The sequence below is a fragment of the Mesocricetus auratus genome, unplaced genomic scaffold (genome assembly GCF_017639785.1).
Source record: "Mesocricetus auratus isolate SY011 unplaced genomic scaffold, BCM_Maur_2.0 Super-Scaffold_100006, whole genome shotgun sequence".
Lineage (NCBI taxonomy): Eukaryota > Metazoa > Chordata > Mammalia > Rodentia > Cricetidae > Mesocricetus > Mesocricetus auratus.
The window spans coordinates 54,664,311-54,808,489 of record NW_024429190.1 but is presented as its reverse complement, the minus strand read 5'-3'; the positions used below and the strand labels follow the sequence as shown (position 1 = coordinate 54,808,489).

General features: G+C 40.8%; 3 protein-coding genes across 10 annotated transcripts in view; all 3 read right to left on the bottom strand.

The window, feature by feature from the left end:
• The window catches only part of Cep135 (centrosomal protein 135), a 53,695-nt gene extending 8,625 nt beyond the window's left edge, over nt 1-45,070 (bottom strand). The window contains exons 1-24 of one of the 2 annotated variants that reach the window (XM_005080764.4): nt 44,849-45,070; nt 41,762-41,919; nt 40,147-40,337; nt 39,388-39,555; nt 38,303-38,444; nt 36,096-36,180; nt 32,658-32,786; nt 30,794-31,009; nt 28,328-28,393; nt 27,125-27,263; nt 25,681-25,904; nt 22,272-22,424; nt 20,674-20,826; nt 18,007-18,084; nt 15,282-15,433; nt 10,384-10,499; nt 10,155-10,309; nt 9,664-9,719; nt 8,822-8,990; nt 7,489-7,599; nt 6,926-7,111; nt 3,436-3,645; nt 2,401-2,603; nt 1,668-1,772 (exon numbers count right to left, since the gene is read on the bottom strand). In XM_005080764.4, the coding sequence (XP_005080821.2) occupies nt 1,668-1,772; nt 2,401-2,603; nt 3,436-3,645; nt 6,926-7,111; nt 7,489-7,599; nt 8,822-8,990; nt 9,664-9,719; nt 10,155-10,309; nt 10,384-10,499; nt 15,282-15,433; nt 18,007-18,084; nt 20,674-20,826; nt 22,272-22,424; nt 25,681-25,904; nt 27,125-27,263; nt 28,328-28,393; nt 30,794-31,009; nt 32,658-32,786; nt 36,096-36,180; nt 38,303-38,444; nt 39,388-39,555; nt 40,147-40,337; nt 41,762-41,874 (3,320 nt within the window). In that variant the 5' untranslated portion in view covers nt 41,875-41,919; nt 44,849-45,070. Of the gene's footprint in view, nt 1-1,667; nt 1,773-2,400; nt 2,604-3,435; nt 3,646-6,925; nt 7,112-7,488; nt 7,600-8,821; nt 8,991-9,663; nt 9,720-10,154; nt 10,310-10,383; nt 10,500-15,281; nt 15,434-18,006; nt 18,085-20,673; nt 20,827-22,271; nt 22,425-25,680; nt 25,905-27,124; nt 27,264-28,327; nt 28,394-30,793; nt 31,010-32,657; nt 32,787-36,095; nt 36,181-38,302; nt 38,445-39,387; nt 39,556-40,146; nt 40,338-41,761; nt 41,920-44,848 lie in introns of those variants that run through there. The other variant, XM_021233392.2, reaches the window with a different exon arrangement.
• An 11,075-nt stretch (nt 45,071-56,145) lies between these two features.
• On the bottom strand, nt 56,146-103,999 carry Exoc1 (exocyst complex component 1). Of its 7 annotated transcripts, XM_040747242.1 has the most exons (21): nt 103,843-103,999; nt 98,257-98,390; nt 95,539-95,669; nt 91,987-92,146; nt 89,225-89,245; nt 87,578-87,765; nt 86,382-86,609; nt 86,059-86,191; nt 85,134-85,243; nt 84,276-84,329; nt 80,780-80,929; nt 73,874-73,979; nt 70,091-70,135; nt 68,504-68,667; nt 67,846-67,953; nt 65,911-65,987; nt 64,580-64,808; nt 62,052-62,235; nt 59,765-59,964; nt 58,494-58,688; nt 56,146-56,816 (listed from the first exon to the last, which is right to left on the bottom strand). In XM_040747242.1, the coding sequence occupies exons 2-21, from the start codon at nt 98,378-98,380 to the stop codon at nt 56,664-56,666; spliced, it is 2,760 nt and encodes a 919-aa protein (XP_040603176.1). In that variant the 5' UTR covers nt 98,381-98,390; nt 103,843-103,999; the 3' UTR covers nt 56,146-56,663. The 7 variants fall into 7 exon arrangements, with proteins under 7 accessions (XP_040603176.1, XP_040603178.1, XP_005080822.1 ...); XM_040747244.1 differs by lacking the exon at nt 70,091-70,135; XM_005080765.4 differs by lacking the exon at nt 84,276-84,329.
• Nucleotides 104,000-111,064: 7,065 nt separating this feature from the next.
• On the bottom strand, nt 111,065-138,474 carry Exoc1l (exocyst complex component 1 like). The gene is made up of 3 exons (XM_021233405.2): nt 137,812-138,474; nt 125,838-125,968; nt 111,065-111,467 (listed from the first exon to the last, which is right to left on the bottom strand). Exons 1-3 carry the CDS (start codon nt 137,930-137,932, stop codon nt 111,201-111,203), a joined length of 519 nt encoding a protein of 172 aa, XP_021089064.2. The 5' UTR covers nt 137,933-138,474; the 3' UTR covers nt 111,065-111,200.
• Nucleotides 138,475-144,179: the final 5,705 nt, after the last annotated feature.

Sequence of the window (144,179 nt, the reverse complement as noted above, 5' to 3'; positions counted from 1 at the left end):
TGCATGCATGTATCAACTCATTCTTATGTCACCAGCTTGTGACTGCAGTCCCTGGATGAGTACAGAGCCTACATTTCGGATGTCTGCTTCCTCTGTCCTCCCCTTCTCAACTCTCTTTACACACAACTCCAGTCCACTTTCTCATCACACATTCTTCCTGGTGTCTGGGGTCTGCCAGTGCCCACTTCTCCTCTGTGGCTCCCCAGTCTCTGGCGTGGCCTTTTCTTGAGTTACTCAGTACAGCTTTCCTTCCTAGCACAGTTCCTCAAACCCTTCCTTTTCTCAATATTATCCTCTCAAAGAAAGTTCCAGAAGACTTTCTCTCTCCAGATTTCTCCCTCACTCCAAGAGACACGAAGAAACATACAGGGCCCTGTTAGTGTCCTGTGGCCTCTGAGGGATTAAGCTCTGTACTAAGTAGATTATTCTGCTGTCTCTTCCCACGCAGAAGAAGCATGTTTTGTCTTGAGGTTGGGTGATTGTGTCCATGAGAGTGCATCCCTTAGTTTGATGGTAAAGAGCAGGGAAGACATGTTCTCGAGGCCCACGGTTTCTCTGAGGCCCAGCGGTAAGGAAAGGGGATGGATTTTAACTCTATACCATAGAGAACATGACTGAGGGCCTTGGGATTATAGAAAAGTGTACTTATCATTAAGAGAGGAATCATATACAGTTTAGCACTCTATTTTCCAAATTTCAAAAACAAAATCAGCACAGCTTTCATACTACTGTTGGAATAAAGCTCATTTCTATTTGAAGTCATAACTACTGATTTCAAAGCAAACTGCTGATACTTCCCACAGCATATCACTCAAGTTTGATACAAATGGAGGATTAAAAATTTTTAAATGATCTAATAGGCAATTTTAGCCTACTTGAGAACAAATCTATGGTGTCTAAGAAAGAGCAACAGGGAAATATAACTTGGCTGTTGACTGCAAATTAGACTTTGATTTTTAATTCATTTCCTTCTGGCACTGGTCTCCCAGGCTGGCCTTAAAGCTCCTGATCCCTCTGCCTCACCCTCCTTCATATTGGCACACAGGTACTTGCCACTGCATCCAGCATGGTTTACCTGTTAAAGCAGGTCTCGTCTCTGCAATATTTATGGACTCAATGTTTTAGAATAAAACAAATGAACTATATGCATGAAAATGACTAAGGAGCAGAGAATATATTGTAGAACTTAAGGGGATGAACAGACATGCTTGTATTTTAACAGTGGCTCTATCATGTACAAATGTGGTCCCTGCTTCCCATCATGTAGACATAAGAGACTGGGGTGATCAGACACATGCTGGGTGTAGAGCTCACACCTACTAGCTGCTCCGAGGATTCGATCACCATCATCATCTCATGATGTGCACTCAGAGCTTCTGAATGCACTGCATTTGGGGGGCTTGCAAGGACCTTTGCTGTCTCCCCCTCTAAACCTCACAGTCACCCTGCAGAATGCTCCAAGAAGCAGTTCTATAGCAGCACTATTTTCCTTACTGCAGGGATTCTGTCTCTTACAGAATCTTTTGCTCTATGGGAGAATCACCATGAAATTTATTTTACATCTTGATACTAAAGAAGCTTGCTATTTGCAAGCCACATTAAATATTCTTTAAATAGGATAGAAGGTATGTAGGAATACTGTTTAATGTTAAACAGAAATGTCTTACCTTTCATATCTCTCATTTGAAATCTGCCTTTTCAGAGTGTCATAATCTGCCTGCAACTGTGTCACTTTAGCACGTAGCATGGAGGTTTCTCGGCTCTGGCTTGTTCTTAAAAACAAAGGTAAAGCTCTCAGGAATAGAAATGAACGATCTCTTTTGGAGGGTCAAGAGCAAATGCAGACAGAGGCGCTGCTTAAGAACAGACAAGGACCTGGCTTTTCACCAGTGGCCCTCTCAGATTTGGGCTTCTTCGGCATTCTTTTGGTTTCCTGTCAGTCATGAGCTGGGGGCACGTTCTGCACATGCAGCAGAGCATGAACTAGAACACAGATGCGAAACAACTTCTTCAGTTCTTCCCTGCCTCTTGCCCTGGAAGAACACTGCTTTCCACTCCCTAAGCCCCGTAAAGGCTGGTCTTCTGCATGCTCTCTAGTCTGGGCTCTTCTCTCCTAGGGCCACATCAGCTTCAGCCTCCTCCATGGTGAGGAGCACTGATGAGGGCCAGATGTCACCTGCTCTGAGCTTTTGCCCATCTACAACACAGCTGGTCCTGACCACCCCCTCCCCCTCCCTGCCCCGAGCCTCTGTTCACTCCTCACATCCAGGTCCTTCCCTGAACTCCCTCCTCCCTCTCACTCCCCTGATTTTGTGTCACCCTCCAGCGTCCTCGCTACCACAGGAGGGGGAAGAGCCCTGTGGTCAGCACTTCCCCACACAGGCTGCTCACAACACTTACAGCTTGCTTTCTGAGAGGTTTAACTTCTCCTTCAGCAGCTGGATATTCGTGTCCTTCTCATGGGAGGTCAGATGGGAATGAAACTCTTTATCTCTGTTCGTAGCTAACAACGATTCAAGACTTTTGATCGTCTGCCTCTCACTTGTCAGTTGTTTTTTTAATAGTTCTGATTCTGATTTTACATTTTCTAATTCTGCTATAGCCTACAGGAAAAACAAATTTAGCAACAACTTAGGCTTAGTTTGAAAATTATTTGTCTTACAATATAATAGTGATTGACATCAATTGTTTCATTTTTGAGTACTGGTTGAAGACTTAAAAACATTTCTTTAGTCATAAGAAAAGCATCACAATTTTAAAGTTATCCTTGCTACTTTCACTAAGGGTCTATTTGGCTTTAAGGCATATTTCACCCCTCCAACACTCCCCTAGCCCCTAGGACCATCAGCTAATGAGGTTCTCTGGTCTGTGCAGTAGCTTACTCTTGGACTATACAATCAAGCAAGTATTGTTACTTCTTAGTACACTGACTGGCAAGTAACCCTTAAAGACATACTCCTGTAAGAGCACACACCATCTTGTTCAAAGTCATGTCTCAATTTGGGAATGGGGAAGTAAAGATGATTTAGTTAATTAATAATTTAAATGCCTTGAGATTTTTTTTATCAAGAAAAAATTCAACTTAGGAAAAAAAGCAGTTTAATCTTTCAATAGAATTTTACTTTTAGACAGAAAAAGAATGTGTGTTCCTGGTCTACAGTTTAAAAATGCTTAATGTGTCAAGTACCATCTATTCCAAACCCAATTTTATCCCTCTTATTTTCTTGCAGCACTGGGACCAAACCCAGAGCACCGCACACGAAGGTCTGGACTCTGCCACTGAACTACATCCCAGGTCATCCTTATGCTTGGCAGAGACACTGTAGTCGAATCCAGTTATAAGCGAACCAACAGGGAACGCATGGAAGGAGACATGAAGTAAAGGCGAGCCCAAAGGGCTCCACAAGCAATGTGCCCGCCACTCTCAGCACCTACCCTCTCCAGCTCAAGGCTTTTGGAATTCAGCTGTTGGGTCATGAGGTCTTTGCCCGAGTCAAGTTTAATGCAAAGTTCCCGGAGAGATGACAGATCGCTTAATACTGTTGCCTTCTCATTTTCAATATGTCGCAGCTCTTCTTCTAAGCGAGCCATGGCTTTTGCCATTGATGAGATCTGAGACTCGTAAGCATGATGTGCATTTATGTGCTGTGTAAAGAAAGCAAAGCATGAAGAAGAGGGATCCGGTCACTTGACGTGTAAGCCTTCCAAGACAGCTTCAGGAACTTGTGTAGACACAAACATACTTCAGAAACACAAGCGCCAAGTTTTACACATGCTAAAACATTCTCAGGAAGTAATGTGCTATTTTAAGATGGCCTAGCTAAAGCGCAAAAAGAAGAGCATTTGATTATTAATCATGGATAAATGTTTCATGTATACATTTAGAAGACACAGAGATGAAAATTATGCTAAGATAGTGTGAATATGATTTTAAAGGTCTTTCTTCATAATTATCCCTTTTTATAATAGTATTTTCTCAAAAAATAGTAACATTTTATATTAATACATATATATTTTCAAATATTCTTTTAAATTCTAAACTTTAAACTAGTTTATTTTAATACTAAATACCTGAATTTATATTTAAATTTAGTGTAGTTTCATTGGCCAACTTTACAAGATTTTGAAATAATGAACAAAAATTGAAATACTGATAACTTTCCTAAAATAATCCACTTTAAATTTCTTATCACTTAATTTTATATATCACATTAGAATATTAGCAATACTAAAGAATAAAAAATGAAGGACTCGCCCCTGAGAAACTACTAAAAGCAGAGAAGCATTCCTTTAATAGAGAATTTGTTCTATTAATGTGGAGGCCTGCCATTACAGATTGCTGCAAACTGGTGGTGCTTCGATCTGGTGACCCTCATAGGCTCATGTAGTTGAACCTGGTCCCCAGTTGGTGGCATTCTTGGGGAGACTATGAAAATTTTGGGACAAGGAGGCTTGCTAGAGACAGTACACCATGGGGGGATGATGGGCCTTGAGAGTTTATAGTCTTGCCCACTCCCTGCTTACTCTCTGCTTTCTGTACACGGCTAATGGTGTGACCTCAGCTCCCTGTTTCAGCCTTCTGCTGCCAGGCCTCCCTTGACTCCTGTTATGGATTCTCCTGAATCTGAAAACCAAAATAAACTCTTTCTTCCCTAAGTTCCGTTTGGTCATGGTGTTTTATCACAACAGAAAAGTCACTAATAACACTGAATGCCATCATTTCCCCTTCAGATCTGGAGGTGGCAAGCCACTATTCCTTTTTGTTTTTAAAGGCTTTTTAAAAAAAACTTTATGTGCTATGAGTATTTTGCCTGCCAGTCTGTACACCATGTGCATGCAGTGCCCACAGAGCGCCAGAGGAGGGATCAGATCCTCTTAAAACTGGAGTTACCCATTGCTGTGAGTTACCAGACATCAAACCCAAGTTCTCTGAAAGAGCAGCCAGAGCTCTTAGCTACTGAGCCATTGCTCCAGCGCTGCAAACCCAGACGTTACATTATCAGGGCTAGCTCCTTCTGGAGACTCTGAAGCAGACAATTCTGTGGTGCTTGTGGCTATCTCTACATCCTCCAATTTCACAGTGTTTTCCCATGTTCCAAATCTTCCTCATCTTAGAGAGTCATGGGATGCTAACCGGATCACAGTCTGTCTTGCCCTGCACAATCTAATCTTAACCATGTCTGCAAAGACACCACTGTCAGCAAGGTCACGTTTGTAAGTAGTTAGGCATTCAGAGTGATTTTTGAGCAATCCTAGTTCTATCTGAAGCCCTCCAAAGTTTAGGTCCTTCTCTACCACGAAACACCTCCACTGTGTCTAAGATTCTCTTATTTTATAGGTTTATAATTTTTTTGGAGTGTGTGTTGACTGTGGGGTGGAGGCGTGTATATAGAGAACCAAGAACAACTTGCAGTGGTCGGCTGTGTGTTCCCATCACGTGGGATCTAGTGATAAAACTCAAACCATCTGGCTGTGGCAAGTCCTTTATCCTATGTACCAACTCGCTGGCCCTCCATTCACAATAATAGCATCAACTCTCACCTTACTTAGGCATCATCTAAATTAGATATAAAAATGTTACATGGGGGTAACATTTTTCTCTGTCTCCCAACCTCTAATACTAGAAAACAAGTTATATGCTTCCAAAACACAAGAGTATGTTGGACACAGAGCAGATGGCTCCATTCTGCACAGGAGAGGAGGAGGAATGAAGGTGGCTAGCGGTTTTATCAGTCAACTGCCACTCACTGTGACAAAACACTGCAGGAGCATCTGGAAGGAAAATTGTCTTTAGGCTCTCAGTTTTAGAGATTTCTGTCGTGGTCATTGGCCCCATTGCTTCCGGGTTGTGGTGAGGCAGTAAGTGCATCATGACAGGAATGCGTGGCCAACAAGTCCACTCACCCCATTGCATCCAGGAAAGGAAAAGGGGGCTAAGAAAGGACCAAGGTCCTAATAATTCCTCAGAGATATACCAGTGAGCTAACTTCCTCAGTGACACTCTACTTCTGGAAGATTCCAATCCCTTGCAGTAACATCGCAGACTGGTGACCATGCCCTTAGCCCACAGGTCTTTAGGAGATTTGTAAGATGCAAACCATAGCCCTACTCCAACGTAAGTCTGGAATCAAGCAGGGCAACTTTTATTCAATTTAAAATCTTGAGTAATTTTCTGTGACACTAATACTCTGTCCCCTGGGCCTCCCAGGATGGTTTTACTTTCTTAATCATCAAGGAGAGTGGCACTACCTCTAACCCCAATCCTAGGGCCTATGTCCTCTGGCTTCTGATGGCAGTGGATAACCCACCAGCCTCTGACTTGCCCTTGGGAGCTCCACTGTGGCTTTTGAGCCACTCTTAAAAGTCATTTCAGTCAGGTGTTGGTGATGCACACCTTTAATCCCAGCACGCAGGAGGCAGGGACAGGTGGATCTCTGTGAGTTCAAGGCCAACCTGATCTAGAGAGTGAGTTCCAGGACAGCCTCCAAAGCTACAGAGAGGTCCTATCTCAAAAAACAAAACAAACAAAATGTCATTCTCCCCTTTTCTTAAAAGTGACTAGCCATCCCAAGATAAGTAGCCACAGTGACCCATCTTCGCCTAGTAAGATCCCAGAGGCCCAACAGCCTTTCTCCCCTTCGCTTCATGTCTGTCCTGTTTGACCAAAGCTGTCAGTCTCTACCAAGGTGGCTGACAGGATCCATGGCTTCCACCTCAGCTTGTCTAGTCACTCTGCTGGCTGCCTCAGGGTATTATGTGGACATGCGGAAATATCTCTGAAAGCCATTAAGTTCTGTTCCTTTGCTTGGTAGTTCTGTTTCGCCCTCCCTCACAATGAGGCTTCCTTCCCACACTGCGGGGACATGTCATGCCTCTAAGTGCGTCATTCACTGGGTGGTGTCTTCAGCAGACAGTGGAGCATTACCTCCTGGATCTCCTTCTCTAGGAGCTCCACTCGCTCTCGCAGGTGTCTCCTCTCCGTGTCAATGGACAGCAGCTCCAGGCGGACCGAGCTGCTCTCCCCTTCTGCTTGCTGGGCTTTGATCTCCCAGTCCTCAGCACGGTTGTGAAGCATCTGGAATCTGTCTAGTAAGTCTTTATTTTCATTTTCCTGGTTTAAGAACAATTACATTACTTCTAAGTCCGTACTGTCAGTGGAATGCCTATATCATAAACACATACACAAACACACACAGATACAGACAGACAGAGACACACAGACAGACACACGCACACAGAGACACACAGACACACGACAGACAGACATACACACACACGCACACGTACACACGGAACTGCTTGAACTTAGGAAACATCGATATGTGTACAGGCACTACACTAAGATCCATGGGGTGAAATATAAAGTTAGTAGGAAAGACCTCTACTCTCAAACGTCTAACATATAATATCGAATCTCAAATGTCCAATATCTAATCCTGGAGGCAGAATTAAAGCCAGTCTCAAACGCAAGCCAACACTGTTTTTCACCTTTGCAGCCATGAGGCTCTCCCACCGTGACACCTCAGTGATGTACTTGTGAACCCTGCTCTTCATCTCTTCTTTCTCTTGTATTGCGGCTTCCAGCTCCAATGAGATTTCCTGTAAGTCAGCCACACAAAAAGAGCCAGTATCAAGCTTTGGTCATGTCAAACACATCCTACTGTGTCATTTTCACATATGTCTCTGAGTGATCTTGGTGTATGTGTGTGTGTGTGTGTGTGTGTGTGTGTATGTGTGTAAGTGAGTGTGTGTGAGTGAGTGTGAGTGTGTGTGTGTGTGTGCAAGCTCATGTGCACAGACAGAAAGCAGAGGATAACGCCAGGTGTCTTTCTTTACCATTCTCCCCTATTCTCTCAAGAGAGGTCTTTCAGCAAGCTCCTGCGATCTGCTCGTCTATGCCCCCAACTCTGGAGTGACAGGCAGACAGCCAGGTTTTTGTGCGGGTGCAGCACATTTGCACTCAGAACCTCTTACTTCCATTTCACAGCGAACACTCTTCCCCACCGGGCCATCTCCCCATCCCTGACCTGGACTTTTTAGCAAACTTCCCCACAAAGCTCTCATGACAGTCTTGTCCCTGCATTTGATTTTATATCAGGGCCAGTTATGGTCAGTAGTTGACATTATCTACTATATGACTGATATTGAATAATACTAAAAGTAATTTTCTAAACATAAGAAAAATCATTGGTCTTCAGAGCATAATCCTGTAATACACTAGTACAAACAAAACTACCACCTTATGATGTCTGTCATTTAAAATATCCTTTTACTTAACTACAGATGCATCTCTAAGACAATGGAAGTAAGGGCAAACTATTAAAACCTGTCATGGTCCTTTGTAAATGGAGAAAAGTTGCCCTAAGTGTGATGTTGCTGTCCTCACCCAATGCTGTGACAATATCTTCTATCACAGAGAAGGCTATGCTCCCTAGCAACACAAACCAAATGGTATCAGGCCTGGTGACACATATCTGTTATTCTCACATTTGGGAGGCCAAAGAAGAGGATCAGGACCAGCCTTGGCTACATAGGGAGTTCAAGGCCCACCTGGGCTATATGTGACCCTGTGTCAAAAACCAAACCAAACAAACAAACAAAAAACCACAACAAAAACCCCTGTGTGAAAAAAGTTCAACTCCAAATGGAGGAGACTATAGCTGCGCTGATTAGGTGACCTGTGACAGCTGCATTCTAAAACTATTCTCGCTAACTCTCGACAGCCACCGTTCCTCTCAGGGAGCTACAACGCTTCCATTCTCAGGAGTCTAATACTCAGCAAACAAGTAAGTCCCACAAAAATCTCTCCCTGGTGCCACACCTGGTTTTCCCTTGCCATCGTGGCCAGGTCATCTTGTAGCCTCCTGTTTTCCTTAAAGGAGATCTCTCTAGACTTCCCAACATCATCAAGCTCCTTGTGAGCCTCATCCAGCTGGCGGCGGAGGCTGCTTATCTCTCGGTCTCGATTAGCCAAGGTGTCCTTTAGCTGGCTGTGGAGGAGTGGTGTGGCAAGAATAAAGTGTTACGGAAAACTCTAGTTTACTGAAAATAAGACTATAGAAGTCTCAGTAAGAGTATGAGTACCGAGAGCACTCCTGCTGCCTTTGGACACTTATTAAAAATGCTCAGGTACTTTAGATTCCTATCAATCGTTATATGCAAATAAGCCACAAAATAAATATTACTATTCCACAAGTAAAGCAAACATAACATTTTAAACTGTTAGGAACAAAATATAATATAAAACTACATTAAATAGTTAGTGTTTATATTTCCATTATTATATAAAACATAAAGGCATGTCAAATAAATATAACTAATAACTTTCATTTTTAGATGGCTTAAATTCTTTCTGGAGACCAGACACAAAATGTAAAATTTGTAGAGTGCTCAGCATAGGTTTAATTGAAGAACAAGTACAAAAGCTGGCTATCAGTGAAATCTAGGATGACATGACGAGGACCTGATCAGACGACTACATAAACACAAAGATCAAGTAGATAAAAGCACAGGTAATGGAATACAACAGAGGCAGAGAGCAAGTCGGAGCAGGGGATTGAGACTTTACAGGAGACAGTTTCCTCTTGCCAGACTGCTACCTAGGTAAGACCTCATTCTCTGAACAGTTTTCAAACACGGAGTGCCCTTTCACTGATTACTTACTTCAAAGACGTTTCATACTCTGTGACTGTGGCCTTCACCTGGGCAATAGCTTTCTCCTGAAGAAATTATAGAAACATAAAGATTCTAAGTCATTCATACAGAATCATCCTTAGCTAAATTTGCATCATCTACTACATTTAGATAGTAGGTTGTTAAATGTACACCTCAATTACATAAATCATACATAAAGCAAGCACTAAGTGAGCATACTTCTATATCCATCTGTATGTCTCATCTGAGCATGTTCCTACCCACCTAAGAACTGAAGTAGTTTCTTTAAAGTGTTCCTTAATGAGACAAAAACCACATTCTAGAAATGTATCAGATTCCCATCTTAGAGATTCCAATTACTAGCTAGAAGGAAATTTAGATCTTTCAAAGACAGCCATAGGTCTCAGAAATTCTTCATGGGCTACAAGAGCTCCATGTTTCAAGTGGAGAATAACCATCTCTTGTGCTGAGATGCCGGAGAATGTGTGACAGATACATACTTTACTAGCTAGGCTTTCCTGCAGGTTGGCGATCTTTTCTGTCTTCTCATCGACAGTCTCCTGGAGAAAGTCCTTTTCCTTGTCAATCACGCCAATGGTCTTCTTCATCGCGTGAACTTCTTCGCTCTGTGATGTCATCTTACAGCTTAGTTTCTCTACACAGAGAGAGGAACGTTTGTTAGACGGAGGCAATTAAGGTTAGCAAAAGCAAAATTTCAAGAAGGCTCACCTAGTTTTTCCTCCAGAATTTTAATTTCTTCTTGGGCTGATTCAAGTTCACCTCTTTTTATGGAAAGCCGGTGCTGACAGTCATCAAGTGACCGCTGTAGTTGTTCATTTACTATCCTAAATCGGTGGACAAAAACAAATAGTATTCTTTATCTCTCACAGAAATAGATTGTTAAATGAGTGCGCTTAAAATATTTTCATTTATTTAAGTTTCTTTTATTATTATAAAGCTCTTCCAGTATAATCAATGGCATTCTATTATACAATATTAATCTTGCTGTCCACCATTCTTCTCCAAAAGGATTCCCTCTTCCTAAAAATAATATGGTATAAAAATGAAATTAATTGTATATTCTCTTCTAGAAGTTTCTTGGTAGTTTTAAAGTTCTCCTTAGTTTCCTAACATCAACCCCCTTTTCCTCAAAATCTATTTCTAATAGTGGAGGCAAAGCGAAAGCTCTGTCTTTATAGCATGGTTGGACACTCCAGACTCTCCATAAGTCTTCACCATCCTGACCATGAGAGCTTGTAACTTTGCTCCTTTTGACTTTGAGTGGCAGGTGGCTGTAGGTCAGAGTATGCTGAGAAGGCGGGCATTTCTTACAGTGCAATGGGGTCACACCAAAGGCTGGCTTTGGGGGACAGGGAAAGGATTCACGGAAGCTAGGCAGTCCTGGTGAAGAGTCTCTAGAGTCTGTTACTAGAGGGAAGTAAACGTTCCTTCAGAAGGAGCATTCCAGAAGCTGTAACACAAGTCTTGGCAGTCACTCACAGGCTGCCAAATGGCCCAGCTTGGTTGGAAAGACCATTCTCACCTCAGGCCGTTGGCTAGCAACAGCTTCCTAAAGGACAAGACATTGAAGAAGCTATACTTGCTTAGAAGCACTTGACTTAGAAATGCCTAATGAGGAAGAGGTCTGCTTTCCAAAACAATGAGTAAAATGGGACATTTCTATAGAAATAAGGAAGTTTTATAGCAATGCTGGGGTGTTCTGAAACAAACATTAACCCTAGGCGTTCTCACAGCAAGTGAACAATGATGACTGAGAGGCAAGAAGGACAATTAAGCTCGACTGACTTCTTCAGAACTATACAACTGAACCAAACCAAGCAAGAAAGACATCAGCTTCAGGCAATTTTACATGAGAAGTTTCTGCAGTTCACATGGCTGGTCCCAAAACCTAGAGCCATTGTGTGCGGGGACAGCATAAGGGGAGGTACGATATACTTATCAGTTCATTTGTTCTTGGAGGAGAGTTCCATTGGAACTATTATCCCAAGTTTACAGAAATAATTTACTGTCCAAGGTCACAAAACTACCAGGGCAAAGGCAAAAGCACAATGCTAGGCTGCCTCATATTGCTTTCTGCTCAGAATGCAGAGACCAATATCTCCTAAGAGGACAGGAAAATAGAATGGCCCACAGAAGCCTTGCTGAAGAGCAAGCGGTCAGCAGTGCTTACAACTCTAGGCAGAGCTAATGTGCCCTTTGAGTGTAACTTTATAAACAGGTGATTTTCTCACAGGACAGGAGCTGATAGAGGCAGCTGGGATAATATCACGACTGTTAGAAATATAAAGGAAGCTCCTAGGTGAGTCCTAGAAAAAGGCTTTGGCCTTTCTGTTCCAGTGTAGAGAAGAAAGGGACAACACAAACTTCTCACTGAAACAAAGCTGCACAGAGTCTTCCTAAGGGAAACCAAGAGGACACTCACCAGAAGAGCTAATGACTGCCATTTTACTCACTGTAAATTCAAACAGAGACTCTGCAAACCAAGTTGCCAGTAAAAATGAACCAGTTAGCTTTAAAAGTTACAGAGACAGAGGAAAGAAATGATTACCCAGCAGCAAAAAAAAAAAAAAAAAAAAAAAAGCAGTAAAATTGAACTTCATTCTGTCTCTCCATCTAACAGACCCGTGTCTGGCTCCAATCTCCTCTCAGCCTCAAATTCAAAGTTCCATTACACTGATTATGTTCTGCACTCTCAGTTTATGGGACAAAATTAGTTATTTCATTTCATGACAGAGTATATCTAAAACATCTCTTAAAGGTTCCTTCATCCATAATAAATGCTTTAAATTCTAAAATAAAGTTCCATCTAAGAGAGGTATGTTTGGAAATCCAATGGCCCTATTACAGGAATGCTATTGGTGAGCTTTTTTGGAGACTCTCCTATGAGCCCAAGGTTCCAACCCATTATGAAGGCTGTGAATAGTATCACATGGTACATCAGAAAAGGAAGAAGGATGGAACAATTTTAGCATTAGTTTCACAAGCTCAGCTGTTGCCATTCAGTAGCAACACTCTTGTTCTCAGTGCTAAGAAAATGCAGTAGGTATGCCCTAAAGACAGTTTCGGCATCTGGCACAGCCTATGAATCTTCTTTCCCTTGTCTAAAATGATTCCTAATTCCTTAGCAAACATTTCTCAGAGAAACTAGCTGTATATAGCTGAATACATCTAATGTTTCTGAATCTCTCTAACATTTTAGTAGATCTGCATATTTCTGAATATACTTAAACAAATCTCAGTAAAACAACTGCCCTATTGGCATAATCAATAGATCCACCTAGAGTTCATGGGTCATTTCCAGGAAACTCTGCTATAGCATGTTTCCCATCATAGATAAACATGTGACACTCCTGACTTTAACTGATGTACTGAAGGCTAAGGTAGCTGAAGGCTTATGGTTCCAGGATTCTAGATTAGTTAAGTGGGAGGAGCACTTGAGCACAGGATTCTACGTTAGGTGGGAGGAGCACTGACTTGAGGTCAAGTCTGGGCGACAGTGAAAACCCACAAAATAAATTAAAGTGACTTGAGAACAATATGATAACTTTCAGCTGGGTCACTGTCAACAGTTACAAAGATTAAGGATGTCTGCTATGGAGTGCTGTAGAAAAGAGAGTTGTCTAATTGGGCTAGAAAATAGCGTATCCTTGAGCAAGGGTTGACAAGCCATCGCCTATTGCTCGTTTCTTTCTAACTGCAAAGTAAGTGAAAAAAATTTCCACAGGAAAACATTTTGTGACATGAAAATTAAATGAAATCCAAATAAAACTGTATTGGAACAGAACCATGCTCATTTACTTACATGTGACTTACGATGACTATTGCATGTCTGAAGCTGGTTTTTAAAGGTGAGAAGAAACTGAATGGGCCACATGGTTTAAAATACTGAACACTGACAGCAAGTTTGCTGACCTTGACTCTGGATAGTATGTGGAGGCATCAGCTGCCACCATCCCAGCACACAGACATTTACTTATTATACTGACGAGGTTAGGGATAGGCTATAAACTGCTAGACCATTAAATACTGCAGTACAAGACACAGGCATCATTAACATTTTCAAAACTACAGTTTTAATACTGCCTTCTGATGCTACACCAGAAACCAGACCAAAAACCCGTTATTTCTACAGTGAGAGTTGTGCCTGATCCAGGAGGCCTGTTTGAAAGCACAGAAATTTGGCAAGACAATTCTTAATACAGAAAGGGAAGAGAAGACGGCCCAGGAGGTACAAAGGAGCATGTACCTCATCTACCTGAGAATGAGCTTCTGGTATTGGACACCATATGATTAAAGGAGCAATCTACAAATTACATTGAAAACGGCACAAGGTTTGGGAAATGTACTTCCACTTTTCTCTAAAGGTTTTATTTGTGGTTTGTATTGGGTTTAGTGCTGAATTTAGACCTGATAGCTTACCAATAGAATGTCAAAGACACATTGTTCTTAGAGATAATCTCTTTCTAGTCTTCTACTATCTTATTGAGACTCCTGGTTTTGTATACAGGGTCTGTTTTATTCTCATCTCTTTTTGTCTTTCTGAATTGTAGGTGAAATTCTTGAACTCATCATCTTGCCAACTCAATTTTCTACAGTAACCAATCTAGTTACTGCTCAATAACCTTTCCATGGTAATTTAATCAGTCTTTTTAAAATCATCACGTCTACTAACCTCTTCTGATTGCAGTTACTGCTTTACTGAGTTTCATAGATGAAAATTTTGTTGACACTTGAAAATTTCTTCCTACTTTTTAGGGTAGATATAACTAAGACAAAGAGATTCTCCAACTTTTCAGAGCAGAGCCTTTCTCCTAACCTTCAGTTACCTTTTGCTATCTTTATCTATTTAATTATTTATTTGTGAATAATTGTGGTAGCTTTATAATGGGGGAGGGGCTAACAATGCTAGCTTTTTTTTAAACAATGTTAGCTTTGTTTCTTTACGTTTTATGTACTTGAAACTGACAAATGGCTAACCAACATATACATTATGGATTCCCATATACGCCACCGTTTGATTTTATTAAAGAAACTTTTCTTAAATTTGCCTTTTACCCTCAAAGTTCATTGCCACTGCCTCAAGCCTGACTCATGACCTTTGTTGCTTATTGCTTGTCTCTAAGATTCCAAATTCATGCTCTATGTGCTATCAAAGTTAGCTTTCCTCCACCTTGGCTAATTTTTCATTTTCATTTTCAGAAAGGGTTAAAAAAGACATAAAGCATTTGGAATTTCTAGTATTTTAAAAGAGGCAAGAAAAAGAAGGAAATGGCCCATGTAGAGGAGGTTCTAAGAACCTAGCCAGCAGCCCTTCCCTATAGAACACAACATCTCGATTATTTACTAAGGTGTCAAGAACTTCTGGAGATCACATCAACTTGTAAAAGTTTCAGAACTATGGACACCCAGCTCTCTCCAGACACACTCATTAAGTCAGACTGTTAGACCTCCCTCTATCCTTCCTAAAGGCTCCAGGAAGACCGAGCTATGAGGACAACTTGGGAAACCACTGTTCAAAGACACAAAGCAGAATGTCATGGTTATGAATTGCATAACCAGAAGAAGCATGTCCAGAGGTGAACTAACAAAATCTTTAACAGACTTACCTAAGGGAGTTCATCTCGGTTTTCTGATGGGATGAGTCACCAGTAACGTGGCTAAGCTTCTGAGCTTGGAGTTTTGATTTGTTCTCTAATGACTCTACTGTTTCTTTCATTATTAATATTTTAGATTGCAATTCAAATTTTTCATTTTCAAGCTATAATTTAAATTTAAAACATTAATAAGCATATATATATATGTGGCAATGCCTTAATTTTCATAGTTACTCTTTAATAATATTTCTGGAAGACAATTATGGAAATATATTAGATTTTTCAAACACTGAACATCATCTGCACTCTTAAGATTGAGATGTCAAGTTGGGTGTATCCACTTGCCTTTCCTGACTATTATTACAATGAATGAAGACAGGAAAACACAAGTGACAGCAATGAAACAGGAAGGGAGATTGTAAGAAGGATGAAAAACCAAAGAAACTTCCTAACTCCCCCAAAACACCCCCAGGGTTCATTTCCAGCTTTTAGAACCAATAGACTGCCCTACTCCAATCCAAACCTGCAATAAGTAGACAGGAATTATACAAAACTGAGAGCTGAAAGGAATGCAGCCACAAAACGGGTGAGATTTATGTGGGAAACAAAGTGAAAGTTTTCCTGGAATGGAGACTGCCACGCTTCTCTGGGTAGGACCATACTTTAAATGTTAAAAAACTTCACGATGTTAAAATTCAGTGAAATGCCAATAAGAGCAATTTTTAACTGAATTGCTTTTTGAAAAGGATGGTACCTTACACTTTATGCTAAAATTCTTCTAGAAGAAAAGAAACAACAGAAAGACAAACTGGGAGTGAAAGACTGCAAAACAATTTACCATAACTAAGATAAACAATATAACCACTGTAATTAACTGGACAAGCACATACACCTAGTTTCCATGTAAGAGTATATACAATATGAAAAATCATAAAACAAAAAGAGTATCTCTTATGTGGCTTAAAAAATATTATCTGACCCTCCACGGGCAAGCCTTAGTCATGCCCTTTCTTTTCTGAATCTTCTTTCTTTTCTGGTTTGTTTGTTTGTTTGTTTGTTTTTTTCAGATGGGATCTTGCTATGGTCCACAGGCTGTCCTTGAACTCCTACACTCAAATGATCCCCCACCTCAGCCTCCCACATGCTCAGTCTGCAGGCATGCACCACAGCACCAAGTATCTTGCTTCTCGTCAGTGCGGCACAGTGGCATTCCTTCCTAAGCCATGTACTGCTTAGCTTCGCTTGTTCCTGAACTTTACATGAGTAGACTCAAACTACATGCCTTCTTCTGCAACTCACTGTTTTAGAACAACATGCATTTGTACCAGTCATACAAGTTGATGCTTGTAATTTTCATCATATTTCTGTTCAGCAGCACTCTACTGTATGCTTTATAATCACATATTCATTCAAATAAATACTTTAGGCTTTGTGGGACCTATCGCCTGTCACCACCACTCCAGTGAAGCATGGTAACAGATACACACAATACAGACACACAGCAGATGAGGTGGTCAGTATCTTCACTAAAAGATGGCTGGTGAAGAAAGTAGCCACACTAAAAAGATGTCACAAACTTTGTAACAGGATAAGAAGTCCTGAGAGTTTGGCTGGCTCATGATCACCTCTGGTACACAAGTATAAACCCATGAAAGACTAGGTTTTGAGGAAGGGACTGAGTGCTTCCCTGTTTCTCAGTGGCTGCTGCAGTCATGGTCCAAGTAGGCCTGGTTACTGCTCAAATTGGCAGCAGACATTGTGTGAACCTCATGCTTGACTAGCTAGCTGTAAATAATCTTAAAAGGATTTCTAGGTATGGTCTATTTCAGGCAGAAGCCAATTTCTTATTCTTCAGGAAAGACTACTCAATAATCACTCTTTACTCACTGATCTGGGTTACTGTATGCCAGGTTCCTTTATGTGGGTTTGTTATATTTGGTTTAATATAATGGCCCTAAAAACCCAGTATCAATGTTCTTAAACTTCTATGTGACTTATGGCTCTTTGTTTCCATATAAATTCTGGAATTTCAGAGTAGACAACTGTAGAAAATGTATACTATCTAGTTAGTACAGAATGATTGCACCTATACTGAACATTAAATATTTTTCTATCATTATTTCCTAGACAACATACCAACTCTTTATACAACATATACAATGTATAAGGCATTATATAGTTAAAGTACTGTAAAAAATCTAAATGTGATTTAAAAAGTATGAGAGGATATATAGGTTATATGCAATATTATGGCATTTTATACAAAAAAAAGTGAGACTCTTCCGACTTAAGTATCTGAGGAAGTCCTGGAAAGTAATATCCTGCAGGTACTGAGGGCTAATTATAAAGAAAATTAACAGTGAGGTTCAATTTTTAGTCTGTATCTTGTAATTACATATATTATACCAAACCACAATAATCACAGCTAGCCACTACCGATGCCTGTAATATTTCAGGACTCTTTAGTGTGGCATGCGTGTTGTTCATTCATTACATTTTCACAGAAAGCCCGAGAAACAGATTTACTAGTCCTATGTCATAAATGAAAATCACTAGAAGACAGAAGAGCCAAGAAACTGGTTTACACAGGTTCCAGATTTGAACCAAGTACCTAGTGTCAGAGCACACACTCCTCCTCACTGCATATTAGTTTTCAAAAAGCATATAGTATAGTAAAAGCATCACTGGCACAGTCATTCACCTAATATAACATGCCCCAAGTCCTTTGATAAATTACCTGGTGATTCATATATGTTAAATGTTCAATAGTTTTCTCTAATTCTGAGTTCCCCAAAACATTCATTTCTTGGATATTCTGAAAAAGAATATTATAGGAAATGTTCATTTGTGTCAAATAATCACAAAAGTAAGTAATGTCAGTTTGTAGAGCTATGTGTCCTATTTCACCTATTTCATAAAATCTATGAATGTTCTAGAAAGGTCAGACATTTTTAAAAAGCATTCTTTCAGTTAGAAAGTTATATTTCCCACCTTCATGTGTCACACAGAAAAGAAAAAGGAGTGGACTCATTTAAAAAGACTTAGGTGGATAGATCCTTGTTAAGGCAGGCATCGTACTGAGAACAGCACATTAAGTCACAGGGGCAGGAATGCGCCCTCACAAGAGGAGATGTAACCCCCCCCCCATTATTTCTTACAGTGTTGCTGGCTCCTCACATTAGGCTGGAGCTAGAAGTGAGCTAGAACTCAGATGTAAGAAAACAGGACACAAAGAAGAAAATACACAATAGGAAGACATAGGTAACAACATGCAACAAGACCTAGCTGGTCAGGATATAGAAGGCTCATTTTCTGATTATATTACATCACACAAGTCCCAACTGCTGCCAAGTCAAAGACATATAACACAATGGTCACTGAGTTTTTCTAGTGGAGACATATATTCATGCTAGTCATTAGAAAGCTGTATTTGCTATTTGGATTGTACATGTAGTTAAAGGGATCATTGCTGTGTTAATTAAATCACCTAAACAGTTTAGGGAAGGACACAGGGAGACGGTAAGCACAGACGGGTAAGGCTAGGCAAGGATTTAAGTTCATTATAACTCGGGGTCTATCTGTCAACAGAAACTATCAGAAAAGGCTTTGGGAAGATCCACTGTGATAGCTTCGTCTAAAAGCACTTGGGACAGAACCCTCCTAGGGGAAAGACTTAGCTGCTCAGGAGGCAGCACTGGGTCTCGGCTGACAGCTGTCACTCGAGCTTGGTCACAATGGCTGCTGGAAAGCAGGATGGCCAGGAGAGGTTGGGAAACACTCCAGAAGGCTAGAGGAGTCACATGAGCAGTGCTGCTTTTAAAGGAAAGGTCTCCTGGAAATTCACAAAAGCCCGTCTCCTACACCCCAGAAGGGTTCTGCTAATCTCAATGTAGTCTTTCTGGACTACTAGTACTAATATGGTTTTTAAAAAGTCTATTTTTACATTTCTGGTCATTACAACAGATACGGAAAAGGGTAAGTGAGTGGCTGTGCTAACGGATGCCATATTGCACAGAAGTTTTCTCTCTGGCAATTTTAACTGATTTTTTTCTTTTTAATTTCTAGAAGGCAGCATTCCACAAAACTCCAATTAAAAACATTCTTACACTGCCTTTGGGTGTAAAACTTTAACTGAAAATTTGTAGCAAAAAACTATGCCTAAGCCGGTCAGTGGTGGCAGGTGGCACACGCCTTTAATCCCAGCACTTGGGAGGCAGAAGCAGGCGGATCTCTGTGAGTTCAAGGCCTGGTCTACAAGAGCTAGTTCCAGGACAGAGAAACCCTGTCTCAAAAAAACCAAAAAAACAAACAAACAAACAAAAAAAAACAACAAAAAAAAAGACTATGCATAAAGTGAGTGTTTACTTTTTGTTCCTAATTTTAGTGGTTAGCTTCAAAGCATTTATTTCATAATATTAACTGGAAGTAACCATGGCTTCCACAATTAGAACACTCAGAATTTACTGTGCGGACGTACTATGAGATAACGCTTTGTATATAGTAACACACTTATTTGGGAGCAATTCTAAGAATAATCTACTCAAGAGAAACGAAAACTTCACATAAACACTCATATGAGCATTACTCATGGGTGAACCTTCAGGATATCAAGATGAGAGACACCAAACATTAAATTAAAACACTCATGTGGATTATGGATGTAGCTCAGGGGTTGAGTGATTGTCTTGTACATGCTACAACCTAGGTTCAATGCCCAACATTTCATGTTCAGCTCATATGAAATGTCCAGAGAAGGCAAATGCAGAGAGGCAGAAAGTGAGTCAGTAGTGCCTATAGCTAAGGAGGCCTGGGACAAGCTGAAACTACTCTAATGGATCCAAGGTTCCGGTCTGTGGTAATGAGTTTTTCTAAGATTAATTATGATGCAAGTTATAAAAGAAAGCTAGGGAGAGAAAGGATAGTAAGCGCCACTGAATGTCCCTTTCATTAAATGGGTAAATTGTCTGCTAGGTGAAAAATAACCATTGTCGTTATGTAAAGAAGAAAAGAACGCTACTATTGACCTACAACAATCCCGAGTCCAGGGTGTGGCTCCATGTTTCTGCAAGGACTGAAAGTTAATGTCTTGGGATTTGGGGGCCAAATGTGTCTGCTGTGACTTCCCAATTCTGCCACCATGGTATGAAAGCAGCTATGGACAACACTTTATCCATGATGGAATATTCTTAGCTACGACCACACACAAACTAGGTGGCTCAGTATGGGCTGGCATGCTGCTATGCTAGATCCACCTCGATGTATACTCCCAATAGTAACTTCAAAGGAGAGTGCAGTTATGACGGGAGGCAGTGGGGGAGGGGCACAGTCAATGCCTGCTACTTTCACTTTCTTTCCAAACACTTAATGAATCACCTTTCAAAACGATGTAAACTGAATTACTTACTTTCAACTTTTCTCTCAGAGCTTCCTTCTCCACTGTAATTCTTCTTAAGTCACATAATGCACGCTCTTTCTCCTTTTCAATACAACTAACAAGACTGTTGGGGACTATCCCATTAGTGGATTCCTGTCTCAGTGCAGACAGCTCCTCCTTCGCCTTGACACATTAAAAGAGAGAAAAGTACTTTGGATATAGTCCATTATTTTAAGAAGGGCATGGGGTAGGGGTATATTAAGTACATGCTACCTTTTCCCCCAAACCCAATAAAATAAGATTAAAAGGATTAAAATGAACCACTAAACTCCCAAAGGCAAGGAGAAGCTGCAGCCACAAAACCTGGAAACTAGAAGCAGACAGGAGAGAAGAATGAGCTAGGTAGACTCAAGAAAGCTGAGAGCTAAGTCTACTGTGGGGAAACTCCCTTTAATCAGTGCACTGCCAAGTCCCAGAAAAGCTCACCAAAGCCAAAGTGTCTCTGAACTCACATGTCCATCCCTCCCGTCAAAATAGTAAGGGATAGGTGTGAACAAACCAGACTCCAGGATTTGTTCAATCAACTCACCCTCTGCCAGCTCGGGCTCTGTAGTGGGCCAAGCCATGGCAGTGCTGGCCTCTCCAGGGCAGATTTTCCCAGGAGGTAACCTGAGAGCATGCATGCACCATTGTCTCGCATGGACTGGCTAGCCTGGGCTAATAGGCTCTTGGAGACCCACCTGTCCTGGCCCCTCAAGTGCTAAGTACTAGATGAGAGCCACCATGCCCCCGTGCCGGGGATCTGATCTCAGATCCTCATGCTTGAGCAGCAGGTACTCTTAACAATGGAGTCATCTCCTCAGACACAGATGATGTAGGATAGTGCTCTTGTTCACTGTAAAGATTTGTCACTCATATTGATATCATAAAATGCTGATTGGCCTGGAGCCAGGCAGGAAGTATAGGCGGGGCTGCCAGACTAGGAGAATTCTGGTGGAGGAAAGGCAGAGACACAGTGGCCAGCCAGACACAGAGGTAGCAAGATGAGAATGCCTTATTGAGAAGAGGTACCAAGACATGGCTAAATATAGGTAAGAATTACAGGTTAATTTAAGTTGTAAGAGCTAGATAAGAAAAAGCCTAAGCAATAGGCCAAAAATTTTATAATTAATATAAGCTTCTGTGTGTTGGGACTAAATGGTTACGGGGCCGGGTGGGACAGAAACTTCCGTCTACATATAGAGGCTAACTAAGAGTCAGTATTTCAAACAGTGGCTGCATATCCAGTTTGTCCCTAGAATTCAAATATGTGATAGCATGTCGAAAGCGGAGGAAAATCTTGGCACAGAGACAGCTAAGGATTGTTCAGTTCATTTTAAAACAAAGAGACAATCTCTAACTGACCTGGCACACTGGTAAGCTAGAAAAGAGGGGAAACAAACATACAAAAACAAGAGAAATATCTGTTTTGAGAAGATGACAGTCAAAACTACTACTACTTATCATCTTAACTGGGAAGTAAAATCATGAGTCCCATGTGTTAGGAAAACATGCAGGACACAAAGCAGTTCCGTTACAGCAAACTGATTCTAAATGACTTGCTGGATTAGTTGGGACCAATTGCTTACTTCGTTATACAAGACACTTAGATTATCCCTTTCCGCTGTGAGCAGTTTCACATTGGACTGTATATCCTCCATGTACTTTTCAAATCTTTCTAGCATGCGCTGAAGTTCATCTCTTTCTCTTGTGATCAGATGAATGTCTGAATTGTGATCACCCTGAAACAATTAGAATGACAGATTATCATTTGTGGTTGTCAGAGAAACACTGGTGACGGTGACATGGCTGGCTGAAGTTCTTTTAATATAATTAAAGAATAAATTCCATGAGAGTAGATGGAAGCACTGGCAGTAATGGTACAAATTTCCTGGCTTTGGGTTCTCAGGAAGGTACACTGCTGCCGATAATACCACCTGTGCAGATCTCACTAGAGGCTTCCACAGCTTCTCTCCTTAGCTGCTCCCGTTACACACTGGTGGCACCTAAACTCTAACCTCCAGCCTGGGAGATCAGCAGCCCTAGAGGCTTGCTGTACACACATGAAGCTGAGGGTCCACGCTGGTACATTTGGGAGAAGGGTATAGGACATTTTGTCAAGTCTGTCATGTTATTCTAATGCATGGTAAGTTTTCAGAGTCACCACTTTATAATTCTCTGCCAAGGAGGAGTATTGTGTACCTGTTTTCTATGATTGACCATTAAGGTTGACATCTCAGGTACAACAGCCCCAGCTGTCCCAGTTAATACCCACATGAGATCTAAATGTGCAATGGTACAAACATAAATATTGCTAAAGGGCAATATATGGATTTTTACTGACTAAGCAAAATTTCTTCCAATATTCCACTGACTTCCAACATTTCTAAGAATACATCTACTGGCAAAGAATGGGCTGGCGAAACCAGCAGAGACAGCTGACCTGAACAAGGGGAGAGCTCTTGGACCCCAGACCAACAGCTGGGAGGCCAGCATGGGACTGATCCAGACCCCACTGAGTGTGAGAGTCAGTGAGGAGGCCTATGGGGCCCTGGGCAGTGGATCAGTGTTTATCCCTGGCATATAAATGGACTTCCTGTGTCCATAACACATAAAGGAAGGGATGCTCTCTCAGCCTGGACTCTGGGGGGAGGGCCTGGACCCTGCCCTGAGCGAAATGGCAGACTCTGGATATCCCCTATGTGGAAGGAAGTGGGGATAGGGTGGGAGGCTGGGGGGGATGGTGGGAGGGTGTGGGAGAGGGAACTGGGATTGACATGTGAAGCAAGCTATTTAAAATTAAAGTAATAAAAAAAGAATACATCTACTATCATTGTATAATTCAAAAGTTCCAGTTATCACTGCCATGCAAACAAGAATGGCTAATTTATAGTATGGTAATGTCAATGACCTAAATACAGAAATCCTAATAACCTGCTATATTAGTGTGGCAGTTTAAATGAGAATGGCCCCTATAGGCTCATATGTTTGAATATTAGTCCTAAGTTTCTGGAACTGTTTGGGAAGAACTGGGAGGTGTGGTCTTGTTGGAGGAAGTGTCAGTGGCTTTGAGGTTTCAAAAGACTCCCTTTCCCAGTGTGCTCTCTGCTTCCTATTTGTGGATCCAAAAGTTAATTCTCAACTGTTCCTGCCACTCCTTTGCTCTGCTTTCATGGATGCAATCCCTCTGAAACCATAAGCCTAATTAAATGCTCTTTCATAAGTTGCCTTAGTCATGGTGTTTTGTCACAGCAAAAGTAAAGTAATGCAATTGGAAAGAGTCTTGGCTTGTGCTATTTGATATCTACTGAACACATACAATCCCAGTGAAGACTCAGTAAATGGTAGAAATGCGTGAGGGAGCTTCCACGTAGGAATGAGCTATCTTTTTGTTAAACAAGCACAATTAAAGCATGATGGACATGACAGAGCATCATGGACACATTAAAGGGGAAGCGGTTTTACAGGAGAGCAGAAAACCATAGAGGAAAGCCTGTGAACTAACATCTTACAGAATGTAGTCTGCACAGACCCTGGAAAAGGAGTGCAATGAATAAAGATCCACGACTGTTTTCATTGCTCTGTACCTCAGCTTAAATGTCACTTTTTACAAGGAATTCTTCTAGATTCTTCATATTTGAGATGTATGTAAAACTCCGTGTCGTGAGTTGTTCCTGTACAGTTTCATCAACACTTAAAATAAATGACATCTTAAAGTTATTTAGTAATCAGGGAGGTAGCTCAATGGTAGATATACCCCCTCCAGTACTTTTACTAGATGAGTTTCTGTGAGACACACAGAGGGCTCCAATTCCTGTCGTTTTGTGTGCTGTACCTGGTACGGTACCTGCTTTGTCTGCTTGAGCAGGAACTGTCAACATTCTCTCTACAGTACATGCTTCATTCATAGAAGACGATATATATATGTGTATATGTGTGTGTGTGTGTGTGTGTGTGTATATATATACATATATATATGTATATATATATATTATAGAACTTAATCACACAGATCAGAGCTGCTTTAAACCAGCAAGCAATAAAGAAACAAACTGCTTCCTGGTTGGGAACTAGACACTCTGCTAAAGGGCCCTTATGCCAATGATTTCATTCAACCTTTAGAGGAAGGTGGAGTTTCTTTTCTGGATCTGCACATGATGAATTGGGGCTGCATGAGATCAGTTTCTCTAAGGTTTATCATATGCTGGTACAAGAAGCTGGAACTGGCATCAGGCTTCCAGTTCCAAAGCCTCGTGCTGTCCTCAAACTCAGACCGTTAAAAGGGAAATGCTTCCACCAAAGACAAGAGCAGCTCAATGAGGTTGGCATACTTAAGATCACTGATACTAAACATGCCTATATTTTTCCTGATATACCGTAATATCAAGAAACTGTGCTTACCAGCTTACCATAAAGCAGGCAGCTAACAGCCACAGGCGGTACCAAGTCCAGAGTGAGAGAGCTCTTGGTTGTCTTTATGTGGGAAATGCACTCCCCAGGTCTCCATGCTCACAACTGTCTCTCACACACTCATTCTACTCATGTGCTTACACACGGTCACCCACCATGCCTGCTGCTTACTATTAGCACTGTGAAACAGTCACTGAAAGCGATGATGCCCCTAACTCGACCAACAAAGCTGGGAATGACATAAAGGCTTGTTGTGTGCTATGAGGACAGAACTACTGTTAGCCGAGGGAAAGTGCAGCTGTTAGAGAACATAAATCCTAGAAAGAGTGGAAATGTACAGTATTGTGAGTCTTTGTGGTCTGGTTTCTGAAAGCCTGCAGGCCTCTCACATGACTCAGCTATTCAAGCTAAATATACAGGAATCAAAATGGTGTCCTTTATTGTTGGGTAGTTTTCCTAATAATGCAGGGTTTCCCATACTGCAAGTTATAGAAAAAACAAAAATCAAGATAGGCCTTCTTAAAAATGTATACCGTATGCACGCATGAATACACGTATCCTTTTGATTACTCTTAGGAACAGTATTACCTTTTCTGAGCATTTGTATATTGAGATTTTTTCCCGAGTGCAGTAATTCACAGAACAAGTTCTTCGCTGGATCATATGCTGGAGTTTCTCCAGCTCTTTCTTGTAATAGTCTCGCTCCTCCTCTATGCTTCTCAGGAATGTGTCTAAACGGGAGGGCGACTTGTCTCGCCGTTTTATCCCGTGTTCTAGTCTCATCCTCTCAACTTCCAAAGTCAGTTCTCTTTCTGCAAATTAAAGTGGTTAAGATAATATGTATAAGATGATATATAATAAGATATATACTGCATACATAAAGTGATTAGTCAAGTAAATAATTTAGAAAATAGAAACTACTAGCAATCTTGAACTGTTCTGTGTGTCAACCACAAGGATCAGACAAATGGGGTAATTACTGAGAATGAGAAGTGATCAACGAGTGAAGGTCATCCCATGTTGACGTCATCACCGTTGGATACTATTTGGTACCATAAAAGAAAGCAAAATGCATTTCTGAGTGGGGCTTCCTAGAGACCCTAAAAGAGCACTGAAAGAAAAGCACTTGTAAGCAACTCTGCAGGTGCATACTTCACTGAACTTGAATTTAATACATGCACAAAGAAACCAAAACAACTCATTGCTTGCTTCCAATAAGCACAAACAGTTTTCTGCTGTTAAGGGCCTTGTGTGTGTGTTAAGTGCCTGGGACTGTAGGAATATACCACTTATAACCCAGCTCACAATGATTAGTTTTGATTATAAAGGTTACCTTTCCTGAGCGAAAACAAAGCAAATACTAGCAACTTTACAGAGTTTAGCCTGTGGAGCTGACACCCACAACACTGACATAAGAGTTGTTTTCATGATGTATTCGATGCTGCCAGCTTCCCCTTCGTTCATTCAGCAGATACACAATTTACTAGATGAAACTGGCTAATCCATGACATTAGAACACTTATGAACTGGCCATTTCATCCCAAGAAGGAATGAGCAATTGCAATTAAAAAGAAACAAGCTAACAAGAGAAGAGCACTGTTGCATTCAGTGTGGTGCCCAGACACCTTGGAAAGGCAGTTCTGCTGGTGAGGCGGGGACAGAAGCCGCCTGGAATGTTGTGAGGAGCTACAGAGTAAGGGGTGATCAGACAGACACAAGTGTGGACTTTCAGGGAATAGAATGGTATTCCCTTAAAGACTCTGTACTTAATGTCTGCCATTTCAGAATGGTCTTCTCAGGCTGCCTCAAAGAAGCAAGCACTTGCATTGTAAACATTCCAGAAGCCTCTCCTGTGACAACCAGTCATAATACAGGGAGGGGTTCCTACCATGTCCACATGGCCTAGCATCATTTCTGGCTCACAGCAAGTGCTCACCACATGGCTATTAAACCAATGCATGAAAGATCATCTACTAATAGCAACACCATGGAGAGAGCAAATCCCTTTTTAAACCTACATTTGGCATCTTACCTGTGACTGCAAAACTTTCCAACTTTTTGCTAAGTCTGTGCTTTTCTTGTTCAAGCTGATGAACAACAGTTTCCAGGTCTGATTTTAGAAGGAGCTCATCATTCAGTCTCTCCTTTTCCTTATGGCATAAGTCTAATTCCTGCAAAATGGTAATTCTATAATTAAGTATTCTAATAACTTAATTAAACACTTATAATGCTTATAGGTGAAATGGATACTTTCATAAGCCACTATCATGTGCTGTTGACACTATGTGCACAAAAATCCACAAATAGTGAATACAGTCTACTATACCATAGAAACAGCAATGTCATCACAATACAGCAGTGTAGACATAATACATAATGAAGAGATGCAAGTTACTGTTGGTTTCTGCTTCTAACTTACAGGGAACCCTTCCAACATAGCAGGCTATCACAAGGAAGAGAGACCTTCACCTCTGAGTGACTGCCAGTTTTAGCCTGTAAGGCATCCTCCTATTTCCACAGTGAGTCCCTGTATTGAGAGGTCTCTTGGGATGAAGCCTGCTTTTGTCACCAAAGGCTACAGGGACAAGCATGTTGACTAGGAAAATAGCTTGAATTACACAAACAAAGCAATTAAAAGAAGAATGAGTATTTACAATAACAACAAATAAATACTAGTTTTTGGTCTATTACTAGTAAACTGGCAAGTCATAAAGTAGTTAGAGGAATACCAGGGTCTTATATTTTCAATGTTACCTATAAACCCATGCTATGAAAGATCAGAGAATGATAAAATTATGAAATTGCATAACCATATTGTGGAACATTTATCACTCAGCTATTGAAAGGAATGGAGTTCCCATTCATGCTATGACCTCACGAACCTTAAGAAAAACTCGAAGTAAAAGAAGCCTGATACAAAAGGTCACACAATACACGATCCATTTATACAAAATAGTCAGAATGAGAACTCTAGAACCTGAAGGTGGGTGAGTGGCTATCAGGGGCTAAGCAGAAGGTAATGGGTGACTGCTGTTGGGTGTATGGTTTCTTTCCAGAGTGATAATGTTCTGGGATTAGCAGTGATGGTTAGACAATTCCATGACTATGCTAAAACCACCCAGCCCACTAAAAGACTGAATATTATCCATACAGATTGTTTTTCAATAGACTTATTTATACAATCAGGCATCAGTTCCATTCTGAAAACACTGGCAACAGTGTAACACTGACTTACCAGTTGAAGATTTGACATTTTTTCCTCAAGGTTCCGCATTTCACAGAGGTTTCTTTTAATCTCTTTCTAGGAATAAAAAGCTTGTTAGGTGAGCATCTAAGACCCTAAGACTATACATTACTATGGCATAAGGAAAAGACCAGCTGTTTGCACTCTCTATCAGTAAAGTCTGAGACTCTAGTCTAATGCTCAGCTTCAGTGAATAGCAAGTAGGATGAGGTTCTGTTTAATACTGTGGTGTCCTGAACGCCTGGGTGGACTCACTTATCAAGTAGAGAACCACTTCAACTTGCCCTTCTTAGGCCTCAGCTTTGGGAAATGATGGTGGTCATTTTCTAACCATCCTCCTCACTGCTCTTGGCCTGCTTTTACCAACCTGGATCTCTTACACTACAGCTGAGAGAGGTGAATGCCATTGAAATATGTGATCCAACAGCAATCTTGTGTTGATTGAAGTGACATCTGTGGGATGTGTCAACAGGTCATACGGAACCATGTTCAATGCATTGCATATAGCAGCACAGAGTGTACAAAAAGGAGTAGAACAGGAGAGGGGAGATATAGACTGTAGTAATACACTAAAACCAGAGAAGCAGAAACGAAACTATTGAACTACACGGCCCACACCTTTCGGCCAGTTCTGAAATTCAAGCCAGGGCCTCATGCACGTGGGGCAAGCACTCTGCAAACTTGGTTACATCCTTAACCTACACCTTCTTCCACTGTTTGTCTATACGGGTCTCTTGAGAGTCCATTTACACTCCAGGACTATTTTCCTCTACTGCAAAAACTGTCACTGTATTCTGATAGGACTTAAGCTGAATCCACATCCTGTGTGGTTTCACAACATACGTCTCCTTTTGAATGTGCACAGGATGCCTTTCCACTTACACACTCTTTAATTTTCATGAGTTTTCTATCTAATATTTTCACTCACTGCTTAAATTCATTCTTTTTGATGTAGCTGCAAGTGGGATTAATTAATTTCTTTGTTGTAGTTTTTTATTCTTAGTATACATAATTTTCCTGGTGCATCCATTTGTGCGTGCGTGCATGCGTGTGTGTGTGTGTGTGTGTGTGTGTGTGTGTGGTGCAATTTTGCTGAACGTGCTTGTTCTATTTCATTGTGTGTAAGTCTTTGGATTCCCACACCTGAGGTCATATCACATATGTACTTGCTTTGAAAATTGTGTGCCCTTTACTTTATTCTGTTTTATTTTTGTATCTAATTGCTGAGAAGGTCTTCCAGTACTATTTTAGTTTAGTTTTATTAAGATATGGTTTCACAGTATACCCCAGGCTAGCCTAGAATACAGTCTCCCTGCAAATGCTGGGATTTCTAGGCATGCATCAGCCCTTCTGACTCAGTATTATGCTAAGCAGAAATAACAAAAGTATCCTGGACTTGTTCCTGATTCCAGAATAAAAGATTTTAGTCTTCCAACACTAAGTATGTTTGCTGTGGGCTTCTTATTAATAGGTGTATCATCTTGATGTAGTTTCCTTCTGGTTCACTAACTCTGGGGTTAGCATTGCCTAACATGAATGCAGTGATGCAAACAGTGGTTTTCACACTGGGTCCTGTGTACTCCTGGCAGGAAGAGTTCCAAAAGATGTATCAAGCTATGGGTACAACCAGCTCTGCTCTGTTCTGTGGTACTGGAGACAGAGCCCAGGCACATGTACACACTGAGCTTCACCTCCCTGCACACAGCCTTTAAAGCGTGGCATCTAGTTACTTAATTTACTTACAGTGCTCCTCAGAGATGACCCAAGAGTCAGCTTGTGGCCTAGGTATGTATGAGTTCTCTAGTCTCACTTTCCCTTTCACAACTGCCTTAGCACACTGCTTCAAAGGAATCTCACTCATATTTTAAATACATGCATTTTCAAGATTAAAATGAAAAGCCCTTTGATCATCTAGGCTAGGCTGGGGCTGGCTGAAGGCTTTATTTTTCTCCCATTACATTGCACTGAGACGTATTCCAAATACAAATTTACTTTTAAAATACTGATCGGCACTGTGAAATACCTGCCACTTTGACCTAGTGATTACTAACAAAGGTAATGATAATACCATGTTGAGGACTAGTATAACATTGAATCTTACAGTCAAAGAATTAAAAAAGAAATTCAATTCATACATATTTTGATTCTGGGCTAATATAACACTGATCAAAAAGGTACCAAGTAGGCTAGGTGGTAGAGCCGCTCTCCTTTAATCCCAGCACTCTGGAGGCAATGGCAGGAGGATCTCTGTGAATTTGAGACCAGTCTGGTTTACAAAGCTACACAAAGAAACCCTGTCTTGAACCCCCGCAAAAAAAGAGAAACCCAAAAAACCTTGGATTGTTAGAGGCAGACATGCGCCCCCACCGAGCACACCCAAAGCTGAGCATAGCTATCCTGAGCTCAGCTCACTGTGCTCAGGGCTGGTGAGCTCCCACAGCACAGACCCAGCATCACCTTTGCCTCCCCCAGCTCCTTGTCTGCCGTCTCCAGGACTTCCTCTTTATGCCTTTCCAGCTGCTGCGCTAGCTGGTCGATCTCCGTTAGCTCCTGGCAGAGCTTCTCATTTCTGTTACTCAGGTTCACAACTTCGGTTGTCACTGTTTCCTTGGTTTCCATGAGTTCTTGAATATGCTTCTCCAGTTCTTTATTAGCTTGCTGAAGGAAGTCAACCTGGATCCAATTTACAATCGCAGTCATAGAGTTGATAAATTGGGAAATTATCTGAAATTCTCAACTTTCAAACTAAAAGTTCTAAGCACTGTATTTTAAAAGATACTGAGGTCAAATCCAGCTGTTTTTGTATGTGTAACTAATTTGTTTTTTTTTTTTGCTAAACTGATAATGGTACCTTAATGAAAATATGTCCATCTACTGGCTTTGATTTTTCAAACACAAGGAAAGGATAAGAAATTTGTGAACTTGTTACCAACAGAGCTCTAAAAATATGACAAGACTGTCACAATGACATTAGCTTGTATTGCCCAATAGAGTAGCTACGAGAATCTAGATGTAGCTGCCAAGCACTTGAAATGTGACGACTCTAAACTGAGATGCTCTATAAATGTAAAGTGCATGAGGCTTCAAAGTTCTGGGTTTTTCGTTGTTTTAGGAAACTAAAATCATTGCATGCTGAAATGCAGTTTTGGATATATTGGGATAAATACATTGTCTACAATTATAATGTACTCCAGCTGTCTGGATTCACATTTCCATTGGACAGTGTATTTGAGTGCTGCCTCTATTGTCTTTGAACAAACTCTACCTGGCTACGTGCACATCTAGACTAAGTACGGATCTCTTCTGCTTCTTCATTCTCAGGTCAAAGCACAGTGCAAGCAGGCACAAACTGAGTGTTTTATTTATGTTATTATTTCTTGGTAGTGGTGAGGATTAGACTTGGGACTTGTATGTTACACAAGCCTTTTACTATACTCTCACCACATTAATATATCGATAATATATTACATGCTAATACATGCTACATAATATGTCTGTAAGGTATAAAGTAGATAATATTGTGACTCATATAGCATATATTATAGGCAGTACATATAACCTATAACATATAGTATATATAAGCATATATATACCTTAAAATCATCTTTTACAGTATAAAATAGTCATCAAGTTTTAAAAATACAGAACCATCAAGAATTCCCCAACACACAAAGATAAACTTTGTCAGTATATTTTAAAATATCCCTTGTGGGTTTTCTCTCTATATTTATATATTCTGTTGTTTTGTTCTTTGGATATAGGGTCTCATGTAACCTACTGAAGTCTAGAATTTACTATGGGATTGAGGCTGACCGTAAACTAATCTTCCTGCCTATCCTACTCCCGTGCAAGATTGCAGTAATGTGTCACCATGCTTCACCCATTCATGGGTTTTTAAGCAAACTGAATGTACTGCCCAGGATTTACGGTCTTCTTCTAAGTTTGCAACACCAGACCTATCTTACTTGCTGCCTCATGAGCATTCTGACTTCTGAAAGCTGCCCCTTATTTTTACATACTCTGCTCTACCAGAAACTCCCTAGAGCCAGGCATGGTGGTGCAAACCTTTAATCCCAGAACTGGAGAGGCAGAGGCAGATGGATTTCTGTGAGTTCAAGGTCAGCCTGATCTACATTGAGGGTTTTAGGCCAGCCAAGGGTTTATAGTGAGACCCTGCCTCAAAATGAATAACACAAACAAATAAAACTCCCTTATAAATAATACTTCAGTGAGCAAGCCTGTTACTTTTTATAAACCCAAAGATCATTTTAAAAACCTCAAATATTTATATACTTAGTGAAAAAATCCTAAGAGTCATTACCTGAATATTTAACTGAGCAATAAGCTTTTCATTGGTTTTATTTCTAGTCTCCAGAGACAGGACATCAGGGGAACGACCGCCATCCAAAGCATGTGACAGCCGTTCTATTTCTCGTTCTCTTAGTTCAATCTGAGGACATAAAGTTGTGCTTTCAGTCAATAAAACTGGTTGTGAAGCAAATCAATAACCCTGCACCTTTGTTTAGACATGCTCTTTCCTGACGTCCCAACAATGTACACTAGCAGCTACAGTTTATACTGGAATCCACACAGAACATACCAGTGTTATCATATCAACATAGCTCTTATCAGTGCTTTTATGAAATTGATTCTAATTGAATATTTGAGTTTTTTAAACTCCTCTAAAATTAGGCAACTGTTTATATGAAGAGAAATGTATTGGCAGATTATACATATGTTCAAGTACTGGAATAATGCTAACATACGTCAGTTCTTATCAGAATGAATGAATGAGTGGAAAACATGAAAAAATGAGTTGTTATCAAATTCAGTATTAAAAAGGATAAGAAAATAGGGTGAATTTACATATAATCAAAAGAGGACTATTAACCAAAAATTGACACCAATTCATATACAAGAACTGGAAAAATGCAAACACACACACACACACACACACACACACTCACACACACACATACTCTCTCTCTCTCTCTCTCTCTCTCTCTCTCTTTCTCTCTCTCACACACTCTCTCTTTGTTTTCCCTAGAAACAGAAAAACAACAACAACAAAGATCAATTTAGTAATTACTGAACACACACTGAGCCATGTAAGATGACTAAAACAATGGACTATGACTTTCAGGAACAAGGAGTACTAACAAGCATCCCAGCAGTTGCTGGATATCAGGTCTTCTTCAACAGAAGAGTGAAGGAAATGGTATATGACAGCACCAGTACTTAACTTAAAGGGATGAAGTGGTTCACTCTCTGCATTCTACATCTGTGCCTATGAAATCACCAAAACTTTGCTAAATACAGGGTGTCCATAATGGTTATGACAATGCTGTATCAAAATCAGGGGTTCTCTGGGATACCAATGCACAAAATCATGGGCAATATCAGAGACAGCAGAAATGGCTCAGCATAATTGGACTGTAATATACAAGGAAGCTCATTGCTGGAGAGAAGTGTGAAGAATTGATCATTGAACCAAAAAAACTGTTTTGTGGGATATTTGTACACTGTGTAAAGATATATTGCTGTGACTGGTGTTAATAAAAAGCTGAATAGCCAATACCTAAGCAGCAGGTATAGGCAGGACTTCCGGGCAGAGAGAACTCTGGGAAAAAGAAAGGCGGAGTTGCCAGCCAGATGAGGAGGAAGCAAGATGGGCAGTACAGAGATGAGGTAATGGATTACATACCAGAACATAGATTTAAAACTATGGGTTAATTCAAGTTATAAGAACTGGTTAGGAACAAGCCTAAGCTCAGGCCAAGCATTCATAATTAGTAAGTCTGTGTGTCATTATTTGTGAGCTGGCAGTCCCAGTGAGAAAGTATTGCTACACAGCCTCTGCCCATTAAGTCTGAGGAGACCCTGAGAACAAGCACTACTACTTAAAGGCAAAAGCAGGACACTGAAACAAGGAGACACCCTGAGAAAGTGGGGTAGTGGAGAGGTTGGGAATAGCAAAGTTTGGGGTGCTGTTATTGCTCTCAGTTGAGGGCTTTGAGCATGCTGGGTTAAGTGCCCACCGCTGAGCTGACCCCTGGCCCTCACAACCTGAATACATTGAGAAAAACAAATGCAGTAAAAGAAGACTCAATAGCAGCAAGGCACAACTAAGATGGATGGACAGTCAACTCGTACTTTAACCAGAGAGGTCAAGCAATGTCCTCCAAACTCTTCAGCCACCTCAGAGAAATGGCAAGATTTGGGCAGTTTCTGTTCATAAAGTACTCAGGAAAATGTGGTTACAAACTGAAAAGTAACAATAACATTCAATGTGTGCTCTCCCCCCGCCCCTTTTTTGCTATGCTAAGAACTGAATCCAGATCCTAATGGTAGGCAAGTTCTTTACCTCTGAGCCACACCCCAGGGTAAAATGTGATACTTTTAGTGCAGTGGTTCTCAACATTCCTAATGCTGTTACCCTTACAATCCCTCATGTCGTGGTGACCCCAACCATAAAATTATTTTCATTGTTACTTTATAACTGTAATTTTGCTACTGTTATGAATCATAATGTAAATATCTGGTATATGATCCTTATTAGAGTGTCACTTGACCCCAAAGGGGTCATGACCCACACACAGAGAACCAACGCTTAGTGTCTTCCTAAAAGAGTTTTTTGCTTGTTTGTCTGTTTGATTTGGTTTGACAATGTTAGAATGTCCTTTAACTTGTTTCTATCTAATCCAAATAATTTTCAAAGTACTTTACAGACTAAGAGTTATACCAACACATTGGCACATGTAGAGTTAGATGTACAGATGATGAAAAAAAAACTACAACCACATATATGAGAAAAAATGTTACCCAGTTTAAACTTCAGTGAGCACAGTAGGAAATAAAGCATGTGCTTAGCCAAGAGACCAACACAGAGAGCACGAGCATGAAGCTCACTGTGGTTAAGATTTAACTGCATCTGCCTAACCCTTGCTCCTTAGGAAACTGTCACGCTGCAGTAATGCTTCCAGAGGGTCCACACTGAGACACAGTAACCCAGAAGAGCAACTGTCAAAGGTTTACAGTCAGTAAAAAAAGAAATAATATGAGCCAGGTGGGGTGGCGCACGCCTTTAATCCCAGCACTCAGGAGGCAGAGGCAGGTGAATCTACGTGAGTTTGAGGACAGCCTGGTCTACAAAGCTACACAGAGAAACCCTGTCTCAAAAAAACAATACAATTATTTTCTTTTGTGTTTTACAAAAAATATTTATTTATATTGTGTGTGTGTGTGTACATGACTCATAAATGGAGGTTAGAGAACAACTTTTGGGAGTCGGGTCTCTCCCTCCATTGTGTCGGTCCTGGAGATCAAACTCAGGTAGTAAGGCCTGGTAGCAAGCACCTCTACCCACTGAGCCATCCGGTCAGCTCTCTTAACAAACATAATTATAAAACATATAAATATAATTATAAAAGTACATTGTCATTCTTAAATAAAGTTATTCTTGAGATGAACATAGTAACACAATTTTTATTTGGGGCAATTTTTTTTATTTGAGGAAATAGATACTTCAAATAAAAGAAAATCAAAACTAAAATTACAGGTCACCTCAGTGAATAATGAAGGGAATGGACCAGGTACCACTATCTAGAGCTACTCCACCTATTAACTTGACTAACAAGCATTTAGAGGGAAAAAAGGCTGCATTTAAAACTGGTGATCTGAAATATCAAATATAAGACAATTCTAGTCATGATCAAATCATACATAACTCAACCCAGACACACAAATAAGCAAGTCCTACCTGCTTGCTGTAACCTCTCACTCCATTTTCCATCAGTGCTAACTTCTCTTGCAGCTCGTGGACTTCCTCCTGAAGTTCCTGAATCCTGAAACACGCATAGCCAATGTCAGCATATGGAGCAGGCTTTGGTTAAGAGAGACAAAACAATACAATGGAGCATGAAAGTGACTGTTGTTGCATAAAATCCCACTTCCAGTTCTAGGGGAGGACAAAGGCCCCAGAGCCTCAGCTTAAATACAGTTCACCTTGGAGAGCTAACTTTATAGAAACAGAAATCAAAGCCATTTGAGAGGCAAGGGATTTTAAACTCAGACACATCATGCAATAAATCACCTCACTGTTCCATTGGATATTTAGAGAAACTCTGAGGTACAGCTACTAAGTTTTAGGCTCAGGAAACTCAAGGTCTAGTTCAAAATTCACAACATCACTAAATGAAACAAGGGACAAGTGTGTGTTTTCTGACCCTAACCAACCCTATGCTGCTTACTGAACTACTTTACACTTCTGGAGAGAAGAAATCTGGAAAAAGGGCAATTTTCCAAGTGACCTCAGCAAAGCCTGCTGTTCAAAAGCTCTAATAGAATCAAGACTCTGTCCAAGACATCTGAACTCCACATGGCTTCCATTGTTTTGGTATGGCATAACCCACGTCTGACAGGGAAAGCCTGAAGCGAGTCTACTTTGAGGAGAAATGTTCCGTGAGCTGCAATAAGTAGGTTGCAGAGAGCTCATCCCAACACTTAATAAAGCCAAAGTCTCTCCTGATCTAGGCTAGAGATAAGATAATACATGCAAACACTCTAAGGCCATTGCAGGGACCCTTTGCAAACAGTGTATGTGCACACCAAAGCAGACAGACAAAAGATATTGATGGCACTTATACAGTGTAAACAACTCTTTAAGTAACACTACCTGGCAGCCTAGCCATGACTTTAGCAGATGAACAGACCACCAAAGGTCAAGGTAGCCATATGAACACAGGCACATAATATTAGGAGAGAATAAGGGACTGAAGTGGTCTTCAGAAGATCTCAACTAAAGCTCTTTTAGATATTATGAGTGGCTGAAAAACCTCCTCTGTGTTCTCTACATGAACCACAAAGCCTCACCTGCACTGTCTCCCCATGTACCCCAAAGTCTGAGGGCATCCCCCAAAATCACTAGAATGTCGCTGGAACTTGCTCTCTTGCCCTTAAAGCCTTATAGCTTTCTCAGTGACATGTGAACTGAAAGCATTTGCAAACAGCAGCATGACCTTACTCTGACATCTCAGGACATGTGTTCAAGGCCTTGCCCTGGAGGCCTAATAAACAGTTACTTAAATGGCATTTATATCTGACTCTGATTTATATAAGAAAATATAAATACAGGGCAAATGAATGCATGAGAGAAGAATTTCAGATAAAATTAGCTATCTATTCATGTCCAGCTGGCATATTGCTGTAAGTCTGAAGTACTAGAGATTCCAGTAAAAGATAACCTACTTAGATGAACCTGAATGTCAAAGCGACTCCACTGAAATGGGTTCCTAACAGCACTAAGTTATTTTACAACGAGTATGGGCAGAAACCTCAGATACATGACTTATTTGAAAACAAAGTTTTTAAACAAAAAGTGTCCATATCATTCTGAAAACACCTACTGAGTGAGTACCTATGTGACATTTTGTGCTGGACATAGGGACACAATTAATAAGCCCAAACCTTCCCACTAAACACCTTACAATGCAGCTTGTGATCAAACGAGCCAACAGATGTAGTGGGGCATTTGTACACTGTGTGAGGATGTACTGCTGTGATTGGTTTAATATAGAGCCGAGTGGCCAATAGCTAGGCAGGAGGTATAGGTGGGACTTCTGGGCAAAGAGAGAGGTAGGAGATGAACGAGGTGCATTAGAGAAGCCAGGAAACATGGAGAGGAAACAGAAGGCACAAGATGGAAAAGAGGCAACACCACGAAATAGAATGCAGATTAATATAAATGGGTTAATTTAAGTTATAAGAGCTAGTTAGGAGCAAACCTAAGCCATAGGTGAGTTTTCATAATTAGTAAGAAGTTTCTGCGTCATTACTTGGAAGCTGGCTGGCAAGACAGAAAAAGATTCATTAAAGATGAAGATGACGATGGTGACTGAACTCAGGTCCTTGAGGACACTGTGCATACCTCCACCACTCCCCGCTCAGCAAAGCAAGTATGTAACACACCTGTTATCAGCCACTTGCAGGAGGTCTGCAATGTATGGGTCCTCTGGCTGCGGAACTGGGTACGAACTGACCTCAGAGGGTGGAGCTGGTTCATCGATTTGCATCCGCTGGCGTCTAAATGCAATGCTTCTTTTCTTGCCACCTACAAATACAGAAACAGATGTTCGTATGTCTTAAAACCAAGGAGAGCCAGAACACTCTTCTAAGTACTGAACAGCACACATCAACCTTCTCTTATAAAGAGGACTCATCTGTAAATATTCATCTGGATCTCTGACTGAGCAATGTTTCTCAAACATTCAAGAAGGCTATAAGACAAGTTTCCTATGCCTGCAGGCTTGGCATATGCACACAGGTTTAAACTGTCCCTCGGCTACATCAGATTCCAGCAGGATTAAAATCTGAGCGTGCCATGCGGTGGTCTGTGGCATGAGCTAAAATATCACCATCACACAACTGTCAAATGAGGAGCACTGGCAGCAAGAACTAAAATACACATGCTTATTAGACAATGTCAAAAGAGCCGGTAATTGGAAGCTGGGGGACAGCTCATTCAAGCATGAGGACCTGAATTTGATCCCCAGAAACCATGAAAAAAAAGTCAGTTGTAATCCTGTAATCCTAGCACTGGGGAGGTGGAGACAGGAAGATCCCTGGGGCTTCCTGGCCAGCCTGTCTAGCCTAATAGGCAAGCCCAAGGTTCAGTAAGAAACCTTGTCTCAAAACAATCTGGTGGAAAGCAATAGAGAAAGAAGCCAGAAGTTGACTTCTGGCCTACATATGCACACGCACACATTACTGCAGAAACATACAAAGAGTAGATAACTGAAAACTCCAGAGAGTACAACTAAAATATAATAGATCTGAATTAGTACTGAACACCTCCGTAATTATCTTTGTAGGTAGCATGAATGTTCTTAAATGGACAGGTTGATCTTGGAGTTCTATAAAATTCTTAGTCTGTTTGCTTTTTCAGCAGTTGGCAAGATTAGAGCTGTACTTTGTAAACGAATAGATTCTCAAGACAAAGAAGTCTGTCTTCACGAGCACGCTAGCCAACTTGTTTTGAGAAGGAGAAGACTCACCGGGAGTTTGTACTACAGCGTGCAAATTCTTTTCTTGAAGTTGCTGGATTTTTTCATTCTTAGCTTTGCTCTCTTTCTCCAGGAGTTTGAGTTTATGAACATACTGGTTATTCAGAAATTTCAGATCAGCTGTCTCATGGGAGCACCTTTTCAGTGAAGTTTTCAACTCTTAAAGTGAGAAAGATGAAAACACAACTCTAAAGATCAAGACATCCACACCAAGCGGAGGGGCACCACCTGGGCCTCACAGGTGGATGGAAACGAATGCACTTCCCACCTCTAATGAATCTGCACATACCCACTAAAGGCAACTATGTTTTGTTATTACTGTGTATGACTAATGTATACCATGGCTTTGATCCAGCAAGCCTTGAGTTAAGGAATTATTTAATATGAAATTTATAGTAAGATACCAAATAAGTATCCTTTACCTTTGAAATCTACTTCCTGGCTCAACATTGCCTAGTAAGTGCTACACAGCTTTCACCTACTCATTATTTTTCTTTTCAGGAACAGGAATAAGTGTTTCAGGTAAATGCCTTCCATTCTGCCATTTAGTATTCTTCATACCAATTTCAAACCAAAAACATCATCTGCATAGTGAGGACTACCATGGCTATGGAGTGCACACTTATTTCCACTCTCAAGCATTCTTCAAAACAGCTCCCTGTATTTAAAACAAGATTTTAGCTTTTTCCACTTATAAAACAAAGAGGACAAGGATCATGTATTTAAAAAACTCATCAAAGTCTCATGTACCTTTAATATGCTGGTCTGAGTGTTCTCTCAGCTTCATCAACTCCAGATACAACTCATTGTTCTCCCTGCTCAGCCTTGTATTCTCAAGTTTATAAGGTTCCAACACAAAATCGAAATTGGCACTTTCCTTCTCTGCCTTCGCCGAGGACAACCTGCTCTGCCGCAGGCTTTCTGTTGTATGAACCAAATCACTAGAGTTAAAGGACAGAAAATGCAAACGCAAGAAAACATTCTTATTAGTCTCCTACTAACGTAAAATGCTTTTCTAAAAAGGCTTACATGTAATGCTAATGTTAAATAACATCATCTGCAAGAAGAAATGAATAATTAGGTTCTTTCAAGGTATCAAAAGGTCCTCAGAAGTTTCTCAAGACAAGCTAAGTTATAAAAATACAAACATGTCATATCATTGTTTGCTTGGTTTTTTTTCTCCCAGTTTAAAAAGTACTTTTATTGATAATTTGACTGTTAGTTTAAAAATCCCATTGTTTAGCAATATCCAATTTGGACTCCCAACAAAATGAGTTACCACACCAAATCACTGTTTAATCTCCCCTCCTGCTCATTGTTTAGGTCTGAGGACCCTGAAAAACTGGCTTTTTACTAGCTCCAGGAAGACAGCAAACCAGAATCACTCCCATACCTCTAAGAACACTCACTCACTAAATGTTTAGTGAGGAGAAAACACACACACAATGCACTTATTAATTAAGAACTTATATTCTACAGACAATCATCAAAAACACATAGTGCATGATGAACCAAACATTTCCGTGCTTACTGCATGAGCAATCTACAGTGACTGTTAGTGTTCATATCAGTCTTATGAAGTTTGCAATGAAAGGAGGACAAGCCAAGACAGTAATGATGACAGAGAGCGAGAGAGCAAGATGGAGAGGTACAGGGGCAAGAAGGGACAGGGAGGGGACAGAGAGCAGTGCGCAAAGACAGCAAGGGTGGGGGTGAGAGACAAAGCGTCAGGAAATGAAGGGACTGCGCCATGAGAGGTCTGGGGCTCATATCCAAGGTCACAAGTTATCTTCATCCATTCTGTTTTCTTCCAGCTTTACTTGTAGTCCTACTAATCAACCTTAAATACTTCAATCTCAAACCTCCCCACTAATGCTCTTCTGGAGAAGGAGGGCTGATTACAGCCTCTCAGTTAAATAGCATGTGCCAGTAATAACAAACCTTTGAGAGCCTCGCTAGAACGGCAGAAATTAAAGACCAGCTAGGCGGACAGAGCTTAGGGGAGAGTGGATGGTAGAGCGCCTGCCCAGCGCATTCAAGGCTATGGTCCATCCTTGCCAGGGCAAAGGATAAAGGCAATGACAGACAGAAGGGAAAAGCACCTCTGCTCTCCATCAGAAACCTCAGAGTGTAATTCCATTTGGGGAAACTCTCAGAAATGGTGACTCGGAACAGCACTGTGGGTATGGCAATCCCTAGAGTCCTGCACCATGAATGCCCTGTGTTGGGGGCAAGGCTTTGAACAGACAAACCTTAGGGGACTTCCCCAAAGTTCACTTGCTGCTTTCCTGAAGCAGGAAGGTCACCACAAACTCAGGACATAGATTAACGATTACAGACTTTATAACTGTATTGTTATCTTTACCTGAAAAGTTTTTCTACCAAAGGCAGACTCTCCACCGTCAGCGTCTGGCGGTAACCCAACTGGTCTAACCTTTTCCTAATGTTAATATACTTCCTCTCTGCAGCTGTAGTCATCTTGTCTTCCAAAACCAGTTTTATTCACACTCCAAAATTAAAGCCCTGAAAGAGAGGACTGAAACATTGCTGTTAAAGTTTCACAGTAAGAAATTCCTTTAATATGAAAGAATGACTTTGTTTAGTCATTATTCTATAATATTAATATTGATTTAAATCCAATACATATGATCTCTATGTTACTACATTAAATTTGCATTTCTTAACAAACCCAAATGCAAAAGTTAAAACAATGAAAACTCTAGAAGAAAACAAAGATTTCCCAGAGGCAGACAGAGGAGCCTTGAAGGAAACTCCACTTTCTTACATATGGATGGCATGCAGGCATCTTGCTCATGCTAGGCAAATGCCCTATGCTGGGCTGTGCCCAAACCCCCAGGAATTGTTAACAGCAATAAGCATAAAACAAAAATATGATAAGTGAAAAACAGTAACTCATCAAAACACTCCCTTAAGGAAAATAAAAGGTCACAGCTGGGATGTGGCTTAATGGTAGTTCTTGCCTAGTATTGTGAAGCCCTGGGTTTGATCTCTGGTAACACCAAGGAAGAGGAAAGGGGAAAGAAAACATGAAAATCAAAGCTTGCTGAAAAATAGTCATAAGAGCTAAGAAAGTATTCACAAGCAGGACAGAAAACAAACTCTTGGAGCTTAATAATAATAAAACAATACAATAAGAAAATCAGGGGTAGGCCCGACATGAAGGCACATACTTGTACTCCCAGCATTTAGGAGGCAGACATGGGGAGACTGGCCTCAATTTAAGAGCAGCCTGGTATACATAGTAAGTCCTAGGCCAGCCAGGGATACATAGCAAGACCTGATCTCAAATTACCTCCCAAATTGTGCTAAAACTGAACTTTAGTTATAAAAAAACTTGAAAAGATATCTTGCAAAAGATATCTCGAGAAATACATGAAAAGATGCTTAAACATTGGTTTCAAGAAAACACAAATTATAACCACAATGAAGTGTAACTTTGCCTATGTCAGAATGAGGGAAAGGACTGACAATACCTAATGTCAGCAAAGGCTCCCCGCAAATGAAATCCACATAAGGCTGAGAGAGTATAAAACCACACTGGAACAAGTCTGGCAGTTTCTTACAGCACTAACACACTCCTAAGCCTGTAAAGCTGTAATTCTATTCCTGCATATTTACAAAAAAAGTGAACATAAATGTCAACGGGGAGACTACAACAGTGTTTACAGCAGTAAACTCACAACTGTACCAAACTGGAAAAGACATGAAGTTATGGTACTTTATACCAGACAGTATGACTCAGCTAGGAGGCAAGAAGCTGTCACTACAGACTAACAATAGGGATGACTCTCAAAATACTATTCAGGCAGAAGAAGCCACACACATATACTAAGTGACTTCATTCATGAAAAGCTCAGAAACAGGTAAAAATTTAACCGTGGGGCTAGCAACAGTTTCACAGGGAGGAGAGCGACTGGAAAGGATAGCTTTCTTCTCGGAGTGATAAAAGCATTGACTAGGGTAAGTCACCCAGGCGCAGACATTAATGGAAAACTTTCAAATGTGCATTCACACTCAAGGTCTGTGCATTTCACCACACACATTTCACTCTGATCTTTGTACTTTTTAAGTTTGAAACCGACTCTCATTATGAGAAGTCCTGACTGGCCTGGAACTCACTTTGTAGATCAGGTGGTCTCAACCTTTTCCTGTGTCCCTACCTTTGGAGTGCTCGGATTACATACACCACCATGCCCATGTTTACCATTTTTTGAAGTAACTCACACATACAAGCACCTCTGTATACATTTTTATACTTGTCTAGCTTGTTTGTTTGCAGTGCTGGGGAATCAAACCCAGAGTAAGCACTCTGCTACTAGGCTACACCAGCTACTCTACTTGTCTTTGCTTTTCAAGACAGGGTTACACCGTCTTTTAAAAGAACTACGACGATTTTCTCCACCAATCTACCCTAAAATTGAGGAATGAAAAGATAATGTCTTTAGAAACACGCTCCTTTCTAACCTTTGCCAAATAAACGTAGCTATAGAACTCATATTTCTAAAACAAATAAGTATGTTCTTTGTTAACGTTAAATTTAAATGAATACAAGCAAAACCTGATGCTCCTAACTTCCGGTATGGGATAAAGGACCAATGGCATCCTTCCTATTTAAGCACGAAGTGAAGAAAGGCTGTCCTAAGAAAGTAACTTCCCAGTCCACACGGATATTTCTAAAGTAGGGCCTCTTCTAGAGTACACCCGTTTACATATCTAGCCTTTATGAGAGGCTCCCCCTGGGAACTTTCTAGTTCCTTCCACAAGGGGGCTGATGGATGCTGTGGTCACAAGAAAAGCACCTGACAAGCTAGACTTACAAGGCAAACGTCAAGAAACATTTCCCCTCTGACAGCTGCCAACTCCGGGTACCCCAAACCATCCCTCTCGATCCTTCAAGAGGAAGAAGACAGAATGAGAATACGAAGTAAAGCCCCTCCCAGGAAAAACAGAAATATATACGTGTTAGGTTTCCCCTATATTCCGGATGACAACTTTTTAGCGTCAAAACAACATAAAAGGTCAGGTTCAGCGTTTAGAACTAGCTGTCTACTAAACCCCGGGCCGTGGGTGTCTTACTGAGGTCACCTCTTACTTTCTACAGAAACATCCACCGTGTGGATGCAGAAGGGTTTAAAAACCAAACCCCGCAGCGCGGACACCACACGGCGGGTGGGCCGGGGCGGCGTCGCCGTCCTTCCGGGACTCAGCCGGGAAGGTGGAGCCACCATCCTCCCGGACAGGGCATTTTCATGTCAACCCAGCGAGCCGCTCGGCCAAGCTGCCGCACGGTCGGACGGTGGGTCGATCCCCGCGCCGCCCTCCCCCACTTCCTCCCGGCAGCGCCCGGGCCTGCCTCGGGGGACCGCCCCGGAGGCCCCGCGACCCCGCTCGCACCCCCCGTTCCCCGCGGCCTGCCCCGGGCGAGCCTCACCGCCGTTCCCGCCGCCGCTCCCCCGCGCCGCGCATCGCCCTGGGGACCCGGCGTCCTCGCTGGCCCGTCCCGCTGCGCCCAATGGCTCCCGCACGAGCGCAGTTTGAAAATGGCGCGGAGCGACGGTCGCGGCCCACAAGGAGGAAGCGCCGCGGTTGCCCCGGTAACCGGAGCGGCCCACAGGGGCGGCGCGCGCCGGCCGGTGATGGCGGCTCCCGGCCTTGGTGCCCGGAAACGTAACGGCCCGGTCGAGGCGGGGCCACGGCGCCCCCTGGCGGAAACCCCGAACCTCGGCGGTGCCCGAGGACTTGTCAGCTGGCCGCTGGCTGCAACCATCTGCTGTGTCCCGCAATACCTGCCTCCCAGCCTGGGTCCCTCCTGTCTCAGTTTCACGGGAGAACTCTTGCTGACCACCCAATATTCCTCCTGGACATTACTGTCCTTGCAGCTTCTTCTGGCCACTAGCCGATACGGTCCTTGTCCACAACCATGTAAACCCCCAAAGTAGAATCCGACCATCAAAACATACTTAATGTGCCCACCTGCTGCCTCCAGTTGAGTCCAGGATTATTTTATGCAGCTATATTTCCCTAGCTTCTACCTCTGTATTTGTAAATGGTAAGTTGAAATAGTTTATAATAGCCTACTCACAAATGGAAAGACCACGGTCAAATCCCCAAAGTCCATCACTCCTCTAAAAACTTTTTAGATAGTTAAGAGCTGCTTGCTTGTATGTTTGTTTGTTTTTCTACTTATAGTCCGCACCAAGCCCGCTGTCCTCTGAACGTGTACTTTGCCATCGCAGAGCATGTAAATATGTGGCGGGAAGTGGATCGCTTTGTACACATCCATTCATTCATTGCTTTCACATCTCCATTTTGTGTGCTTTGTCCGTTTTTAAATGGAATTCCTGAGGAACTAATTAATTGAATTCTAATTTCTAAGACCATCTTACAAATATTCAAGTTAGCATATTTTTACTTTTTTATAAAAAGAAAAGAACAAATACCCTTTTTTTGGAAAAACAGCCATAAATATCAGAAAATGACTATACAATATCTATCAAGAATTGTTGACTTCCCTTACCCCAAACACACACCAATTGCAGAATGTAAGAACAAAACTGAATGAAGAAATCCAAAAGGGTAAATGGGATTGAAAGGCACAGTTAAGCTTTGTTGCAAGTGACTTTGATAACCCAGAGTGAGGTTCACTGCAGATCTCCAAGGTCTGAGGTCAGGGATCCTGGCTCACAAAAAGTGAAGGAAGAGGAAGCAAAGCAAAATGCTGTTGCTTCCCACACAAATCCTAGAGCTTTACGCAAACTGCATGCCCGTGGAGGGCGCAGAAAAAGAAATCCCCTCACAACAGAAAGAGAACCTGCTGTCTGGGGCTTGTAACATCACCTCGAACAGGAGTCTGGATATACTCCAATGAGATTGACCTGGAGTGGGGAGGGGGTCGTGATTGCTGGAGGCAGAAAGCGAAATGTAAGGGTGAAAGCTGTTTCACTGAAACCAGGTGCTGTACTTAGAGCTGGTCTGGATGTTGTGGTAATTCCAATGAGGACAGCCCCCATAGGCTCATATATTTGAATAATGTGGTCCCTAGCTGGTGAAACTGTTTGGGAAAGATAGAAGGCGTGGTCTTGTTGGAGGAGCTTTGTCACTGGGGGTGTGGTGGCTAAGGTTACATTGATGGCTAACTGTGTTTAAAGGTTTAATTTTTCTGTACTTAAGAGAACAATAAAGCAAAATTGGACTTCCAAATGTTATGTGCTGTTAATGGTTAATTTTTGTAATTGCCTAATTGCTATTTCTGCTTCATAAACAAAAGCTTGATTGCAGGAAATCAAGACTAACCCTAGTTTCTGGGTCCAGATCCCCTTCCCACTTGGGAATTGTATCTTTAAGTGTTTTACAGGTGTGTGTGTGTGTGTGTGTAAAGGAATCCATTCCTACAACCCTGGATGACATCATCACTGCCCCCAACTGTGAGCCACCAGGAGAGGTACAGAAAAGATTGTTCCTTGCAGTCCTAAGAAGGAAGCAACACTTCAGTGTAGCAAGCTTTCTTGTTAGACTATCTTTGGACCACCAGCTCCCAAATAATGACATGGAGACTTCTTATGAAAGCTTGGTCTTTAGTTTAGGCTTGTCCCCATCTAGCTCTTTTTTTTTTTTTTTTTTTTTTTTTTTTTTGGTTTTCACGAGACAGGGTTTCTCTGTATTGTTTTGGAGGCTATCAGTCCAGCCCGGCCTCGAACTCACAGAGATCCACCTGCCTCTGCCTCCTGAGTGCTGGGATTAAAGGCGTGCTCCACCACCACCCGGCCCCCATCTAGCTCTTATAACTTAAATTAACCTGCTTCTATTAATCTACATTCTGATGTGCGACTTGGTCTGGTCTCATCGGCTTCTAGATTCGTCTCCTCTCTCCCCCCAGAAATCTTGCCTATCCTTCCCTACTTAACTATTCATCATTCTGATCTTTATTAAACCAATCAGAATGTGTCTTGGCAGAGACACATCTTTACAGTGTACAAAATTATTATCCCATAACACGTCGGGCTCCTTGGCCTCAGAGTTTGAACTTCCAGACTGTGAGAAGATACCTTTCTGTTGGTTAAGCCAGGCAATTTGTGCTATTTTTTAATGCAGTCCTTCCAAATGTGTTCAAGTATTGATTGATAGCACAGGATGAGTGACACAGGAATTCAGAAACGAACATCTAGGACTAAAGTAACTTTTCAAGGTTCCACAGTAGATGGGTTTTGCATTTGAACCCAGAGACAATGAGAACTTGGAGATCTTAATGATTTTTGGGGGAAGGGGAAGATGGTTTGATTGGGAAAATATAAAGAAGAAACATTTCTGTCAGCAATAAATGGCAGTCTGGTGGCACTTGGGCAAGGTGAGGGACATTCATTGCAATTGCTAAAGGATTCACCAAATGTGAGATTTCAGAGTTTGACTTTTATTCACTATACCACTGGGCACCATGAAACCTTTAAATTGGATAATCACTTAATGAAATTAATTGGGGAAAATGATCTGGGTTGTGGAAAGATGAATGCTGGATGAATGCTGAATATTGAACGTCATGCACAAAATGATGTTGCCTAGGACAGGAGTTAAATAATCCTCAATGTGATAAAATGTCTGAGGGACAAAGATTACAAAAAAGAATGGAAAGCATGTAGTGAGGTGTTAGCCTCTCTGAGTGAAGGCATGGAAGGAATCTAGACCAATGTCAAGATTCAGAAACGGAAGTCCCAAAATAGAATAACCACAAAGTCACATTAGCATATGTTGGGGCAGGAATGGGGTGGGAACAAAGGTACTGATGTAAAGTGGTTTTGCAGAGATGTCTGGGAGGCAGCTGGGCATATACAAATGATGTGGCTTTGGATGATGTTGTGGCTAGCATAGTCACCTTAGACTGTGAGTTCCTTATGAGCTGAAGAGACTAATATGCCTTTCTCTGTAGGCATAACCAAGCGAAGCACAACAGAAGATGGGTAATGTGAATTGAATTGAATGATCCAGGTCTTTTATCTGATATTCCGTCTAGCATCCCAGTTGCTTCCCTTTAGCAACTGGCCCAGAAATCAGGTGCGGTTGTTTGAATGAAACTGTCCCCCTTAGGCCCACAGGGCGTGACAGTATTAGGAAATGTGGTCTTATAGGCATAGGTGTGGCTTTGTTGGAGGGAGTATGTCACTGGAGGTGGGCTTTGAGGTTTCAGATGCTCAAGCCAAGCCCAGTGTCTCTCTCTCTCTTTTACTGCTTCCTGTAGATCCAGATGTAGAACTCTGAGCTGCCTCTCCAGTACCTTGTCTGCCTGTGTGATGCCATGCTTCCCTCCATGACAATAATGGACTGACCCTCTGAACCTGTAACCTGAACCAGTTCCAATTAAGTATTTTCCTTTATAAGAATTGCCAAGGTCATAATATCTCTTCACATCAATAGAAACCCTAACCAAGGCATCATGCTAAAACATCAATACTACCAGCTACTCCAAGTCCTTTTTTTTAAGCAGCAGAGACTCCATTTTCCTGTTGCCAAAGGTTTGTATAGTTTGGCTGGTGTGATTCTCACTGTCAGATAAGGAACATGGTCATGGTAGTTCTGGTTCATCTAGAGAGCTTAGTGACACAAAAAGATGTCTATGCTGTGTAAATGAACAGCTGCTGTGAGAAGCTATTCTCTAGAGAAGACATTGGGAAATTACTCTCAGGAAACCATCACCTTTAAAGCGGACAGGGCTGGAGCATCTCAGTGACACAGCAATTTCATCTTACATCCACAAAGACATGGGAGCATATTCATTTCAAACGCGAATGCAAAGAATCAGTCTTTCTTCACCTTTTGGATTAAGAAGGAATGGAGGCAAGTATGGAGGCTCTGAGGGAATGAAAAATGTGATAAACATCACTGAATTAAAAAGCCAATAAAACAGCAAGTAATCTGTATGTCAAACATTTCATGCCAAATGACAAAGAACAAGCTAGAATAATATTTACAACTAATACCATAGACCCAAAACACACTGCATTTCTGCAAATTGATAATAAAATGACTGAAAGCAGAATATATCAGAAAAACAATTTTAATATAGGCAACAGTATGAAAATATAACTTGCTAAGTGTCTACTGTACCAGATGAGATCGGGCTTGTTCAGGCTGATATGGCTGTAGACATAGTGTTTATTTTATCAACAGACTCACTCCCTGAAAATGATGGACATGCATGTGTCACTTTTCATCACTGTGACAGACACCTGAGGGAAACAATTTCAAGGAGGAAAAGTTGGTTTTTACCATGAAATTTCAGAAGTCGTAGCCTGTGAGGGCAATGCGCACACGAAGAGGCCGTTCACACATGGAAGCCAGAGAGCAAACAGAAGCAGGAGGAGCCCAGGATAAGCTAGAGCCATCGAGGACACAGCCCAGTAGCCAACTTCCTCCAATAAAGCTCTGTTGGGAGGCTTCCACCACATCTCAGTGATGTTGTCATATTATGAATCCATCAAGTGATAAATTTCTAAGTCAGCGCCCTCATGAGCTTAGCACTTCCTAAAAGCCCATCCATCACCTGGGAATTAAACCTTTAACAAGCGAGTCTTTGAAGGGGTTTTTCATATCTTAATCAGAACAGCACACAGATGAAAACTTAGGTGTGGAAGATGGGTAGCCATGTGGGAAAAAGATGGACGAGACAACACTCTAATAGCCTGACAAATCAACTACAGCTATAGTTGGTGCTTGTGAGGTTGGGTACTGGCTTACACAGCTGGATCCTTAACAGCACTGTTTCTTCTCCTCACATAGCCACCATAAGCAATCACTAATGTGGGCATCCACATTTTACACGTGGGGTTCATGACTTACCAAAAGTCATCAAGCAAATGCTAGCACCTTGACTTGAACTCTGAGGATTAAGGTGTCTGTGAATTGTGCAGAACATCATGAAATTGAGCCCCAAAGTACGAGGACACACATACTATTCAGAGAAAGATCAATTAAACTTTTCCAGGACATCATTTCTGTATAAGCCATCTGTAGCAGGCCCAAGTTGCAGTGCCAATCTGTAGTAACCCATCTTTGTGGGGCTTCAGTTGGATCCAGCTGACTTGCCCTGTTCATACCTGAGAGGGTGAGTGTGGATTGAGAAATGGCAGGAAAAGAGGCTAAGGAAAAGACAGAGACACAGACAGGATAGAGTCAGGAGGGCAATCCTGTGAATACTGAATGCGTCAAGTTTATTCTTCAACATTCTCTCTCCTTATCTGGCTTTGAGGGTTAATAGCAACCACACTTCAGACCAAGTCTCTTGTTAGTTACAGAAGACATCCATGCCTAAGACCAAACATCCTACGGTAGCCACACCTTAGACCTTTAAGTCTTATGACTTTAACCTTGGAAGAGTAAGGATAGTTTTGAACTCTCTGACCTTAAGCCAAGATGAAGCAGAGCCATTTTTATGAATCCCAACACATTTCCAGGGTCCTCAAAGGTCAATTAGATCAACCTTTTAAATAGGGTACAGATTTCCTCTCCCCTAAAAATGTCCATGGTAGTTGCCTTAGGAACGTATCCATGACAACCAAAATCCACTTTTGCAAGCAACTCATTGCACTGCTGATCATCTTTGGTCAAGAGAGTTTCTTTGTGCAGCTGAAGTCAGCTTCCCCTTAAGTGTGCATAATTTGTTCTGAGTATACAACGATGGCTCTTCAGAATAACATTGGAATCTTCAGTTTTTCCTCATGGGCTCCAAAGCTATCATTTATCTGGCTATATCCTCTGGAGTAGAGACACTCCAGCTTCTTTGTTTTCTTATTAAAATGTCCCTGAAAATGACTGGAGCCAAAGACCAGGATATATTTATCTCCTTTGATATACTTGTATAATGTTCTCCATGCATACCAACACAGACTAGTATTAGATTGCGCTTTAACAGACATGCTCTAGTCTCCAGTGAAGAGCTATGCATGGCCTTCTTTCTGTGGCACATAGGCTTTCAATATCTACATTTGTTTCTGTGAGAGAGTATGGTAGCCATGTCAAGTTCCACTGCACTCCTCCCTATAACCTGGTTTTCCCATTCTTTCTGACTTCTCCTCATGTTTCCTGACCCTTGGGGACACAGAGGGAACTGAAGTGCTATTTAGGGGTGAACACTCAGTCTTCCCAACTCCACACGTTGGCTAGTTATGTATCTCAGCACTGACTCCTACCCATTGCAAAAAGCAGCTTCTCTGACCAGGTCCAGGAGCAGCTCAGGCCTGTGGGTGTAAGCCTCAGCATTTCAGAAGATAATCTGACAACATACCTAGTCATATCTTCTGTTCTTTACTTACCTTTAAATTAGGGATAATGACATAGGACTTTAAAACTAACCTGACAGTTCACATAGTGCAAAGCCAGCTTGGCAAGGGAGACGGCTCAGTTGGTAAAGTTCTCGCCATGCAAGCACAACGACCTGAGTTCAGATCCCTGGCACCCATATAAGAAGCTGGGAGTATCAGCAGGCACCTATAATCCCAGCTCTGGGGACAGAGAGACACAGATCACTGGCTAGCCAGTCTAGATGAATCACTGAGCTCTAGGCTCACCTGCCTTAAAAAATAAAGTGGAGTGACTGAAGGAAGGCATCTGATGTCATTAACCTAGGTTTTGAAATCACAAATGAAGCAGAACAGTCTTCTCTCCATCAGGATTATCTGCTGCCATATTTCTCGTTCAGGTCTTCACTGCAAACAGCTAGGCTTAACTGGCGATGGATGAAGATTCTTTTTCATTCCATAAAGTGCTGCAGGAAACACATCACCATGCAGCTACATATCTCATATTTTGAATGGTATGTGGTCATTCTCAAGTATAAATATTAAGAATTTTAATTAGGATTCCTATGCTTGGGAAAATCCTGAGACAGTATTTAATAACCAAATGTGCTACTGAATATTCAAAGCAGCCATCTTTTCTTGTAAAATCTAGTGTAATAAGGAAGCTCTTGGGGCAGAGCACCCTCTAATAATAATGACTAAGGACCATCAGACACTGTGCCAAGTAATTGCAGCTTATATTTCATATAGTTCCCACAACAGAATAATGAAGCAGGCATGACTATACAGAAGAAAAAAAAACAAAACTTAGGAGTCATTCAGCTAGCAATAGGTAGGGCTCGCACACAAACTTCATACGCTTGATTGCAAAGTACGTGTTCCTAACCATTATGCAGCATATTTTGATAAATGGAAGAATAAAAGTCACATTGTAAAAAGGATTTACATGCACATTATGGAAAAACTGATGACTTTGGGGTAAACAGTAAAGACAGTGTGTCACCTCACACTGATTGGCCAGTAACCAGGCAGGAAGTATAGGCGGGGCTACCATATCAGGAGAATTCTGGGGAGAGGTACAGAAAGAAGTGGCAAGGGAGAAGCCATGTAGGTGAAGAAGGAGTAACATGTCTGGGCCCTTCTCTGGTAAGATAAGACCACATGGAAATACTTAGATTAATACAAATAGGTTAATAATTAAGAGAGTTAGCCGATAAGAAGCCTGAGCCATCAGTCAACAGTTTCTATTAATAGAAGTCTCTATGTATTTATTTGGGACTAAGGGTGGTAGGACCAAGCAGAACAGAAACCCCTACTATGGAATTCTATGGCTGGCACAGGCTAGCCTGCACATTAGAACTACTGGAGAGACTTGTGAAGCACCCAGTTCCATCTTCAGACATTATTACATTGGCTGGGCTATCATGTATAATGGCATTTTAAACATTTGCCTATGATTTTAATATGTAGCAGGTTGAGAGCCAATGGTTTTGTGCCAATTGTGATTGTTGCATTTGGTTGAGACAGGATTTATCTGTGTAGCACTGGCTGTCCTGGAACTCACTCTGTAGACCTGGCTGACCTCGAACTCAGAAATCTGCCTGTCTCTGCCTCCCAAGTGCTGGAATTAAAGGTGTGTGCCACCACTGCCTGGCATTTGTTGTATTTGTTGGGCTTTTTTCTTCCCCAGGCAAGGCAGAGATCTATTAGTGAAGATTGGGCAGCCCCATATCCTGTCTCTAGAAGAATCTACAGAGGTATATGTAGACAGTCCTTCTTCCAAGGAGCACAGGAGACATCATTCACTTGGGATTCTCCATGAATTTGATTCATTACACAGGCTTTATTAAACCTATACCACATTTGTTGCTGTATGGGATAAACGCAATGTGCAGAGCACATTTTTCTTTCCTTGAGTCAGTTTCCTTTCGAGGATTCTCAGCATGAGTGTGACATTGCCCACAGTGCTCCATGTGCACACTTAGAACAAGGCAGCACATTAAGGCAGGGAAGGCTGGGCCTCCAGCCATCTGGAATCTGTGTTGACTGTGGCTGTGTCCAACACTGCAGGCACTACTAAGCACATTCCTGCTTTTCCCCTCCATGAACCAAGTCTATTTATGTTTCACTTTTTAACTCAGCACTTAATAAGCAGCTAAGTGTTATAGACAATGATTCCATGGGGCAGCCTTGACCCTTCCTGCCAAGCTGTTGACCAACAAGGAAACAAGTAAACCAAGCAAAAATCCCAAGACAGCATGTCTCAAATTGTCAAGTATCATAAGGGATGAGAACAGGTAGTTATGAGGGGTGGCAGGGAAATGAAAATGAGAGGGAACCAGAAAAAGTTGTTGGGAATTAAATGAAGACTAGTACAAAACACAGACTAGAGGACAACCCATCAATTCCCCAATTTCTTCCTAATTGTGTTTTTCCCCTAGGCAATTAGGAAAGAGACCTACCTTCTGGACTCCATGTTGCATAGTCAGGGTGGGCAGGGATGCCAGCTGAGATGTTTCTCAAGCTTTCTACCGTGCAGATTGGAATTGCTTCATCTTGCTTGGTAAGCCTCTAGCACCTCCTACTTCCGTGTACCCCTCCTCCCTGTGCCACCCACCCTACCATCTGTCTCCTCTCTTAAAAATGAGGGTTGCCCCCAATAACCTCTAGAAGTATATCACTCAGAAATTTAGCTAAGTGAGCACTATTAGCACAACTATACTAAAAGTAACCAAGGGACCTTGCTTAAACTGCAGGTTCAAAAGCCTGCTGTCCCAAGGGAGAAAGGACACCTAAGTCTCCTGACTTGGTTAGAGGTAGGATGGGACTGCTTTGTGAAGCTCTGCACCTCGGACTGTGGGTAGCACAACATCAGTACTGCAGAGGCTTGGAGACTGTTAGAACTGCAGATCTGGACCACGCAAGGCCTATTGCCTAAGGATCCCCAGTTCACCATGGTGGCCAGGCGCTCCACAAGTACATTAAATTCTGAGAGGCACTGCTACCCAGGACCTAAAACAAATAACAGTCTCACTTCATTCACGTCACTCTGATATTATATATTACTTTAGAATGCAATAATAAGTTCCTCAGTTAGCTATTTTGACTCACTACTTTTTCATCCACATATAAGAATTGTCTGATCATTGTTCGGTATGTGCTTAAAGTTCTTTTTTCCACATTCTTTCTAGTAAATAATAGTATTGTTCTATAAGGTCTGGAAAAATAGTGGATGGAAACTTTATTACTTAGAGAAGATCCAAACCACCAGTTAAAATCAACCTTTGACTAGTTAATATGGTTTGGATATACTGTTTGGTTTTTAGATGTATTATAGCGTGTGTGTGTTTGTGTGTGTGTGTATAATACTATATACTATACTATATATATCTGCTACCAGTAGAGAGAGCAAGAGGCCAGCCCAGCACTCAGAGCGCTTGATGTATGGAACTTCACTTCTCCTAATGGCCAATCATTGCATCTTCCTTTGCTTTAAGTTTTTGATCCTTCAAAGTCCAACTTTTGTATTGGTAAGTATACGTGCACATATGCACATAAATGTCTTTTAGTTTAAAACTGTAAGGTAAATGATGAACTGACAGAACACCCACAAGGTTCAAGGGATATGTAAATACGTGTATGCATGCGTGTGTGTAAGTGATAGCACAATGCAGTAAACTCTGTGTATGCTCCACTCAGTTTAAGGGATATGTAAATGCGTGTATGCATGTGTATGTGTGTAAGTGATAGCACAATGCAATGAATTCTGTGTACACTCCACTCAGTTTAAGTACAGTAACCTTACCATGAGGACCCCCACCCAGTTATTTGAGAGTGTGTTATCCAGTCCTGACTGGTCTGGTATTTGCTTTGTAGCACAGGCTGGCCCCAATCTTTCAGCAATCCTATTGCTTCAGCCTCTTAAGTCCTAGGGTGACAGGCACCATGACTTTTTAACCCTTTATGCCCCTGCACATTCATGCTCATTATAGCAGAATTTTGTAGCCATCCCTGCCTTTCCATTTGAAACTCTAAGCCACAAAGGCTTAGTTTGTTTTTCAAGTTTTATAGTCATAGAATCCTAGCACATGCAGATGCTCCCGGTGGTGCCTTCTGTCACCTGACAGTATTTTCCTGGCATTTATTTACATTTCCATTCTGATCCCACTGTTTCATGTAATGAACATAGTCATATTCATCTCTTCCATCTGCTAGTGGACATTTAGGTTGTTCAGTCTATAGTACATGTTTCAATAGTTAGTCCTAAATATTAAATATCTCTGAAGCTATTATAAATGGCTTTTTCTTATTCTATTGACTTACTTATTGTTAAAATTCTAAGTGTTCTTTGGTATAAGGCCTCACAATTAATTTTGATATGCAGATTTTGTAAGAGTTTGCTTTTATATGCAAGATATATAAAACCTAGGAATGTTACCAAATATCAACTTTAAAAAATGTTCTTTATTTCATATACAGAGCCACAAGATCCTCAAAACCCAGGCTGGCAACTGGCCAGCTCCTCAGCTCCCTTCCCATGGGCACCCTGGTTAGACAAGGCGCCGACAATACTGTGTAATGCTTTCAGAGTCCATGACTTGTTAGCAACCGGCGGGCAGTGAGTGCCGACAACCTCCACTGCTTCACTCAGGACAGCCACTCAAAACACAAGAAGCCGACAATGAAGGAAAATGTCCTGCCCAGTCACTGAGAAGTGCTGAAGGCATTTCACGATGAGCTAGATGCTTAAAGAAGTACATCACCTGGAGGCCAAATAAGACTGACCCACAGCTATTGTTCCGTACTTCAGTATCTGCAGCAGAGTACTACACATTATCTGACAGTCAGTAACACACAGTCGTTTGAGTCTGGCTTCTCGAAGCACTTGCTTCATTTTTTTTTATGTAGTGTTGGTGTACTGAGAGTGTGTGTTCATTTCTTTTTCTCCTTTACAAGGCTTATTTAGTGGGACTGTGCGATGCTGGAGCAATAATCCAGAATGTCCTGAATAGTGAATTCCATTGTAACTCCAGACCCAGGGTAGCAGCGAGCTATCAAACCCTCGAAGTGCTTGTACTGGCGTATAAATTCATCTTGCATGGAGTGCCATACCACCTATTGCAAAACAGAAAGTGAATGCCAGAGAACTGTGAGGGGAAATGATTACATCACAGAAGCAGAGCAGATTACAAGAGAGAATCTGAGAATTTGGTATAGCATGGTAATTAAGCACATATATTCTGAAGCCAGCACCCTCAGTCCTTCCACTTAAAAGATTTGTCACCTCAAGTATATGCCACAGGTCCTGTGGGTCTCAAGTTTGTATCTGTAACAAGGTGTGGACAATAACACTCGTTCCTCCTACTTTAAACAAGGGAATAAAGCAGAGTACTTAGGATAGGCCTGACATGAGCAAGAACCCACTATGTTTTCGCTGTTATTTCATAGACTCTAATATCTACAACAGATGCAGCTGTGCAATTATATGTGGAATGAAGACCAGCATCCAGGAAGCATGATACTTAACACTGAAGTTCCATTTCAGACAAAGGTACATTTTTTTCTTTGCCTAAATTTGGTATAAGCATTGCTTGATATTGGGGAGGGAGAGCCAGGATGATCCAGGCTCATTACCTGCAACTATGTGATTAACAACCTTGCCATGGAGGTGGATATGCAGGTAATTTCAAGACAGAATTTCATACACACCATGATGCAAGAGCTTAAATTCATTGAAGTTCACTCTGTATTAACACTGTGCAATTTAAGTCTCCTAAAGACCAGGTGAGGGAACTATGACCATACCCTGGAATGCCCAACCCAGGGAATGTACTCTTCTAGGGTTTTCCTTGGGAACCTCCTAAATCCTCCATTCTTGTCAATTTAAGACCAGTCACTATCTCGCACAGGGCTTATTTCACCTTTTGCTTTTCACAATGATTTAGCGCATGCTACTTCTTCCACTGAGAAACACTTGCCACTCACTCATGAGCATGCGGTTTTACTTTGGGAAGTGAGCATAAATGCTGCATCACCGGGTGAGCACTCCGAGGATGCGGAAACTAGAGTTATTCTCCTCCATCCTGGGTCTTTTTGCATAGTTTATAAAGACTATAGCTTCATTTTGGTTCAAATCTGGCCCAACTGAGCCCACACGAGGCTTGCTGCCATGTTACGCCATCTCTTTAAGCACTCATTTCTGTTATCTAGAAGACAGCAGTGTCCATGAGAGAGGCATCAGTTTCAAAATGAGGACATTTGAAGCTCAGAAGTCAAGTTACTTGCCCCAAATCATACAGTTTCACTTGGATCCAGATTACAGATCCATTCCTAGCTCCGACCCCCCCAACTCAGAGCCCCTGCACCATACTAAGTGAGGTGCATTTACAGTCACCTCAAGTCTCAAAACAATGACACAAGAGAGAAGCAAAGCCCCACCTTAGAGAAACATAATCACTAAAGCAGAAATAATTACAGAAGGACTTCTTCCTTCCTTCCAGTCATCACTCTGGCCTGTGCTTTACAGAGTTTTCCTAAGTCTTTTACTTTTTTCCCTTTTTTTTTTTTTTTTTTTTTTTGTGGCAGGGTGTAGCTGAGGTTGTCCTTACGCTCACTATGTAGCCTAGGATGCCCTTGATCTTTTGATCCTTGTGCCTCAACCTCCCAAGTGCTGGACTTGCAGGCCTGCAACCACCATACCTGACTATGGAACTTTTCTAGGCACTAAAAATAGAGCACATGTAGCATCCATGTCGAGAAGCCTGAGTCTACAAAGCCAGGGGACGCACATACCTGCAGTAAGTTCTCCTCTTCACATAAATGCTTGTCAACCTTCTTGTAGAGGTTATCCAGACCCTTCTTTACTTCCTTGCCAGGGTACTCTTTAATAACTTTGCGAAGCTCTTGCTTGTTGAATGCAAGTTGGTAGCTCACTTCCTCCTCCCGTACGCCCTGGGCTACTCGGGCTTCAACGCCTTCAAAGAAATGCTTCAAGGAAATGGAAACAAATAATGGCTAAGAACTTCTTATATTATCAGCTGAACTTTTAAAAAACCAGGTTAAAAAGTATGTAGTGTATGGAAGCTAAAACAACAATCATCTATTACTATCCTACTCAGTAGTAACTATTAACACTTGGGACTTCCTTCTATTTCTTTAATGTGAGCATACAAAAGTATAATCTCAAATGCTATATTTTCCAGTTAATATGTTTATAGGCTCAGGGTTTTTCTGTCTCTTTCAGTTTCCTGCAAGTTGTAATGGGATTACAAACACAAGCCATTGACCTGGCAAAACAATCATTTCTTAATTTTATTATTTATCATTTGCTCAGGGAAATGACTCAAGTCAGGAAAGAAAAGAATGGCAATGTACACAATAATTGTTTTTGTTTTAATCTTGTGTGTATGTGGGTGGGTGTGGAGGCCAGAGGTTGACATCAGGATGTCTTCCTCAATTGCTTCTCTACCTTATTTTTTGAAGCAAGATCTCTCACTGATTCTGAAACTCACTGCTTAGGCTAAACTTGTTGGCCAGTGAGGACTTGGGATTTGCCTGCCTCCATGTCCCCAGGCTGGGGTACGGCGCACTTTTATGAGGACGTGAGAAACTCAGCAAGAATTTTATCCCCGAACTTTTTCCAGTCCCTCCCTTCTTTTCTTTTTTTCCCTCCTTTCTTTCTTTTGTTGAGGCAGTGTTTCTCTGTGTAGCCCTACTTGTCCTAGAACTCGGTCTGTAGACCAGGTTAGCCTCAAATTCACAGAGATTAGCCTGTCTCTGACTCCCAAGTGCTGGGACTAAAGGCGTGTGTCACCCTATCTGGCTTAGTCATAGTATACCATCTCTGTATTTGTAAAATGTGATAACAGTATCTTAGCTCATATCATGTTCAATTTACATATTGTTTATTTGCTCTGAGATGAGTTCTGAGTTGCCCATGCAAGCACTGAACATAAATAATTACAATCCTCTTGTTTCTGCCTTCAAGGCAGTGAGGGTTGTAGGGGTGAGTGTCTTCCACATGGATTCAAAAACAGGAAAAGACCAAATGAAAATCCATTTACGTTTAGTTTTTCAAGAGGCTGTCCTAAAGAGGAAATGACATAAGACTGCAGGTGATCAGTGTACTTCTGCTTGGCTTCTTTTTTCTCAGCTTCCAGACATGAGATTTTCAAACGAGAAAGAGTTGCAAAAATGTGGTGAAAGTTTTCCATCATAACAACATCCCTGGGGGTCTTCTGGCTTTCATTTGCTACTTTCTCAACTAAAATCAAAGCAGAAGAAGAAAGAAAATTTGTCTGATGTGAGTCAAACAGTTCAGGACTAAATACAATATTCTGCATTGTCAGGTACTCACGGCCTCCAGAAACAATCAGTTTCAAACAATACCATGAATCTGTGGAAATTCCAATCAGTGGAGGAATTATGAATTATAGCTGGTATGTTAGGGCAGCTAGATGATTAACATCATGACTAGATTCTAAAATGCTCAAGTTACTTAAATGTAAAAAGCAGTAACAGGATCAGAAGCATCAAGAAACATATATCTAGTTAAAAGCCAAGTTTTGTGATAGCATGGCTTTCTAAAGAATGACTCAAGCACAAGAGACGGAAAAAAGGTCACCAAAAAATGTGAAGACCCCTGCAAGGACACCATGAGCAATGAAATGGGTGACATCATTTCGAGTAAGGCAAGGGACAATAGGAGTAATATCCGGCCCTTGTAGAGTAGACAGAGCACGGGAGACTTTCACCAAATGCTCAGAGCAGCGAACTGGTATAAGCTCTCTGCACCATAATTTTGCAAAACTTGATGTATACATAAACTTCACCAATTCTATTTCTAGCTTGAAACAAATTAAGGCATATTCAGTAAGTAAATAGTGTTATTTGGAAGATCATGTCGTCATTAAAATAATTTTAGTTACTATAATGATAAGTATAGTCAGCTTGACAGAACCTAGAATGATGTGAGAGATGGGCCTTGGGCATGGCTGTGGGTGGTTATCTTGGTTACATTAACTGGAATGGGAAGACCTGTCCACCGTAGGTGGTACCATTTCCCAGGCAGGGGATCTTGGACTGTATGTGCATAGAGATCAAACACTAACACGCATGCATTCATTGCTACGTTCTTCTGACTGTGGATGTATGTGACCAGCTGCTTCCTGCTTTGTTGACCTAACTTCCCTGCCATGATGCACTATACAACTGTGATGTGAATTAAATCTTCCTTAAGTTGCTTTTTTGTTAGTGTATTATTTTATCAAAGCAACAGGAAAAAATGATACAGAAATCTATATTAGTGGATAAGGAAAGACAACAGGTTATGGAGTTATGCAGCTTTCAGTGTATGGAAAAGTACACTAAAAATGTGGATTACAAAATCATACATAAAATATGCATATACATGAGAAAAGGAGTGGGGTATGGAAAAGCTTGTAAGTAGAAACATTAAATGTTACAAATAATCTGTCCCTTGATTTTTAAAAAAGTCTATTTTCTAGTTTTTGTGAGTGCATATGAGTATATTTTATTTTAGAATCAGATAAAACAAAATTAAGTGTGTGTCTGCTGTGTAGTTTTCTACAGGTAAGTGTAGTGCCTATGTGGGCCTGAAGAGGGCATCAGATCCCAAGTTAGAGTTATAGGCAGTTGTAAGAAACTTGATGTGGGTTCTGGGAACTGAACTTGCAAGGCAGCAAGCACATGCTCTGAACCACCAAGTCATCATGCCTGGCCCCCCAACTAAACTTGAAAATTTAAATACCAAGCACTCAATCATGAGACTCATATATCCCTTCTCTAGGCTTTCTTTCATAAAAAAAAAAGTTACATGCTGTATGACATGATTCAACTTCCTGTTCAATTTTTGCTTTTGAAATCATTGAGTGTAAGCAATGAGACAATTTCAAATTAAATAACATGTCCAAAAATGTCCCCAATTTACTGGGCTTTCACACAGGCCGGCACACAGCTAATCTCCCTGTGTAACAGATGAAAAACCTGAAGCCTAAGCGAACTGACTTGTGAGCACTACACAGACATCCTTGCCAAGCAGCCAGAAGACCCTTATTAAAATGCAAATGAAACATGGCCATTTTCTACATTTAGAAAACAACCTTCAATTCTGGGTAGTAATAAGGCCCAGGAGCCTGGAACAAGAGTGGCTCTTGATGGGAATTACCTTACATGCTGCTTAGTTTTCACATTTAACAGATGCTCAATTTCAGAAAGCCTAAAGGACTCCAGACTACTAAAAACAGTGAGCATGCCTCACCCAGCTTCAGAGTTACCCAGAAGCAACAAAAGGAGCCGTAACGTTCTTCAGAGCAAACCATAAAAACTCACCATTAACAAACACTCCTCTGATTAGTTTGGTGTATGCTTTGTCCAGATCGCCACGACGTTCAGCATTTTTGAAGATTGATTCTGCAAGTCCAGCAAATTCTTCAAATTCAGCAACAAATGGAAGAATTCCTACTTTACTTTTCTTTGAGATCTTTACTTCTTCCATTTGCCTTATTTGGTTACTCTAAAGTTAGGCAGAAAGCAAGGGAAGAAAAAGTCAAGCAACTTAGAAACCACAGATGACCAAATGCACACACGGTGCCCAGAGCATTAGATACTTCTTAGAACTGCACTAACAAGAGTAATGAAGAAAACCAACTCTCTAGATAGAAACATTCTACACTGCATTGTATTCAGATAATAAAAGCATGAAGATGACTTAAACTTATTAAAAGATGAGTCAGTCAAGGACTCTGAGCTTTAAGTCTGTATTTCAACTGGAATCGGTGTATCATTCTACTATTCATGATGGACAGGGACAAGGCAGGTATACACTAGGGGCAGAGCAGGGCCAAGGCCAGGGCATGTAGGACGTGCCTAGTTTATTTCTGGTTAGTGATCAAACAGCTAAGTTTGAAAAGTATATCCACTTCCAAATGCTACTCACCTAAAACTTTTATTTACACAAATTCTCTGGGGAGAGGGGTGCAAGACCAAAGGAGATCACAAATTTCTATTATGGACTTGCATTTCATCCAGCCACCAGGGTCCAGAAAGATCTATAGATTCAAGTACTATTCCAAGTACTCTTCAGGGGTCTAGATCCACACAAATAGTCACATCACTTCAATTTCTACCTAAAATCTCAGTCTTGAGATATGGGGAGTATAAGCTGAAAAACTATAAGACATGTGGACCAGACCAAAATTTCTAGACTATGGGTATTGGGGTGAAAGCTCTGAGAACTCTGCCAGCCACCTGGGTTTCCTGTTCCAAATGCTCCGCTTCACCAGTGTTAACAAGCATGTGGCATTAGGTCAGACAGACAAGACAGTAGAGGACTGCAGTGTTGCCACCAGGCCTCGTGGGTCTGAGCAGCAGCGTGGTCACTTTTAACTGCTGACTCAGGAAGCACCGCCACCTCTCGAACACCTGCATCACCTCCAGAGGTAGAGGTGAAATGAGGGCCACATGATTCAGGAATGTATTACTGGCATCACCTCCTCAGGATGGTGGTAATGTGAAGGTCACATGACTCAGGAGGGTAATTAACCTCCTCAGGATGGTGGTAATGTGAAGGTCACATGACTCAGGAGGGTAACACCAGCATCCCCTCCCTAAGGTGGAGGTAGTGTGAGGGTCAGAAGAGGCTATGTACACTGTGCTACAGTACTGTGAATCATGCAGACTATCAGGAACGATGCACTTATTCTCCACCAATGTGCTGGTAAAAGCACCAGGACCACACATTCTGGAAGCGGACAGTGCCTCTATGACTTTCCACAGTGTCAGTCACTCCGTTATCTCAACCTTTGTTAGCTCTTCCTCCGGTGTCTTCCTATAGTAAGACGCTCCCAGTCACCAACACTTCTGGAGAGGCGTGTGCTGTCTGTGTGATGCTGGGGACTGAGCCAGCAGCCTTACCACTGAAATAACTCCCAATCCAGAAAGTGCTATTTTTTTCTATTTTGTTAATTATGTATACAACATGTATGCTTGCATGCCAGAAGAGGGCACCGAATGTCATTACAGATGGTTTCTGGGAATTGAACTCAGGACCTTTGGAAGAACAGCCAACAAGTTTAAACTCTGAGCCATGTCTTAAGTATAAAAAATGGCATACGTTTTAATTGCCCTTAATATTTTCACCTGCATTATTCTATGGATATTTAAGAATAGGTATAATAGGCTATAGAGTAGAAACATTCAAATGATAAAAATCCAAAAGCATATTAACAAAATGAAAATGTTTTAAATAACCAGGCTTATCCCAATTAATTTCTACAAACTGTGAAGTTTAACAGGTAACAATATTACTTTTTATAAGGAGTGGCATGATGCTCGATAGAATTTATTAGCAACTGGTTTCTCTGTGTAGCCTTGGCTGTCCTGGAACTCACTCTGAAGACCAGGCTAGCCTCAAACTCAGAGATCCACCTGCTTCTGGCCTTTGAGCATCACCATGTCCAGCTGCAACTGATCTTAACAAAAGAAAGCAGCATGATTATTGGACTTTGTATACTATTAATTAAAATGAATGATAATAATTTAAACTACCAATTAAAATAAGTCAATTTTACTAGGATATATGAAAATAACAATAAATCCAAATACCTTTCAATTGTTTCATTAAGCCAAAGGTCACATATCAGTAAACTGAGTCACAGGAACCCAGGGGGTCACTCAGGCAGAAGCTGGCCCTATGCCATGTGCCACAGAAATCTGTGTCGCCAATTCTCCAGCTTACTCTGTTCAAATGGACAGGCACCAAATCCCTATTTCACAGCTTTGGGGGTCATGAACTCTAGATTAAATATATTAGCCAATTTGCATAATAACTTATTCTTGAGTTAATTCTTACAACTTACAATGCATTTGTCAAAGTTCCTCTTCACAGTCACCAAGACGTTTCCCAGTGTAGTACTTAGGAAAGAGGCTGGGTCCACATTCTGTGCAGTCCACACGTGATGACTCATCTTGACTAACATATAAAGGGAGTTAAAGCTGTCGATTTTGTCTCCTAATGCAATTAAATTGTTCAGTTCAGGTTCAATACAACGAAATATTTTGATCATCATTTGGCGAATCATATCTTTCCTATCCAGAAAGAAAGAAAAAATATAATTAGTATAAACTTCAGATGAATCCACCTTTATTGCAATTGAAACTGTAGTTTACTGTATAAAAATACAGCTAAAAATTGGTACTACAACTAAAAATGCCAAACTATAGTGAATTATTCTATAGCAGTTTTGAATATAAGAACAGCTAATCGTGCGCTTCATTTGTAAAGCTGGGCACTGAACTGTGCTTTCCTCCCCCCTTTTTTTGAGGGAGGAAGCATCACAACCCCCTCCCCTTTTTTTAGATGTGTTGCTTTTTAAAAACTTTTTAAAAAAATTTATTATGTACACAGTGTTCTGCCAGCATGTATGCATGTAGGCCAGAAGGGGGCACCAGATCTCATCACAGATGGTTGTGAGCCACCATGTGGTTGCTGGGAAATGAACTCAGGACCTCTGGAAGAGCAGCCAGTGCTCTTAAACACTGAGCCCAAGAAACTGTGCCTTTCTATCTCTAAGAAATCCACTACTTTTCACCAGCAAACACTAGCACTGACTATCCATCTGGGATTACCAGACAGAAGAGCTCATGAGGCCTTCAATAGGATCAGTAACATGTCCCTAACAAGACAGTGAGCACATGTGATGACTAGCTTTGACTGTCAACTCGACAGGCTCTAGGGTCACCCAGGGATAAGCCTCCACGTGTATCTATGAGAGACTGTCTATGCTAGATTGCTTCTGGACATGTACATGGGATGACTTGATTAGATTAGCTGAGGTGGGAAGATATGCCTACTGAGGGTGGCTTCCGGACTGTATAAAAAGGAGAAAGTGAGCTAAACACAGGCACTCATTGCTCTCCACTTCCTACAATTGATGGAATATGACCACATGCTTCAAGTCCTTGCTGCCTTGACTTCCCCACCTTACTGTGGGACAAAATAAACCCTTTGCTTTCATCAAGGCTTTTCATCATCATAGCAACAGAAACACAACTAGGATAACACACAGGTCTGTGTGGGTACCAGGAGGTTTTGAGAATCATGTGGATGTTTCCATGAGAAACACTTCGTTTTGCCTCAATTCAGGTTGATTTTTCCCAGAACAAACAACAGATGGGGATAAATACATACTCAGATGAAATAGGCAGCAGTGTGCCGGAACTATGCTGTCGTGTTAATGAGCCACCATCCACATCCTCTGCTTCAGTCTGCAAAAAATTCACACACTTTATATAATGAAAAACCAGCGTAGTGACAAATTTATAGACCAAAAATCTGCCATGTTTTAAAACACAAGAAAATATTTTATGGAGAATAGTAATATTTTGTTACTATTAACGTAACATATAATATTACACACTGTTTAAGAACGTTTCATGAATTGAATTCTTAGATTTTACCTTCAGTTCTTTTTAACTGATTTATTTATCATGTATACAGTGTTCTGCTTGAATGTATATATGCTTATACACCAGAAGAGGGTACCACCAGATCTCATTACAGATGGTTGTGAGCCACCATGTGGTTGCTGGGAACTGAACTCAGGACCTCTGGAAGAGCAGCCAAGGCTCTTAACCACTGAGCCATCTCTCCAGGCCCATTCTTAAATTTTGAAAATTAATTTGGTGTGTTTGTGTGTGTGTGTGTGTGTGTGTGTGTGTATGTGTGCGTGGGCATGCATGGAAGGCAGAGGACAGTGGTAGAGGCTGTACTTTCAGTTCCCTTTTAAGTGGGCCCAGGAACTGAACTCATGTCATAAGTTTTGCTCAGCAAGCACCTTTACCCCTTTACCCACTGACCCACCTCACCAGCCTGTTTTTAGACCCCTCCTGGTCCCCAAGAAGTAATTCAGGGTAAAAAGTTAGTTATCTTCATCTGTGTGTACATGTGAAGAGAAGAGTGTGTGCATGAGGCCAGGAATGTACTCAGATGTAAAGGGATTTTGGCACAAAAACAGAAAAAGGAAAGGGAAAACATTCAACAACAATATTAAATGAAAACTTCAGTACTAAAAAAATGCTGTGGGACTTGAAGATAGCCGAGCAGTTAAGAACACTGGCTACTCTTCCAAAGGACCCAGGTTGGATTCCCAGCATCCCCAAGACAGTTCACAACTACCTGTAACTTCAGTTGCAGGACATCCTATACCCTCTTCTGGCTTCCATGGGCAATGCACATGTATGGGGCATAGACAAACATGCATACAAATAAACTAATAAAAATATAAATTTATAAATGCTGTCATAAATTCTTTCTTAAGCTGAGCAAGTAAATTTCCAACACTCCTACTATGAGGAACAACAGACTCCCACCAGTAGTGAATTTCTCACTGATCTTACGGCAGCTTTGTATATGTCAGCTGCCTTAGGCATAACTTTTTGAGATGACTCTTACTTGAACTGTGGTTTTTGAGTTTCTGAAAATATTCTAGAAATTCTCCCATTCTGTTCTCTTGCACTTATGCCTTGAAGGCATGGTGAAAAGGGACTTACACATTCACATTATGGAAGAGGAGACTGGGGCTTAGAGCATCAGCTAGTGTCTATCTGTTCACTTGCAAGGCCACAAGACAAAATCGGACTTAAAGCTGATGCCCCCATCTCCCCTCTATATAGCATTATCTCTTAGGTTGTATTTTCATTTGGGAACACTAAAATATTAAAATTGGTAGGCTTTCTGGTTTTTTAGATCTTACACTCTGTAACCCAGGCTAGCCTGGAAGTCATGCAGTCCTCCTACCTAAGCTTCCCAAGTGCTTAAATTATAGACACGAGCTACTACACCCTGCTTAAAATTCCTTTTTGAATGACGTTCTCTACAGAATAAATGCAGACATTTCCTCCCTTGTTAATTTAGAGGCTGTTGGCTAAAGACATTCTGGAATACTAGAAATCCAAACTCCTAGCTACTTTCCTGTTTGCAGTAGACTGTGAATAACAAGAATAGTTAAAGATTGATTTATTGGAATCTTTCCTTTTCTGTGTAGATACTAAAATTGTGAACACATAATAATAGTAACTGGGCTGATGTTACAGACTATACTGTCCAAATAAATGGAAGCCATACCATTGATGCAGACATGTTTTGATGTTGCTGTAGTTTGAAAAATTTACTTATGAAGTCCTGTTCTGCCAGACACAGCGGCTCCAGCTCACTCAGCACCTGCTCAAAGATCTGAAGGATGGACACCAAATGACCAGAGGGTTACAGAACTGCCTGGAAGGCTTGAACACACTCCAGTTTAGTTCACTGTTCAGCAAAGGCACGGATAAAGGTATAATTTCCTAAGTCTAGAATCCCCCAGTATGCCAAAGACAAACTCTCCCAAGACTGATAAGAGCAATTAATATAATACCAAGGAGAAACAGGTGGAAGAGAAAACTCAGTTACTCACTTCAAATATGGGAGGAGGAAGACAAGCTTTGAAACTTACTCCAGGCATCGCAGCTGACAGTGAAGCTGTTACTCCCTCCTGATTCTGTCATTCCTCAAACAACTTAGGTGTGATTTGCATGTCATAATTGTAACAAGTAAATGCTAATGAAGTTCTTATGTTACTTAAATGATCAATCATATTTTAGTTGTACTTTTGACTGTTTTTTTTTTCAGATTCAAATCAGAATTGGAAGGACATGGTAATGACTTCAAAGGTGTTCCAAGAGCCTGCATCTTTGAGAACACTTAAGGCAATCACAATGCTAGTACCAAGAATCTGTTATTTTACCTTATCAAACTTGGTTCTGTCGGCAACATCGAGGTCAGAGGCAGACATGTTCCCCATATCCAGCAGGGAAGATGACTGGGACCTGCGATTGCCTGAGCTCTGAACACTCAGTTTATTCAGACTAGAAGTCGATCCAGTGAGTTTCCCAGAGCTTCCATGGAGACCTATGAAATAACACATCTTTCAAAGCTGTGTCTCAGGGAACAAAGACCTATGATCTGCCTCAGGGCTACCTTTTAGAGCCTTGATCTTCTAGGACTCAGATTCTATTACATGGTTTGTGGAACCCTTGACATTCATTAATACTGGGTCCCGCTGCAGAGAATGTAGTGAATGGAAGGAGAACTACATCTATCTATGAACTACGATGGAAAGGGCCTTACTGATCAGATAGTCTATGCCCTTCCCCGCCCCATTCCAAAGGTAAAGCTATCTCTAAGTGCTGTCTCTAAGCTATAGTAATGAGGTAGGAACAAAGATGGGGGTCACTGAGTACTGTGCTAACGCTACAGCTGACAGAATGATGTATATTTCTGAAGAAAACTTATACCCAAGTATTAATCATCTCTAAACACCAATCTGAACCACATGAAATTATCAATTCTTGACAAGTTTTCCCATAAAGGTCAGTTATTTATGATTAAACTTAGTATGTTCCTGAGTCTAGAAACCCCATTTTTCTGAGTAGGCGACTTGGCTAATAACAGATGCATGAGCAAAAACACCCTAAGAATCTGATATCTTTAAAATATAACTGAAATGTGCTGTCACTAGCCAAATAAATAAGAGACATTTGTGCTTAGGTAGAATTTAGGAATTCATCCCAGCCATGGAGAAAATGAGCAACAGCTCCCACACACTAAGGAATTAATGGTTCGTTCTTAGAAGAACATATAAAGTTTAGGTTCAGAATATAAACAATAAAACACTTAAACCACTCTTCTTGAATACTACTCTGTTAACTTGCACTACTTACTAACGGGCAGGGAGGGAAAATGAAGTTTTAATAGGGACAATTCAAGCTTTTGCCTCATTATACAAATTATTACCAGATCTCTAAGACTTTTTTCAAGGATTTATTTTTATTCTTATTTTCAATTGTGTGTGCGTGTGCATGTGTGCACACTCGTGCATGTGGGTAAGTGCACGTGAGTGCGGGTGCCAGCAGAATCAGAGATATGGGATCCCACTGGAGCTGGAGTGGCTGTGAGCAACCTGAGGTGAGTGCTGGTAACTGCACACATACACTCTCAAGGGCATTATGTGCTCTAACTGCTGAGCTATCCTCCAGGGCCCCTTTAGTAGTAGTTATAGCTCTTCTAAACACAGCCTGTAACAGAAGTGCAATGTTAAGGTTTTCCATAAATTTCTGACAACAAAGCTTTCACCCCTTGCTGTGTAACTGTAACCACGTCACTTATTTCTTGGATGTACACACAACCGCCATGCTGAGTTTCTTTTTCCAATACCTGGCAATTTGGTGCAATCAATATCTCTGCTATTAATGTTTTTCAAGACAGGTAACCAACATCTAGACATTAACAAACATGCACTGAGGGTGCCTACTAGCACAGTAAGCATACTCACTCTCTGTTTCCTGTTTGACAGCACTTTCTTTTCGAGGCAGTGTAGCTGTGATGGATTAGGTTGCAAGCATCAAAGACAAAGACAAGTTAATAAACTGCAATTTGCACAAACCATGCACAAGAGGCAGTTAAAGCTCTAGTTTAAAAGACACATGCAAAGAACTGTGAGCACTGACTAACGAAAGGTGCAAACACACGTGTAGTTGCTCAGTGACCGTTGAGAAAGTAAGAGAGTAGTGTTACTAATCCTTTCATGGAGGGCTTCTACTTATGTATTCAGGAAACATATCAGTGTTTAACCCCCAACCCTTTAAATGGTGGGATTGTTGCTGTTTGAGCTTAGGAAGTTGGTACACTTACATTTAAAAGAATGAATTCACAAGGCTTTGTTTTCTGAATAAAGCCCAAGTAATTTAATAGAGTGAGGAATGAAGGGGTCACTTTAGACATTCACAATCTTTTATCTCCTGCAAGCCCATTGAAGGAATCTCCACCACACTAACTTTTTACTTTATCTGTTAAAGATTATATAAGTGGGGCTTTTAACATAGCTTTAAACTTAAAATCAAGTATTATACTGAATTCCTTGGTAACTAGCCTATGAATACAAGGCTGGAAGGTTGGCGAACACCGGTCAGGAGCTGTGTGTGAAAGAGTAATGCTGAGGGACAGACTGACTAGGTAACTCCGAACTCTATCACAGTCATTTGGAATTTCTTTCATTCTTAGACTCTGCTGTTACACAGTATCTATAGATCAATGTTAGAGCCTATGTTGTGAGACATTCTGAACTCAAACTCACAACAGGACTAAAGAATAAACTATAACCTAAAAGCAGCTTAGAAACAGAGAACAATGTGTCATCTGGCATGGTACCAGGCCACACTTGAGGAAAAGGCCCAAGTAGAGCTCTGAACTGGTCATTCCCATGCTACCACTGGGATGATTGATAGGTTCGACCATCTAAGCTCAAGGGGAAGTGACATAAGAAGTGTAGATATTAATGTGGCAAACACTGCACTACAGAGAACAGTTCATTTATGTGGACACTCCTGCCCGGGGTCCTACGGCCATTCTGCAGGCTCACCTTCCCAGAACAAAGTCTATTTCAGCAGACAATCATGACCAGTACTGGCTATTAAGCTATTAATTATAATTTGGAGCTCAAAACATTCTAGATTCTTTCTCAGCAGCAGATTCTCATATAAAGTTGTAAGTATCTTTAAGTAATCGCCGGTAGATGATAAACATAGTAAGAGCAGTGGATAAGGGCCTCTGTTCACTGCTGCCCTTCCAGGGCAGAACTGTGTTCACTTCTGTAACGGATATCTATAAACATTTACAGAATTACTCTTCCACAAAGCCTTCAATCCAGCCTGTATTCAACTATCTTTGGGATAAAAAAAATCTTACTTAGTTTAATTGAGAAACAATGATAAGATGATTTCTGACACCACTGTAAAGATTTAGTAATATTAAACAGGGGCATTATAATCATGTATCTATATATACAAATGAATAAAATGCCTTGTACATTTTACAAATTTTATATATCTCATATTATGTGTCACCCAATAGCTAAAGCCCAAGTGTAAGCACTGCCTTGTCCCCCAGTGACACATCTAGATGCTTTAAAGTATGCATCTTAAGTGAGGAAGAAGAAGCCAGTAAAAATGACAATCGTAGGAATAGTCACTCAGTTTCCTTTGCCTCTGCCTCAGTAAGTACATTTGGAGAAGAGAAATGGATGAATCCATCAAAGTGTCAATCCCAGGAGGAAAATCCTATGCCCCCGAGGATAAATCACTCATCAAAAGGGGGAATAATTTATACAGAGATCTTATCTTGGCATCTTTAGCCTATTTTGAATTTCTTGAAATAAGGGATGTTAAAGATAAAATGGAGTTTTCAAGAAGGAAGAGGAACCCCACTCTGATGATGCCCATTAGGGCCTGCTCTTCCTTTACTTGTAAGCAAACTCCTAGCCACATCTGTGACGAAAGATTGCCACAGCACGTACAAAACAGAAGCTTGTATTTAAAATGATAACATGGTGTCATTGAAAAGCTAACTTTCCAAACGTGAAGGTTTCAATTTTAATTATAGTTACTACTAAATTCATTTAGACATAATCTGGATCATTGAAAAAAAATCTCTTAGGAAAAATTTCCATCCTGCTCGATTCAGAATTTCTTGAGTTGTGTGCGTTTAGCTTGAATTGTCAAATGTTGAGAGATTCAACATTATTCTCTGAATTTAGTTTGTCCTTTCTTGTAACTGATACTGTAATTTTCTGTGATGAATTATCACAAATTACTCTTTTATCCATCAATATTTAATAAACAAATACAGATTTATTCTTTTGTTATGACATTGTTTTAAAATTATAAAAATTATTCTAAACCTTATTATGCAAATTAAAATATTTTAACAAGATAATTTAAAAACTTATGGTAGGAAAAGCAAAGGTTTAAGCTTTAGGATAATGTGATGATAATATAAAGATACTACTGTATTGTATTTAAGTTGTATTTTTATATCATTTATCTTAATGTATATTCAACTTGTTTTCATATACCGAAGAGATTTCTCAGCATAAAATGGCACACTAACAAGTAATGACGAATATACTTAATGAAAACATTAAACATATAACTACATTAATAATATGCTCTTTGCCCAAAACAGGCATAACATATCCACAGTGAAACATCAACAAGGATATAAAGACACTGCTGTTTAAGAACAATTAGCCTTTAGGATGAGTTAGCATTTCTGTTTTCAAAAGCCTACTGTCCCAAGAGGGTGTTTTACAAAATGTAGCATGTTAACAGACAAACCCAAAGCACTTCAAATTTGGGACCATTGTAATTAATAGATCAACTCACAATTAGTGACATTTAAGAGCAGTCTTCTCTGTCCCAAAAAGAACAGACGGCAGCAGGACGCCTCAATATTCAACGCTGCTGTCTGCTTCTTGCCATTGCTTAGGGCACAGGCTCATTTCAACAGTCAATGCTAAGCTCAGTGTTCTAAAGGGACTCCACAGACACCGAGGAGTACATGATGTAGCCCCTTAAGGCCAGGTTTGGACTTGAATAGGCACAGAACTCCATCCAAAGAGAACTCCAGAGATGGGTACATGCAAGAGCAGAACGTGGCCTCAGTACATCCTTCCTCAGCTTGATACTTTCATTGGCTATTCTTTCGAATGGTGTTTGTCCCTTTAAATGGTAGGGAACAAAAGAGCAATATAAAGCCCCAAATATACTGCTCAAGAAAAATATGGTACAATCACAAGGGAGATGCCGGTGACATAAACACTCTCTAAATGCAAAGCAGCCAGTGAGAAGTAAGAAGCCAGGAATACCTTTTAGTTCTTTCTCTTTGGAGAGCATTGACTCGCCCCCACCTGTACCGTCTTTGGGATCAGAAACCACACTCAGCAGGAGTCTCCTGTCTAGCCTCTCTTCTCTATCAGGGTGCACTTCACTGTCTCACCTGTGCGTTCCCTAGCAACAGTGACCGCTAATCACAGCACAAATGTCCAGCTACTGCTGGACTGATGCATTTCATACTTTTAGCTTATAAAAAACACATTGGCAGATAGCATTTCTTCTCAAATAGTTTCTTTGAAACCTGTAAATCAAATATATTAGCTAGGCCTCCACTTTCTTTAATTCTGTTGTGTTTTATCCCACCTTGTTTTACAAAAGCCGTGGAGTTACTATTCAGTAAGTGAGACTGCTTCAAAAGGAGACACTGAGCCCACAGCTTGGCTTACCAAACTTCTTGCTTTCTTTAGTGGTGCCAGTCATCTTGATCTTTGCAACTTCAAAGAAATCTTTGATTTCTCTTTCATATAGTCGGGATAAATAATCCATGTAATTCTTAAAATAAATGGAATATGCAATTATTAGTAAACTAACAATTTTCTCCTTAATCCTTCCCTTAAATCCTTCATGCTTATAAAACCTTAGTGTATTTCAGACAATATAAAAAGTTAGGCGATTTTCTCTCTTGAAAATGCAACAAGGCAGAACAAATAGGCAGCATATCATTACAATTTACGGAAACGTCAAGTCAAACAATCACACCTATATTTCCACTTTTATGAATTACCTTGGTACATTTGGTACTGTGATTGCAACCACTCTGGCCAGGATATGTGAGCCAGAGCAGCTGAGCTTCTCCTGCTGCACTGTAATAGTGGCTCAGTGTTCTAGTGTGGGCACACCACAATCCAGTAATCGAGGTCCCTAACAAAGGACACTGAAGCCGTTTCAGTGTTGTTATGACAGGGTCACAGTGAGATTTCTGGCTCCTGGGAAATTTCCTAGGGGAGGATTACAGAGTTGAAGAGTACAGGAATCTTTATGAGGCTGATGCTACTTCACTCTGAAGGCCTCTGGGGATCCTTACACCTCTCCCTCCACATTGCCATGTTGCCCAGCAGAGCCAATGGCAATGAGGAGATCTTCTGATTTCACTGACCCTTGTCAGTGTAATCCCAAAGGTCAGAATGTGATTGGTATACATGCAACACAATTTTCAAAATAGGTTTTCTGAAAACAGATTTGATTAATTGAGCCCTAAAGAAAGCACCTATTATTTAGCATAAAGACTAATTTTTGATCACACTTGTCTATCTTTACATGAAATACTCTATGTCCCTGTAATCCCTCTTCAGTAGCAGACATCATGTGTTTCTCCAGGTCCTAAGAAATGGCATTAGAAAGTTCAGCTAAATTTAAATAAATCCATAGTAGAATAATTATTCCCAGTTATCTTTCTAAACTTAGGACACAATTTTAGCTTCAAGATTCTATAACAATAGTTAGATCAAAAATACTTTAGGTCTGACCCCTTTCATTAGATAGACTATGTCTGTAAGAAGAGTCATTCAACTGAGCAGTTATTTCCTATGATCCTTGTATTAATTCAAAAGCACATACAAATTAAATTATACCACAAAATTAGTTCCTTTTAACACTTGACTGGAAATTTATCTTGTGTTTAAAAACTGTAGTCCCAGACAGTGACAGTCTTTTTAGTTTTGCTTTGTGCTGGCTGTAAGTTGTCTTCCAGAGACCTTATGTATGTTAATTTGTTTTTAACATAACCAGGCCCATTCCTCAAATGTGAAACTAAGATTGATAATACACTGATCATCACAGTGTGAACTCTGCCTATCCATGAGCATGGGAGGATTTTCCATCATAAAAATATGCAATGCTTCATGAATATGCACCTATGCATGCATGGGGTCTTGCTACTCAGTGTTTCTACAAGACTGTCAGTCTCAGATTGTTACTGTGGAGGAAAGCTCAGATGTCCCTAATCACAAGGGAAGCACCTCATATATGCACAACCCAGAAACACAGACAGATGCTGGAGCTCTGGGAGAGAGGGAGTCCGAGCAGATGATGCCATGACCAAAGCCCCTCTGTCTTTCATAGGTTCTAACTATGCAAACAAAAACTAAGGACTAGAGTCAGCCTGAGTACAGCTGGGAGTAATGCCGAAGAATGACTTCTCATCTCTCAAGTGTGTGTATGTGCACATGTGCGTGTGCGTGCGTGCGTGCGTGCGTGTGTGTGTGCGTGTGTGTGTGTGTGTGTGTGTGTGTGTATACATGGTCACCAAAAGCTCAAACCTAAGGACCAAGTAATATTCCTGGGAAATAAGTTAATTTCATTTAAAAACTTCATTAGTACTGTCATTCAAAATTACCATCTTGTTTGGAAAAAAAAAAACAACAACCTTCTGAGCAGAGAATGAGCCAGAGTCACCACTAGGTTGGCACTCACATTATTTCTTCACTTTAAATTACATTCATGAATACTGCATAATATGTAAAGACAAGATAATAATACTCTGAGAACACAATTAGGCAAAAAGCTTATCGATTACTTATTTGAATAGTCACTGGGGGACAAAGTACTTGTTGGCATGGAACTCTTAAGATGTATTCAATTATTTAAAATATTAATCTCCTAAAACTTCAAAAGGGAAAAAAATTTGAGTACTATAAATATTTTCACTTAACACACCTTCAAATCAGAATTCTGTTAGATGAAATCAAATAGAATAACATAACAGAACTTCACAACACTGAAAAAGGCTCATTCTGAGGAGCAAAATCAATTGTACCTATACTCGCAAGTCAGATCAGATGCACTTAGACACTTCAGGGATAAACTTGTTTTGAAAGCAGGTTAAAACTTTTTGTGCTCTCACAATGCTTGAGTGTTTACATGGGGTGGGGTGGGTAGAGGCTGAGAGTGGGAGAGCAGGTGGAGGTTAGAGGACAACTTGTGGGAGTTGGTTTTCTCCTTCCACCATTGAACTCAGGCTGTTGGGATCAGGCAGCAGGCACCTCTTACTAGCCGAACTGTCTCACCAGCCCTTGAAAGGCATTTTTATCATGGTTTGAAAATTCAGTCGGGTGGTGGTGGCACAGGCCTTTAGTCCCAGCACTCGGAAGGCAAAGACAGCCGGATTTCTGTGAGTTTGAGGCCAGCCTGGTCTACAGAGAAACCCTGTCTTGGAAAAAAAGAAAACAAAAAACCCAGAAAATACATTTTACCAGATTCATCTTCCCTTTTTAAAAATCTCAGTAAGGCCCTGTTGCTGAAGATCACACTTACATATCTCATTGAACATGGTTAAATACAGCTGATACCTCACTAGAGCCTTTACACCTACTGACTTGTATGCATGGTACTGGAAAATACTCTGCACACTACCAGGGGAGAAAGGTAAACACGAACCCAGGCACAATCCCTGAGTCTGCAATAGTACCCGCCTGCATGACACACTGGAGCAATGATGGCCCAGTACTGTGGGGTCACCAACAACCAGGCTGGGTTTAAGCCCGTTTCAAGAAATGGAACCCAGATCCTCTGAATGGATGGGGAACACGGTGAGGGGTAAGGGGGAGTGGGAGCTGGGAAGAAGAGAGGGGGGAGAAGAGAAAGACAGAGTAGGTCATGGGGGAACAGGAAGTTGAGTGGGTGGGGGTAGAATAGGGGGAAGAGGGAATCATAGGTTAGAAGACGGATCAGGCACCAGAGTGACCTCTAGTGATCTAAAGGGATAACACCAATTGGCAAGCTAAGTAATAGTGGAGAGACCACCTCGAATGCCCATTCCTGATAATGAACTTGATGTCTATATCCATCCGGGAGCCTTCATCCAGTGGCTGATGGAAGCAGAGGCAAACACACAATTAATCACTGAACTGAACCCAAGGAACCCAGTGACAGAGAGAGAGGGGCGATGAGCAAATTGGCAAAGAATGGGCCTGGCAAAACCAGCAGAGACAGCTGATCTGAACAGGGGAGAACTCTTGGACCCCAGACTGACAGCGGGGAGGCCAGCATGGGACTGATCTGGACCCCCCCCCCCAAAATGTGAGTGTCAGTGAGAAGGCCTGGGCAACCTATGGGGCCTTGAGCAGTGGATCAGTGTCTATCCCTGGAATACAAACAGTCATTGTGTGCCCATAGCACAAAGAGGGATGCTCTCTCAGCCTGGACTCTTAGGGGAATGCCTGGACCCTACCCGGAGTGAAATGACAGACTCTAGATATCCCCTATGTGGAAGGAATTGGCAATAGGGTGGGAGGCTGGGGGAAGGGGAGTGTGGGAGGAGAGGGGGGAGAGGGAACTGGGATTGACATGTAAAACAAGCTATTTAAAATTAAAATAGAAAATGATATAAAAAAAAAGAAATGGAACCCATGCTGGACACTGCTTGGATGACCAAGAATCTGAGACTACATAGGCCATAAGCTTACAGAAAACCTAAAACTACTGTTCTACCAAAGGAACACAGCAATAAAATGACTCCTAATGACACCTTGCCTTGTTCAGCCCTTACCAGAGAAGCTTCCTCTTGTAGTAGAGCAGAACTAACAGAGACCCACACCTGAATAATGTACACAGAGTGAGAGACCATGCAACTCTCAATCCTACATGGGATGTCTTCAGCAAACCCTCCCCTCAGGCTGAAGAGAGCTATGCAAAGAGAGGAGGAAGAAAGAAATTAAGAGCCAGAGAAGATGGATGACTTCAAGGAAACAACCGCAGAAATCAATTCACAAAGACTGTGGCAGTATGCACAGGTCCAAGCCAGGTGGGGTCCCAGCTGAAAGGGGGAAGTGGCCATGAGCCCCCAACCCTAACCCAAAAGCTAACACCTGTCTGCAGAGGAAAATTTAGTTGTCTCCAATTACATCTCACAGGGTAACAGGGTACATTAACCACACTAAGGGTAGGTCCTATGTTCAGGGATAGATAGCTAACATAAAATGAGCTCAATGGCATTTGTGTAGACCTTCTTTTCTGTCTCATACTGCTTTGTCTGTTCTACTGGTCTTTTGCTTGTATATTATGTTTTCCAGTTTTGTGTTTTTAAGTTTTGTTGAGTGTGTGTATCTGTTCCTTTGTTTTTTCTTTTCTTAAAAATTCTGGGTTTTCATTTTGTTTCTTCCTACTTTTTTTTTTCCTTTTTGTTCCCAAAAGAGAGAAAGGAAGGGTGTGGATATGTATGGGTGGGTAGGTGGGGAGGATTTGGGAAGAGTTGGGGAAGGGGAAATGGCAACTAGAATATATTGCATGAAAAAGAAATTTTTTCATTAACAAAAAAGAAAGAGAGTTGAGGAACAGACCAAGTTTTAAATGGTCACCACCATGTGAAATCACACACACACACACACACACACACACACACACACACACACGTGCGTCAAAATGGCACTTAGGTTCAGATGAACTGAAAACAAAAAAACTTAAGCAGACTCCATTTAACTATGTGCTTTTTCTCCAGCAAAATCCCAGGCAGCTATACAAACCATAAAAACAAAACAAAACAAGGCCAGCCAACAAACCACACAACAACAACAAACAAAAAGCAAAAACCTAAACACTGTAACAGAAAACCAGAGGAAGAGGAAGGGTCTGATGAGAGCACGATGGGGTGGGGCCCAACAACCCAGTGTTTGCTAGTTCCTGAGGGAAGTAAAATAGGGAGACTCTGAACTAGTCCAAAACCAGAAGATGTGAGAAGTGAAATGGGAGGCAAAAAGTAAGCAAAAAACCAACCAAACAACAACAAAACCCTACCAAAAACAAAACAACAAAAAGACTCGCCTTAGTTTAGAAACAGAGGGTATTATAATTTTTAAAAAAGCTGTGCATTCAAAAGAAAGACATCATGTGACAGAGTCCAAGGGGAGGGAGTTTTATTAAGGGAAAAGGATTGTAAAAAGGGAAGGGGGAGACTGGTCTTTGGGGACAGGAACAGCGGGAGAGAGGAAAGAAGGGCGGAGATGGGGGCACAGACAGAGAGAGGGAGAGAAAGAGAGAGATGCGAGTGGGCAGGGCTCTTTTAAAAGGGTATGTAGTGAGTAGGCACAGGTGGTCCCCTTAGTGACAACTCCAACGGCAGGCCAGCACAGATGCCCGAAGACTAGCGGAGGGAGCCAGATTTTACTTTAAATGGGCAAAGGTACTTCAAGGAGAAAACATGTGAACTGATATTAAAGAATGTGCTGCATCAAGTATTAACCTCAACACATGGCTGGGAACACAACCCACCTCTTTCTTGGCATCTCTACCTATCTCTCTGTCTCCCCTAAAGCACAGATTTATGGCAGCTGCCAGGAGTTGCTTTTTTTTTTAAATGAAAGATTTCAATATTCTTACTCCACAAAGACAAAACCCCTTTCTTATTTCAATTCCAGGATATCTTTTAGTGCTCTACTAGACACATAATTACTAAATTACTAGAACATCTTAATATATTATTTCAATATTTTATTTTTTAGCTCTCAATTCACAAAATCTTAAAGATAAAATAATTTAAATGTTTCTCATAATTTAAACTGCTCTCTTAGCAGGGCCTATCCAGAATACTAGTTGCTATTTATATGTCTGAGTTAGGTGGTGACAATTCTGTCTCTTTTTAAATGGACACTGATGTCCAATTTCTAAAGCTGGTGCATAAATGCCAGAGACCACTGGCTTTTGCTGCACTAGCTTCCTGATGGTGTTATTAAGTCCATGGTAGAGCGCATCATTCTATTCCTCAACACCCACAGGTCTTCCCTCTGTCACATGTCACACACTGTAAGACCAACCTGTAGCAATGGTTTAAAATCTCCACACCGACTCCAGTTCACAGTGCTGCACTCACTCCTGGCTCGTTCTCCACAACACTGGGCATGCTCTGCTTCAGGAGCCCGTTCTGTGGCAGGAGATGCTCATTGCTCACCCTCACGTATCTCTAATCAGTGCTCCACTATCATGTTCTCATGACTCGGTCTCTCCACTGTATTTGAAATCAGACCCACTGCAAACACAGGTGCCCCCTGAATTTTCTCCGGAGCACCACAGTAATTTTTCCATATGTACAGCTAACTGTTTTAGAATTAGAGGTTTGCTTGTTATACTCCAGGTGCTCAGCATTATAGAATGTTTGCTTAATAAACAGGTGCTTTGTTCTTTTATTAAAATAGATGTATTTATTTAAGTGTATTTTTCCTATATTCATGTCTGTGCATCATGTGCATACCTGGTTCTTTTTTATCCAAGTAAATAATTGAGCACGTAGAAATTCAATTATCTTTTGTTGTGTGAAAAGCATACACTGTAGACCTAGTGAGGGAGTGACGTCAAGCCCATACCTTTGTCAGCCCCTCGTATTTCCCATGGTCTGTACTCTTTAGCCACTCCATCAGCTTGGCATATCGGAGCAAGTCTCTATGAAATGGATGATGGTTGGGTAGAGTCAGTTCAACAGAGTGCTGAGCAAGAGTTGAACTCTGATCATGACCCTGGAGTGAGTAAATAAGTAAATAAATGTGATGGAACATTCAAGAGAACACTATTACAATAGAAAATTCTAGATAATAATCAAGTGTAATCATGTAATACCAAGCAAATACAGAATAATGAAAACCAAGTCCTTACTTGTCTATTTTTATCATCCTGTGTACCCACAGGATACTACAATTAATATTCACAAGAATGCATAGGTGGCACTGTGACAAAGTGTCGCTCACTTCATCTTTCAAATGAGAGAGCTGTATAAAGCGTTCCTCTCTATATCACTTTACAACGTACTAAGCAACTTAACTTCTTGATACAGACTGTATTAAAAAACATGCCACTGGGAAGTCATCCAAACAAACTGTCCACTTTAATGAGATTCCCAGGAGGAACTATATTTTCTTCAACAGATAAAGATATGTAAGATATGAAATTTTACAGCTAGTAAGAACAATAGATGGCTATATCTTGGACTTTTTGTGACAATCCCTAATAGCAATGTTGATTCCAATTTTCCCATTAAAGTGATGTGCTAGGCAAACACACACGACTATTTTAACCTTGACAATGTTATGTGAATAAATTAATAAACAGATCAACTGTCTTGACTTTTGCTTTAGAAAAAATAGAGACTGCTAGATTATTGGCTTATTAATCCTATTTTCTAAAAGAACCCAAGGCTCAGGGCATAAAGTGACTTGCTCAGGTCACATAGGAGGAAAGCCATAATTGGAATCTTGATAAACAAGCCTAACTTCTGTCTTCCTTTAAGAACATTCAAACAAAATCATTTAACCAGAGTCCAAACCTGCAACTGCTGTCTAGCTGTTAGTGTGTGGAGATGAGTGCCACACCTCTCGTTGGACAATTTGCCTCTTTCTCTCTACTTAGTCAACATCTGTGATACAGCTTAAAGCCAGTGCCCAAGAGATGAGGAAGTTGCAGGATCAGACTGCCCTTGAAACAGAATTTTCCACCGAGCAAGCAAAAGCTAACATAAGCCACATTTACTTGAAGTCTCTTTAATTCATTTGAGAGTTGCCTAGTAAGAGACTGTTTCGGTATTTTACGGAAACCATTAAGTTTACAAAAGCTGCTGAATCAGGGAGAAGAGGTAGATAATTCATTTCTAGTAATAGTTGAAATATAATAGTTTGATAAACAATCTGAGTTTAAAGAATTAAAATTATTTTAATTTGAAAGATTTATCACTTCTACATGCTTTATTATGTATATCATTGTTCAGTCTCGACTTCTACAGTTTTCAGGATTAATGTACCATTACATTACAGAACAGTTCTACAGAACTGCACATGGAAAACAACGGAGTCCATAGATGCTTCATTTCCAAGTTCAACAATGCCTCCTGGTGTCTCTTACCCATTGTGCCGATATTATTAGAACACAGATGTTCCTAATACTGTGCTAATGAGCAACGTGGCACACACTGTCATCACCCAAAATATTCTTCTCCATGACTGACACAAAAGTATGTTCTCTTCAACTATTTACTCAGTCTATTACATGTGGGGTTATGTTATTTCAGGTTGAGAAAGCTTTTAAATCATTACAAATCTCTTCTGGAAAGTGGGAGAATTAATTATTAACAGTTGTGTGGAGCCCCTTGCAGTTTAAAAGCTTTTTGCATACGTTACTATGCTAAGTTTTTGCAGAATTTCCATGTCACAAACACCTGAGAAACTGGCATTCCACATATCGGCTATCATCCCCTTAACGTTTACTGTCAAGATAGACTCAATGTTACTAAAGGATTTAATTTTAGGTAAAATGGTTCTACAATCTGTGAACTGTAAAAGTTGCTTAAATCAATCAGTATTATAAAAATTATCAGAGGTAAAATACTAAGTATAAAAAAATTTGTTCTTCATATGCTTAAAAGCATTAAGCATTTCTAAAATTTCTTATATCCACAATAATAGATTACCAGCAACTACAGACTAACTTAGTACTCACTGCTGAGGTACTTTTAATACATAAATCTGAATCTTTATCCTAATCTTGTAATGTACTTCTCATTTAAGAAAACAGCAACTCTATGATTAATGTAATTCACAGGGTATTCAAATTAAGGAACATTATAAAACCTTGGTGAGTTACAAAATTTCACCAACACATACATATTATATATTATAATTTTTATTTTGAAACAGGGTCTCACTATGCTGTAAGGACTAGCCTGGTACTCAGTATGTAGAGCAGGCTGGCCTCAAACTCATAGAAATCTGCTTACCTCTGCTTCCCAAGTGCTGGGATTAAAGGTGTGCACCATCCATCTAGATACTAGAATTTTTAATAAACAGTAACATGGTGTACCTTATAAGAGCCAAACACTAGTGTAAGTGAAGCAGATACTTTGATTATCTCTGCTATTAAATGAGGCAATTAAAATGGGAAGTGGCAGACGTGTACCATCACATGCTAGTCAAAACCTCACAGATATTTTGTCCCCTGTCTGGACTGGAAATCTCCATGTTCTTCAGCCCTTTTGCCAGTGACCTGATGACCAAGTTCAACACAGAGACAATCTCTTTCAAGCTTTGAGACATCCTTTTCCACCTTTGGCAACACATCACAGGCTGTTGCAACATTCTGTTTTTAAACATGCATCACTCACATGTTAACAGCACATGTTAGATTTTCAGAAATGGGAAGCATTCATTTTAAATAAACCATTAGTTTACAAGGCAAAGAAGCAAACAGAATGAGTAACTGCACATTATAGTCAATAGTTAAGACACAAAAAAACCCACTGTTTGTTGACAGACATTTTTTGATGCCATCCACACATGTGGATAACATCACTGCCAACAGACAGCATTAAACATAATAAACTAAGAAAAATGGGAGTTTCCTATGTGACTTTTCAGTTCCTTTCTTCTTGATACTTTTCAGGTCCAGTGACATGTTGAGGGAGTCTGCACTGATGGGATCCCCTCCCATGTTCAGTGAGACGGTCTTCCTTTATGTTTGCACAGCACCACCATCGCAGCGGACATTCCCAAGGGTGTCCGGGTGTCTACCTTCCCTAGACCTTGAGCTTTTCACGGGCAGAATGAGAAGCATTTACTTCAAAGCAATGTCTAACAGGTACCTCAACCACCAACAAGCAATTACTAAAAAATCAAGGAGACAGAAACAGAGAAGGGCAAGCAGAATGAGGTTAAGGGCCTTTGTGGCAAAATGGGACATTTAAAAACTACTACAAATATAGTTAATGGGTAGCTTAATCAGTAAGTTAAGCTGTAAGCATAAAAATTCTGCTAACTTTAGCAAATGTCATAGAAATATGAAAAAAAATCAGAGAAGCTTGAGCCAGCTTGATGTACTCACAGGAACCGAAAGAAAGTAGGACCTGCTATAGAGCTGAAGGAGGGCCTGAGTAAACTAGGTGGAATAAAATACAATAAAGACAATTGTTTTAGAATACTGCAAAGAGAAACCAGTGTTTTCAGAGAGCACGTACTGATGACTAAGATTTCTCCTTATTTTTTTTTTGTTCAATATGTCCAATAAAGTAAAAGACAAAAGAACCCCACAAGAACTATTAAAATACTTTCTGTCCAAATCCCTGTAAGGTGCCCTTGGCATTTTAAAATATTCTTGTCTTGCTATTAATTATAACATTTCTTTCCATTAAAAAAACCACAGAGACTGAATCAACCAAAATTCACAGTTGAGCTAGTTGTTTCCTTACATGTACACAATGTATTCAACCACACAGAACCTATGAAACATTGAAAATAATGTGACAGGTCTTATTGTCACCTCTACACATTGAAAAATATAAGAGGCCCCACAGTAAACACAGACCTGCCAACTGTATATGTAATTAATGAATGTAGCTATCTATCTGATTGCTAGAATCAGTTTCAGCTAAAGGAACTTGACATCTGTGTAAAGGGTTATCTGGAGTCCAAAGTATCTCTCTGAGGAACTATACACATATTTCAAAGTCTGGGGCTGGAGAGATAGCTCAGAGGAGAGCACTGACTGCTCATCCAGAGGTCCTGAGTTCAATTCCCAGCAACCACATGGTGGCTCACACAGATTTTAAAATCTTAAAATCATAGAACTGCATGAAGGAATATATTATAGTCCCGAATGAATACATTAAAATTTTTGTGGGAGTTTAGGTTCAGGGCAACATACAAATGACCCATGGAAACATGTCAGTTACTAGTAAATTACCTGTTGAACAAAAACATTGTTGAGATGACTGGCCAGTCTCCGGGCAAAGTGCTCCCTCAAGTCACTGAAGCGTTGCTGCTGCTGCTTGACGGCCAGGAGCATGTCGTGGCCTGCATCAGAACAACAGTCCTCACTGAGGCAATAAGGGCAGGCAAAGATTCCCTCCATGTCTAACATGAAATGCCACACCACAGTGTGCACATGGGGATCAGAAGACAATTCTGTGAAATCCATTCTCAGCTTTCACCTGTACATGAGCTCCAGTAACCCATCTTGGGTTACCAAGCTGTGCAGCAACTTGGAGAAATGCCTGGTAATGTTTAAATAGGTCCTCCGCTGATTTGAATGCACACTCAAGTTTTAGAACCACTGCCTAGAAACTGTATCTTCTCTGGCACATCTTAATGGTACTTATGCTTGTTTCTAATAAGAAAGATCCAAAGATCATGGTAGGGCATCGAGATGATCTGCAGGGAAAGGTGCTTGCTGCTACACAAACCAGGTGAGCTGAGGTCAAGCCCCAGAACACCTGTAAAGGTGGAAGAGAAGTGAATCCACAAAGATGTCCTCTGACCTGAACATGTTACACACAGTGTGCATACATGTACACATCATGTGTGCACATGCATAAATAATAAAATTATATTTTTAAATAAGATTATGGTGAACGCATAGCATGGTAGAGCCTGCCTGCATTCTCAGCACTTGGGAAATGGGGATTGTGGGTTTGAGACAAGCCTAGGCTATGTAGTGAGAAGTTAACCCCCAAACTAAACAAAATAAAAACTAGGCAGATCATAACACTAAACTTGTGAAGGCAATTTGTACAGCCAGTAAATAAGCCTAAATCACTTAGCCTAAGATATTTCTACTGAGTTGCCTGAGTTCTTGGTCAGATTTCTTTCATCTTGGGTACTGAACATACCTGGCCGAAGAGCGACATTCATGCACTGCAGAAGAGCATCGGCAGCATTGGTGCAGGCCTCGATGCCTCTGGAAGAAGCAAGATCTCCTTCCTGAAGGGCCTTTATGTGACCTTTGGCCAAGTCCATGTGGTTCTGTAATACATTCAAACATACCACTTACCCATGTTATTGTGGGAAAAATAAAGGCAAGGCACTATTCAACCCTACCACCCAGTCTGTAATTTCTTTAAATCCTGGCCCCACAAGGTTTACAAGTGAGCCTCACACACATCATGACTAGTCTTCCTGTGTTTGCTCTGCTGGTAACCTATGAAATGCTCACCACGAGGAACTCTATCTCAGACAGCAGCTTCACATTATTGGTGTTGCTGAGGTGAATCAGGTGGTTGCTTTCCGAGATCTGGTCCATTTGCTCTTTCACACTTTGGAGCATTTCCTCGTAACTGCTCAGTTTCAGTTCAATTTGATCCACCTCCTTTAGGGCCTCATCCAGCAACTGCATCAGGATATTCACTTGTTTTTCAGAGGCCATGATTGACTGAATGTTAGCCTGCAATGTGAAAGGAAAATATAACGTGTGTGCTATTTAAATGTGGAGAAGTACAAGGGTGAACCCCTGCCAGATCTCTGCATCCAGTCAATCAGTTCCACCTTTCTTCTCCACGGTGCCTTGGGAAGGCTCGCTTGCCTCTGGGTTAAGGTTTGAGACCCCTCAGAAACTGTGCAGGGAAGTCAGAGGGCTCTCTTCTAAAGCCCTTTAGCGGTGAGCTCGAGATCCTTCCCCTTCTCACCATACTGACTCGGCTCCCCTTGGTAAATGATTCGCTTATTTCGCCTGCATTCCTCTTGCTACAATTGGTACTTAACTGGTTTTTGCTGTTGTTTATTTTTTACAAACAATGAAAATGCTACTCTTTGGTAATGAACTATTCAGAGGCTAGGGGAATTAACCCCTAAGAAGATATCTGGTTGCTTACTTTTTTTCTTCTACCGTTGCATATTAAATCTAAAACCCTAGCCTTATGTCTTCACTGTGCGTGCACGCGTGTGTGTGTGATGTGTGAATACACATTTGAATGTGTGTGTATATGTGATGTAGAGTGTCTTCCTAACTGCTCTCTCCCTTATTATTGAAACAGGGTCTCTCACCTGAATCCTGAGCTCCCTGATTTGTCTAGTCTAGTCAACTTGCCCCAGGAACCCCCATCTGTGACTCACAAGCATTGGGACTACAGAAGAGTTACTATGCTCACCAAGTTTTTATTTGTGTTCTGGGGGATCTGAACTCTGGTCCTTAACCTTGCATGCCAAGTGCTTTAGCTACTGAGCCATCTCCTGAGCACCTGGCTCTCTCTTTTGAACAAGAAGAGTAGAGCATGGTGACAGCTGACAACAAGCTTACAAATACAGCAATGATCACACTGTAAAAGCTGAAGTCCTAAGGCAGAACACACAAGCATCGCCAGCCTTTGCAATCTACCACACACCACTCATTCAGAGCTCATGAGGAATTCTTACCCCATCTAGCACCTGCAGCTCTCTGGACAACTTCTCTGCAAAGGCCTCGGCATTAGAGATGGCGCATTCACAGCCTTCCATCATTATTTCAATATCCTGCTCTTCTCTTGCATTTAACTCCTGGTACTCATCTACTGCTTCTTCATCCCCTCCTGTCACACTCTGATTTTCTCCACTTGGAACAGATTCTTAAAGAAGGTAAAACGTAAGCAAAGAAAGTCGTCAAAAAAATGGGAAGAACTTTAACATGGAACTTAAAGTGACAGCTAGTTAAGATTGATTATAAGCACAGGACACATTTAGTGGTTGAAGGATAGAAAAGAATCATTCAGAAAATATGAAGAAAGGTCATACAATGTTACTAAAGTGAGGTCCTAGTAGCAACAGAAAGCATGCAATCTAGTATGCTCACTGACTTACAAGGGTTAACATGGGCTTTAGTCAAAATGTCTCAAAACATAATTCCACTAAAACAGACAGCTTGAAGAAATGAACCTAATTTCTCTTTTCCCTACCAGAGATGGCTGTTGCTCTAACAAAACAGTGATGATGAGCTGTGGATATGGAGAACAGTTCTTTCCTTTCTTTCTGGGTAGCATTTCTCCTTGTTTTTACTATTTGCATCTTTCTTTATCACACAATACACCTCTTTCAAATCACTTTTAACTGAAGTGAGAGGCATGTGCATTATCCACAAGAAATTATGAATATTCAAAATACTGACTGCACTTTCTACTTTTTGTTATTGTTTAAAAACTTCACATGCATAGCTAAAACAGCTCAAGGTGGACTACAGCAATTTCCTTAGTAACTCCAATGAGAGAACAACAATGCGATTTGAAATTATAAAACTGTACATAGTTTCCATGCCTCCAGACAAATGTCAGGAGGCCAAGGTATAGATCTATACCTCTCACTTTGGGGAAAGAAACACATATAGTGTGTGAGCATTTTATACAGAGTCTGAGTTTGAGAGAGGTAAAATGAAAAACCACTGTTATCTCTAGCTGCAGCTCTAAAGAAAGCTACTGACTTTCTAGCCTGACTGGGACAGGAATTAAATCACAAGGTCTGGCTGGATGCTCTTAGTGTTTGTTCTTTTACATGAAAATGAAATCTATTAATTTGTCTCAGAACAAAACCCTGCTAACTCCAAGTGAGATAGTATTAACTCTGAAGAAGATAGTAAGATAGATTTAGTTATATCCCATACGGGGTGGGGGTTAAAACTTTTGGTACACGCAATTTACAGATTACACTATAGAAATGTTTCTAGAGAGGCATTGCCATGTTCCTTGTCTTTTCAATGAGGCCATTTTGTTCATTGTGCAAATGCAGAACTATCAGATGTGACTCCTTGTTAACCACTAGAGGGCAGGGAACACCTAAATCATCTATGTACTGGAGTGCTTTTCAGTAACATTTCAAATAAACAAGCATTTTAAGTCATCAAAACTACTTTGGTAGTATTTTCTTCTCCTGAAACAATCCTTCGGGAGCTAATAATGAATAGTACTATTACTTTTATTAGTCTATGGATTCTGTAATAAATACATCCTTGTATACAATCCATAAAATATGCAACCAATGGTATACGACAGGGCAAGTAACGTACACATGAAATAGAGTAAGAACAGGGTTACGCACCTTCTGTTACTTTAGGCAGTTCTGGAGAGTAAAAGGTACGAGAAAAGCAGAGGAAAGTAAGCAGAGAATATTAGCTGAGTAGAAAAAAGTGTACAGATTTAAACCTTTTAACTACTACCCAGATCTCATTTGAACTTCACACTGAACCAGCCACAGTGGGCAGATCCCTAAGAAGCTTAACTTCATGCTTGTTTTTCTCCTTTGTTGTGCAAAAGTGTCTTTCCATATTTCCTCTCAGTATGTCAGAAACAGTACTAGTCCTTGAAGAAGAAAACTGGGAAACTAAATCATTTCCTGGGGAGTATTTTTAGGTCAGTTGTGACTCATGCATTTAGTGTAGTTATTTTCACTCCAGGCCCAAAGCTTTCCAGGACACTCCTTCACAAAGGATTAGTCAGAAACACTATTTCAAAGAATATGGCTGAGGCAAGAAACAGACACAGGAGACAGCAGTGTAAGCAGGCATTCAAAGGTTTGAGTGGAAGATTATTTCACAATCTAGCTGCAAGCCAAAGGATAAAAAAGAAACGGCAAAAAAAAAAAAGAAAAGAAAAGAAAAAAGAACTTCCCTATCCATCTCTAAAACTCTTATGTTCGACTGTCATTTATTAGAAACTATGAAAGTTGCGGCTGCTGCTGTGACATGAACAATTACAATGTCACCAACTTACTTGGATGACTATTTAGCTCCTCAGATAAGATGGTAATGAGGTTCCCCCACCCCAACATTATCCAAAGTCTAGAGACATTTACTAATTAAATATATCAGTTTAAAATATATATTAGGAATAAATAACATAGTAGTTGAGAACAGAAAGGCAAGCTTTTCAATGAGTGACTGACTTATGAGAAGATTCTTGCCTCAATTATTAAGACACACAAAACAAAAATCTCCAAAGTCATTCAAAGAAAATGAACCTGTAATTGAAGACAAAATGTCTAGGGAGTTTGACACTAGTGACATGGCAGCGCCGTGATGCTCCTAACCTAGGCCAGTGTCTTGATGGGGAGGGTCTTGGGGGGACTGCTCAGGAGCTGCCAGATATGAGAATCTGCCAGTTCTAAGCACCAAGGCTAGACAGTGGAACTGCTGGGAAAGAATCATCTACTTGTGCACTGGACTGAACCAAGCCCTCTGAATGTGGGTGCCAGCTAGGAGGCCTGGGCAGGCTATAGGACCTCTAACAGTGGAACCAGTATTTATCCCTAGTGCACAAATGGACTTTGGGAGCCCATTCCCTATGGAGGGATACTATTGCAGCCCAGACACACAGAGGAGGATGTAGGCCCTCCCCCAAATGATGTGACAGACTTTGATGATCCCCCATGGAAGGCCTCGCCATTCTTGGGGAGCGGGTGGAGGGGTGGGCATGGGAGGATGGAAGGGAGAGGGAAGGGGGGGATTGATATGTAAAATGATTGTTTCTAAATTAAAAAAAAAAGGAAAAAACGAAAAAGAATCATCTACTTGAAAGGAGAAAGGTCCATAGCCCAAAAAAACAAAAGAGGCAAGTGGCTAGATAAATGGTTTGCTTAAAACCATATCATAAATTATTGAATACTGGGCCAGAGAATAGCTCAGTGGTTAAGGATGCTTGCCGAATTCAATCTCTGGAAGCCATATAAAGATGAAAGGAAGAACTCTACAACACTGCCTCTGACCTTCACACAGGTGCCATGGGATGTACATGCTCTCCTCCCAGTAAACACATGAATGAAGTTTTAAGGCAGACGTGATGGGTGATGGCTCACTGGGAAGGTTAGGCAGGAGGTCTACCCTTGAGTTCAAAGTCAGTTGGAATTCACTACACAGTGAATTTTTGCAAGCTAGCCTGGGCCTCATAATTAACCTCTTGTCTAAGGATTCCATGCTGCTAAGAAGGCATGAGATTTGTGAAACATTTACTATAAACCTGGAATATTTATGATAACTAGGTAGATATCATCATCATCATCATCATCATCATCATCATCATCATCATCATCTACTTTAGAAATAAGGAGAACTGCCAGAATTTAAACTCGGGCAGTATAAGGCCAGAACTGTGCTAGTTATTACTATGTTCACTGCTAGGCATGAAAGCAGTGCTGTGGAGACATTTATCTCACAGCTGTTTAAAATAAACACATAATGATATAGCCAGACAGTGGAATACTCTGATGCTAATAAAAGTTTGGAGTAAGTATTTAGTAACAAAATAAATGTGTGGGCTGAATTCATTATATGAAAAAAGAACACTAGGAAACAAAAGTGTAAATTTCTCTATTTAAAAAAATTATATAAGTATTCATAGAAAAAAAGCCTAGAAGAATATATGTGAAAACTTTAACAGCAGTTATCTCCTAGGAATACCTCTATAATTGGGTATTTTTAAGAACTGAGGTTGAATCCAGTGTCCCTGCACATGCCAGGCAAGCGCTCTAGCAATGAGCTGTATCTCCAGCCATCAGCATGTATTTTTAGACAGAGTCTTACTAAGTTGTCCAAGAGCCTCACTCTGGAGCCGAGGCAGGTCTTGAACTTGTAATCTGCCTTAACTTCCCAAGTAGCTGGAATTACTGGCCTGTGCCACCAAGTCCAGGTTTATGAGTGACTTTACTTTTTAAATTTAATATACCAATACCCTATAATGCACACCCATAATGTCTTCACTAAGAAAAATAACTTTGAAATTTCTTATGACATATTGTGAAGTAAATTCAGTCTCCTAATCATCTAACGATACACTTGACCACACACAGAAACTTTCATTTGCTTCTACCTTCCAAAAGCTGTGAGCTAACATTGACAAAGTCGATCTTCTTGCGGAGATAGCGCTGATTCAGTTTCCAAATGCATGAAATGAATGCATTCTTTTCAGCAGTGCTGCTGGCAACCCACTTATAGATTTTTTCAAAATGTAAATCAAAATCAGGATTTTCCTAGAACAAAAAGAAAAAACGTAAAAATTCATTGATTTTGATCCTATCACCTTTCATTGTTAATATAAAATCTACTTAAAAATTAAAAATGGGTGTTCTTGTTCTTGGGGAGTAAAAAAAGACCATTAAAATATCATGTAAATGGCTAGGGATGTGGCTGAGTGGCAGAACTCTTGCCTCACACATCCAAGAGCCAGGCTTTGATTATTGCACACAACATCAACCGAATGACTTGAAATCCTCAGAGAATACAATTTAAAGCAAAAACTAGACAAGCAACAACATCCCACAGTGGACGTTTTCCCCCTGGACCCTTAAAGTCCAGGAGTGGAAAGCACGGGCAGGCTCTACTCTTAGGGCTCTGTGCTCAGTGCAGCGCCCCATAGTAACATGACAACATGGCTCTTGTCCTCTCTTTTTAAGTTCCTTAAGAAGTTTTGGTTACATAATTTCTTTGACAATGTATGATTATTCATAGCTGTGGTTTGATATTAACTCCCTGTTAAAGAATCTAGCTAATTAAAACATGAGAAAAAATTAACCTAGCCTTCATGTACTTTCTAAGAACAAGCTGGTAAGAAACAATAGCTGCGCTGTTCTCTGTTTTTGAAAATGTAAAATTGTTATAAGCATCTCAAAAGGCAAAAATGCTGGCGAATCTCACAGCTGTTTTAAGAAACTGAGGTGATCTGAATCACATCACACCTTCTACAAGTCTGTTATGTCAGTGCTTTGTCGGCTTCTGCTGTGGGAAGACAATGACCAAGCCAACTTGGGGAGGAAAGGGTTTATGTCATCTTACACTTCCAGGTAACTAACTGTCTACCATGGAGGACAGTCAGGGCAGGAACCATGAAGGAAAGCTACTTACGGGCCTGCTCCCAGGCTCACATTTAGCTATCTTTATTATACCTCCAAGAAACCCGCCTAGGGTTGGCACCACCCACGGGGGGCTGGGCCCTCCCACATCAATCAACAATCAAGAAAATACCACACAGATATGCCTATAGGCTAATCTGATGGAGGCATTTCCTGAGTTGAAGTTCCTTCTTTCCAGGTGGCGCTAGTTTGTGTTGGGCTAAGAAAAACTAACTAGTACAACCATTTTATAGCAATATTGTTTTCTTGACTACAGGACTTCTTGATCTGTATATGAAAATGAAAACATATGAATGTATACTATTGTTTACTTCCAGAGAATTAAAATGCAGGCTCACATGCACTACAGTAAAGGACAGTAATATATTCCAACATATTAATGTTCTATGGGTATAAAAATAATTTTACTCATTTACAGCTTCATTTAGGGGTAACAAAATGTCAATAGATCTTCAAGGCAAGAAAAGGTAGATGCGACTAGTACTTTGAAGAGTAGTGGTATTTTAAGGAACAGGACTTGACTTTTGGCATGTTAATCATAGAACAGTAGGATAAAATTAGTAATTAGTCCAACTTACATACAGAGCTTAAGCATCCAAACAAACTGAAAACCTGAGCTGGTGAGATGGCTCAGCTGGTAAAGGCTGTCAAGTCTAACAAACTGCAATTCATCTCTAGCTCCACATTCGGGAGGAGAGAACAGACTCTCACACGTTGTCCTCTAAGCTCCCCAGGCATGCCATGGATGGCACATGTGCACACCCAACACATACACAAATAAATGTAATACACTAATTTTAACTGAAAACTTGCATTTATCATTAAAAGTAATTACTACTTATAAACGCACCTAAGAGTACTGGCAACAAACATGAATTTGATGGGAAATGATCACTTCCCTGGGAATACTTCCCATAACGCCAATAACGAGGCTGAGTGCTCCAGTGGCAACATCTGCACAAATCAATGTATGATACTAAGTGGCTACTGCCAGGCTAAGTATAAAATTCATGTTTATATCCATATATAGTAAACACACCCCACGGTGCCTACGTAAAATGAAACAACAACAAAACACCCATTAAGCAAGTCAGCATGAAGGAGTGTGTCTGAGAGAGCAACAGGGTCATGGAGGGAAAGCAGCTGAAGGAGGAAGGCTGCAGGGGTGTATTTCTGAAATATACCCGCGTATTTCCTCTTGAAACTTTCCAAAAGGGTTCCACCTCTTGCCCCGCCCCAGTATCACAAAGTATTTACTGAAGCTCCAGCTGTTTTCTAAATACTCCTCCCTCTCCCCATCTCGTCTCAAACCACTTTCCACATTTTCCTAAAACCTGGGTGCATTTTAGAAATAAAGAACAAGTCTAATTTACTAAAACACTTGCAGAAGTGGTCTCTCTCTCCTCTCCCTCCCCCGCTCCTCCCCGCTCCTCTCCTCTGTGTGCATGTGAATCATTTAGGAGAAATCTGACAGACTGGCAAGGATCTCGTAAATCACTTTTCCTTTGCTTTCTTTTAGCACATGATTCAATCACCTTTCGTTTTATCTATCTTTCTACTGCTTAGATTTATGGTACAGGAAGAGTAAAACCAGAGTTTCAGCCGGGCATGGTGGTGCATGTCTGTCACCCCACCATTCGGGAGAGGCATAAAAAGCAGGACTTCAGCTACCACAGTAAGTGTGAGGCCAACATGGGATGCATGAGACCCTGTCTCAAAGCAATCAACAAAACCCTGGAGTTTTATCTTACCAGGTCAGTTTACAAATGTCCACGCCCTTTTCTCCTTTGTAGCTTTTTAATAAACAGACATGAGTTTGGGAGGTTACAGCAGAGGGCTGACAGCTACCCCAGTGCAAGCCTTGGTCTGAGTGGCATCAGCAGCTCGGCGGGTGTGCTGCGGACAGACAGGGTCAGAGCTAGCCAGGAGGGGAGGTAGAGGAAGTACCATTAACTGAGAGGAAGGGAGCTCTACTTAATTTCACAGTTTACAACTGATAAAAGTCTTGAACTAACAAGAATACAGATGGCCTTTAATGTGATTACTATATCCTTGAAATCTGAGCACACTCAAACATGGTATAAAACTTATATCCTTAAAATTTTATTTAATCGCCTCAAAATAAAGTGTGTAACCTGCCTTCCATCACTTCCTTTTATTGAACCACAAACGTCAACTGTCCAGATTGGCTGTCTCGGGTGGTGAGCCTTCATTTCACTCAGGAGGAGTAAAGAAGGAAGGCTCCTTTATGTAGATCATACATGCTTTGAACTAAATCTTACCAAAATAATAAACATTTTTAAGAAAGTTAACTCACACAACATATTACTTTAAAATTCATACTAGTTTATAGAATTTTCTACTAAGCATATTTAATTTAAAATGACACATAATATTATTATGCTCAAGGCCTATAGTCACAGAACAAGTTCCGATCATCTCAGGGCACACAATGCTATGTATACATGATAGGCATTTTCTGAACCCAAGTTCAAGGACTGTGGAAAACATACTTTGATGGCATCTTTGGCATCTACCACAGCCAGGTCTCGGAGGGCCCAAGCAATCTGCCTTTTGTAGAAATCTCCTTTGTCAGATTTCTTGACTTTGACCACCTTCACCTGCACGGGGCGTTCAGTTGTCACTGTTGAACAAGATACACACGACTGTTAGCAATTTTAGTCTTCCACTCATTCTGCACTTACTCACTGTAAACGGGACTTTCAGGTGCCTGGTAGGGTGACACTAAAATAAGTGTAATATTTTGTAATAAGTCAACTGAGGAATTCACAGATTCCTAAAGGAAGCATCTACATCAGACTAGAAGGTCGAAGGCAGACAGATGTCTTGAGAGGTAAAGCATAGGAGGGAAATCTAATGATTGACATGTGTAAGTACAGAGTCCTGAAAGAGCCTAATGCCATCACAAAGAGCAACAGGAAGTGAGTCAATGCAGGCAGCAAGGTGTAATAGAAGGTGGAAGGAAGGGAAGTTACCACAAAAGATGGTGCTCAGCTCTTCAAGGGCTCCATCTGAGGTAGTGAGGTCTGCTATTACAGAAAAAGCATGCTAGTTTCAAAACATGATTCTGGCAACAAATGGAGTTTGGATTTGGAATGAATGCTGATACATTTGAAAAGCAAATGGTTTTCTAAACAACAATAATAATAATGAACAAACAACAACAAATCCCCAAATAGTCACTTAAAAATCTTATATACCAAATGAACTAAAGCAATGGTTCTCAACCTGGGGTCAAACAACCCTTTCACAGATGTCCTGAATATCAGATATTTACATTCTGATTCATAACAGCAGCAAAATCACAGTTCTGAAGTAGCTATGGAATAATTTTATGGTTGGGGTCACCACAACATGAGGAATTGTATTAAAGGGTTGCAGCATTAGGAAGGATCAGAACCACTGCTAAGGAATATTTGGAAAACATACCTACTAAGCAGCAATCTGCCATCATTCCCACTCCTCCAAACTAGTCTAGCAGTTCTACTTGCCAAGTTTTCAAAGAAAAGAATAACTTGAAACAAAACTATTCCAATGAGAAAACAAGACATGTGCCCAGACTTATTTAATAACCGTGGTTAAAAAGTCAAAGGTAGCAAGAGGAAAATTACATATAGAAAATGAATATGGATGCAAAATCTTAAAACCAAACAGTATACTGGCAAGCAGGGTATTTTTAAAAGACACCATCATTTCCTTTTATCAAAGCTCACATTATCAAACTGGTAACAGCACACGGATCTGAGGAAGAATACCTTGTAACAAATATGACAGCAATGTTCACAGACAGAAACATGTCACTAAAACTTGCAAGTTCCCTACAACTTGAACGATAGGTTAAAAACAATCCTAATCAAAGCCCCAATAAAATCTGGAACTTAAGAAGTTGATTCTAAAATAAAGGTGAAAGAGTAAAGAACAAAATAAAACAAAAATGAGATATAAGAGAAAACTCTGAAATACAAGCATGAACTCATACACATAGACAGACACATACAAATACACCACACTCTCTAAGACACAAGTAAATCAAAACCTTTACAAACTAATATAGTAGAAGCCATAAAGCCCAAGATTAATGTTATTTAATGACAATTATAAATTTCACTAAGAGGAACCATAAAAAATGCAATAAACCAGAAAGCATACAACCACATAGTAGAAATATCTATGCAAATAACAGATCTTACAATATCTATCCAGATAAAAATAATAAAAAACTGTACAAACTCATATAAGGACAACCAAGCCAATAGGAAAATGAGCAAAGGGCTTATGTGGCACATTTCATAAGCAAAGTAAATGGCTAATAAATTCATAAGAAGCTCGACCTCATCATGAATTAGGAAAGCGCATTTAAAACCACAATAAGACACGGCATCATTCCTGCCGTCCTGGCAACAGTTAGTCTGTCAGAAGCAACTGCTGAATCAGGCACAGAGAACACAAGAGAACCACCCTACGGTGGGAGTAAAAAGAATTCCTTTTTGAAATAATTGTACATTACAGCACTATCTGTTTTAAAATAATTTCAGTGTGTATAGCAGAAGACAAGCACAAACATTCACAGATGAGCTGTCTAAACAGCAAAGCTTAGAAACAAACCTACCACGCACCCCTGGTAGGACAGGTATGGTGATGATGGGACACTCCCAGTGCAATCTGTCCCAGCAGTGACCAGGAAGGGATTAGAGCCTTGTGAAGGGAGAAAAAGCAAACTGTGGCCAGGTGTGGTGGCAGATTGCTGAGGGAGGTGGATCCCCGAGCTCCAGGCTAGTCAAGGCAACACAGTGAGACCCTGTCTCAAAAAGTGAAATGAAGAACTCCAAAACACAACAAAATTCTCACGAAGGCACTGTTGGATGGGAGGGGCCACAAAGAATCATAATTCCATTAATTAAAAGTTTAAAGACAAGCACATCATACGTGGTGAGCGCGATAGGATCCAGGAGACCAGACACCTGCTGCTGTAAAGTGGAGTGGGGTAAGGAGGACGGAGACACTTCAAAGGTAACGGAGCTGCCATCTTACACGACATGCCTTGCACCTTAGATACAAGTTACAGTTTTTCTTACACCCTCTCAATATTCATTTGTCAGTTCAATAATTTTCTCCAGTTATAGAAACAATGAAAATATTTTTTAAAGAAAGAAATGACCTTAAGGAATGAAGGAGTACCAAGTACATATTTTTGCTTAATAAATGCCCACCTGTGGCACACAAAAAACAGTTCTTTTTCTTTTTGCCCGCTTTGCAGACATTCACAATACTCAGCAGGCGCTCATCGTTTGGTGTGAAGATATCTCTCTGTAACGCATGCTTGATTGCTGTCATCTTTTCTCAGCTGAAAAAAATTTAGAACAGAGGTATTATGCTCATTATCAAAATCACTGCCTTCCCTCATAAACTGTTCATTTACGACTCAAATGATTAAGTCTTCATTAGTAAATACATAAATATATATTAATATATGTACATCATAAAAGCATGAGGTTACAAGTTTGGAAATCAATCAGAAAAAAAACCAGTATTGTCGAAGTAAAAAGATCTTTCCAAGTATTCAACAACACTTATATATACACAAATAATCATGTATTTACTCATATCCATACACATGCATACATACATACATATATGCACACACATACACGTACAACACGTACAAATAGCCACAAATATAAAAAAAAGTTCGGTATTGGGCTGAAGCGATAGCTCTGTTGATAAAGTGTTTCCTCACAAGTGTTTGATCTCTAGAGCTCACACAACTAGCAGCGCATGGTGAGGCCTGCTTTTAACCTAGTGCTGGGAAGACAGAGTCAAGCAGACTCCTGGGGTTCACTGACTATAGCCTCACTTATTTGTGGAGTGCCAGTCTGGTGAGAGACCATGTCTAAAAAAAGGGGAGGGGATGGAAGATTCCCTCTGTGGGGCTGCTCTTTGGCTTTTGCCAAACTAATACCAGAAACCAAAATCTTTCCATATCATAGACTACTTGAGAGACAAATGAAATCCACAGTGAGATACCTACTACTTCCTCATGTTCGGAAGCTAAAATAGAAGGACAACAGCAGCAGCAAGCACTGATGAAGGAGCCTCTCCCACACAGCTGGTGGGATTGCTTCAGAAAACAGTCTGGCGGGGCCTTCAAAGTCATGCACACAACTACCATTATTATCTAGCACACAGCTCTCAAAAGAAATAAAAAGATCTTCACAGAAAAACTCACATGTGAGTGTTTACAAAACATGACAACCAACCTTAGTATATGTGGGGAGGCACCAGCTCCAGGGCCCCTGTAGATACCAAAACCTACAGATGTCTAAGGCCCCTACAGAGAATGCTAGAATATAATTTACAGACTTGTATCATCTCTAGACTATTTATAATCCCAAATGCAATGTAAATGCTATATAATGCTTGTTATTCTGTACTGTTTAAAGATATTAGAAAAAAAACTCCATACTTGCTCAATACAAAAACCATTTTTTCCCCAAATATCTTCATTTGGCAACTGGTTGAATGAATGGATTTGGAACTTGCAGACACAGAAGGTGAACTACATTTTGCAGTAGTCAAAAAGAAGTCAAATGTTCATCCATGGACAGATAATGAAAATTTGACACATTTAGGCTGTGAAAAATAATAAAAATGAAGGAATGACACCAGCACAATAAATCAGAAAAACACTGTGCTAAGCAAAAGAAACCAGGTACAAAAGATCATATACGATAGGCCTACATTTATAACAAATGCTTAGAATGGGAAAAAAATTCATGAAGGCAGAAAGATGAACAGTTGCTAGGAGACAGAGAGGAAGAGTGGAAACTGCTGCTAATGGGGAGAGGAAAATGTTCTCACTTAGTTTGGTGGTATAAAAACTTGTGAATATACTAAACAATGAAGGGACACTTCAAATGGGGAAATCTTATAAGTGAATTACATATAAAATCATTGTAAAAGTAGCTTTCCATTTCCTTTCTTCTCATCTAATTCAGTCTTTCTTCAAACAATAAATTAATTTTTAAAAATCTTCCTGATTCCTGTCTGACAAACAGGGAACCTGCATAAGACTGAACTAGACTCCCTTAATGTAGGTGACAGTGGTGCAGCTGGGACAATATATGAGGTCACTGGCAGAGGGTGCAAGATCTAACACTAATGCACAAACTGACTTAGTGGAGTCCATTCTATTTGGAGAGATACCTTGCTCAGCCTTGACCCAGGGATGTGGGGGTGGAGAGATGCCTTGGTCCTGCCTCAACAAGATGATGGGACAGACTTAGTAGACTTCCGAGGGGAGGCTGGGCCCATTCCGAGGAGCAAATAGGGTTGGGGAGTGGGGAGATGGAGAGGAGAGGAGGGAGAGGGAACTGGGATTGGAATGTAAAAAATAACTTAATAAAAAATTTAAAAATGTTTAAAACCTAAAAATTGAATAAAATACAGCACAGTTTTATATAAAAAAAAACAAACTATGGGAAGTATCCCACAATACAGTGAAGGAAGGAGGGAAAAACAAATGGAGAAGATAAGCATAGTAGAACATTTTTTACATTTACTCTTAATGTTCAGAATTTTTTCTCCTGAAATTTTGATATTGTATATTCCTATCTAGATTTAAATAATAAAATAGTTTTACTTTTTAAAAAATCTTCAATTTTTAATGAGAATAATTTAAATGGTTTTCCTTTTATGTATCTATTACTATTTTCCAATGCAAATGTGCCTATGGAATTTATTTCTTCCACTACCATTTCTTTCAATAGGAAAAGGAAGACAACATGAGCTTTAACTAAGTACATTTTTATAGAACAATGACTACTTTGTAGAAATCCTACAAACTGTGTCTCTTCTACATTTTATTCTGTGAAGCTTCTATCTGTATTCCAACTGCAAAACTTTTTCTCATATAACCCACAGCTTCCATTTCCATCCTTCATTCACCTCATCGTGGGCCTCAGCTGCCTCTTCTTTCCCAAGCTAGCCTGGAGGTGGTACTCACTTCCCCATACCCACAGCATCTATCCCCTTTGATCAGTTTACCACACCTGCAGGCCAATTTATCCTCACTTATCCATCTCCATAAACTGGGTTTGCTCTTTACTTCTCTAAAGCTAGTAGAAAAAGCTGTGTGTGTCACATCATTGCCAATATCTAAACCCAGTCCAAGCTGGGGCTTCAAGCCGCCCAGCAATTCTCTACCACTACCTCTGATGAATTCCTTTCCCCAGTTATCACTCTTGTTGCAAATTCTTACTACTCTCCTACCCTCAATCTAGTCTCTCCCTCTGCAGAAATGGCCTCCCCTGCCCCACAGAGAACGAACCAGGAAGTGCAATTCTCCCTAGGGCTCTCTTCTCCCCATTCTCCTACCCTAAACTCCACTCTATTATGGAGTGTCCATGTTACTAACCCCTTGTCCTAGTTACACATCACTATTGCTGTGATGAATACCATGGTGAAAAGCAACTTGGGAAGGAAAGGGCTTATCTGGCTTACACTTCCACATCACCGTTCATCATCAAAAGAAGTCAGGACAGGAACTCAAACAGGGCAGGACCCCAGAGGCAGGAGCTGATGCAGAGGCCATGGAGGGGTGCTGCTTAATGGCTTGCTCAGCGTGTTTTCTTATAGAATCCAGGACCACCAGCCCAGGGATGGCACCACTCACAATGGGCTGGGCCCTCCTCCATCAACCACTAATTAAGAAAATGCCTTACAGTCCAATCTTAATGAAGGCATTTTCTCAACCCAGGTTCCCTCCTTTCAGATGACTCTAGTTTCTGTTAATGTTGATATAAAACTAGCCAGCTCATCCCTTAACATGTCCTAGGGCAGGATGTGACATTACAGCTCTGTTCCATCTTAGCCTCAAACTACCCTGGACACTGTCCAGTTTGCTGTTCTGCCTCTGGGTTTTTGTTCACTTTATTCCTTTTTCTGAAATACTTTTCAATATATCAAATTCTAACTCCCCCACAAAGATTCTGCTAAGACATTTTCTCTTCTTCAAAGCCTTTTCTCCTAGAAAACTTCCTTTTCCACTGTTTGGCGTTTCACCTCTACTGTGAAAACAGTCCTTCCAAACTGCATTTTCTAGCTACAGCACTCTTACCCCTAATAAAAGTAGTTCTCAGTTGGAATGGCCCTTATCTTATTCAGCTTTATATTCCTAGCAGCTGACAAGAGGCACACAGTAGGTGCTTAGTAAGCACGTAAGTGAAGTGACACTGTAGCACTCAGTAACAGACCAGGGACGGTTACCTCAAACTTGCCACTTTCCGATTTCAATCTGCAAGCAAAATCTGTCATAACTGATCACTTCCTCCATGTTACCAGGAAGCCTGCTAGCACACTCTGTGACCTCTCCATCTACATGTAATTTATTCTTCCTCTGCTTTTTCCATGTTACCAGGAAGCCTGCTAGCACACTCTGTGACCTCTCCATCTACATGTAATTTCTTCTTCCTCTGATTTGCTGCCAAACACATCGACCAAGGCTTTCTTTTATTACCTTTGTGTAATAGCACCTTTTGCCTCTTTCTTGGTTTTCTACAACCCCGAAAAACAAGCCAGTGACTTTAAAACTGTTCCTTACACCACCCTCCTGTTCAACATTAGCCGAATGTTCTCAAAGCAAACCTTTCAATTCCAAGCACTCTGCTCACTTCTGGCTTGCAATCTTTGCTTGAGCACTTCCCCACGTGGAACACAGTGTCTTCTCCCTATTCAACCCCACATCTCTGGGTTTGTTTGAAGTTGATTCAATACAGGTCTTAATCCACACTGATCTTGCATCGAAATGTCTACAGCATTTACTAGACAAGCGCTTGCTATCTAATTGGGACATGAATGCCATGACCTGGATCTCCACAGCCATCTCTGAAAGCAGAGTGCGCCATCACAGGTTTGTGTGTTTGGTACTTAACAAAAACCTCTTGATGTAACCTGTTTTACTGCAACAGTAAAAATGGTCAAAAGAACAATAATGGCCAGTGCTCACCACCAAAGAATCAGTGCATGATAAATGGTAAAACGGGAGAGGGTTGGTCATAACTCATAAACGAGTTAGACACAATTCAGCAAATACTGTTATCTGCTAAGTGCCAGGCAGCACTCTTGGGGTATAGCGGAGAATCTGACAGACATGAGTGGGATGGCAGCTACCTGACAGGCAGTCTTTGGGGCTAGTAGTGAACCCTCCAGTGTTTACAGGACCTTTCAGTTTGCCAGCAAGTAAATTAATAGTGGCCTTTACAGCTTTTGCCCAAGCTTAAAACCCATGCCCACACTCTGAGCTCTCTTTAGACTTTCGCTTCCTAAAACCCCAAGGCTGGACGGAACAGAGACAGCTAACCACCATTCATCTTGGGACTCGTTTCCCTCAGCTCAGTCGGGCCATCATTACATTATGTGTCAGTGCAAAGGCCTGAGACATCTCAACGCGAGGGCTGTCATCCACAAGAGACAGCCGGGTCTCTCCCTCCACGGTTCCGCCCATCCGGGACAGATTTCTTTCTTTTTTCCCCAAACTGGCTTGGGAGAGAAGGACGTGACATGGCTTGCACTGGTTCATATCAACATGTCCTTATAAATCTCTAAGGGCATTGCCCACTCTCTGAGCAGTTTTCTCTTCCGGATGACAGCAAGCGGTGAGGACGCAGCCCGAGATGCGCATCCCCGGAGGGAGCAGGGTGGGCCGGGTCACCCGGGAGCGGCGGACCCGGAGCGGACGGAACAGCGCCTCCACTTGGGCCACCTCCAGGAGCGCGCGCGGTCCCCGAAGGGAAGCTTACCGCGAGGCCGGCCCGGCGGAGGCGGGTGCTCCGAGACCGACACTGGAAGGGCACCGGCAGCGACAGCCAATACGAACCACCGCTCATTGAGCAGAGACCAAGAGCAGCCAGAACCCGCCACTTCCCGTATCCTGTCACGTGAACGCTCCGAACCGGAAGTTGACCCGTGGAACCGGAAGTGCGGGACCAGCCAATGAACGTGGAAGAGGCGGGATATCTAGGGGCAGGCCGTACAGTGGGCGTGAAAGGGCAAGGGCGTGGCCTACATTCGCATTGGCCAGTAGTTGTCAACCTGGGACACTTTCACAGGTTTGTATATCGGATACCCTGTACATCAGATATTTACATTATGATTCATAACAGTAGCAAAATTAGTTATGAGGTGGTAACGAAAATAATTGTATGGGTGGGGGGTGAGCACCACAGCAGGTGGAACTGTGCTAAAGGGCCACAGTGTTAGGAAGGTTGGAGCCACTGGAACAGGCCAACAGGAGGAGCTGACAGGTGGTATTTCCTTTTCTCTAGAAGTACCCATTCTGGTCCTTGTGGCAATTCATTTGAGAGTTCATTAACTGTTTTCTGTGTTTGTAAAACCCTGTTAACTCTAGAATCTTGGGATCAGAGTTTGGGAGCAAGCACTTCTGAGTTAAGTCAGATTCTATGTAAATGGAACCTAAACATCATTAGTTCTTTGATTTCTTCTCACTTAATTCCCATAAACAGCTAAGGTCTAGAACCACGGCACTTAGGAACCTCATATTCTAACTGGATTGCGCAGACCTGCTGCTTGGCTGCTTTTCAGAAACTCTCTGAACCAGAATCTTCACTTTAAGATGATGTTTGCTTCGTGCGAGATTGCAACATTGGTTCGTCAGATAGTAAATTGGGAGTGACTCCACTAGGATACAGCGAGGAATTAACTGAGCTTGAAACTTTGTATTTCTTACAGAAATGAACCAGTTTGCAAAGAAAGGAATGAACTGGTGGGGGTAATTAGTCAGCTGTGATTAGCAAAAGAATCAGGGATCACTGTTGCACAACATCAGAATGAAGGAATCAGGAATGACAACAACTAAATGGGGCGGTTAGCTTGGAGACCCTGCACCCAGGAAGACGCTCACGAGGCAAGAATTACAGCTGTAGCCCAAAAATAAAGTCTGAGGCTGTATATTATATTAGCTTACTATAGAAACAACCTAGATCACTGATACGCTACTCAAGAAAGAGTAGTGTGGGAGGTAGTTGATAAATACCAGTATGGTCTTAAGATAAGAGCACCACTGAGAACTTAAACTTAGTTCACTAGCCCCCTTTTTACTAATTTCTTGTAGATTTTGTGGCTGATCATAACTTTGAAGAGACATGGATAAAGCCAGGATTTCAGGCTGTAACACAGGTGCTTCATTAGGCCACATTCCTGGCAAATGGTTGAGTGTCTGGAACTTTGATTCCAGGTAAAAAGGCTATTCAGACATAAATCCTACCCCAGAAGGAGTTGGCAGTGGGGTAGGCCTAGACAAGGTGATTTCTAAAGAGGATAACATACTCTACCAGGAGGAATTTGTTAAGAAAATGACAGATGAGCTATGCACAGTGTCTTTCAACATTTATCAAAAAAGGAATTTTGGAAAAAATAGGAGAAATAATAAACAGGGACCTATTTTCTCTTGAGAGTAATATCTTCTAGTCAAGGCTACTTAGGATGATTTTCACTGGATCTAGTTATATATTTAGGGCAAATGGTCTGATATTAGGGCAGCTTATATGACATTACCTCCGGGCAACATAGGAAAGTGGTGAGGACTATCTATAATTTTGTATTACATTCACTCCAACACCCTTCCTTCTGGGAAACAGTCTAGTCACTCTTCTTTCTTTTCGGAGTAAATTCATTCTGACATTCCTGCTTCCCGGATCCTTCTAACTCTCTGCACCTATTCAGTACTGTCCTAGCATCTTTACCTCATAGTTCATCATCTGCCCAAGGAAGACAAAGGCTGTGTTAGAACTTACTCCACCTGTCCTTGCCAAAACATTGAAATGCAAATCGGCTGATGTCATCCTCTGTCCAGCCTTACAACTGTATTTTTACTTCTCATCTAAAGCTCTCAATATTTTCATGTACGTCCTACTTGTCCCTATTGGTGCTTATTACGCCCCCTCCTCTGCAGTATCTTTTGATTTAGCATATTTCAGTAGTTCTCAGCATCAGGTTTTTTTTTAATTCCCCAGGGGACATTTGATGATGTTTTGAGACATTTTTTGGTTGTCATTACTGAAAGAGATCTGCTGACATCTAGTGGGTAGAAGGCAGATGAGGTGTTAAATGTCCTATAACACTAAGAATAGCCCTGCTCAACAAAGAGCTATCTATCCCCAAATGCCCCAACTGTCCAAAGTGAAAACCTTTGCTGTAGTTTTTTTTATAGAGCATGAATTGCAAGTTCTTACAGAGGCTGTGTTGGGATAGCTTGGTTTAGAAGTCGAGACAATGGGGAACAGACGCAAAGAAAATAAAGTTATGGTATGAAGCAAGTTTCTTTGCAACATGTCCAGACATGGGGAGACTGCTCTTCATTCTCAGGAGGGAAGAGACTGTTGTCATTGAGAGTGAAAACAATCTGTGGATTTAAGAGTGTGAAGTCTACAGAGTGTCCCCTTCTAGATTCCAAAGACCCATCCCTTTTTATTAGAGCCATAGATGATATTTCCAGGCCATGCAATTAGATTTTCTTGAACTTCTGTTTCTTTTATAATTAAATGCTGGGGCTGGTTTCAGCATAGTCTACAGAGAGCTTCCACTGCCCCAGAGGCCCTGTGGCTTTCATAGTGAGCTCTGATTTTGTGGTACTTTCTGAGAATCTTAGAGATGTGTCTTACGATTCTACACAAGTGAAAAAAGGGAAGTGTTTATCTGTTGGCTTCCCCTGCCACAGGTCACTATCTCCCCACATATCACCTCATGTGACCGGAGGGCTGGGTCGTACAGATATCCCAAGCCATGGTGACATTGTCTGCAATATGGCATGCCAAGGAGCGAGAAAGGCAAGCTGTTGTCGTACCATCCCCAAGAGATGACATGACATCATCTAGCTAGCTAGCTGATATCTATAATTGGCACTGCAGCAAATACCTATACCAAAAGATGGAGCTAGAAGGGTGTCGAGTGCTATACAAGGAAACAGAACAGCTGGCCCCGCAGTTGTCTTTTGGAGGTAATGGTTTCTCCATGTTTTCAGCAGTCTGAATCAGTCCTCAACTCCTCCTTGGAGCTCATATTGCCCCCTAGAGATGTAAAAAAGCCAGCATAAGTATAACTGAATCCATGGATTTGCCATATTATTTTTATTGGAAATCAGATTTCATGTTGAGTGTGCTAAATGCTTTAAGCTTATATCCCAATGTTATCCTAAGATGTATTAAATTATGATTTGTTTGTGTATTATTCAGCTGGAGAATGTGTTCTCACATAAACTCAGTGACCCACATTTAAAGAATAGAAAGTACTTTTCTAGAAAGTGGCATTTAAATTATACAAAGATAGACCATTCTTAACTGGTGACATAAAGTAGCAGAAACCCCGTGGTTGGTGAAGTCACACAGATGTGGGTTTAGATTTGGTTTCAAACTTTACTGAGCCAGCGGCCACCAGGGAAGTTACTTGACCCTTCTGAGAATCCTCATTTTCCTCATTTGGAAATTTAAAATAGGATTCATTTGTGTATCTGTATCTGATCAGATGGTGAATTATGTGTTTTTACTGCCTTAATATTCTTTTTTTCCCCAAGACAGGGTTTCTCTGTGTAACTTTGGAGGCTGCCCTGGAACTCACTCTGTAGACCAGGCTGGCTTCAAACTCACAGAGATATGCCTTCCTCTACCTCATGAATGCTGGTAGACATAGATACAGTATCTAGTTCATGAAGTTACCCACATGTATAGTATGTAGTTCAGGTACCTAGCCAAAAGCCCCTGGAGCTATGGGCCCCAAATGGCCAGGACTTATTAATTAATTACTTTCCTATATATTGACTCTCCCTTAAAACTTAGGGCCAAACTGAAGAACCCAAATCCATATTCCTAAGTAACCACATAAGATCCCCTGCTTCTAATTATCTACCCTCACCCCCAGAGTGTCTACCCCTACCCCAGTCAGGGTGTGCTGATGCCTTCCCTATTCCCCCTTTGCATTGTTTCATTTTTATATACATGAGTTTATTCTATTAACCTTCCAATATTGATTACTTGAGCTCATTTAACATTTTGCAAACAACACATGTCTATGCACATGTCATTTTGTAACTTCTCCAATCCATTATTGGGATCACCACATGTAAGAGTGCACACACACACACAGACACACACACACACACACACACACACACACACAATTTGAAAAAGAATCTCAACTTTCTCTCTCATGCAGTAATAAACAGAAGGACTTGTTTATTTTCCATGTCAATGAAATATTATCAGTATTTGGGGCTTTTCCCTATAAGACAAGCAATGAGCTCATCCCACAGAAACAACATCAGTTTCTCTTCCAGACAAGGTTGAGCATCTCTTCAGGCTTTCCAGTGTCATTTGCAGTCCCTTCCCTGTGAACTGTCTGCTCATGTATTTTCCAATTGGTTCCTGGCCTTCTCTAAACTCCTCAACTTTAGGAGTACATATATGCAGGTTTTTACACAAGTTGCAACTTTTCCCAGATTGCAATTTGTTTTTTGCTTTGTCTGTAGTATTTCATATAATTTTTACATGTATTTTATATAGTTAATATTATTTATCTATGTATTTCATATAGTTAATATTATTTTCCATGTTTCTGGATTTTGAGTAGTAGCAAGGAATATTTCCCCCACTCTTAGTTTGTAAAGAGTTCACATATTTTCCTTCTAGTAGACTCAAGGATATCCTTTTTTCCCTTTTATATGTCAATTATTATATAGTTCATTTATCATATAACCTATCCATTTAAAGTATTTAGTATATGCTGTTTATTTCTTACATTATCTTATTTATGTTCAATATATAACATGTTGACTATTTTAACCATTTTTTCAGTGTACAAGAAGGTAGTATTAGTCACATTCACCATTTTGTACAATGATTTCCATTTCTAAAAGTTGTTCATCACAGAAGCTGTGTAACTATTAAGAAATTCCTCTGTTCTCTTCTCCAGTCTCTTAGCTTTTTCTCTCTCTCTGAATTTATCTACTCCAAATATTTCATAAAGTCAAACCATGCAATAACTGTCCTTTCTTTTGTGCATTATTTAACTTAGCATAACGTTTTAAAAATTTACTTACATTGTAGCATGCATCAAAATTGTTATCTCTTTAAAGGTTGAATAATATTCCATTACTTGGCTATATCATATTTTGTCAGTTCACTAATCTTTTGATGGGCACATGATGTTTTCTTCTATTGGTATTATGAAGAATGCTGCAAACACAATTATAAGCCAGCACAATAGGTTATACATTGGTATGCAACTATTTATTCAATTCACTGTTTTGAATTCGCTTGGGTCTGCATCTCTGAAGGAAATGCTGAGTCATTTGGTAACTTTACTTCTTGGGAACTTCCTGTACAGAAGGAGCCATGCTGAGTTGCACATTCTCTGGCTACATTTGAACAGCACTCTCAGTTTCTCTCCTTGCCTCCCAGAAAGTTAATATAAACAAATTATTAGAATAATGTGTGTTTTACAGCTGATCCCAGAATGATGAGGCCATCAATACCAGTACTTTAGAGGACACTTTGGTGCTAGTGTGGTTAAACAAGGTACATTCCAGCTTAATTGAATTCACTTTTGTCCTCACCCAATTGCAAGGACCCAAATGGTATCCTGTCCACCAAGACCTACATTTCTGTTACTAAGTCTCCAGTAGGTTGTACTCTGTGCAATCCTGGGTCTGTCCGAATATTTTCTTTGGTCCCATGACTCCTGGGGACAGTTTGTATACACTGGAAGTATGTTGCTCCAGTGCATCGTCAAACCCATTTCTTTTTTTTTTTTTTTTTTTTTTTTGGTTTTTCGAGACAGGGTTTCTCTGTGGCTTTGGAGGCTGTCCTGGAACTAGCTCTTGTAGACCAGGCTGGCCTCGAACTCACAGAGATCAGCCTGCCTCTGCCTCCCAAGTGCTGGGATTAAAGGCGTGTGTCACCAACACCCGGCAAACCCATTTCTTATGTGGCCATAGCATCCACATCCCCACTAGCAATGGAAGAAGGCTCCAATTGTTCCTCACCCTCAATAACTTTTATCTTTTTCATTCCATGGAGACATAATCATCCTAGTAGTTGTGAAAGCAGATCTGACTTGATGCCTGGGCTTTGCTTTGCATTTGCTCAAAGACGAGTGAACATCTTTCTCATGCTTGTTGGTTATATGTGTATTTTCAAAGATACCTGTCAATGTCCTTTGCTCATTTTCCAACTGTGTTGTTTTATGTCACTTTCTTTGTGTGTCTGGATTTTAAGTATTTTCCAGACAGATGATTTGAAGATATTTTCTTTCCTCCAAGGCTTGTTTTCAATTTCTTGATAATGTCCTTTGTTGCAAAGAGATCTTTACATGAAGTCTGACATTACTAGAATCCAGTGTCAATCCCAAAGTCCTTAATATTTCCCTTTTGTTTCATTTTAATAATTTATGGATTTAGTTATAATGTTTAGGTTAATGATTCATTTAAATTTTTATTGCTGGTGTGAGGTATGTGTCTAACTCAGTTCTTTTGTGTGGATACCCAGCCTCATCAGTTGAAGAGATTATTCCTTTTCCCTGGGATGAACTCAGTAGCTTTATGTTCTGGAACTATCCTTATGCTAGTACCTCACTGTTTTAATTATAAAAGTTTTGTAGTGACATTCAAAAGCAGAAAGCATGAGAGTCCTCCAATGTTGTTCTTAGTTTTTAAGGTTTTGTTTGTTTGTTGTTGCTACCAGGAACCTTTTGTGGTTCTGTACAAATTTTGAAGATTGGCTTTTCAATTTCTGTAATACAGGCCATTGGAATTTTACAGGAATTATCTTGGATCTGAAGAATCTGATATGTTCAAAAGATAAAATCTTATTTATGAACCCAGGCTCTCTTTTCAAGTTTTTTTCTTGATTCTAACTTAGCCCAAACCATGCAACACTTTCCAAAGTTTCTGTGGGACACAATGGACCCAAAAGTGTCCCAACTATTGAACAATTGCACTAAAACACATTTCACTGCAATTCACAAAGCCTCTTTTATTCTAGTATAAGTAATACCCATCAAGGAAGAGGCAAAGCAAACTTCTGACTATCAGTATTCAGTTGGAGAGCCATTTTCTCCAGACACTGAAGAAGGACTTCATGCTACATCTTCAAAGTGGCAGGGGACACAGGGACAAGCACACAAGATTGAAAGCATAAAAGCATATTCTCATGAGGACCAGGCAGTCCTTGTTGTTGGAGGACCAAATGGAGTCGTCGTTAATGTAAGTGGAATCGAAGTTCACAATGTGTAAGTCCTTCTTAAGATACACATGGTTCAGCCTGTTCACTGTTCGAGCAAAGGAATACTTAGAGGCACAGCTGTAGGCCTCCAAGCTGTACACTTTCTTGAAGTGCAGATCAAAAAATGGATTGTCCTAGAAGAGAGAGAGAGAGAGAGAGAGAGAGAGAGAGAGACCCAGTTACTTTTTATTCAGAGTCATTTCCTGGATTCCCATGGTCTGTTGGCTGTGTCTATCGATTGTAAAGTATCAGTACCAGACATATTTCTAAAATCTACAGATCAGCTTTCCAAAGCTAGGAGAGCCAAATAGAATCACTTCCTGAAAGTCAACAGTACACTCTTAGCTTTATCCCAGTCCCCAATCTAGCAGGCATCCTCTGGGAACTCACAGGCCACTCTGGCCGGAGAAACAAGTAGGCTAACTGCAGATCTTCACCTTTCTCTCCAGTCCTCTAAATCCAATCTACCAGGCTCATGCTCAGCTCTTCAGCAGATGACCTGCTACTGCCTCCCTTCCCTCCCCTCCTATATCCAGGGGATCACATAGATTTTCCATTCTATCCACTCCCCAAATCATTAATTTATCCTAGACCCCAACTCTAGCAGGCATTCTCTGGAAACCTGTAGACCACTCTGGCCAGGAAAGCAGCAGGTAGCATAACTGCAACTCTCCAATACTCCCACCTCTCCTCCAAATCCAATCCCCTAGTCTCACATCATCTCAGCAGAAGACTGTAGAGAGCTTCGAAGTGCTGCACCCTTAAGATGGTGCTGGCTTCCGCCTTCTGCTAGCCCGACAGCAGGTGCTCTCTGTGATAAACAACACCTGTATTTGGTTAAGGCTGGATATCAGGCTTGCTTCTGCGTACGTGGACCTATCTGCATGTTCCATGTGGCATACTGGGGTTGGCTGCCCAAGGACTTTTAAGCTGTGGGTTGGCGCTCCCCAGCGCTCCCCGGGAAAAGAAGATTGTTCAAAGGTTCCTGAATAAACTGCTTAAAGAAGAGTCTGGGCGTTACATCTTCATTGCTGGTCGAGGCGGGCGCGACAAAAGACCACCTGCTTTGGCCTCCCCCACTTCTATGCCCCCATCTCCGTGGATCATACGGACCTTCTCCTCCAACCTTCTTCCTCATTCATCTGTTATCCTACCCCACAAGTCCAGCAGGATTTCTCTGGGAACCTGCCAGCCAAGCCCGCCAGAGAAGCAAGTAGGCCAGCAAAGACAGTAGACAAGCTTTAGATCTTCACTCTCCCGTCTCTCCTCCATTCCAATCTCCTAGTCTTGCCTCCAGCTATGTAGCAAACTAGCTGTTCTGGTCTCTCCTTACTCTCTGCCACCATTTATTTTCAGGGGACTAAGCATGGTGGAACACTGCATGACAATCCCAGAGGCATGAAGTTAGTTCAGTTTAACATGACTCAGTAGCCAGTATTGGTTCAAGCATTGAGAGTCTGACATCAAATGGTTTATTTTAGGCATTTTCAAACACAGATAATTTGATAAAAAGATTCCAGGTGATAATAACTCAATCCCACATGTACAACAAAGTTTGAGACATGACTACATTGAAACTATTTGTAAATTACTGGTGATATCTTTCATAAAGACAGGTTCTATAGACTGAGAAACCGAGCTCATCTACAGGAGGACCTGGTGTGGTCTTGGGTCACACAGATATTGAAAATGTCATCAGGCTATTAATGAGGTAGAAAGCAGGTCATACACTTCTCTCTTTGAAGAGGCAGCTCTGCAAGTTTAACATTCCTGGCTCCCCTAATGCTTATCTGTGAGCACAAGGACCTACATGCCTCCAATAGAACAACCTGAATTCCTCCCTCCTGTGGACTTCTCTCAACCCTTCCTAGTCCATCCTCTTTCCTAAGCATCAATTCCAAATGCCTAGGAATACATTTTATCCAGAAACCTCGGTGGCCACACCTATCAGGATCCTAGAAGAATTTCCTACCAGGCAACACACAGCTACCACACTCTACTGAGAACCAGAGAGGACAACAGAAACCAAGGAACAAAACACCCACCCAACAAAGACAAGCCCAGATTTTTTTATTTTATTTTCCAGTTTAAATTTAGATAAGAAACAAGGTTGCTTCACAAGTCAGTTCCAGGTCCCTCTCCCTTTCCCTCCCCTCCTCCCATGCCCTCCCCCCCAACCCTCCCCCTCCCCCGTTATCCCCTCATTCCCCCAGGGAGGGTGAGGCCTTCCATGGGGGTGTCCATAGTCTGTCATTTCATATATGGCAGGGCCTAGACCCTTCCCCAAGAGTTCAAGGTGAGAGTGCACCTCACATTGTTCTATGGGAGTCCAAAGTCTGTGTGTATACTTGGGATGGGTACTGATCTGCTGCCCAAGGCTCAATAGATTACCTAGGCCTCCTCACTGACACCCAGATTCAGGGGGTCTTGATCAGTCCCATGCTGGATTCCCAGGCTGATGCCTGGGATTCAAGAGTTAACCTTTGTCTGGTCAGCTGTTTCTGGGGGTTAAACCAGCCCAGTCTTAATCCCTTTGATCATCAGTCCTCCCTCTCTGTTACTGGCTTTTTTTGAGTTCAGCTCAGTGCTTAGCTGTGGGAGTCTGCCTCTTCTTCGATCAGCCACTAAATGAAGTTTCTGTTTCCCAGACCCTCTGGCCATAGGATTGTAGGCTGGCACTCCCCAGATCTATGTCTAAAATCCATATATGAGAGAGTACATGCCATGTTTCTCTTTTTGTGACTGGGTTACCTCACTCAGGATGGTTTCTTCTAGTGTCATCCATTTGCCTGCGAATCTCATGATTCCATTGTTTTTTTCTGCTGAATAGTACTCCATTGTGTAAATGTACCACATTTTCTCTATCCACTCTTCGGTTGAGGGACATCTAGGTTGCTTCCAAGTTCTGGCTATTACAAATAAAGCTGGACAAGCCCAGATTTTAGCAACTCAAATTCATATCTTTCCAAACTCAGATGCCTACATGCCAGGATAAAAACAAATAGATAATAGCCAGGACAATGTCTTGACTAGAGCCTAGCAACTCTACCACAGCAGGCCATGAGTATTGCCACATAGCAGAAGCATAAGAAAAAAATACCTTAAAATAGCTTTTATGGATATGATAGAAGTCCTTAAAGAGGAAATTAATAAATCCCTTAAAGAAATTTATGAAAACACTAAACAGTGGGAGAAAATGAATAAAAAATTCAAGACCTGAAAGTGGAAATAGATCCATAAATAAAACCCAAACTGAGGAAAATCTGGAAATAAAAATTTCAGGAAATTGAACAGGAACATCAGAGGCAAACCTCACCAACAGAACACAAGAGATGGAAGAGAGAATCTCAGGCATTGAAGACACGATAGAAGACATGGATACCTCAGTCAAGGAAAAGCCAAATCTAAAAACTTCCTGACACAGACATCCAGGAAACCTGGGGTCATCTAGGAAATAGCCCAGAAACACAGGTCGAAGGCACAAAAATATTTTTAACAAAATCATAGAGGAAATTTCCTTAATCTAAAGAAGGAGATGCCTATCAAAGTACAAGAAACATACAGAACACCAAATAGACTGGCCATGAAAAGAAATTTCCCTAAGCACATAATAATCAAAACACTAAACGTACGAAACAAATGAAGGCTACAAGGTAAAAAAGACCAATAAACAAATAAATGGATATCTATGAGAATTACATCTGACTCCTAAGTGGAGACTCTAAGAAACCACAGATGCCAGCCCAGACTGCTATATGGAGAAAATAAGACATTCCAGGATAAAACCAAATTTAATCAGTATCTACAAATCCATCCTCATAGAAGTGCTAGAAGGAAAATTCCAAACTAAGGTGGTTAACTATACCCAAGAAAGTACAAAGAGTAAACAATCCCAGGCAAGCAAATCAAAAGAGGGGAAATAGGCACATACATAAATACACACACACACACACACACACACACACACACACACACACACACACACACACACACACCAAAACTTAAATAGCAGGTGTCAACAGACACTGCTCCTTGATCTCTCTCAATATTAATGGTCTCAATTCCCCTGATAAAAGACACAGATTAACAGAATGGATGCAAAAAGCAAGATCTATCTTGCTACTGTAGCCAATACACACATTTTAACAGCAAGGATAGACATCACCTCAGGGTAAAAAGAAGGAAAAAGATACCCCAACCAAATGGACCTAAGAAGCAAGCTGGTGTTTCCATTTTAATACCTGACATAATAGACTTCAAACCAAAACTAATCAGAAGAGATAGGGAAGACACTACATATTCATAAAAGGAAAAATCCGTTAAAAGGGCCCTGGAATCCTTAATGTCTGTGCCCAAAATACATAAAAGAAACACAATGGCAACTTAAATCACATACTGATAGTGGGGGACTTCAATACTCCACTCCCAACTATAAACAGATCAACTAGACAAAAGCTAAACAGAGAAATGCTGGAGCTAACTGATATTATAAACCTAATGAACCTAACAGATATTTAGAAAACATTTCACACAAACACAAAACAATATACCTTCTATTACTGCTTGAAACCTTCTCCAAAGTTAGTCACATATTTGGACACAAAGCAAGTCTCAAGGGATGCAAGGAAAATTGAAGTAACATCTTATGTCCTATCTGACCACCACAGAATAGAGCTGGATATTAACAACAATAGAAAACTTATAAACCCATGGAAGCTGAAAAACTCACTAGTGAATGACAAATGGATCAAGAAATATTTTCTTTAGATGTTATCTTTCTAGAATTCAATAAAATGGATACACAGCATATCCAAACTTATGGAACACAATGAAAGTGGTGTTAAGACGAAAGCTCAAAGCCCCAAGTGCCCACATAAAAAACTGGAGAGATCTCATACTAGCAACCTAACAGGACATTTGAAAATTCTAGAACAAAATGAAGAAATCACACCCAAGAGTAGACATCAAGAAATAATCAAACGTGGGGCTGAAATCAATAAAATAGAAACAAAACAAACCCAAATAACCAGTGAAACAAAGAGTTATCTTTGTGAGAAAAATAAAATTGATGAGCCATTATCCAAATTAACTAAGAGGCAGAGAGAGAAAATGTAAATCAACAAAATTAGAAATGAAAAGAACATGGTAACTTATTCCTGGAAACTCCAGAGAGCCATGAAAATATATCTTAAAAATTTGTACTCCACCAAATTAGAAAATCTAAAAGAAATGGATATTTTTCTTGATAAATAACACTTCCCAAAGTTGAATCAAGACCAGATAAACAATTTACAGAGACCAATAACCCCTAGTGAAATGGAAGCTGCCATTAAAAGTTCCCCACACACCCCCCCAAAAACCCGAGGGCTGGGTAGTTTTAGTGCAGAATTAACCAGGCTTACAAAGAAGAGTTAATGCTAATATTCCTCAAAATTTTCCACAAAATATAAAGAGAAGGAACATTGCCCAATTAGTTTAATGAGGCCATAGTTATCCAGATACCAAACCACATAAAAACCCAACAAAATTACAGATAAATTTCCATTATGAATATAGATGCAAAACTTTTCAATAAAACACTTGCAAACCAAATGCAAGCACACATCAAAAAGATCATCCACCATGATCAAGTAGATTTCATCCCAGAGGTGCAGGGATGGTTCAACATATGTAAACAGATCAATGTAATCCACCGTATAAATAAATGAAAGACAAAAACCACATGATAATCTCATTAAATGCAGAAAAGGCCTGAGACAAAATCTAACACTTCTTCATGATGAATGTCCCAGAGAGACTAAGAACTCAAGGGAGTTAACCTCAACATAATAAAGGCAGTTTACAGGAAGCTCTCAGCTATCATAAGCTTAAATGGAGAGAAACTAAGTAATTGTACTAAAATCAGGAACAAGACAAGGCTTTCTTTCCACAATATGGTAGTTTAAACCTTAGCTAGAACAATAAAACACTGAAGGATATCAGGGGGACATAAAATTAGAAAGGAAAAAATCAAAGTATCTTTATTTGCAGATGATTTGATAGTATACATAATGACCCTAAAAATTTCACCAGGAAATTTCTATAGCTGATACACACTTTCAGAAAAGTAGTTTAATGCACGATTAACTCACAAAAAAATCAGTAAGCCTGCTATGTACAAGTGACAGACCGAGAATGAAATCAGGAAAACAGCACCCATCACAATAGCTTCAAAAAATATAAAATCTTGAGGTAACTCTAACCAAGCAAGTGAAAGACTTGGATGATAAAAATTCAAAACAATAAGGGAAGAAATTGAAGAAGATATCAGAAGATGGAAAGACCTTCCCTATTCATGGTAAGTAGGATTAATACAGTAAAAATGGCCATTATATTAAGAGCAATCTATAATCTCAGTAGGATCCCTATCAAAATTCCAACACAATTCTTCATAGATCTTAAAAAGACAATTTCAGCTTCATGTGGACACACACACACACACACACACACACACACACACACACACACACACACACGGATAGCTAAAACAATCCTGAATAATAAAAACAAACTGCTGGAGGTATCACTATCCCTGACCTCAAGTTGTACTACAGAGCATATTAGTAAAAAACAGCATGGTATTGGCTTAAAAAACAGACACATTGATTAATGGATGTGAACTGAAGACCAAGAATATAAACTCACACACCTATGTATACCTTATTTTTTAATAAAGAAGTCAGAAGTAAACATCAGAAAAAAATACAGCACCTTCAAGAAATGGTAATGGTCAAACTGGATGGCTACATGTAGAAGTATCCAAATAGAGTCATGCTTACCACCTTGCACAGAACTCAACTCCAAATGGATCAAAAAACCTCAGCATAAAACCAGATAACTGAATGTAATAGAAAAGAAAGGGGGAATAACCTTGAACTTATTGGCATAGGAGATAACTTTCTGAACACAACACCATTAGCACAAGCACTAAGATCAACAATTAATAAATGGAACCTCGTGAAACTGAGAAGTGTCTACATGGCAAAGGACACTGTCAGTTGGACAAAATGGCAGCCTATATAATGGGAAAAGATTTTTACCAACTCCTCTACTACATAGAGGGCTAATATCTAAAATACATAAAGAATTAAAAATACTAGATATCAAGAAAACAAATAACCCAAATGGAATAACTCAATTTAAAAAAAAAACAGGGTACAGATTTAAACAGAGAATTTTCAAACGAGGAAACTCAAATGGCTGAGAAATACATAAAGAGATTGTAGCATGAATAATAAAAACTCAGAGACAGATATTGGGGTTAAAGCTGAATATCAGAGAAGCAAAGCAGCTAATGAATTCTCACCTCTACCAAAGCTTAGACCGAAGAGGCAATCTTGTCCTTTGATTGTATCTCCAAGTTGCACTGCTCCTCTGACTGCCTAGACTGCAATGCTCTTGTCTCCTCCTGCCTTATATTCACCTCTAGTGCTGGTATTAAAGGTATGGAATCCCAAGCATTGAGACCACTTTTGTGTGAGCTCTGTTTCTCTTTTAGACTGATTCACTCTCATGTAGCCCAGGGTGGCCTTGAAGTCTCAGAGATCCATCTGCCTTGGTCTCTTGGGTGCTGAGATTAGAGATGTGTACCATCACTGTCTGGCCTCTATGGCTAGCTTTGCATTCTGATCTTCGGGCAAGCTTTATCTGTTAGATCATAAACAAAATATCACTGCAAGACATGTTCAATATCCTTACTCATCTGAGAAATGCAAATCAAAACTACTTTGACATTTCATCTTACACCTGTCAGAATGTCTAAGATCAATGAAACAAATGACAGCTCATTCTGGGGAGCAAGTGGAGCAAGGGGAACACTTATCCATTGCTGGTAGGAGTGCAAACTTTTTAGAATCACTGTGGAAATAAGTGTGGTGGATCCTCAGGATGATGGGAATGGATCTACCCCAATATTCAGCAATACCACTCTTGGGTATGCATCCAAATGATGCTTCTTCCTACCACAGAGACATTTGCTCTGTCATGTTCACTGCTGCTCTGTTCATAATATCCAGAAACCAGAAACAACCTAGATATCTTTCAACAGAAGAATGGATAAAAAATGGTACATTTGCTTAATGGATTATTACTCAACTATTTAAAAAATGAAATTGTGAAATTTGAGGTTAATGAATTGCATTAGAAAAAAATTCTGAGTGAGATAACCCAGACCCAGAAAGACAAATACGGTGTATATTCAGTTATATGTGATGTTAGCTGTTAAGTCAATGATAACCAAGCTACAATCTGTAGAACCACAGGATTGGATAATGAGTAAGAGACTGGGGCTTCAATGGAGACTGATAGATCTCCCTAGGAAAAGGAAATAGAATTGATAGTTATGGATGGGGTGGGGCAGAGACTGGAATGGAGGAATCAAGTGGAGACAGAGAAGGGATGAGGGAGGGAATTTGAAGAGAGAGAGCTAAAATTAAGGGTCATTTGAGGGGTAGTATGGAAGCCTAATAAGTAGAACCTTCCTAATATACATACATACATACATACATACATACATACATACATACATACATGTATGAAGTTGACCTAAATGAAGTCTCCATATAATGGGAAGATGCAACTGCAACAGGTCATCTCTTGTCATCAAATGAAAATTCCAGTTCAGTGATTGGATTACATATAATTGAGTTGTTAGCCAAAGGGGTTCCATAGAAATCCTCAAACAACCAAGGCTAATGACAAGACTACATAGAGGTTGCTCACCACAAACTGTCTGGAAGACCCCAATTGCTGAAGGCAACACTTACACAACTCACTGAACATGGAAAAGATGAGTGTCTACATGGAGCCTTTGCCCCTACGTTCTAGTGTCTTTGTTATAGGAAGGTACTCTGCATGCTTCCAAAGGGCAAATGATATTACAGCCCAGCCACAAACCCTTTGCTCTACAATGGTGTCTTGCCTTCAAGATATGCTAGTGTGATGTTGACACAATGTCTGTACAAGTGACCAACCAATGTCTGATTTGACTTAAGTCCCCCTCCACAAGATGGAAGTCACACCTGACACTGCTTTGTGACCAAGAACCTGAGACTAGAAAGCCAAGGGTAAAACCAAATACTACTGTTAATAAAAAAACCCAAACCTAGCAATAAAATAACCCTTAATGACATTCTGCTATACTCGTAGATCAGTGCCTTGTTCAGCTCTAAACAGGATATCGCTCTTAAATCCTTTTGCATTAAATCCTCTGAGGAAGAGGAGGTAGAAAAAGTGTAGGAGCCAGACAGGATGGAGGACACCAAGGAAACAAGGCCCTCTAAGTCGACATGATAGAAGCACATACGAACTTACAGAGACTGAGACAGTATGCACAGGTCCTGTAAGGGTCAGGACCAGTTGGGGTCCTAGGAGAACTTTCAATTGATAACCATTTGCAAATGAAAATTGGTTCCCCCAAGGGAGTCTCACTGGGGAATCAAGCTACTCTAAAGGGTAGGCTGTATGCCCAGCAGTAGATGGCCAGCAGAAAATGATCTCAATGGCATCTTTAGAGGTTCTTTGTCTCATATTGTGTCAGGGCTCTTCCCCTTAAAAATTATCTTACAATTTTTGTTTCTATTTTATTTTTATCCATATTTTATGTCCTTTTGCCCTGCAGGTCCTTTGAGTATATATTATGGCTTCCAGTTCAGTGTTTTCATAGAATTCCTGAGTATGCCAAGAAATGGATCTGTTTCTTGTACCTTCTCTGAAGCTATTTTCCTTCTGTTTGTTTGTTTTGTGGATTCTGATGTGTTAGTTTTCTTTGTCTTATTTTATTATCCCATAGAAACCTGTTTGTTTTCTAGTGAGAGAAAGAAAGGGGTGAGTCCAGATGGGAGGGGAAGGGAAAGGAGCTGGGAGGAGTAGAGAGAAGGGGAACCATAACCAGGACTTAGTTTATGAGGAAAAAAATCCATTTTCAATAAAAGGAAAAGAAAAAGCAAGCAGTAGCAAAGACTGTCTGGAACATCTATGCCTTTTCAGTTGTACAAATAAAACGCCACATAATGTATAGTTATCAAGCCTTTCCAGTGAATTTTGGAGGATAGGTAAGGATGGAAGAAGATAAGAAACACTCTTGTAGACTTCTGGAGGAAGCCATAGGATTCTCCCTATGAGTAGTAAGAAATCTGTCCTTAATACTACTTTGGAGGTAAATGGGACACACTTGATGTCTAACTACCCTTTGATGTTGTGCAGTTTACCAACTTGATAACTTTGAAGTGAACAATGTGGAATAAGCTTTGACAGAATAGTAAGAGCCGTGAAGTTTTTTGTCTAGCATGGACAAGTAACCCAATATGGCATTGCTCTTGCTGTTTATAGTGATCTTTTGTTGTTTATGTGTTAAAATCATGGCAATCCCTGCTGCTATTAACAGGAAAGACAATGCTTTTCAGTAGTGTTCAAAACACATTTCCATTAACAAAATACATTATCCGCCCAGCTCCTAACTAGCCCGGAGGGCAAAGAGTTTAAATGATTAGTTTTGTATTCCTAGCATTTATTTATTGCAACTAATAAGTTCTCACCAAGCCAGGCACTGGTGGTGCACACCTTTAATCCCAGCACTTGGGAGGCAGAGGCAGTCAGATCTCTGTGAGTTTGAAGCCAGCCTGGTCTATAGAGCCAGTTCCAGGACAGGCTCCAAAACAATACAGAAAAACCCTGTCTCAGAAAAAAAAGTTCTCACTAAATGTGTGCTAGGCTGATGTGAAGTACATCTATGGAAGGAGGGATGGAGTTAACCATTGCCCTAATTAACAGACCGACAGGGTCCAAACCACATGAGAACACTAATGATCATTTAAGTTCCTGTTATAACCATTCGCAAATTATTTATCTGATTTGACACGCCCCCCAAGACCAGTGGTTCTCAGCTTTCCTAATGCTACAACCCTTTAACACAGTTCCTCATATTGTGATGACCCCTGACCACAAAATTATTTTTGTTGCTATTTCAGAACTGTAATTTTGCTACTATTATGAGTCATAATGTAAATTATCTACATTTTCTCATGGTCTTAGGTGCCCCTTGTGAAAGGGTCATTGGACCCTTAAAGGGGTCACAACCCACATGTTGAGAACCACTGCTTTAGACCATCATTTTAGATGGGGTTCCAATCTTATATAACTGTGACATGTTTGTGGGGTTAGTTATATACGCTGCTAATATATAACTTAATAAACAGAAGTTCTCTTTTACAGATTTGCCCCGCCTTTAATACTTAAAAGACTTAAAATACTTCCTTAGTTTATCAATCAAAATAAAAAACAAAAACCAAGCTCTAGAGTAGAGGGCTGGAGAGATAGCTCATTGGGTAAGCGCTTGCTGTACAAGCATGAGTTCAAATCCCCAACACTCATGTAAGAAGCTAGGCATGCACTAGATAGCCCAGTGCTGAGGAGGAGAAAGCAAGCCGAGATAGGTGGATTCCAAAAGCTCAATAGCCAGGGATTGTTGGTACTACACTAACTAGCCAAAAATAGCAAGTCCCAGGTGTGTTGAGAGACTCTGTCTCAAAGAAAGCAGGGAGCAGCCAGGCAGTGTTGACACACACCTTTAATTCGAGCACTTGGGAGGCAGAGACAGGCAGATCTCTGAGTCCAAGGCCAGACTGGTCTACAGAATGAGTTCCAGGACACAGAGAAACCCTGTCTCAAAGAAAAAATGAAAACACAAACACACAACAAATGGAGGAACAATTGAGGAAGATATCTGAAGGTGACCCCCAGCCTCACATACACATGGGCAAGCACACTCACACACATACCTGCACACATGCACCCTTCTACACACACACACACACACACACACACACACACACCAATGCTTTAAAAAAGTAATATATAGGTTCACTACAGTAGCACATGTCTATTCTCCTGGCATTTGGGAGGCTGATACAGGAAGACAGTCATGATTTTGAGGCTAGTATGAGATACATAATGAGTTCCAGGATAGCCTGAGCCATATAGTAAACTCTGTTTACAAGATAAAAATATACAAGGGTGCAATAATTTCAAAGACAGCACTCTGCTAGTCACACAACTATTTTCTAGCTGTCATTATGGAAGTTGAATGACAATTATAGAGGATATCAACAAAAAAAATCATACTTATTGTTCCTCCAGGTAGTTTTCTCTATCAACACTTGCCCCTCATCATGTGAGGAAAAATCTTTCATGCATTTGAAATACTTAGAAAAGATGGATATTTTCCTTTAGCTTAACAATTGAAGGCTGAGCAAGCATATACATAGAATACAGTCCCTTCTTCCTTCTCTCCCTCTTTCCCACTCGCCTCTCTTTCTCTGCTAAAATTCTAGAGCTGAGAAGGGAATTCATGAATTTGTAGTAACCCTCTGTGTATAACTGGGGCAATAGTTTTCAAAGAGATGACATTTAGGCAACCCATGTAGTTACAAGAACAGTCAGCTGCCTTTGGTACAGCAGCCTGTCTCTTGTTACATACCAGTCAGTCTCCAAATCCAAAATTATTTTTGTTTCTGCTCTAAAAATTGAATTTAATTTCAGTCCTTTCCACTTTAAAGATGGCAATGGCTTGAAAGTGTTCTATTTACCAGTGGGTTGTTTCCATCGACAACAATCATTGTATTGTTGCTATTGACAAAAATAACAAAAAGTACTTACTCCGAGGACTCAACCCCAAGAGAAAGGTGGGCATTCCCAGAGGAGCCAGGGAGAGAAATCTTTTTATTAGAGAATGGCTATTTGGACAATGTAGTGTTTCTCCTAGTAGTTACTGTTTATTGCAGGTCCTTAAGTAATGAGAGACGCAGACAGGATGAGCTTTCTTTTTGTATCTTGTTCACTTTCAAACACCAAGCTCTTCAACTTGAAAAGGGGAGAATCAATAATTCTGGGATGGAATTAGAGGCCAGAAAATGTAGGGAAGAAGCAGAACACAGTTAACTGCTTTAAATGGATCAAAGTTGACAGGCTTCATATATATGTCACCAGGCACTGGCCAAACTCAGTAGAAATAATTATGACATAAGTAATATTTGAGAATGAAAAGGGGAAGAAAAATGGGCTAAAATGAATGAGGATGGCTAAATTCTAAGCCATGGATTGGTAAACATGCTGTTTTTCATAAGAGTCAATGCAGTAGAAAAATTTTGGTAAGCACCAAAAAATAGAATAGAGAAAATAACTCAAAATTTGTAGCAATACCCCTCAGGGAATTATTATTAAAGTTTGTTTGTGGTGACATATTGTTTATGATCTAATAAAACTTGTCTGGAGATCAGAGTGCTATACTAGCCACAGCCATAGAAGCCAGGCAGTGGTGGTATACACCTTTAATCCCAGCAGCCACACTACTTATTCATAGATCCTGGTGGTGGTGGTGCTAGCCTTTAATCCCAGGACTGAGGGGACAGAGGCAGATGGATCTCTGTGAGTTCAAGGCCACCCAGGACTACATGAGAGTGAATTAGTCTAAAAGAGAAACAGAGCTCATGCCTTTAATCCCAGCACTAGAGAGGTATATAAGACAGGAACAGGGTCTTAGTTCTGGCAATTAGTCTCCAGACATGTTGAGGACTAAAGGACAATTAGTTCCAGTCACAGCGAGGTTAGGATCACCCCAGCCTTGGTAGAGGTAGGTGATCTCTAGTGGTTGGCTACTTTGCTTTTCTGATCTTCAGCTTGAACGCTAATATCTGTCTGTGGGTTTTTTATTATTTGTGTTACATTTATTTTATATATAAATGCACATACACATATGTATAATTATGTGTAAAATCTAAGGTTTAACATTTTGTATCGGGTGCAAACTAATCTAACTTGTAGACATGCCATAATGTAATTAATCAGTTTCAAAAATCTTCGACTTTTAGGTAAAATATATTTTCAGAAAATTTGAGTATGTAGGATACAAAACAATGACATATCTCAATCCTTTGACAAAGAGTCTTGTTAAATACACCCATTTTTAGAAGGGGTATTTCTAGGTGACCAAAAAGGTAATAACTGAGTATATAATGGTTCAGAAAATGACAAAAGTTCAGTAATTTTGACTGGAACAGTCAATGAGCCGATGGCAACATGAAATGCTTATGACCAAGGGAAGGAAGGAATCCCCAAAACTTAACAACACCAAAAAACTAGGTTTGAGAGGGTTGTCTTAGAAATGTCATCTGTTGGAAAAGTTGCATTTAAAGTTGCAGGACTGACTGGTAGATTGTGTTTAACCTGTCAAAAAGAGCTTAGGAAAAATGCTTTTAGATTTCATAGACAAAATTCAGATTCCAACTCATAAAAGCAAATCATAAAATCCAGTATATATCATCCCAGGAAATTAATCCATACCATGTAAGAACAATCTAATGTCATTTTAACACTTTGTACATGCCAAGAATCTATAAAGTAGGACATAGAATGTAACGATCCCCAGTGTATCCATCCCATGCTACCTTTAATAGAATGCTAATACTTACGGTATCGGCTTCTTTTCCGTCAATCATCTGCAGATCATTCAAAGACCACTTCTTTGTTACTTCGTACTTTTCATCTAGACCTACTCTGTAGTGTTTCACCATGATTATTTTTACTTCATCAGTTTTGGTCACTGTAGGACAGAAAAAGTACTTAGTTTATACAAACTCTTGCTTTATATGTTCTCCAACTCCCATTTCAGTATTTATTTATCCCCATTTTATTTAATGACCTTATACCCAAATGATAAGTGCACTACTAATGTAAGTCCTGGTATGATTGGACTTTCACCTTGTCCCCAGATTTTCTCAAGACATTAACTTTATTCTGTGACAGTTGTCCATCAGGACACTGAGCAATGCACTTTGAACCCTGGGCTTTGTGGTGAGGCAGAAAACAAAAGGCTGAGCATTAATCAGACAGTGGAGAACAAAGTGTTCATCAGAGCAAGTCAGTACCTTACTGGATGGCCAGGTGACAAAGTAAGGTATGAATGGTGAACAGCTCTGCTTGCACAGCACCACAGTACTGAAGAGTGACCACACAGAATGGTAACACTTCATTCTAATCTTGCAGTGAGACTTTGAATGCAGACATGCATGTGACACAGCTTCCACTGACTTATTTGGTAATGTTTGAGATTGTCACACATGGTCACTTCAACTCTAGTGTTCAAAATGTGCCACTAGCCCAGATGGTTTTAATATTCTACTTTGAAAGGCACAGGGGAAACCCTTCAGTATTTAATGTGGACAAAATGAGAATAATAATTTCCCGGTCTTGAAATCATTTGTCTCTGGTCTCACTGAAATACTGAGTTGTTCTATTAAAATTATCAATGAGCCAACAATTGCTCAGTATTTACTGGGTGTTTGCTATTTGCTGAACAGATTATAAATGCTAGAGGCAGACAAGTAAGAAACTTGGTTTCTGCCCTGACCCTCAGGATTTCAGCAAGATAAAGACTATCCAGGGGTCATATTTGCTAGGTTATGGTAAGGAGGTGGCAGAGGGGATAAGATGTCTAAAGTTTTCTTTTCAGATGGCTAATGTCACCTGGTGAGTTGTAAGCTGATTGTATCTTCTCAGAGTGAGACTGGAATTTGTTTTGAGAAAAGATTATTTTGGTTCTAGAAAAAAATTTTTGGCATACTGATGCGATTGAATGGGTTCCCTAAGATCTTGTGCTGGAAACTTTATCTGCATTGCAATGTTATTGAGAGGCAAGGCCTTAGGTCATGAGGTCAGAGCCTTGATGAATGGATCAATGGTGCTATTTCAGGGGCGAGGTAACTTTTGTGGGAGTATGTTACTAATGAAAGGATGCTCGACCTAACATCTGCATCTCCTTTTTCCTCTCTTGTTCTTACTCTCACACTCTTTCTCTATCTACCTTCCACTACAGATGATATAACAAGACTCTCACCATATGTGAGCCTCTCTAACTTGGAATTCTCATCCCCCCAGAAAAAATATATTATTTGTAAATTACTAAATCACAAGTAGTTCATTATAGTAGCACAAAACACACTAAGACATGTGACCTACTAGCTATGCACTCATAGTCATAGATGGGTGACATGAGCGGACTGTCCCATATGGAAATAGAGGACTACTATGTGGGCACTTCTAGGAGAAGGACAGTATGAGGAACCTGACAGTGGAAGCTAAATTTTACCAGTTAAAAGAAAGAGAGTAGACTGTATAGATTGGTTGATATTTAGATATGGCAGACAATAAGACTAGTTAGGTTTAGAAAGTTGATAAAATGTTTTGAATGACTTGGAACTTCAAAAGAGGCAGAAACCACTCTGGAGTTGTGATGTTTACTGTTCACCCTCTGAAGAATCCAAAACTGGAAAATCTGGAAGTGAACAGTGATCTCAGAGTTGACAGAGTGTAGCCAGTTGACAATTCCAACATGAAGGCATTGTGTCAGGTATTGCATGCACATAGTCAATAGTTCTCTTTCCCTTTGTGAGTCAGGATTTAATAAAATGGTGTCTTGTGTAAGAATTTACCTGGCAGCACAATGCACGGGACTAATTAAAGAAGATCTGGAGGATGTTGGGGGAGCCAATGCTCTCAGTGGTTGGGGGAGCCAATGCTCTCAGTGGACTTTGCTGTGCAATGTTCCAGAGTCAAATCCTGACACCATTGCAGTGTGGTTTACAAGAGATAAGTAATCTCTAGAGAATAAATGTCTCTTATTGGTGTCAGAAAGGGGACATGGGAGTAAAACAGACTCATATGGAAAAATTAATGCACACGAATGACTCAGAATGGTGCCTATTAGACATTCATAGTTGAAGGTTGTTGTTTAGTTTGCTAAAGGCTGCTGGTAGCCTCGGAATGGGGTGTGGGTGATAAACAAATGGACAGTTTGAAGTAAACTTTAGTTTTGATGACACTGGATTAGGAGGCTACACAGTGGAAACCAAGCAATGGTAGTGAATCCAAATGGAAGGGGATGGGATGTGGGCCTGATGGCGGGATAAATTTGATGTACAAGTAAAGTGTCTGCAAGTTACCTCAGAAGGGATTGAGATGGAAGTTTCATAGTCTTGGAATGATTTGAGACTTATATCTATGGAAAGGTTTTCAAGGTCAGACTCAAGGGGATATTTTCAGAGGAAAGAAGAGAGGGGAGAAAAAAGATGACAGCTAAGAAGCTGGAGGAGAACGGAAGAAGCAGGCCCAATGGCATAATGCCATGGAAATCAGATAATATCAGTGATCCTATGGATTCACTGAGGTGAGACAGAGAGGCATTGGTCTGAATTACACTTGAGGAAAACCATTGACTCCTGTCCCGAAGGCTGTTTCTCTGTGGTGACTGGAGAAGGTGACTTGTAGAGGACTCTATGCCCTAACACAGATTGAATGCACACTGTGTGCTTGCCCCTGGGCCAGGTAAAACATTTTAAAGGCAAGTAGGAAGAGAGCCTAAGGGTATGATGTACACTACATATTCTAGGAATTCTGAAGAGAAGGGATGGCATATTTGGGGATAGAGAAAGTCACTTGGGGGTATGCCTGAGGAAGACATCAATCATAGGTTGGAGTCAATGAAATCTGAGATTCCTGGATCTTCCTGACATTGTGAAAAGTTGGTGTTTCTTGTTTCTGCACTTCTAAATTTCTCTAGCCCTAAAGGAGACCCATGCACATACCTAGATGTTAGCCTTGGGGAGGTGCAAAGACAAGAGTACAAGGAGTACGCTGTGGGCCGAAGTGGAGGCACTGAAGGTTTTGTAGCTTCCCTAGGAAGCAGTTGTGTCTGTCTAGTTAGAAGATCCACCTCAGAATTTGCACTCTGCTATTGCCCCAGCTTGCTGTCTCACTAGCAACAGAGGGGCTGAGAGACAATAGGGGTAAAGAGATTTGGAGTGATAATTAGACATGATATGAAAGTATGATTTTCAGGGAATAAATCCCACCGCATAGTCTACAAGTTATGAGAGCTTGCTGATCGACTGTGGAACCACTCATCCACTTCATTAAGCCGATAAATATTTAAATGTCCCTTGTGAATCGAGCACAATGCTAGGAATTGAAAAAAAAAAACAACGAATTCCCATAAGGCACTATTCCTGCTCTCTGCAGAGGATGGAGGCTTCAGAGGAAATATGCTAAGGGTGCTGCGAACAGTGCTGTGAATGAGGCAGTGTCGAAAAGGCCATGGAAGAGAGGGGTGCCCAGGACAATAGAGGGGAGGCATGGCCATCTACCTGACTACAGAATACAGGCCCAGAAAGGCAGGGATCTGAGTTGTCGAAGGCAAGAGAACTTACAAGAATGAAGAAAGAGAAAAAGGCATTTTTTAGCAATGCCTGGGTGCAAAGGCTCCAAACACCCGGCTTTTGAGTTGTGTTAAGTATCTGGTGCTGTTGGCATGAAGCAAGATGGTGGACAGGTGGTAGGAAGGAGGTTAGGGAGGGGTTAGTTCCTGAGAGGACTGTAATAGGTTCAGACATTATTCTGAAAACAGTGTACACCTGGGGGTGTCACTGAAAGTTTCTAAATAAATGGAGAGGCCATAATTTACATTTTAGAACATTCTCTTTTTTTGAACCAAGTAGAGATATTTATTCTTTATACTTATTCAGAAATATATATACACAACCTTGGGTATCAATCCTGCTCAGCCTCTCTTTTGGAGATAAGGTTTCTCACCAGCCTGGTGCTCACTGGTGGGAGAGGTTGGCTGACCAGGAGCCCCAGAGTTTCTGCTTCTCTCCACCTTCATGATATTGTCTTATATTCTGCGTATGTATTTTATTTTTGTCAGTTTCATACTCATATACAATGTATGTGATCATATTCATTCCCATCACCCTGTCTTATCCCCCTTCCATTCCTGCTGACTTTCTGCCTCTCCCTGACTAGCCCCACCTCCTTCTTTCTTGGTTTGTGTGTGTGTGTGTGTGTGTGTGTGTGTGTGTGTGTGTGTGTGTGTGTGTGTGTAGCCACAGCTGTGGCATGCTCATGAATGTAACAGATGTGTTAAAATTCAGAAGTGTTTCACAGCACACCTTCCTATCCTCTGGCTCTTAATCTTTCCTGCATCCTGTCTGCTGTTCCCTGACCCTTGGAAGGGGTGTACCCATGTCCTGTTTAGAACTGAGCATTCAGCAGTCACTTATTCTTAGCACTTTGAGCAGCTATGAAAACATTAAAACCTCCTTTTGGGAAGTTCCATAAAGAATTGGTTGAAGGTAGGGAGAGGAGAGAAGATGTTAAGAAGATAATTCCTACCAGTCATCAAATTTCCTTACAATAATGGTCATTGCCACCTTCATGCAGACTGGGAAAACATAAGGGTGTGTCTGACAGCTGAACTTGTTCACGATGACGTGCTGCAGAGGTAGAACAGCCTCCTTCATTTGACAGAACAGCCTGCTTTAGAGCTAAGGACTTTCCAAGAGTCCTCTTTAGCCACGAGCCAAAGGAGTCTGCTGAGGCTGGAGTTGACCCAATCCCTAATTTCCGCAGTTGAGCTTTGCTGCCAGCTGGAATTAAGTGGCTGTCTCCACATTAATGCAGTTGGAAAATGGAAACTTGTCACATTGTCTTAAGAACCCAAATGTGTTTTATAAAGTGTAAATGTTAGAGAGTTGTTTTCTCTTTACCTAAAGGATCCAATTTGAACTATGGTTTAGGGTGATATCTATGGTTTGGGTTGATATCTATGGTTTAGGGGTGATATCTACAGTTTAGGGGTGGTGTTACAGTCCTCGGGAGCCTCAGAAGCAACCTGTTTGTGTTTAAGATTTTATTCTATTTTTCCAGGTTTCATATTTCAGTAGATATTTTCAGAATTCCAATCTTTGTAGTTATCAATATTTTAATTTTAATAGTAATCTTTGTCATTAAGAAATTCTTCTATTAGCCAGGCATTGGTGGTGCATACCTTTAATCCCAGCACTCAGGAGGCAGAGGCAGGCAGATCTCTGTGAGTTCGAGGCCAGCCTGGTCTACAGAGTAAGTTCCAGGACAGGCTCCAAAGCAATACAGACAAACCCTGTCTTGGAAAAAAAAACAAAAAAAGAAATTCTTCTATCACCTTTAAAAGAGCTACCAGTATTTAGGAGGCTAATGGAAAGAGAACTGGCCAATTGATTTAAAATAATTAGTCAGGATTGAGGAAACTTGAAACTTACAATTAAGTCTCCCAGAAATGCATTAAATAGATGTTTCTTTTGTTTTATAATCTGGTGTTATGTAATGGTTTTCACAATTTAAATTAAGTAACAGAAGAAGTTATCATGAAATACTTTTAAAAGCCTCAGTGAAATGTCCCACTATGTTGCTAATGCCTTGTGGTTGAGAAAGCTAAGGCTGATTTCACCAAAATCACATTTTCAAATAATATTTTTCTAGAAATATCTTTACAAAATCCATTTACACTGTGAGTCTTTAAAATAGTAAAATGATTGGCTTTAAGCAAGTTAGGGCTTGTGCTATTGGTGAACTTAGAGAAATGTAAGACACATGGAAAAGAAAGAAACTGATTTTGTAGAAACAGAACTATAAAAAGAAACAAAACTAGGCATCCAGTGGGGTTTGTCCCAGGTTTGTTTAACCAGCTCCATCCTAGAACATTCTTAGTCTAGCTACTGAAATCAGCGAAGTACAGAAGGATATGACTTTCAAGCCTCCATTTGTCATCTACTGGTTGGTGATCTTGTCGTCTGTAATTTGAGTTTATTGTCTATGATCCAACACATATGTAGTTCTTGAATTGTCTGCACACAGGTGCTGAGAGGTGCAGTTATTCTTATCAGTTAGAAGTGTGGTGACTTGGAAAGAAGTTTGGGGTTTGGAATCAGAGTGAGTGTCTGTAACCTTAGGTTAATTACTTAACTTCTTGTGACCATAGTTCCAGCTGTAAAACATCTCATCTGCATGGAGATGAAAAGAAAGAATTCAAGAAATGACATTAAGTCAGGCATTAACTTGTGCCTGACTTTGAGTGGGCATACCTCAAAACTGTCCCATTTATTTCATCTACAATGCTTCATCCTAGTAATGAAAATGATTAAGTAGTTTTCTTTCTTCAAATCTTTAAAGTTTCTACACACAGTACTTATGGTGTGGCTTGGACTTGCAGATTGTTTTGATTCCCACATTTACATCTAAATTCCCACATTTACATGCTAAATTAGTCATTTGGGAAATCTGTCTCAGGGAACTAGTTGGTGAGAATATATTGTGTATTGTTGATTTTGTTTAGTGTGTACGTGTACTATGTGTACACTATGTGTGTGTGTGTCTGTGAGAGAGAGAGAGAGAGAGACAGAGAGACAGAGAGAGACAGAGAGAAACAGAGAGAGACAGAGAGAGAGATTGATTTTCTTTGATGGTCAAAATTTCTCATATCACAATTTTGATCAGAACCAAGTTATGTGATAACTTTTGTGTTGTATGCAATTTTAGTAAGATGTACATTTGTTTCAAAGATCAATTCTGTATTAATTTATTCTTTTAAACAATAGATAATGAGTACATTCCAAGTATAATTTCTCCAAGTGTTCCCTTTGGGGTCTCAGATTTCCATACTGTTGCAGAATCAAGTGTGCCCACAGTTATAGTTGAGAATGAAGACAAACAGACATGCTGGCTGTGTTTTAGTCTATGCTCAGGAGGTGTACATGGCAGTTTAGATATATCATGGTCCAAGTCTTGTTACATTGCCATGATGATAACCCTTCTTATGTATATGAAAACTTTTCAAAATATTATCCCAGACTTTTATTCTCACAAATAAATCATCAATCAATAGGACCATTTTCAGTTTGGTGTTGAAAAATTTAAGCTATTTAGTGAAATTGAAACTTTTAAACATCTTTTAGATTTCCTCTCTGTGAATAAGATCCTGGGAAGATACAAACTTACCCAGGGGTAATGAAACTTTGGAAAGGGCCTCCAAGCAGCTTCCTTTGCATATTATTTTATGTGATACTAATAGTATAACTGATGTGAATAAATTGTTCTTTGCTTTGGATCATGGAGGAAAAAGTTCTGGGTGGCATCAAAACCTAATAAGTAGAAAAATTAGGCTCACTCTCTTCATAACTCTGACAAGCATCATTTATTTTCAAATTAATACTTACGAGTGTCTATGTTATAGGTTAGGATCCACATGAGGGAGGGCATGAAGGGTTTTTTTCCTCTTTGAGATTGGGTGACCTCACAATATCATACATTCTAAATCCATCTAAGTAAACGGCTGCAAACATGGGCACAGGATGACATTCAGAAAAGGGACCAATAAAGGGTAATATTAGGTTACAATGAAGGACACAATGCAGGCAAAAGACACCTGAGACATGAAAGAGGATATGAAGCTAAATGTTTTTCTAGCTTCAACTCGGTCATTGTTTTTCTTTTTTTCTTTCTTTGTGGTGGATAAGCACATAAAACCCTAAGTGAAGCTCCACGACCTCAGAATGGCCACTCCCATGGTAACTTAGTTCACTAACATGCGGTGTCACAGAGACTGACAGCAGGCACAGCTGCACATGCTCAGCCTAGGTGGGCTCCCAGCATTCAGAGGCGAAGCAGACAAGGGTCCCACCCCTAACCAAGGAGCTATTTGCAATTGCTATCTGCTGGCAATGGAAAACCAGTTTTTTTCCCAGTGGACTCTCACTGGCTGTATCAACCACGATCCAAGGCAGGCCCACCAGTCAGTTGGCCAATCCAAAATGAACTCAAAGTTATCATTTTTTAGACTTCTGTTTTGTTTTGGCATTTTTTGCTTATTGGTCTTTTGCTTATTTGTTTTGATTTCTCTTTTATTTCTTTTTTAAGGAGGAAGAGAGGAGGGAGAGGGAGGGAAGGAGAAAGGGAGAGAGACTGTGTGTGACAGGAGAGAAAATATAAAGCTGAGTGAGTAGGGAGGTGGAGAAGATCTGGGAGGAGTTGGGGAAAGGGAAAACACAATCAAAATATATTGCATGTAAAATCAATTTTAATTAAAAAAGAAATATAAAAAACACATAGAGTGGGAACTAGCAAAATATTTGTTTGGATAGGTTCCCTAATATAGCTGCATCTGTTTTATTTGTGAGTTCATTACAATAAAGTGATTTTTATTAAGAAAAAACCCATGATTGAAAAATGTTTTCCCTAAAAGTATAAGAACACTTAAAATAATCTACATATGAGTATATGCATAATTTAAAAGGTAGCAGAGTCTATCCAGTCTTTATTATATTTTTACTATACATATGTATTTACAGCATAGTATGTATACACAATCCAGTTACATATTGGCATTAAATATTTTTCTATGTATTTTAAAACTTCAAGCTACCGCTTTTAAGGCTGTGTTTTTACTTGTTTGGAATATAAACTATCATTAATAAAAATTCAGAAGGGAGAATAGTAGGGGAGCACTTTATAGGTGTTTAGATTTTTATTAGTTCTTTGAGAATGATATAGTGTATTTTGTTCATATTTATCCCCTCCCAACCCTTCCCAGATTCATCCCCCACTATACCAACACACTCAACTTTGTGCTCCCCCCACTCATTTTTAAACTATCAAGTTTCAAGTTTAATTTTTGCTGCCAATGTGCTCTGGGATATGTGGTCATCCACTGGAACATGGTCAACTAGCTAAGGGCCACACCCTTAAAGAGATCCTACTCCTTCCCCCAGCAGTCATCAGTTGCCAATAGCTCCTCAGCTAGGGAAGGAATTCCTAGCCACCTCCCCATTCCATGATGGAATTTTCTCTAGTTTGAGCTCTTGCAGGACTTAGACATGCTGTCTATGGGAAACTCTCCTGCTTTTATTTCTATGTCAGAGATATCAGCAATAAGCCCATAAAGGGTAATTATTTTATCCCTGATTTCACAGCCGATAGGCAACAAATCAGGGCCAGATTTCACAATAAGGTCCGATGTCAAGAATTTCCAGGTTCTACCATGTCCTTTTACTTCCCTTTCAATTTTGGCTAATGCTACAACACAGGTTTTCAAACTCTTCTCTTAACACAGGTGACTTATTTTTTCCTCACACCTGTAGGAAACAGAGCCCCTCCCTACACTGGAAGATACAGCTTTAAACTGCCAGGAATAGTGGTGTATTGTGGTGGAATAAACTAGTCTCCGGGAGAGATCACCATGCAAAGCCTGAGGTGCAAAGGATGTAGGTTCCAGGGGATGCCCAGCATACTTTGTAGCTAACTACTGAGAGGAGCATTGAATTTATGGTTCCTTGTTTTCATATCAGCCTTAGACTCATAAAGGTTTCATAGAAAACAATTCTTGTTTTGAGACCACTGTAAAAGATGGACCCTACTCAGATAAGAAGGGGGATCAACCATGGTTAAATGTATTATCTGTAATCAGGAAAACGCATGATGGACTATAACTACTCTGGACCAATGGGTCTCATAAGTTGGGACCACTGGATTAAAGAGGATGAAGAGGCAATCATGTGACTGAAGCTACTCTCTGAAGATAGACAGTGCTTGAAGTATGGAGTCACCTGCTTCAACAAGTTTCCAATGGCCTGCTTGATTCATGTTGATAGATGTTTTCCAGATAAAGCATGGTCACACTCTTAGGACGTTCAAGCATCATTTAAACTGCTGTTTGGTTGAACTGTTTTGCAATGGTCACTAAAAGAAAGTGTGGCACAGACTCAGGAGGCAGAGGCAGGTGGATCTCTGTGAGTCCAAGGCCAGCCTGGTCTACAGAGTGATTTCCAAGACAGTCTCCAATACTAAACAGAAAAACTCTGTCTTGAAAAACCAAAAATAAATAAATAAATAAATAAATAAATAAATAAATAAATAAATGTGTTATTTTCTGGGAAAGTGTTCCCCAGCTGATGGACATGAAGTATAGCTACAAAGGTGAGGAACTAACAAGGCTTTCTTTGTGTGTTAACTTTATGTGGAATATCATGAAATCATTTCTTCCTCTTCCTGAGAAAAGCTTGGTTTCCTTAGTACAGGTACAGATCAGAATCACTGAATACTTACCAAATGTTTACTTGTAGGATATATATATATATATACATATATATGTGTATGTATGTATGTATATATATATGTATAAAGCTTAGCTAATCATATAATTATTTAAGTGAGTCACTAAGACATGTTTGGCAAACTGGATTTATAACTTACTATGACTGTTTTATTTTTAAAACTTTTTATTTTAGAATGCTGCCAGTGCTATCTAATGAGAAGTTACTTTTCTAAAGCAGGAATCATAACATTTAAAAATTATTATATTTTATATTAGAATGGGCATCCTCTTTAGCATGGTGGGTAAAAATACCTTGTGATTCAATAATTGGGTGATGAGGACGAAATGTGGTCTATTAAGTAATTAATTTACTTTTTACATAATTTATTTTATGAGTCGATTAAATCACTTACATTTGTTGAAATGCCAAATCCCCATACTTTGGATGTGTAGTAAAATAAGCATAGGCATTGGATAAGTGCTACTATTCTTATTGTTGGATAAATACTTCTACATTTATCAGGAATTATGACCTTTTAAAGGATCCCTAGCACTTTCTCCAAAGATGCTTGGCTTCTTGCCACATTTAGAATACTCTAATAAACCATTTATCAGGAGGATAGAGATAATGAGCTATATGAAATGGGTGTTTGCCTTCACCAGGAACATCTGCAACCTACCCTAGAGTTTCTGATCTCTTTTCGCCTAAGTCCCTGAAGGGTATGGAGAGGTTGGGCCAGGAAAAGGGAAGGCTGCACACCAAATTCAACAACAACACAAACATTTCTATCTAAATTCATAAAAGGTCTGAAAGATCATAATTAATGCAAAAGCTGGTGCACTGACAATTTCCATGTATTTTAAAACAGGAAGGAAATACTTTACTAAATGCTCTATACATCAGATCTCTACCTTAGTGATTGCTCCCTCCTTCATGAAGTTCTGTCTTCATGAACTAATTTTACTATTGATGTGTTGATACTATTTTTCTGTGAGAGAATGTTTTTAAAGATAATGTCTTTCTCCAAAGTAACCAGCAGGAAGTCTCAGCAAGTCCTTGGAGGAAAAGTTTAAGGTTCTGTTTCTGTTGCAGCACAGAAAGGCATTGGGAATGGCTGCATAACTCCGTTCTTCGATTCACTGAACATATTCAGAATGCTACCGATGTGAGCCTTTATGCAACAAAACTGTGTGCCGTGAAGCAAATTAGATAAAAGACTGGGCGAAATAAAAACGATCAAACCAAGAGAGACAGAGCCAGCTTCACTCCTGAACCATTAATTCTAACACATTTTTTTGGTTGTTGTTGTTCACCTCAGCACTTTGAAAGTCTGTAGAATACACAGTCCCTGACCTGGCTGGTAAAACTCAAGAAGATCCATGCATGCCTGAGCTGGCATGGAGGAGGACAGACACGATTCCCCTGCACGCCTTATTCACTTTTGATCACTTTGCCTTTTGAAATGATACCAGAAAGTACTGCTTACCTGACACACAGAGGTAATACCTGTCCTGGACCGAGAACTCGATCTCAATAAACTCGCAGAGATTCTGTGCCAGCGGCTTAAACAGTTTTTTCTCTAAGTCCTCCTTCACCAGCGACGACATCTCGGATTCCACCTGGCTCTTGTTTTGGTTCAAGCTCACACTTTCCCTTGTGCTGCCGCTGCTTGTTGAAGCTTAGATGTCTCCTTTGGGTGTGCAAGCCTCCGGGTTCCCACTCTCTTTACCTTACTAGGAGCAAGATGCCAGGTTCCCGACAGTGGGTGCCTGCTCAGTGGCCGCCCCACCTCAGCAGCCCAAACCCAGTATTAACCCCCCTCGGCATTTTCAGCATCCGGTCCGCTGCAAGCTGCTCTCTGGAAGCTCCCCGCAGGCTCGCTGATGGAAGAACATATTGATGAATGCTGACAGATGGCCACAGATCTACTTGTGGAGTCCCCGGGTCGGCGGCCTTTCCCCTTTCACAGCAGTACTATGAGAGAAAAGACCACTGCTTCAGCTTGAGGCCATTATATAAATCAGCTGTCTGGTGCTATTGATTGGGATCATCTTCCATTAAGAACTTCGCTTTCACTGCCCAGAAAAAGGCATCCGTGTTTACTCCTGACGCTTCCAACAGGTCTCCTCTCCAACTCCTTTACCCTCCTGCAATGCACACAAGGCTTTGCTTCTGAGAGTTTGCACCAATTCCTAGGCCTAGGCATGATTTAAAAAAAATAAAATGGGTATTTAAACGGGCCCACTTTAATTCTATTTGTGCTTCCACTCAAATTAAAATATATTAGGCACCTGCTAGAGTGAAGCATTCATTATATTTGTTTCACAGAGGGTGAATTTTCTCTTCTCAATGAGTTTATGGTCTGAAAGAGAAGAGTGACACCAAGTATGTATTTGAACCATGAAAGTGAGAATACTCCATTAAAAGGAGGGAAAATATGAGAGGAGGCGTGTTTGTATGAAGCATCTTAGTCACTGTCATGTTGCTGTGAAGAGACGCCATGACCTAGGCAACTTATACAAGAAGGCATTTAATTGGGGGCTTGCTTACTGTTTTAGGGGATGAGTCTGTGACCATCCTGGTAGGGAGTGTGGCAGCAGGCAAGGGTAGGTGCTGGGCTAATAGCTGAGAGCTTACATCCTGATCCAGAGGCAGGAGGCAGGAGTCAGGAGTCAGTCAGGAGGCAGGAGGCAGGAGTCAGGAGTCAGTCAGGAGGCAGGAGGCAGGAGGCAGGAAGGGAGAGAGAGACAGACAGGGACAGTGGCACACATTCTCCATTAAGGACACACCTCCTAATCCTTCCCACACAGTTCCATCAACTAAGGGCCAAGAATTCAAACATGTAAGTCTTTGGGGAATGTTCTCATTCAAACCACCTCAGCAAGAGTCTCCGGAAGTGACATGAGAGAGGTCTGGAACAAGACTGGCAGAGAGCACAGAGATGGAGGAGGAGCCAAAGCCTCTGTAAAGCGGTGCACTGTGTGGAGAGCTCCCTCTTCAAAATTCACAGGTGGTTAGGGTTGGGTTAGAGCACTGACCGCTCTCCCATGTGGGTTTCACTCCCAACACCTGTATATTGGCTTGTGACATTTATAACCTTAGTTCCAAGGAGCTCTTAGACCCTCTGGTATCCACAGGCGCCAGTCTCTCATGGAGTGCACAGACATATGTGCAGGCAAAACATGGACTCACGTAAAATAAAAATAATCAATCTTTGAAAAAAATTTACCAGAAGCCACACCAACCAAGGAACTTTCCGTTCCCCCAAGGCTTGCTGAAGTTCTCTGTTCCTATGTTGAAATTCCAGCCAATTCCCTCCCACTGTCACCACCCAACTCCACCATCCACTGTCACCACATCCCAATAGCCGAGGCAAGGCAGTTTCTCAAGATAAAATGGCCTTGTCTGGACAAACGACTCCAGAAGTAGAGACTGCACACAGGCATGCAGCCCCCTGAAGCTCCATTTAACACCCCCAAGAGAAACTTCAAGTATTCCCTTTCCTCTTGGCAGACACCCTTTTCCACTGGGTCTGTTCTTGGCTGTTTGAAATAAACAGTCCCACCTGCTGATGTCACACCAGTCTCTTTCCACATTCTGTCTCTTGATGCTGCCCTGGAAAGCTAGCAGATTGGACCTTTAAGAGATGCCTTGAGAGCTTGCTTCTCCCATATGAATGAGACCAGGGTCTTAGAAAAGAGGCAGTGAAAACTGTTCTTCCCTCCCAAGACAGGTTCCCCCCCTCCCTTTGGATCATTCCTCCTTCACCAGATACCTGAACCTCAGAGCGCCTTAATCTTGGACTGCCCAGCTTCCAGAACTGTGAGACATAAATTCTGTTCCCTAAAATTCACCCCCAGAGTTATTTTTGTTAAAGCAGCACAACTAATTCAGGGCATCAGAGAGAATAGGAAATAACCATATTCTCCAAAGTTGCAAGGTATATGAATGTAGAAGATAAGACTGGAAACAATGCCAAAGTATGGGCCTCAAATGTTGGGTTGATCCTTCAAATTTTATTTCTTATAAGTAGAGGTATGATGAAGATTTTTAGGTTGTTCACTCAGTCATTCAACCGACAAATATTTGTCAGACATTGATGATGGGCCAACCTGTGGTCTAAGAACTAGAGAATGGAGGTGGGAACTAGGTTTTGCAATGTGTAGCGCAGTGGGGTAGATGGAAAGTGGGCTGGTGAAGCGATCGTGTATTTAGATGCACTCAGCCGCAGGTGCTAGGAAGCGTGGCACAGGTCTAGACCATCTCATGAGATGAGAGCCCTCAGGGAGACAGTCCCCAAGATGAGCTCCCATGTGAATCCTGCATGTCCCTAGTCTTCTAAGCCACGCAGAGAAGCTGCGGTGACAGGGAGGAAGGGGGGAGAAATGTCTCTCTTTAAAGAAGTACAGTATTTCTCAGCAGATGCTCTTTACATCCTGGTGCCTGTAACTGAGTCACATGGCCACGCCTAATGTGATGGTGAATCTTCAGGGTCAGGCTGACTGGAGTTTAGAATCACCTAGGAGTCACACTTTCTGGGCGTGCCTGTGGAGGGCGTTTCCAGAGAGACTTGACTAAAGAGGATCGCCGACCCTGAATAGGGGGAGCATCCCTCGTTTGCCTGCAGTGTCACACTAAATAAAAAGGAGATCAAGGCTGAGCACCCGAGTGCATTTCCCTCGGCTTCTTGACTCGCTGTAATGAGAGCAGGGGACTCAAGTCCCGGATGCTGTGTCTTCCCCAACACGGTTGCTGGGACCCTCAAACCCTAAGCCAAAGCGAATCTTTTCTCTCTTCAGTTGCTTTTCTTGGGCACTTTGAGCAGCAATGAGAGAAGTAATCACTATACCTAGGAAAGCAAGCATTTGTCGTTTCGGCTGCTGTTATAGAAGAGGTTTCTAGCCCGGCAGTGGTGGCGCACGCCTTTAATCCCAGCAGTCGGGAGGCAGAGGCAGGCGGATCTCTGTGAGTTCGAGGCCAGGCTGGACCGACAGCCTCCAAAACAATACAGAGAGACCCTGTCTCGTAAAACAAAACAAAAAAAAAGAAAGAAAGAAAGAAAAAAGAAGAAGAAGAAGGGGTTTCTAATGAGGAAGATGGAGTGGGAGTGACTACAGGCAGGTAACCGATATTGTCTCCCCAGGGTTGTTGTAAAGAAAGATTAATGGGCATGTGATTGAGTTGTGGGGGAGTATCCTGGCTGTGCTTACCTGTAGAACAACTTCTTGGGTCTTTTCCTACTTAGTAAGTCACCTGGTCTAAACTGTTTGGTAAGAGGAGCAGAGGAAATAGAGAAGAGGGCATGGATATAAGATACATCTAGGCATCTAACTCTGTTATCCTGTGGCACCCAGTTGGATGAAGGGGTCATCATGACACAACTTCCTTTCATCTGGGAAATGAATAAAAGGGTTCACCTCACAGCAAATGGGTTTTGGGGGAGGGATCATCTCCAGCTTTTATATGTCAAAGTTACTTCCTAGAACTTGTACAGTTCTAATGGGGGAAAACCAGCACAACTTGTTGGGGTAAATCATCAGCGCTGCCATGGAAACCTTAAGCCAGGATTTATTTGAATGGTTCTTGTGTTTTGCTCTCTCTGATAAGCTGCAAGTTCCATGAGGGCATTGTATTTGTGTGTGATCTGCAGTGCCCCATATGGGATGGCATATGTCTCTATACACATTAATCTATCTGCATTTACTAAAGAACAGGTGACTGAATCAAAACGTCCTGTGGTGACATTTACTGATTCCTTTGCACAGTGGCTATGCAGTGACACACTTGCACAGATGGAGTAGATAGCTTTACCAACCAATGACTTATCTTGTGTCTGTTGTCGGGATGTAAAAGAAAAATCAGGAAAAAAGGTGACTTCCTATGAAAAGGTTTAACAGGCATCCACCCCAAACCTGGCAAAGAAATAGACCCTGGAGCACAGAAAGCTGCCAGACCTGATTCAGGTCAGGCTTTTACATGCACCACCCCACAAACTCCCAAGACTCTTCCTTTTCAAAATTGGGAAAACTTTGAGGCTTAATGTCTGTCCCAGTTTCCTTGGACTTGAATAAATGAATGATATAATTAATAAGAACAATAAGTCTCTGTAAAAGAGAACACAGTCATGAAGGCACCTGGGGTCTGGGTCCTATAGTCCCAGAAAAGGACTAGTTTGCCTGTCTTGGAGCTGACTTCCCTTCTTCTCTCTCATAGGGCTTTCTTTCAACAGCAAGATGGCTACAGGCACCAGGTAGTGTGAGGAGTGATGAGAATTCCTTCTCCTCTTGATTTGGCCAAACTGAAAATGAGTACATTTTGCTCTATTTTTGTTACTCCATTCCCTCAAAATTCAGGAAAACGGAGGCAACTGGTTTATGGATCCCAGTGCCCAGAAGCGTTAGTCCTAGGTGTCAAGTAATCCAGCTCTTGTAGAGGGTTGGGTCCTGTGGCCCCACAAGCATTTAAGCTTTTGTGTAGACTTAGGAAGCTGGGATTACTCAGCCCTGGACAGCACCTGGTGCTGTCGCTTCAGGGCCTAGGTGTGGGTACACAGCTGTCGCTAATGCCAGCTGTTCTTTGTCCTTTCTTCACATGAGGCTGTTGCTCTTTTCTTCGTTGCGTGCGTGCGTGCGTGCGTGCGTGCGTGCGTGCGTGTGTGTGTGTGTGTGTGTGTGTGTGTGTGTGTGTGTACGTAAGTGAAGATGGAGTTACAGGTAGTTGTGAGCTGTCATATGGATGCTGGGTCATCCAGCCCTGAGAGAGGCTTTCTGTTGCAGTGTTGTAACACTGGGGAAAACAGCATAGGAAAGGTGTTTTCCAGCCAGCTCACCAAGAGAGCCAGTCTGCTTATACAGCCAGAAAGGGGTTGTTTAAACCAACACAGCAATCTTTGTTCAGATGAAGGTTCGAATTTCCACTAACTCCGAAGTTACCTCTTTTGCAGCAGTCCCAGCGGTCCTTAGTAGGCCACCAGGGGAGGTGACCTCTGCCTGACCCCACCTGGATGGAAAAGGTGGCAAGGAAAGAGTGCAAGCCATTTAGAACAGTCGTAGCTGGGCCAGCACCCTCAGGAGCCCAAACAAGCAGTTGTAATTATTTGTACCAGAGCTCATGGTAGCCTTCTTTCCAGGGGTCCTTTCTTGTTTAGACATCACAGTTTTGCTTGAGTCCATGAACACGCCAGTGGTTTAGGGCTGGCAGGGATCAGCGTGGCAAGCACTGAATGAGTGCATGCAGTACTATTGATTGTAAAGAAAGGTTTTCATTTTCTTTAACTTACAGCCTCAACTGGAACCAGCTATTCTGATGCTTCTCCGTCATTCTTTGCTTTCCTGCGGGAGAACTCCCCTTGCCAGTGAGAAGTCACTCCACTTCTGGAGGTGTCCCACTTAGACACGTGTAGTTAACCGTTAGCGGCTAGGATCCCAATGTGAGGGAGAACATGCAGTTTTTGTCTTCTGATGTTCTAGCACCCGAAGCCTGGAGCTAGGAGCTGCTTGTGTCTGCCTGCCATCTTCCTGCTGCTCTGGGTCTTTTCTTGTGTTTTGAGTGACTTTTCCTTCACAAAAATAAAGGGGGGGGCAGCGCTAACATTTCACGTAAACCACCTTCCACACACTTCTAGTTAGAAATACTGTACTGTTCAGGTAAGCAGCTGCGTTTCCAGGCCCCTCTGATCCTGATTGATGTATAGCCAATCGCCGTTCTCTGTCCTCTCTGACTGCTCCCCCCTCCCATTCTAGAAAAAAGAAAAGGCAGCCTTAGCCCTCTTTCTTCCCACAATCTGGAGCTGAAAAGGTAAAACAGGAGCTGCCTGAGGCTACTTGCCCTGACAACAGAAAGGCTATTTTCAGT

What these genes read in the sequence shown, in the direction of transcription:
- Exoc1 (XM_040747242.1), bottom strand. Translation starts at nt 98,380, where the DNA reads ATGACAGCAATCAAGCATGCGTTACAGAGAGATATCTTCACACCAAAC. An exon ending in TGTCAAACAGGAAACAGAGA is followed by an intron (nt 68,668 to 70,090) that starts GTGAGTATGCTT and finishes GTTATTTCATAG; the next exon opens with GTCTCCATGGAAGCTCTGGG. An exon ending in ACAGAACCAAGTTTGATAAG is followed by an intron (nt 67,954 to 68,503) that starts GTAAAATAACAG and finishes TCCATCCTTCAG; the next exon opens with ATCTTTGAGCAGGTGCTGAG.
- Exoc1l (XM_021233405.2), bottom strand. Translation starts at nt 137,932, where the DNA reads ATGTCGTCGCTGGTGAAGGAGGACTTAGAGAAAAAACTGTTTAAGCCG. An exon ending in GTATTACCTCTGTGTGTCAG is followed by an intron (nt 125,969 to 137,811) that starts GTAAGCAGTACT and finishes TCTGTCCTACAG; the next exon opens with TGACCAAAACTGATGAAGTA. An exon ending in ACGGAAAAGAAGCCGATACC is followed by an intron (nt 111,468 to 125,837) that starts GTAAGTATTAGC and finishes TCTCTCTTCTAG; the next exon opens with GACAATCCATTTTTTGATCT.